Here is a 144179-nt window from a genome sequence, read left to right on the forward strand (position 1 = left end):
TCCAAACACAGCTTACAATACTGAACAAACTTAAACTGAACATGACATTTCGTTTCCTGCAATATATGCACAGATGAATGCATAGTCAGATATTATCTCATTCGATGGGTTCCAAGCTGCAGCAGCTGCTTTCCGGAATCGTGCCGCCACACCAGCATGGCCAAGTTAACACTTCCGATTCTACCAACGCTCGACCAAGAAGTGTAAGTCAGCATGGACTGACTACGCAACAACAATATTTATTTTCGTATCCAAAGAGTCTCGTACATCTACTCACGAAATACGCTCTCCGTGGCAAATATGTTACAGATAAAACTGCCACCTCTGATAATACAGAAGCCTTGAGAATTGTCTGTGCAGAATTTGCATGACACCCGTCATATTTATGCCAATCGTATGTGTTATAATAACTGTTAGGTATTGCAGACAGTAGTGGCTGTTTAGTCCCATTTACAAAAAAGTGACCAATGATGTGCGATTCTCGAAATGCCCACAGCGCAAACTCATACATTAAAGTCTTTGTCAATCCACTTTTACGGCCAGCTTGGGTTTTCTACTGACAAGTAGCGTATATATCATGAAGACCAATTACTCATTTCTGGAAACAGAAGGCAAAGTCCTGATTAATTGACGAATGATAATCGGCCTGCCCAAACCGCTAAGGATAAAAACTTGAAATTTGAAGTAGTTGTGCTTCTTATACTATAGGCGTCGTTTAAGAAAGGGGTTTTCGAAATTCGAAACCTAAGGGGGTGAAATAGGGGATGAAAGTTCTTTTTGAAAAGTGTGGCGATTCAGACAATTTTGAAGCCATACCCTCGATAAATGGTGTTTGGTTTCTCGGTAAGAAATATAAAGAAATATGTGTTTTACTACTTTTGGAAATTAATCCCGTAGTAGAGTCAAAGAGGGGTGAGATTTTTTATGAAAATATTTTTATTATGAAAGCATTTTTAATATTAAATCTATGAAAATTTACATTTTGCTTCTCAGTTAGAAATAAAAAGAATAAGTCTTTCACTGTTTTTGGAAATTCAACCCCTATTGGGGTGAAACGGGGATGAAAATTTTTACGGAAATATTTCGTTGTGCAAGGATTTTATAAGCCAAATCTATGAAAATTAGTATTAGGCTTCTCTGTTAGAAAAAAAAAGCACACGCATATCACTAATTTGGGAAATTCATCTCCTAATGGGGTGAAACAGAAGGTGAAACGTTTTATGAAAATATTTCATTGCGAAAACATTTTTTTAAGCTAAATCTTTGAAAACTGGTGTTTGGTTTCTCGGTTGGATATGCAAAAATACTTGTTTCACTGTTCTTGAAAATTCGACCACTAAAGGGGCGAAATAGAGTCAGACTGATGTCTTGACTCACCGTCCAGTCCAAACCGACAAGGAAAGAAACTTGAAGTCTGGAGAGGATGTCGATCTTTTACTGTAGGCATCGCTTAAGAAGGGATTGTCTAAAATTCCATTCTTGACGAGTGAAATAGAGGATGAAGGGTTGTCCTAAAGTATGTCACTATTAACGAAATTTTGAAGCTAGAACTACGAAAACTGGTATTTGGTTTCTCACAAGGGAACCTCCCCATCGCACCCCCCTCAGATTTAGTTGTACTCGTAAGTCGGAACAGTGGATAGGCCGTGAAAAACTGAACACAGATCAGTTGAGAAAACAGGAAGAAGCTGTGTGGAACTATGAAAAAAATAAACAAAATATACAAACTGAGTAATCCTTCCGCAACATAGGCTACAACAAGAACAACGAAAGTTCAGGAGCGCCGTGGTCCCGTGGTTAGCGTGGGCGGCTGAGGAACGAGAGGTCCTTGGTTCAAGTCCTCCCTCGAGTGAAGTATTTACATTCTTTATTTTCGTCGATACTGGTGACGGCATGTGCGTCACATGACACTAATATGTTGTCGACCCACCTAACTTGTACACTTGGCGAATGGGTAAAAAGATTCTTCTACCTTGCCCGATTTAGGTTTTCTTGTGGATGTGATTATCACTCCCAAAAAAATGATCGCATCGGACGGACATACGGACTGATAATAATTGTCTGAAAACAAAAAATTAAAATTTTCACTCGAGAGAAGACTTGAACCAAGGACCTGTAGTTCCACAGCTGCTCACGCTAACCACAAGACCACGGCAATCCCGATCGCGTATGACCCTTGAAGTTGCATATCATGGGCTACTCAGATTGTATATTTTGCTTATTTTTTCATAGTTCCACACAACTTCTTCCTGTTTTCTCGATTGATCTGTGTTCAGTTTTTCAAGGCCTATCCTCTCTGCCAACTTATAACTAAATCTGAGGGGGGTGCGATGGGGAGGTTCCCTTGTCAGTCAGAAAATAAAAAATACGTGTTTCAGCATTTTTGGAAATTTAAGCACTCATCATCATCGTTTTCCAACTCTAGTTTCCTAGGTGTGGTGTACAAGCGCTCGTCCTCTCGTTCTGTCTTCACAGATCTTCTGTTCCAGGCAGTTTCCTATATGTGTCCTTTATTATCCACATCTGATCTTACAGTCTCTATCCGGCGTTTTCTTGGTTTTCCCAGTGGTTTTCATTCTACGAGGCTGTGGTTGAAATACCGTTTCGCAGGTCTTTGGCTGTTCATTGACATTATTTGCCCTTACCACTGAAACCTGGGTTACTATATGACACTGGTAAGAGGAACCTCAACACCAGCTACTTTTCTGTTCACCTCATTCCTGCTTTTGTCCCTTCTATTTGTTTGATTCATAGTTGTAATGAATCTCGTTTCTGTTGCCCAGGTTCTGCTGAGGTCTCTATTTAGTCGGGTACATGTTTCTAAACCATAGCATTGGTAGAAAATAAGTTTGGTCGATTTTACTTTTCGTGGTATTTTATCATCCCAGAGAAGATTTCTACTTTGACTGTATACTGGATGCTTTGTGTGTCCTGCTGAGTATTTCCTGATTAGTGCTGTTGTCTTCGAGATTATGCTTCATAGGTACTTGAAATGTGAAATAGATCCTACTTTGGTTCCTAGAAATAAATTTGATGTTGTTCCTTGGCTGTTAATAATCATTTTTCCTGTCTCTGTTTTACTTATTTTTAGTCCACAATTTTTAAATGTGTTGTTCCAATCATTTAATTTCTTCTGTGCTTCAACTTCTGTCTCTCCCTATACTATCAAATCGTCAGCAGGAACAAGGGCATTTCGTTTGCTGTCTATTTTCTTGATAGATTTTATGACCGTCTCCATTGCTATTACAAACAGCAATGGTAATAGGACGTTTCCTTGTTGGACACCTCTCTTTGCTTCAGACCATTCTGATCGTCCGTTGCCTATATGGACACACTTGTAACACTTTTGGTATAGCATCTTCACTTTATCGATTAGGTAGACACATTTAGGTCTTCCAAACATTCCCATATGTTGTTTCGAAGAACACGGTCATACGCTTTTCTTGTGTCCATCAATACAATCACAAGATTTTCTTCCATATTCCCAGTACTTTCCTGTCAAAATTCTTAGTGCAAAAACAAGATCCAAAGTACCTCGCTCTTTCCTGAATCCATGTTTTTCTTCCTCAAGCGAAGGTTCTACCATCTTTCTAATTCTCATTTCTATTATCTTTTGTAGCATCTTCAAGGTGTGTCACATCAGCCTCTGTAATTTCCACATTTTCGTCGATTGTCCTTTTTCGACAGAGGGATGATGACTCCTTTACTCCAGTGTTCTTGGAATTTGGTCTCTTTCCAAACCAGTGATAACACCCTATACAACCAGTTTAAGCCCACTACACCTTATGCCTGTATCATGTCTGAGCGGAGATCATCAAAGCCTGTCGGTTTTCCACTCCGCATGCTCTTTAATGCTCTTTCTATCTGACGGCATGTTAATGGGTGTCCGTTACTTTGGACTTCATTAATTACTTTACAGACGTTTATCTTTGTGTTGTGCCCATCTCCATTTAGCAGCATGTTGAAGTACTTCTTCATTTCACCTCTGGTCCCTTCCTCTGTTCGTACTACGTTACTGTCATCTTTTCCAGGGTGAGGATATTTACATATTCATTTCGTTTGCTCTTTTGTACGTTGTATAGTAATTTCCTACTTCCTGATGGTCTTCCTCTGTCTTTGTAATAAGGTCTTCCTAGCACTATTGCTTTTCTTCCTTGATCAGTCTTTTTGCAGCTAGTTTCTTCCTCCAGTATTAAAAAAAAATATGTGTGAAATCTTATGGGACCTAAATGCTAACGTAATCAGTCCCTAAGCTTACACACTACTTAACCTAAATTATCCTAAGGACAAACGCACACACCCATGGCCGAGGGAGGACTCGAACCTCCACCGGAACCAGCCGCACAGTCCATAACTGCAGCTCCCCTGACCGCTCGGCTAATCTCGCGCGGCCCTCCAGTATTCCAGAGCTAGGCGTTGATTTGCTAATTCATTTCACCTGCTATTTGCTTTCTGTTTTTCATGGCCCTTAAGCATGGTTTGTAAGCACTAAGGGGGGTAAAGTAATGGTGAAAATGTTTTTCAAAATAACTAGTTACTAAAGAATTACTAAAGGATTTTAAGGCTATATTCATGACAGTTGTTTTTGACTTCTCGATTAGAAATTAAAAAAATATGTGTTTCAATATTTCTGCAAATTTAACCCCATAAGAGAATGCAATAGGGGATGATATTTTTTAATAAAATATTTCGTAACAAAAAAAAATTTGAAGTTACATTTGTGAAAATTTTATTTACTTCGCTGTTAGACATAATGAAATATTTGTTAGCGGATGAAAGTTGCTTTGGTACTATCTTCACAAGAAACGAAAAGGAATGATTGAGAATAACTTTGGACTCAAGCTGCCAAATCGCTTTTTGGTCAGAAGTACATTCGGAAAAGACCATGCTTATATTGCCTTAAATAGCGTTACAAGCCTTGGATGGACTTGCAGTTGTGCATATCATAAAAATTCGATTAAGAAAAAAACGGCGCGAAGTAACATCCCAAAGATGTTCGGGCTCACATGCGGCTCCTCTTCGTGAAAATGTCTTGGCTCAAATTCGTCTAGGGGCTGAACCGCACGTGCCGCATTACACGCCCTAAATTAGACACTTGTGACCCTTTGGTTAAATTGCCTGTCTGATGGCAAGCTTGCGAAGTGCAAAGTTAACGTAACTTATAATAACAGTAATAATAATATCGGGAACTAAATTAACGACCCATAAATGATGTAGGCCACACAGTTGCTTTTTGGTCAGGACAATTTTTATTCAGAAAGCAAAGTAATAGCGAAAGTGGTAGTGTTTAGAGTAACTGTTACACTCGAGTGCATGTCAGTTTGACACAGTTCAATTATTCACAATCTCATCGCGAATTACAAGTCCATCTCGTTAACTAAGCGAAATGTTTGAGTTCACAGCAGGCGCGCGGCTAATCACCGCTCAGAGACTACGTCCCGTGATAGCACACAACGCGAAATTTTCTAAGTTGTTTCACTTTATAGATGTCCACAGACCGACTGTCCACTTACGCGTCTCCGTCCGAGCTGTCCCCTTTGGTGTCTCCAGCCGAACTGTCCTCTTTGGTGTCTAGACCAGAACTGTTCCTCTGCCTGTCTACGGCCGCTTTTTCCCCGCTCCGAAACTCGTCGCTCAACTGACTAGCGCAGTTCCCTTTTCTGAAGCCGTCCATCTGATTGGCTACAGCTTATTCTACATTATTTTACGTTTTAATACTTTTAAATAATCAAAGCTTGACCACTTTCATCTTCTAAATAAAGTAACAACAATATCCATTACATAATAAACGTTGAATTCTTTTACATAATACCAATACAATTTCCTCCTTAACTTTGAATGTCACGGCCAGTAGCCTTGCACCAACGTGCTTTCTGATTAATAAATACAGAACAAAGTAACTGTTATGCACTAAACTTTACAACAAATATTCTATTACCTAATGATTCAATAAGGTGTCCTGCTGTCGTCGTTGAAAGTGTTTTGTGTGGAGAAAATGATGATCTGATGGTTGAGTGAAAATACTGATAATTTAAATTTATTATATCTTTTAAATAAATAAAGTTACAGTGTTGATATGTGCAACGTTTGTCATTTTAATAATGCGCTTCTATATGAAATGTCGATGGTTAAGATGGACCAAAGCGTTCAGATTTTAGCATTCAGGTCTTTGTTAAAAACTTATTAATTTCGCTTAAACAGTAAATCCTAAACTAATATAGATATGATCAATATTAAAATTTTATTGGGATCACCATGAAAATTCATGGAGGATGACAGATTAAAAATACTGCGTCTTGATTCCCTGCATTACTACGGAATTAAATAGATTTCATAAATGTTTCCCTTTATGGCTGATTTTAGGTCCACCATATTTAACACTGCTACGTCTCCACTGCCACTAACGGATCCTACTGGGTTTCCCTACGACGTAGGTTCTCGCCTGTCTCACTCGCACACTCCAGCGCTTAGGCCTCAATAGACAATAGAAGCCTATGAATTTACCCATCTCGTGGTGAATCTGCGTCCTTTGTGGCACGTGGTCCTGGACGACAGGGTTCGTTTCACAATTCCTGTAGGCTGACTCTTTCGGCCTTATGTTTAAATGGGAGCGCAATGCTCGTTAGTTCACAACAGAAATCTCTGCAGGCCATACGGTCTACGAGAGCGAAATAACGGGTGCTAAGCTAGTTGTCTGTAAACGAAGCTCCATCCACAAACCAAATCTTGCATAGAAACGTTGCATCGCTTTGTAATTTTCGTAGACGCTATCCCGAGTACTGTAAATGGCAAGCAGTGTCTTTGTAGAATGAAGGCTTTCACGACCGGGTGACATGGCTGTTGATATACTTTTCGGGATGTGAGGTCGTGGTCCAAGAACTTTTCTGCTCCTTACGTTTCGTCCAGAACTGCGCTGGACTTCCTCAGAGGCGCTGCTCCGCTGAGTCTTGCCGACTGACTGGTCGGGTGTCTGAGAGCGACTTATATATTGTGAGAAAGGGGGCGTGGTTCAGGTGACACGTGATGAGCAGTGATAATCCATAGCAAAGATGAGGTTGACTATCGATTACCACCTTGTCAAAGATAAAAATTATTAACAATTTTGCAGAGCCACTGATAATCCATAGCAAAGATAAGGTTGACTATCGATTACCACCTTGTCCAAGATAAAAATTGTTAGCAATTTTGTAGAGCCACTGTCCATATATCGCTAAGTTTCATAGCCTCCTCTTTCCTATTGAAATTATCGTGATGTTTATAAATTTCGATAGCTTCTCTATACAGCCGTGGATAGTAATTTAACGTTGTAGATAAAACTTCGGTATCCGAAAACTTCACTTGGTGGTTGCCTGGTTGAAGAGCATGTTCCGCTACAGCTGACTTTTCTATTTTTCCAAGTCGACAAAGACTTTTATGCTCTTTCAGTCGCGTGTTTACGCTTCTTTTGGTAGTACCAATGTAAACTTTACCGCAGGTACATGGAATTTTATACACACCACATGTCGACAGGGGAGGGCGTTTATCCTTCACAGATCGTAGTACTTGAGCAGAAAAGTTCTTGGACCACGACCTCACATCCCGAAAAGTATATCAACAGCCAAGCAGTGTCTTGCCATGAAGGTGAAGTATGGAGCGAAGCGAGGCAAGAACGATTTGCATTGGAACGTGGCATTTGTAGAACATTTATTCGACTCATCCTACTCGTAAGTTCAAGCTGGCTGCTAATGACAGGTGCACAATAGCTTTCTGCTGCCAAAATGTTAGTTGCATTTATCCCAGCAGTTACTGTTATTTGTCGTCGGCATTTCTTATTCATCTCTTCCAGTTTCATCAGTTCTTTTACGAAGTTTGAAACATTAGATGGTGACTGCTCGGCACAATCAAGATGCCTTTCAGTTTGGCAACATCCTACTACTTTCACAGTTTCGCCACATTCGCCATAAACGAAAACGATGTTTGCTTATTGACCTCTCATATCTATGAGGAAAGGCTGAAAAGATTCACGGGTAGGTTATCTAATTGCTGCAACATCGAAGTACATACCAACTGGCTTCAATAGCACAGGTAAACACACAAATTTACTTGGGTTACGTGTTTGCTTAAATCTGCTGCAGCAGGCTGACGCGTCTAGGACCTCTCGTCCCAGTGTCAGGAGAATGGTTCGCAGCGATGTCATCCTTGAACCACTTTATAAAAGTCCTCACATGCTGTGTCGTTGACGTCATCTTCTAAGGCTGTTTTGAGTGCCGCACAAATAACTATACAGTTCCGTTTAAAATAAACGAAGTTGGTGCCACGACTCGGCAACTATCAACTTCAAAAAACTTGCCACCATCTTCATCACCCGTCAGTGGAATCAGCTCTTCCATACAATCCCTCGTTCTTGATACACACATGGGCCTGTATCAAACTGTATTAAGGGGACCACAACCATAACTGCGTGCTTGACAAGTAAGGATATGCAAGAAAGCTTGCGCAAAAATGCTTGATCGTCTATAGGATAAATTTGCGCAAGCATCTGGACAGCAAAAGCAACTTGATGTTTGATCGCATTTCGATTATGCATGCTTGTGCGAGTGTTCGAACGTGTATGGTTGAACGTGAGTATCAAGAACAGAAAAGCTTAAGCAAGTTTTCGACACTGATTTGATTTGATTTAATATTTACTTTCTTAAGCCACACTTTACTCCCGATATCAGGATTCACTTTTTTTTTCGCAACACTAGCAAAACGTCGGCCAAAGCCAGTCCATCGTGGTCTCAGCTCGACATTTTCTGGTGAACTTAATTACAGTAGACTCCAACTGTATACGCAGTTTGTCTCGCCTCGAGTAACAAACACACTCATCTCGTCGCTATCGTCAATCCTTGTTCTTAGGATATGGTGAGTTTGTGGACGAAGTAAATGGCACTAACAGCGAACCCCTCTACATGCTGTGCGACTGATCTGCACAATCCTGCTAAATACGCTGTTCACGTGAAATTGATATCACGTGATACTAAGATACTTTATTTACAGTGGCAAAACAAAATCAACTACACACAGAGTACGGAAAATACGTATCACAGGGTTAGCACTCTTCTGAGATCCAGCTAGTAATCAAAGTACAACTGATATGTATTATGTAAAGCGTATAGGTTTTGTAAGTTTTCACTCACTACAAATGAACCATGGACCTTGCTGTTGGTGAGGACGCTTGCGTGACTCAACGATACAGATAGCCGTACCGTAGGTGCAACCATAACGGAGGGGTATCTCTTGAGAGGCCAGACAAACGTGTGGTTCCTGAAGAGGGGCAGCAGCCGTTTCAGTTGTTGCAGGAGCAACAGTCTGGATGATTGACTTATCTGGCCCTGTAACACTAACCTAAACGGCCTTGCTGTTTCGATACTGCGAACGGCTGAAAGCAAGGGGAAACTACAGCTGTAATTTTTCCCGAGGGCATGCTGCTTACTGTATGATTAAATGATGAGGGCGTCCTCTTGGGTAAAATATTCAGGAGGTAAAATAGTCCCACATTCGGATCTCCAGGCGGGAACTACTCCAGAGGACGTCGTTATCAGGAGAAAGAAAACTGGCATTCTACGGATCGGAGCGTGGAATGTCAGATCCCTTAATCGGGCAGGTAGGTTACAAAATTTAAGAAGGGAAACGTATAGGCTAAAGTTAGATATAGTGGGAATTAGTGAAGTTCGGTGGCAGGAAGAACAAGACTTTTAGTCAGGTGAATACAGAGTTATAAATACAAAAACAAATAGGGGTAATGCAGGAGTAGGTTCAATAATGAATAAAAAAATAGGAGTGCGGGTAAGCTACTACAAAAAGCATAGTGAACGCATTATTGTGACCAAGATAGACACGAAGCCCACGCCTACTACAGTAGTACAAGTTTCTATGCCAACTAGCTCTGCAGATGATGAAGAAATTGATGAAATGTATGATGAGATAAAAGAAGGGAGGTAGTGAAGGGAGATGAAAATTTAATAGTCATGGGTGACTGAATTCGACAGTTGGAAAAGGAAGGAAAGGAAAAGTAGTAGGTGAATATGGATTGGGGGTAAGAAATGAAAGAGGAAGCCGCCCGGTAGAATTTTGCATAGAGCATAACGTATTCATAGCTAACACTTGGTTCAAGAATCATGAAAGATAATTGTATACACGGAAGAACCCTGGAGACACTAAAACGTTTCAGATAGATGATATAATGGTAAGACAGAGATGTAGGAACCAGATTTTAAATTGTAAGACAATTCCAATGGAGATGTGGACTCTGACCACAATCTACTGGTTATGAACGGTAGATTAAAACCAACGAAACCGCGAAAAGGTGGGAATTTAAGGAGATGGGACCTGGATAAACTGAAAGAACCAGAGGTTGTAAAGAGTTTCAGGAAGAGCATAAGGGAACAATTGACAGGAATGGGGGAAAGAAATACAGTAGAAGAGGAATGGGTAGCTTTGAGGAATGAAGTAGTGAAGGCAGCAGAGGATCAAGTAGGTAAAAAGACGAGGGCTAGTAGAAATCCTTCGGTAACAGAAGAAAGATTGAATTTAATTGATGAAAGGAGAAAATATAAAAATGCAGCAAGCGAAGCAGGCAAAAAGGAATACAAACGTCTCACAAATGAGATCGGCAGGAACTGCAGAATGGCTAAGCAGGGATGACTAGAGGACAAAGATAAGTTTGTAGAGGCTTATCTCATGAGGGGTAAGATACATACTGCTTACAAGAAAATTAAAGAGACCTTTGGAGAAAAGAGAACGACTTGCATGAATATCAAGAGCTCAGATGGAAACCCAGTTCTAAACAAAGAAGGGAAAGCAGAAAGGTGGAAGGAGTATATAGAGGGTCTATACAGGAGCGATGTTCTTGAGGACTATATTATGGAAATGGAAGAGGAGGTAGATGAAGATGAAATGGGAGATATCATACTGCGTGAAGAGTTTGGCAGAGCACTGAAAGACCTAAGTCGAAACAAGGCTCCGGGAGTATACAACATTCCATTAGAACTGCTGACAGCCTTGGGAGAGCCAGTCCTGACAAAACTCTACCATCTGGTGAGCAAGATGTATGAGACAGGTGAAATTCCCTCAGACTTCAAGAAGAATATAATAATTCCAATCCCAAAGAAATCAGATGTTGACAGACGTGGGAATTACCGAACTATCAGTTTAATAAGTCACAGCTGCAAAATACTAACGCGAATTCTTTACATACGAATGGAAAAACTGGTAGAAGCCGACTTGGAGGAAGATCAGTTTGGATTCCGTAGAAATGTTGGAACACGTGAGGCAATACTGCCCCTACGACTTACCTTAGAAGAAATATTAAGGAAAGGCAAACCTATGTTTCTAGCATTTGTAGACTTAGAGAAAGCTTTTGACAATGTTGACTGGAATACTCTCTTTCAAATTCTGAAAGCGGCAGCGGTAAAATAGAGGGAGCGAAAGGCTATTTACAATTTGTAAAGAAAGCAGATGGCAGTTATAAGAGTTGAGGGACATGAAAGGGAAGCAGTGCTTGGGAAGGGAGTGAGACAGGGTTGTAGCTTCTCCCCGATGCTATTCAATCTGTGTATTGAGCAAGCAGTAAAGAAAACGAAAGAAAAGTTCGGAGTAGGTATTAAAATCCATGGAGAAGAAATAAAAACTTTGAGGTTCGCCGATGACATTGTAATTCTGTCACAGACAGCAAAGGACTTGGAAGAGCAGTTGAACGGAATGGACAGTGTCTTGAAAAGAGTTTATAAGATGAACATTAAGAAAAGCAAAACGATGATAATGGAATGTAGTCGATTTAAGTCGGGCGATGTTGCGAGAATCAGATTAGGAAATGAGACACTTAAAGTATTAAAGGACTTTTGCTATTTGGGGAGCAAAGTAACTGATGATGGTCGAAGTAGAGAGGATATAAAATGTAGACTGGCAATGGAAGGGAAAGCGTTTCTGAAGAAGAGAAATTTGTTGACATCGAGTATTGATTTAAGTGTCTGGAAGTCGTTTCTGAAAGTGTGTGTATGGAGTGTAGCCATGTATGGAAGTGAAACATGGACAATAAACAGTTTGGACAAGAAGAGAATAGAAGCTTTCGAAATGTGGTGCTACAGAAGAACGCTGAAGATTAGATCAGTAGATCACATAACTACTGAGGAGGTATTGAATAGAATTGGTGAGAAGAGGAGTTTGTGACACAACTTGACTAGATGAAGCGATTGGTTGGTAGGACATGTTCTAAGGCATCAAGGGATCACCAATTTAGTACTGGAGGTCAGCATGGAGGGTAAAAATCGTAGAGGAAGACCAAGAGATGAATACACTAAGCAGATTCAGAAGGATGTAGGCTGCAGTAGGTACTGGAGGATGAAGAAACTTGCACAGTTTAGAGTAGCATGGAGAGCTGCATCAAACCAGTCTCAGGACTGAAGTCCACAACAAAAACAGCAAGTATGAGTATTTATTCTGTAAATACATCACTACCAACAGGAATAATACCAGAATAATATATATATAGAATGAGTCAGAAAAAGTACATGCTTTGAGGAGTGATAGTATTAGCGATTCTCAACAAAAACCTTCATATGGATGTATGCCCTATTGCGAATGGTTTCTGAGATAGAACACGTTCAATATCACTTTATACGTTGTTCTCGAATAACTCGAAAACCGTACCCTCCAGCGAAAACGTGTCGCAGTAAAAATTAAACTATATTAAATTTCCTACAAAAAAGGTCCTACTGATTTTTTCCCTGGAAGTAATGGTTTGTGCGAAGAGTGCGCGAGAGTGTTGTAAAACTCGCTCGACTCGCATTTGCTGTAGCTTATGCAGTTTTTGTAGGGCAATTTGAGGTAGTTTCCCGACTTGGTAGACCACAAGTGTGCCCTATCAAACCGTTCGTCTCAACTTGCTACCTCAATATGCTACCTCAAATTGGCCTAAAAAAATTACATAATTTACAGCGCGTCCGCGTCGAGCGAGTTTTACAACTTTCTCGCACACTCTTCGCACAAACCATTAGTTCTAGAGAAAAAAATTAATAGGACCTTTATTATATGAAATTTGATGATATAGTTTAATTTCCTACTAAGACACGTTTCGCTGGATGGTGCGGTTTTCGAGTTATTCAAGAAAAACTTTCAAAAGTGATATTAAATGTGCTCTGTCTCAGAAACCATTCGGAATGGGGCATATATCTATATGAAGTTTTTGATCAGAATCACTAATACTATAACCCCTCAACGCACGTACCTTTCGTCCTGACTCACCCAGTATATATTTCAAACCCGAGAAACTTCAAGTGACTATTGGGAACATTTCCCACCTAACTATTTCTGGAAACATCATACACTTAAGACGATTGTGTATTACGAGCAACGTATAATTGTGAGTAGGCCTTTCCCATTTTAGATAGGTGTTTGCGACAGTTGAGATGTTTCACATCATGTCATCTACAAACATTGGTCTCAAAATAGCTTTATGAGCAGTTCTCCATATTAAGGATCTCGTGCAAGGTAAAACTAAGAAATTGGGAATGAGATATAACTGAATTGGAGTTAAACTGTTATTTTAATCGTTTTTTGGTGATTTATTCCAGTTTGTTCTCTGATACGTTTATCGATGACTGGTTAACTTATTCCGTTAGGTAGTAATGTCTCATATTTAGACTCATTTTATTTCAAATACGTGTAACAACGGTGGTTGGAGAGATGCAGTACTTTCCCCAAGATCCATTTTGGATTTCAGAAGTAAAAGAGTGTACTTAATAAATTGGGGCTTTCGGACAACAAATGTGCGATGGACCTTCTGGGATAAAGGCTACTTGTATAATTTATATTTTTATACAGAAAACGTCGAGTAGTATTTTTTCATTACAATGATTTTACACTTTTCGAAACTATGTAACATTCTCGTTAAGTGACTAGGTGACCACAACGCAGTCTTGCTGAAAACAAACGTTATGAGGACCGTGGCTGTAGTATGATAGTGAGGTTTACGATTTGAAATAGCCACCAAGTATGTTACTTCGAATTATAAACATAATCATAATAAAGTCACGTTACTCATAAGGTCTGTTGTCAACCTGCTAGCATTAATGGTTACTAGTATTCGATGCTGTGTGTATAATCACAGCTTCGGTCTATAAAATGTGAAAAACCACAGCCTTGGAGAGCAGCAATTATCCTACCAGATTACATCTTAAGCTGATCTACGGCATTAAATTTCAGCTGTTAGAGAGAAAAAAATGTATGCTGAGTACAATAGAAAATCTTTCGGGTGCCGGAGAGTCGAAGGTCCTGATCAGAGAGCTGTACTGCTCTCCTATGCGTGGTATACACGCTACATTTACTGCACGTTTCTTGCCAAGAGTAAAATCTTACAATTATGTAAGTCTGCAGACTTTTGTGCCTGCCGGAGTGGCCGTGCGGTTCTAGGCGCTACAGTCTGGAGCCGAGCGACCGCTACGGTCTCAGGTTCGAATCCTGCCTCGGGCATGGATGTGTGTGATGTCCTTAGGTTAGTTAGGTTTAATTAGTTCTAAGTTCTAGTTAAGTCGCATAGTGCTCAGAGCCATTTGAACCATTTTAACCAGGCTTTTGTGGCAAGTGTCACTGAAGGTAAAATCTTATGAGTTGGTGATACATTTCTTCCATACGTTCCAGTCAACCGTGGACGCCACAAGATTCTGAAGAAGTTCCCACCAGAGGGGTCGAAACGTCGATCGTACAGAATAGATACGACGTGGTGTAACAAGATAATTTTACCTACCTTACAGGTAGCTCATGATCTTAATATACAACCTACACATTGATCCGTTGAAAGAGTGAAGGAAATAATGCACAATGGACGGCCGGGGTCGCCGAGCGGCTCTAGGCGCTATAGTCTGGAACCGCGCTACCGCTACGGTCGCAGGTTCGAATCCTGTCTCGGGCGTGGATGTGTGTGATGTCCTTAGGTTAGTTAGGTTCAAGTAGTTCTAAGTTCTAGGGGACTCATGACCTGAGAAGCTAAGTCCCATAGTGCTCAGAGCCATTCCAACCATAATGCACAATGGCGTACAAACCTGAGGATTTTGGCTGAAAGAAAACGGCAGGAAAAATCATCGGTAGTTATTTCTAAGCAAAAAGTGTTCAATATTGTCGCGAAAATATTAATCATGCTGTAATACATATCCAATTCCCTTTTAAAGTGCAGCTTCCAAGAGGAAATCGTGTGTAGGACACTGAAACGATCAATTTTTAGCTATGGATACATATTTGACGATGATGGTGCTTAAATTCGATAGCCAACCCGAACAAACGTCGGTATCGCTCTATTGTAGTATGCACAGGACCCATGCGATCTACACCTTATAATCCTAATTTGGTTCAGGATGGACGACAATGATATTTTGGAGAGAAAAACTTTGAAATGTATTCATGTGAAACTGAATCCCTTAGATATATTTTATTTACTGCATTCTGAACACGTGCCCTCCAGCACGTCGAAAGCAGACCATGCAAAAAATTCAGTAGATCGAAAACTCTCCATATGTTAGTGTTTATAAGTCTTAATGCTAATATTACGATGATAAAGATATTAATGTGTGCATTATATTTAACAGTAAGTACTCATATACATAAAAATCATTATTAGTTAGAAAGACACGTTCTCGCTTCCCACGCCCTGGTTCCCGGGTTCGATTCCCGGCGGGGTCAGGGATTTTTTCTGCCTCGTGATGACTGGGTGTTGTGTGATGTCCTTAGGTTAGTTAGGTTTACGTTGTTCTAAGTTCTAGGGGACTGATGACCATAGATGTTAAGTCCCATAGTGCTCAGAGCCAGTTAGAAACACACGAAATGAAAAACAAGTAATGTGTCTCTGTGATGCGACTTAGCACGAAAATTACCAATGAGGTCCCGCCACTCCGGGAACCAATAATTGACATTAATAAATTGAAATCAAACAACAAAAGGTTGTGAGATTAAGGAACTGGAATTATTCTCACGTGTTCACTGTCGAAACTGTTTCCAGCGTTTTTCACACACGTTCTCGATGTTTCCCGCATGCTGCCGTCCTGGTAGCCCTACAGCGTATCTTTTAAAACACAAAGAAATTAATGACGTTACATGCTAGTGGGAACTAGTGTAACTCAGTGGGAAAATGTCATGTAAATTGAAGGTGGAGTGGGGAGCAAGGAAAGGAGAGGGAAGAAACTATTGATGTCAGCTGCATCGAGACATCATACGGAACCAGCGGCGACGACTGAAAATGTGGTGTCAGGCAGCGATCTCCTGCTTACCACACAGTTGTGTTTACCACTGCGCTATCCAGACACAGTGTTTATCGCAGCTGAGCGGACTGTCTCAGCACGCCACTCGGCTGCACAACATTAGAGAGCCTGTATAGAGAGAGAGTGGCCATAGGTGAAGTTGCCCGTGATTGGTTGATTAGCTTTGGCAGAAAAATGGCGCCAAACGTCTCTCGCGCTTCCTATGTTCGCCGTCCTTTTGAGTTGAACTGAAGTTCAGAGGACTTTTGGAAACGATTAAAAGGTATTTGAATTCTTGAGAGACTTGTTATGCATTGTGCATTTTGGACTTAGTTGTATATCGCTTTTAGTACGTAATTAGCGTTTGCGATCTTAAAGACGAGTTGCTCAGAGAACTCTGATTTTAAGGTGTCAGTTTTTTAAAATATTTTTAGTCACGCAAAACAGGTAGGCCTATTACAATTTATTGCGTTTTTAAGCTCTTATTTCTTTAACAGTTCGTGCATACTGGTAGCATCACAAGCTTTTCTGAAGCCAATATCTGACAGCCTTTGCTGGAAACGGAAAGTTCCTGTAATTGTTGTGCCATGCTCATTCGACTTTATAGCGACTAACTTTATTTCATTCCGAATCAGAACACTAGGCATTATTTTGGATTCAGTATTATTGCCTGACTGTTGACGCAGGCAAGTAGTAAGCACATTTTCCGCAGTTGCCCTGGTTTCTGAAACATTATTCTTAGTAAATAATTGTAGGTACTCTTGAAGACAGTTTTTAATAGGCCTACTTACTGTGGGGTGGAGGGGATACGGTAGTTTTCTTGTTATATTTGGTCGTTATTATAGTAGCCTACATTTAAGATTACCTGATTTTTGTAATCTTTTTCGTTTGTTATCTACGAGAGGTATTCAGTAAAGTCGTAAGCAGTTGCTTACTTGTGTCATGCAAAATGTTTGAAGACGTGACAAGAAGTAATAATATGTCTCACACTTTCTGCATGTCACAAGTAAACAACTGCTTACGACTTTCATTTATCTGACGTAATACAGGTACGTTAAATCTTTAGCGTTATGCACTTCCGATACAAAACAAATGCTTTACACCATATTTTTTTTATTACGTTACTTTCATTGCAATATGTCTAGTAAACGAACTTTAAAGGAGATAAATGCAAGTAACAAATAATTTTTACAGCCACTGTATCAAATTTTCCTGTGCTGTACGTAGTAGGCTACTATGAGTATATTATAGCTGTAAAGAAAGGCAATTAACGAATGATTTCGCCATATTGTCCTGCGCTTTTGATTCGGTGAGTGTGTACTCCACTACTCCACTACTGGCCAGTCAAAAGTCCCGCCCGCAGTTTGGCATAAAAATGGCCGCCGTATCGTCCGGTTGGCCGCTCTCTCCCTATACAGGCTCTCTAAACAACATACCCAATTAGCGCCACCTGTCTGCGGGATCCATCTATGTCCTGCATGCCAACTACTGTGAGATTCCCGCAGGAGGTCGAATTTAACTGCGCATGCGCACTGAAGATGTTGGTTTCATTGCCCATAGAGGCGATTTAGCTATATGAATGTGTGGTGTCTGTTCATTCGGATATGTCTTTATCGATGAATATACTATTCTATTACTTATTTTAATTTGCTAGTATTTAACAAAATTACATTTACTTGTGCTACTATGCAAAAGGCGCAACACTTCACTGACCACATCTTTGCGCGGTACTTGTTAACCTACTCGTATAATCGTATATTAATTCGTGGTGGAGTTTGTCAGCTGCATATCATACAGCGACACTCGTCCCTTTACGATATCCACTACTGACAATTATTTACACTCCCCAATCTTTGGTTTATTCCCTCACACCTGCACTGCTGCTCTATTACTATTCTTCAGATCTCTATTTCTATATGTAATATCAACTCAAAAGTTGTTTAACTTATCCCTATAAAGATTGTTTGTAGCGATGTTCAGTAATTTGAATGTATCAGCATTCCACATTAACAGCTACATACAACACCTCCATCCTGAAAACTGTGCTCAGGTGGCTGGTTTTAAAAGTCTGGCTGTACACTTGGTGGCTGCGGCTGGAGACGTACAGCGTGAGGTACACCTCGCAAGGTTTCTGGTTCTCACTTGGTGACTTCTAAAGATGTACCACTCGTTGCAAAACATAACGCTAGGCCGCGGTTTTTTTATATGAAATGGTGCTGCAATTGTCGTGTTTATAGGGAAATAAGGACCTGCTTTTCAGCAAAGAGAGCTTCAAAGTAATTTAAGGGGTTACATATTTTATTCATCGCTGTAAGTCTTGCCCTAGCACTTTTACTGCACCAAATGATTGTACCATCTATCACTCATGTAAATCGCTGCCACGCAAAGCCATTGATGCTTAACAGCACTTTACTGTAAACATTGTGGGCAATCAACCGATTTAAACACACTGCAGCTCATTTTATTAACTAAAGTTTGTACTTGTGACCACGGTTGCTTCTCCTAACACACTCGCGACCGTTCACTACGGCCGTCACGACCCAAAAGCTATAATACTCCTTATGATGCATTTAACACTCTCAACAAAATAATATAACATATGCGGCTAGAGTTGTCTGTGTCCATCAAATATACGACGGTTCAATTTGGTCAACGACATCCAAGTCCCACCAGCAATATAAAAGAGTTGCTGGCTCACCCGATCCGGCCAATCATGGTCCACGACATCCTGGCTCCCTTGAAAAGGTCAGCTCCACTTAGTCATTAGGACGCGAATATGCTGTATCCAGATGGATTGTGACGCTGGAACTAGCCACCGAGACGCCTTCACCTCGTAATACCGCTCCAACACTAGGGCTTGTTATTTATTGGGTAGCATTACAATTTCATAGATATTAATTTGTCGTGTGTTGCGCCCTGAGAAGGTACGCGACTCCTGTCTTTCTGTTCGAGAGGGCTTGTGAGTATCACATCCGCAGGGGATCCTAAACCTCCACAGTCACACAATTCCGATGAATTCCTTCTTATTTTAAGTAAGTATTGGAGTATTGGCTTTATCCTGTCATAAAATTGACCATACCTCTGCTTGATTATACTACAGTATCTCTCTGATATTCAGAATGCGAATCTGTGCTTGCTGTCCTGTATTTCCATTGTTCTAACTCCGATATCATTCCTCAGGTATCCGGTTTCGAAGATTTGGCTTTCGTTTCCTGGAACCTCCGATTTCGTGTACTTTATCTGAGTTATCTCGCCGCAAGCGATATATTATGGCAAGCTGTTTCGCGGTGAGATTCACGGCACACAGTTTCAGAATGATGAGAGCAGTCTCTGCTGATGTAATACTGACTACCGTTGCGACAACCTATCGCTGGTAACGTCTCGGAGTGGCTGAGTGTCGTACCAGACGGTACCGTTGAGCTCAAGCACTCCAAGCAATGACAATCAGTGTTGTTCTTTCATCCCCGCTTCATCATTGAGGCCATACGGTGTGCATTTTCTTCCATATTTCGTCTAGACTTTCTACAGACCACCAAGAGATCATCAGCTTGCCTTTCAGAGCGGCATTTTCTAAACAATAGGTTAAGAATCGATTAATCAGCGGAATATTTAATTACTTCACGGGAAGTAGGGTTTGAAGAAAGCGTAGGATTTTCTGACTAATCAGTCTCCTGACTGGTTTGAAGCGGCCCGCCACTAATTCTTTTCCTGTGCCAAACTTTTCATCTTAGAGTACTAACTGCAGCATACGTCCTAAATTATTTGTTGAGTGTGTTACAATCTCCGTCTTCTTTTACAGTTTTCAACTTCTACATCTCCCACTAGTAGAATGGCAGTTATTCCCTGGCGTCTTAACACATGTGCTACGGCCGGTCGTTGTGACCGAGCGGTTCAAGACGCTTCAGTCTGGAACCTTGCGACAGCTACGTTCGCAGTTTCGAATCCTGCCTCGGGCATGGATGTGTGTGATATCCTTAGGTTAGTTAGTTTTAAGTAGTTCTAAGTTCTAGGGGACTGATGACCTCAGATGTTAAGTCCTATAGTGTTCAGAGCCATTTGAACCGCCTTGAAGAAGTCCTACGATCAGTGTCTTCCACATACTTTATCCTTGCCGATCCGGTGGAGAAACTCCTCACCACTCCACCTAACTTTCAACATTCTTCTGTAGCTCCAAATCTAAAATGTTTTGATTCTCATCTTTTCCGGTATTCCCACAGAACTTTGGGGGAATCTCATAATAAAATAAAGTACAACATGACTTTTTGCCAGAATTATTAGTCACATTCAGTTACCGAGACGAAAACATAGTCGGCCTTAGTAACATCGTCCGGTCTAAACATTCGTCTTAACTAAAGACTGAAATCAACGCTTTCCTTAATATCATTTTTCTCGACACGTCGCTGATTTGTACGGATAGAGTGAAGTGCACTGACGGCGACATTGCAAGGTACGCAAAACATAACTTAAATTAAATTTTGAGGCCCTATGTCATCAACCTAAGAAGATAATAAAGAAGTACATACAACAATTAATGAAGCAGAATATTTGGCAGATAATGTTCACGAAGTATTTCAGAAATGTCAACCGATTGGTAACCATACTGATGAAAAAAGTCATCCCACATCGAAACCATTACTGCAAATAAGCAAGTAGGAACAACAGTTTTTAGGGGATTCCCGGGCAATGTGACACTTTAACAGTGACACATTACATATGACAGGCAAATGATTAATGAATTTTGGCGAAATTATACATAGAGATCCTTACCATAGTGTTCATTTATTTCACATCTGGCAATGATTGTTGACGTGAAAAATGCCGAGCTGCAACGTAGTTTGGAAGCCATGTTGAACGATAAGTCGCGCTATAACAGATAGGGTGAGTTATTTCAAATGTAGGATGAAGGCAACAGCATAACAGCACCAGCAGAACTGTATTGTTATAAGTCTGTAGGCGAACTAATCGGCCGCCCACTATTGGTACGAGTAATATTAATTTATTGTACGGCTCAACGCTACCACACTGAGGGCTAAGCACGCGCCGCCGCAGTTGCGGCTAGGCGTCCGGTAGCCCGGGAGTTCAGGTACAAAGACCAGCAGCTTCTCCAGAAATGGGTAAACCTCAAATCTGGGAATTTGGACGGCTTTTTCTAACATGGCCTTTGCGCAGGGAATGCACCAAAACTGGCGGAGTGTGAGACAAACTGGAAGATGGCTTCTTACAGCTCTTTGAGAATCTATAACAATATGCGGTGAAGTATTGAAGCAAATCTTAATAAATCTGTGGTCTCAGAAAAAATGGTGCAACAATATTTCAATATCTTCGAAACTACAAACGCTAATATTTCACAGCGAATAAACATTTTCATAGTGAACCACTGAATTAACAACTTTTAAATGTTCCATGCCCACGATACCTCAGGAGATAGCATGGCACGATAGCTATCATTCCTGAAATTCACTGATATGTATCTGTTTTATTGACTTATGACGTGTTTTAAGTCTTTTTCATTACTGAAATGTTCGTCAGAACATCATATTATTCACAGCATTAAACAGGAAATGAATAAAGCATGAATACCTCACATACTGTCATACTTGTGTAGTTATTTAGTGAACAGTTTACTATTTTGCTAGTAACATTATTTAAAAGTTATTGCAAGCGCTATTAAAAAAGTGTACTAAGTGAAAAGTGGTGACTCGCATGTGTTACCAGACACCACAACTGCAAAAAGAATCAAAAGACGTTTCTGCTGAGGAAGCAAAAACAATTTTTTAGCAATATTTATCGACAATTCGTCGTGATTTATCGTGAGCCCACTTTCACAAGGATACTAGGTTATTTACTTATAAAGAAACCTCTGTTTGCAGTTATCGTGAATCATCCGAGGGTGACCAAACATTTACAATATTTCTTTATTCAGACATTGTTGTAATATAATATTTTAGTTCCTAAAGTGGTAATGTTGAGCCAAGTCATGCCTACAGAGCTTAAGAAGAATGTATTTTTGGTGATGAAGGGCTTTAGGCAATGGAAAAGAGGGCATTAACGAAACACTATCGGAGTCACGTGGAGAATGAGACTTTTAGAATGAAGATCTCGCGAGAGTGATTCTGGTCATGTGGATATTGATTCTGGAAGAAGGCAGACCTGGCTGTGACAACGTGTGACAATCGTTCATATCGGTGATAGACTTCTAGCGGTGAAGGGCCGCTACAGAGCTTTTACTTCTGAATGGAGTTCATATTTCCAGTGGTCTGCATGTGTTTCTGAGTATGACTCCTTAACCGCTACGTTACATAAATGAGAACAACTAATAAATTACTATTCTTTGCATAGCACGTGCTAATTTGTAAATCATCATGTTGAACTGTGAACTGTTTTGAGCTGGTGAATATTTCGTGAATGTTGATTACGAAATGGAATTAGTTTTCGCGTATTTTTTATGAATATTTAGTTTGGGGATTTTGCTACCATTCTCGTAACGCTCTCAACGTAACTTGACTGTATTTGATTAGGATAATTTTTGTCTTTTTTAAGTATGTTATACGACCACTTCCCATTTGTTTCAATGTTCTCTCTCAAATAAACGTCATTCAACATAATTCTGTGTATATATCAATTACAGATGTTTGAATAGAGCCCTTGTTATTAAATTATTCATTTAACTTTTATTTTGTATTTCTGTGTCTTTTATTAACTCGCAGTTCTAGCCAATGCACAGGCTGTTTGACAGCAGGATCACAGCTGCAGGTCATTATTTGCAGTGCACTAGCTGCGGGGTACGAAAGCAGGCGTGCAAGGCTCGATACAATGACTACATTGAGCTATTCTTTTTAAACAGAACCGTGCGTAGCCCAGGCACCTAAAGCGAGAGTAAACGCAGGTGAATGAGCAACTGGTTTGATCCTATGGGACGCTGCTTAGAGGAGCAAATACACACAAGCAGTAACAGTTAGGTACGTCGCAGGACTATGCCTAGTAAAGCACTGTGGTGTAAAAACAAATTTGGGGTTGATGACTGTTTCATTTTACTTTGCACGAAAAGCTGAGCTCAGTCAGTGATACAGTAAGAAGCGACGTGCACACTGAGTGAGATCTCCAAAGGAGTGGAGTCATTCTCAGTTATGCGTTGCTGACAAGGGAACCTCCCCATCGCACCCCCCTCAGATTTAGTTATAAGTTGACACAGCGGATAGGCCTTGAAAAACTGAACACAGATCAATCGAGAAAACAGGAAGAAGTTGTACGGAACTATGAAAAAAGTAAGCAAAATATACAAACTGAGTAGTTCATGTGAAATATAAGTAACATGATGGGCAACGTGAACTCAGGAGCACCGTGGCCCCGTGGTTAGCGTGAGCAGCTGCGGAACGAGAGGTCCGTGGTTCATGTCTTCCCTCGAGTGAAAATTTTAATTTTTTATTTTCAGTTTATGTGACAAACTCTTGTGTTTTCATCACTTTTTTGGGAGTGATTATCACATCCACAAGAAAACCTAAATCGGGCAAGGTAGAAGAATCTTTTTACCCAATCGCCAAGTGTACAAGTTATATGGGTCGACAAAATATTCCTGTCATGTGACGTACATGCCGTCACCAGTGTCGTATAGAATATATCAGACGTGTTTTGCTGTGGAGGAGTCGGTTGACCTATGACCTTGCGATCAAATGTTTTCTGTTCCCATTGGGGAGGCACGTCCTTTCGTCTACTAATCGCACGGTTTTGCGGTGCGGTCGCAAAACAGACATTAAACTTATTACAGTGAACAGAGACGTCAATGAACGAACGGACAGATCATAACTTTGCGAAAATAAAGAAAGTAAAATTTTCACTTGAGGGAAGACTTGAACCAAGGACCTCTCGTTCCGCAGCTGCTCCAACTAACCACGGGACCACGGCGCTCTTGAGTTCACACCCTCCTTGATGTTGCTTATCTTGCACGTGGACTACTCAGTTTATATATTTTGCTTATTTTTTCATAGTTCCACACAACTTCTGCCTGTTTTCTCGATTGATCTGTGTTCAGTTTTTCAAGGCCTATCCACTGTGCCAACTTATAACTAAATCTGAAGGGGTGCCATGGGGAGGTTCCCTTGTGAGAAATATCATACCGTGACACAATAAAGTATGACAGTAGTTTTAAGTCGTTGACATTTACAATGTCAATTTCTCTTGTTACCAATAATACACAAATTTGTGAAGTCAGACGCTCAAGAATTTGGTACTTGTAAGTTTCATTAGACGTTCTTGTTAACGTGCACATTTTAAAATCTTTACAAGCTGCATTTCACAGAGTTTATTCCTCTTGGGTTACTGTTAATGGTGAAGGTTTATTTTCTATAAATCAGAAAAAGAATATACCGTATTTTATCGAGAATTGGTCCAGTCAGAGTCAATTAAAAGTAGCTGTAACCAAAAGCACTGAGAGGAAAATTTTACTACAGATAAACGACGCTGACAGCTTTTTTCTTATCCCTGATATTATAAACATGGTACCAATATTGTAATGGAGCAACCCTTAATGAATTGCTACCCTGTTTACAAGGGATAATTTCTCGCCTTTCTTCCGGAGCAGCAGCTGTGAGAAGGAAATTACCATGATTAAAAAGATAATTTGCCTTGCTCGAGGAGCCGCTATAGGAGTGTCTTTCTCATTAGAGTGTTTGCCTCTTAGGAAGGCCCCTTTATTAGGCATCATTTTCCCGTAACCGGAGCATGGTTCGTTGCCTCCCCCAAGCAAAAATGGATTACACTCTCAGCTGGCAGGCGATCTGATGCGCTCTAATCAACAGAAGCCAGTTCGCTCTTTCCCTTGGGACCGAGTCTTACTATATTCAGTCGCAAAATCTTCTATCTCGTAACGGATGTCTGTAACGTTATATATAGCTTAATCTTAATAGCTTTTTCCTTTCTTATTGCTTTGGATGAAGGGTGTTTCTTAGTATTTGTCCCTCAGCGGACACACTCTCAAAATCCCACAACTGTGTCATCCTGAAAGTCTTTTCCTTGAGCATGGCTTTTTTTTTTTTTTACTTGAAACACTTTACTTCACTAGAATCTATAAGCTAGTTTCTCCCACCAAGGCCTTATCAAGCCTTCTGGTGGTCAGAACAATGTATGTGACTGACGTATGATCAGTTTTTGCCTACTTCTTTTTATTATTTTCTGTTTCCCTTGAAGCTGTCATAACTTGTGGCACTATTAGGCTGATTCCTAATAATGAAATATTTTTTTTAATTTCAAACTGAAAAGTTTCTTCATTGAGGAAAATAACTTTCAAGAGTTTTACAAACCGCTGTTTTCATATGCATAGAAAAAGAAGACTGTAGCAGCACTAAATCTGGCTAAGATAAATTACTTTTGCTTCTTTCACTTGCAGAACGAATCAAAATAATGAGACAATAGCTAATAACATACGCACGTATAACATGCCAACTATAACGTCCGTGGTGAGATTATCATTCCTTCACACACCACAAACATGTTCAAAGCCCTCCCACTTAGGATTGGAAAAGAAATTTTCAGAATATCTGTACTTCCAAATGTTGCTTCCAGTGATTTAATTCTGCAAGGACTTTATGTATAAGAAGAGTTCACAACAGCTGGGGCTGCTCACAAAAGTATATGCACCATGGATACAATGTGTCTCAGGGGGAACGATATATATCCTGGGATGTGACATGAAATATATTTCAAAGCAAAGGTATAGTCAACGTGGGCCTTAACAAGCATACCGTAAGAGTTATGAGCGATTATTCACCTTCGACAGTGTGAAACACATCTCTTCTACTGAGCAAGTGCCCATTTCTCTCAAGATAAGCGTTTTCGAACCTATGATTACTAGATGTTTTGACTTCTGATTATCGTTTTCTTGTCATATTTGTCAATAATGACCATTCAACCTGGAACAAGCTATATGTGACATACGTGAAACGCACAGCCATGCTAAGTAAGGTCGAAAAAGCGAAGAAATTTCAATAATCTCTGACTACCGTGTGGGCAATGTATGGAATTCTATATGTCTCTGCTGCATCCTACCGCTCTTATCATTACAGCACAAAAATGAAGAATTGTTTCCCAATTAGCAGAAAGTCTTCGTTCCACGTCATCATCCGGCTGCTTGTTGCCTATCCTTTCTTCGCAATAACAAAGAGCTGACTCCACACATATCGCGATACAAAAGACAGCTATGGACGTATCTTCTCAAACAACAATTTCTTCTCAAAATTATAAAGCACATACTCTGTCACAAATGATAGTTCTTATTTGCCTCCAGACTTCATACCCCAGGAACACCAGCTCAAAGCGTTAACTGAACTTCAGTTTGTCTGAATACATTACACATCAAATGTCAAAACTTTATACGTTTTACTTTTACTCGTGTTGGCACTGGAATACTCAGCAGTAACAACTATTATCAATATTCGGACATTACTGGCGGATCTGTCTGCCGCTTGACCACGTTAGATAAATCTTACGTTATTTCTTCGAGGTAGCTGTTCTTCACTGTCAGGTGGTTGTTGCTGTTTGCTGCTGGCAAGCAATACTTGTTTTGTTTACATTACAATGGGCTTCTTGTGAAAGCTGCGTCTGAAAGCCGTGCATGTTCGATCGAGATGCTTCGAGACGGTGGTGTGTCCATTGTCCCCTACTGGCGACCGATCCGAGGCCTGTACACCTGTTAGTATAGACTATTCGTTTTGCATCCAAACGTCTAAATTCAACTCCTGACCTGCTGCTCAGGGGAACGGGAAAATAAGTATTAATGGCTTGTTCTTGCCACATGTGCTTGGATTACTAACAGACCTAAAATCACGCTACTCATAAGAGCTATAATTATTATCCTGAGAATGCAGTAAATACTGCTAAATGTTATTCACTACACTATCCCCAGTCACCATTTATACCTCAAATAGAATAATTGCAGCTATCACGGGGTTTCCAGGCTGTATGTTGGAACCCTTAATAGCTGTTTATCATTTTGTTTCTTGTATCACACATAAGCTAGAGGGACGAAAGAGAAGATATATTTTATGTTATGACGTATATCGTGCGATATCCTGAACTAATCCTATGCTCTGCTATTGGAGATTTATCCGCTTGACCCAGACGTGTGACGGTGTTGTCAACCAAATTGTTTGTGTGACGTACTACATGTCTGGCAAATATATGACATTTTACACTCGCGTTGAATATCGTGTACGTTTTCCTTGCTAAAGCCAAAATCCTCTTTGAGAAGATCCAACAATTTCCTCAGTTTCGCAAGCGAACGAAAGCCTGTGCTTCAAGTGACTCCTCGAAAAAAGCCCAAATGCTTGTAATACTGTTTTATTTCTTTCACAGTATCGAAGATCAAGACTTGCTCGTAGCTCTTAAGGTATGCGTTTTAGAGTCCATGTTAAATTTTTTGTTTCGAATGATCATTGTTGTCATATCTCTGAATATTGACCATTACTTCAGGAACACCCTGTATACGTCTTTTTCAAACAAACAGCACAGTTCTCGAAATAAATAATAAATGTGACAGTAATATTTTCGACGACCTATAGTCACCCACTTCTGTCCATCTTTCAGGAACATTCATTTTCAGTAACTTGCCGGAAGCAATTAATAGCTTGAATACAATAAATTTAAGTTCCAAAGGAGGGATTTAATGGTGACTAATAATTTCAGATAACGTGAGTGCTACGTAATTATGTCTCATAGATGTTCTACGGGGGTCACGTCGGGCAATCTAACTGGCTAAAACAAGCACAAGAACTGTATACAAAGTTATTCAAACCAATAGAAAATCACAGTGGCACGGTGACATGGCGCTGTTGTTTCGAACATAAAGTCGATGAACAAATGCAGACTCTTGAAGAAATACGGCCAAAGTACGGCAAGCAAGCTGCTATAGTGGGTGGTTTCACCTCTTCACTTTATTCTCTAGGCTGAACTAGTTACCGCTGTAATGGTACATAATTTTCTTTCATTTTACTGTTTTATTTCTTTATTTTGTCAGCCCGTCGATAAACCGTCCTTAAATTATGAAGCTCACCAGGCAGGCTATGAGGACTGAAGTCGGCACGTGCTCTGTCTACCACAGCGCACAGCACATCACTGTGTTGAGCCGACGGCAAACCCGTGAAGCCTGTGCTTCAAGTGACTCCTCGAAAAAAGCCCAAATGCTTGTAATACTAAGTATTTGTGGCGTGAACATAACAAATTAAAGTAGGGGACTATTCCACCAACTGGGCATCATAACTACTGCTTCTGAGTACAGAGTTTTAAAAAACTGCCGAATATTTTGAGGTGTGTTTGTGTCCACCAAAATAAGAAGAAAATGTCTAATAAACACGGGATTTAAATTGCACACCTTAAGAGCTATGAGAACTTGTTCATCTTTGCTACTGTGAAACACATCTCTTCCATTGAACAAGTGCTCACGGCTATGAGGGTATACATTTTGAAGCTCATGTTTACTGGAATTTTTTTCTTGTTGTTGTCCATACTATTTTCGTCAAATATGTGGAAAGCTTTCAGTAGAAGATGAGCAAGTGCTCGTAGCTATTGAAGTACGTGTTTTAGAGCCCATGTTTATTAGACACTTTGTCCTTGTTCTCTCAACATATTTGACACTTAAATACACTGTGTATTTAGTCCTTAATGAAATAAGTATAAATGTACAGTATGTTCCTGACGTGATTCAGAGATATAATGGGTATGATCATTCGAAACAAAAAAAGCCAAGTAAACACGGGAAAGCATTCCTTAATATCTGTGAGCAGTTGTTATTGTTCGATAGTGTGAAACAAGTATCTTCTACTACAGGCTCTTAGCTTTCCGTGTTTTGGAAAATGATAGTATGTAACAAACAAGGGAAAATCGTCCAGTAAACATGTGCTCTAAAATGCACACCGTTGATGTAATGAACACTTCTTTATTAGAAGAGTTGTGTCTCAAAAAGATGAAAAAGTGCTCATAGTACATGAGATGTGCATTATAGAGCACATGTTTAACGGATATTTTTTCTTGTTTCGGTAAATACTACCGCTTCCCAAAATATGGAAAGCAAAGAGCCTGCAGTACAAGATATTTCTTTCACAGTATCGAAGATCGAGACTTGCTCGTAGTTCTTAAGGTATGCGTTTTAGAGCCCATGTTAAATTTTTTGTTTCGAATGATCATTGTTGTCATATCTCTGAATATTGACCATTACTTCAGGAACACCCTGTATACGTCTTTTTCAAACAAACAGCACAGTTCTCGAAATAAATAATAAATGTGACAGTAATATTTTCGAAGATCTATAGTCACCCACTTCGGACTATCTTTCAGGAACATTCATTTTCAGTAACTTGCCGGAAGCAATTAATAGTTTGAATACAATAAATTTCAGTTCCAAAGGAGGGATTTAATGGTGACTAATAATTTCAGATAACGTGAGTGCTACGTAATATCCGCCATATGCACGTCTACACAGCATTACTGTGATTATTTGAAATAAGTGTTGTAAACTGTTTGACTCCTTGATGATGCTTGGATACAGTAACTCGGGAGTTATCGTATGCAGCTGACGGTTTTGGTAACGCTTTGTGACGGATTGTTTATTACCTCCTGAAATAAGATGTATTTAAGAATTTTTGACGAATTACGATTCCAGGAAGACTCTTTGTTGTTTCGGACCTGTGGAAGGGGCGTTAGCATATTTCCTTTCTGTGTATACTTTTTAATATATCTTTGTTTTATGTTGAGCATCCCATTATGGATCTATGGAACGAAACGTACGTATAATGTAATGTATTCGATATTTTCTTTCTTTCTGTTACTTATCGGTAATGCCATCAGGTGCTCAGTTTTAGTTATTTTAATAATTATTAATAACATTGGTACTACTGTTATCTAAATTGTATTTATTAATCCAAGGAAATACTTATAAGTAAGCTTGGTTCACACCAGACATGGTTGAGGCCAGTGAAGTGAAATGGAGAGAAGCTAAAGATTTCTGGTCAAACGATTTCTAGGTATCAACAAGAGCAGAAAATGGTGCAGCGGGAGCAGAATCGTTATTAATAGAAAGGTAGGAATGAAAGCAAGCTAATGAGCAGATAAGTGATACAGGTTTTTCTGAACAGAATCTATAGGAAACAGATGCAGACAACTATACTTCAGGTATTCATGACAATTTTATAAACAGAGGAAGAGGAGCTAGAGAATGTAAATGAGGATAGCGCGCTTGTAATTTAGTATATAAAGTGAGACGAAAATCTAATAGTAATGGGGCGCTGGAGCGCGGTTGTAGGTGAAGGAACAGAAGAAACGGTTAGTGGAGAGAATTGCCTTGACAATAGGAGTGAGAGAGGAGAAAAACTTCTGCGATACATTTCAGATGGTAATTTGAAATACTGTGTTCAAGAATCACAAGAGGAGGAGGTACGCATGGAACATACACGGAGACACGGGAAGCGAACGGCTGGGTTGCATCATGGTCAGATTTAAATTGTGAAATGAGATATTATAATGGAAGGCGTTTTCAAGTGCAGATACAGACAGATAGTTTGACAATGATGAAGAGCAGACTGACGTTTGAGAGAACGTTCGGAAGAACCAATGTGGGATACTGAGGTACTGAGGAACTCTCAGACGGGTTTCAGGTTCATGTTGATATGGATACTGTGATAAGTAATACCAGAGTAGGCACTTAATTTAATGAGGAGAAGACCTCTCTAAAAAGACATTTGCAGACGTTGCACAGACAAATATAGGTACTTGGAAAGTAACTGCGAAGAATACCTGGGTAACAGAAAAAATACACCAAGACAGCAATAAATCCCTTGGGAATGAAATAAATGGGGAGTGTACGACAACGAACGCGATATGGCTGCATGTATAATGCGAAGAAATTGAAAAGGAAATGGTACTCGGGAGGACAGTCTTAGCACATACAAAACTCAAAACAAACTCTGGTTGGATTAAAAGCAGGGGTGCTAATATACCGAAGTGACAAAAGTCATGTGATACCTCCTAATATCGTTTCTGACCTACATTTTCCGGCGTATAACAGAAACTCGACGTGGTATGGAATCAAGTTGTGGGAATTCCTCGGTAGTAATATTGAGCCATGCTGCCTATATAGCCGTCCAAAACTGCGAAAGTGCTGCCGGTGCATAGAGTTCTACGGGGCTCACGTCGGGCAATCTAACTGGCTAAAAAAAGCACAAGAACTGTATACAAAGTTATTCAAACCAATGGAAAATCACAGTGGCACGGTGACATGGCGCTGTTGTTTCGAACATAAAGTCGATGAACAAATGCAGTTGGTTTCCAAGTAGCCGAACATGGGAGTTTCCAGTCGATGCTCTGTTCAGTTGGACCAGAGGACCTAGTCCACTCCATATAAACACAGCGTACCACCAGTTTCAGTTTGCACAGTGCCTTATTAACTTGGGTCCATTACTTCTTGGGGCCTGCGCCACACTTGTACCTTATCATCAGTTCGTACCAACTGGAACAGGGATTCACCTTACCAGGCCACGGTTTCCAGTGGTCTAGGCTACAACTGACATGGTTACGAGCCCAGGAGAGGCGCTCCAGGCGATGTCGTAATGTTAGCAGAGACACTACAGTCCGCCGTCTGGCATAGTCCATTGACACCAGACTTAGCCGCACTGTCCTAACGGTACGTTTGTCGTACGTCCCGCATTGACTTCTGCGATTATTTCACGAATTGTTGCTTGTCTGTTAGCACTGACAACACTACGCAGACACCGCTGATGTCGATTGTTAAGGGCGGCCGGGGTGGCCGAGCGGTTCTAGGCGCTTCAGTCCGGGACCACGCGGCTGCTACAGGGTGTTTCAAAAATGACCGGTATATATGAAACGGCAATAAAAACTAAACGAGCAGCGATAGAAATACACCGTTTGTTGCAATATGCTTGGGACAACAGTACATTTTCAGGCGGACAAACTTTCGAAATTACAGTAGTTACAATTTTCAACAACAGATGGCGCTGCAAGTGATGTGAAAGATATAGAAGACAACGCAGTCTGTGGGTGCGCCATTCTGTACGTCGTCTTTCTGCTGTAAGCGTGTGCTGTTCACAACGTGCAATTGTGCTGTGGACAACATGGTTTATTCCTTAGAACAGAGGATTTTTCTGGTGTTGGAATTCCACCGCCTAGAACACAGTGTTGTTGCAACAAGACGAAGTTTTCAACGGAGGTTTAATGTAACCAAAGGACCGAAAAGCGATACAATAAAGGATCTGTTTGAAAAATTTCAACGGACTGGGAACGTGACGGATGAACGTGCTGGAAAGGAAGGGCGACCGCGTACGGCAACCACAGAGGGCAACGCGCAGCTAGTGCAGCAGGTGATCCGACAGCGGCCTCGGGTTTCCGTTCGCCGTGTTGCAGCTGCGGTCCAAATGACGCCAACGTCCACGTATCGTCTCATGCGCCAGAGTTTACACCTCTATCCATACAAAATTCAAACGCGGCAACCCCTCAGCGCCGCTACCATTGCTGCACGAGAGACATTCGCTAACGATATAGTGCACAGGATTGATGACGGCGATATGCATGTGGGCAGCATTTGGTTTACTGACGAAGCTTATTTTTACCTGGACGGCTTCGTCAATAAACAGAACTGGCGCATATGGGGAACCGAAAAGCCCCATGTTGCGGTCCCATCGTCCCTGCATCCTCAAAAAGTACTGGTCTGGGCCGCCATTTCTTCCAAAGGAATCATTGGCCCATTTTTCAGATCCGAAACGATTACTGCATCACGCTATCTGGACATTCGTCGTGAATTTGTGGTGGTACAAACTGCCTTAGACGACACTGCGAACACCTCGTGGTTTATGCAAGATGGTGCCCGGCCACATCGCACGGCCGACGTCTTTAATTTCCTGAATGAATATTTCGATGATCGTGTGATTGCTTTGGGCTATCCGAAATATACAGGAGGCGGCGTGGATTGGCCTGCCTATTCGCCAGACATAAACCCCTGTGACTTCTTTCTGTGGGGACACTTGAAAGACCAGGTGTACCGCCAGAATCCAGATACAATTGAACAGCTGAAGCAGTACATCTCATCTGCATGTGAAGCCATTCCGCCAGACACGTTGTCAAAGGTTTCGGGTAATTTCATTCAGAGACTACGCCATATTATTGCTACGCATGGTGGATATGTGGAAAATATCGTACTATAGAGTTTCCCAGACCGCAGCGCCATCTGTTGTTGACAATTGTAACTACTGTAATTTCGAAAGTTTGCCTGCCTGAAAATGTACTGTTGTCCCAAGCATATTGCAACAAACGGTGTATTTCTATCGCTGCTCGTTTAGTTTTTATTGCCGTTTCAAATATACCGGTCATTTTTTAAACACCCTGTACGTTCACAGGTTAGAATCCTGCCTCGGGAGGGGATGTGTGTGATGACCTTAGGTTAGTTAGGTTTAAGTAGTTCTAGGGGACTGATGACCTCAGAAGTCCCCTAGTGGTCAGAGCCATTTGATCCAATTTTTCCGATCGTTAAGGGAAGTTCAAATGGTTCAAATAGCTCTAACCTCTATGGGACTTTACATCTGAGGTCATCAGTCCCCTAGACTTAGAACTACTTAAACCTAACTGACCTAATGACATCACACACATTCACGCCCGAGACAGGATCAGAACCTGCGACCGTAGCTGCCGCGTGGTCCCGCACTGATGCATCTAGAGCCGCTCGGCCACAGCAGCCGGCGTTAAGTGACGTCCAAAAATGTTCAAAAAATGTGTGTGAAATCTTATGGGACTTAACTGCTAAGGTCATCAGTCCCTAAGCTTACACACTATTTAACCTAAATAATCCTAAGGACAAACACACACACCCATGCCCGAGGAAGGACTCGAACCTCCGGCGGGACCAGCCGCACAGTCCATGACTGCAGCGCATCAGACCGCTCGGCTAATCCTGAGCGCCAAGTGAAGTCCGTCGGCCACTGCGTTCCCCACGGTGTGAGGTAATAGCTGAACTTTAATATTCTCGGCACACTATTTACGCTGTGGATCTCGGAATATTGAAGTCCCATAACGATTCCAAAATGGAATGTCCCATACGTCTGGTTCCGACAACCACTGTGCTTTCAAAGTCTATTAATTTCCGCCGTGCGGCCACAATCACCTCGAAAACATTTTCACAAGAGCCACCTGAGTACAAATGACAGCTCGCCCATGCAATGCCCTTTTATAGCTTGTGTACGCGACACTACCGTAGTGTGTATATGAGCATATCGCTATCCCATGGCTTTTATACCCCAGTGTACTAAGAGCGCAATCGCAATTCCAATGTTAAATGTATAGGAGAGAGCGGAAAATCGAAAAGAGTACAGTGAAAGCCTCTAAGAGAGGAGGACCTGTGTGATGTTGTGATAGAGGGAGAAATAGTAGTTGATATTAGAAACATAAGTGATGAAGTGATAGCTACAGAGTTTAAAATAGCTTTCGAGCACTTGATCACATACGGTAAAAGGTATAAATAACACTCCACTGGAATTCCTAAAATCATTCGGAGAACTGGGGACCAAACTACTATTCAAGTTGGTATGTAGAATCTATAATACTGACGACGTACCAGCCGACTGTCGGAAAAAAGTCCTGCAGATAGAAAGAGCAAACAAGTGGGAGAACTATCAGTGGGCGTAAAAGCACATGCATCCAAGCCGATGACAAGTATAATACACAGTAGAACGGAAAAGAAAATTAATTGTCTGTCAAATGACGACCGGTTTGGCTCTAGGAAAGGTAAAGGCGTCTGAGAGTCAGTCCTCATGTTGTAATTGAGATCATAATCAAAACTGAAGTATAATCAAGTTTCCTTCTTAGGATTGGTCTAACTAGAAAAATAGTTTCTGCACTGTGTAGTGGTGCAGGATGTTCGAAATTATGAGAAAAATAGATGTAAGCTACAGGGAAAGGCGGATAATATACAAGATGTTCAATATCCAAGAGGGGAAAATAAAACAGGAAAAGCTGGAAGGAAAAGCTCGGATTAAAATGGCTGTTAAGACAGCGATGTAGTCTTACATTCCTTCCGTTCAATCTGTACATCGAAGAAGTAAAATAACAGAAAAGTTCATACGTTGGATCAAAATTCAAGTTGAAGGAATATGGATGATAACATTCGCTGAAGACTTTGCCATCCTCAGTGAAGGTGAAGCAGTAGTTCAAAATCTGTTGGATGGAATGAATAGCCTGATGAGTACAGAATATGGATTGTGTGTAAACCAAAAAAAAAAGAAAAAGTAATGAGAAGTAGCAGACAACAGATTAGCGAGGAACTTACATCAGAATTGTAGACGAAGTTAAACAATAAATCTGCCTTGGAAGTAAAATCACCCGTAACGGATGAAACAAGACGGACACAGGAAACAGGCTACCACAGGCAAAGAAAAATTTCATTATCGAAAGAAATGTATTGGTATCAAACGTAGGCCATAATTTGAGGACAAATTTCTAAGAACGTATGTTGGGAACAGATCACTGTATGGTAGTAAACCATGGACAATGGTAAAACCGGAACTGAAGAGAATCAAAGCGTTTCAGATATGGTAACACAGAAGAATGTTGAAAATTAGGTGGGCTGATAAGCAATGAGGACGTTCTCTGCAGAATCGACGACGAAAGGAACGTATGGAAAACACTGAAAAGAAGAAGGGACCGGATGACAGGTCATGTGTTAAAACTTCAGGGAATAAAAAAATGAAATGAGCGTGTGGCATTGTTGGCCGGGAGTCCTCATCGATCCGGCACAGAGCTTTAAACTGTCTGGAAGTTTCATATCAGTGCACACTCCACTGTAGAGCGAAAATTTCATCCTGTGTACAATAATTGCCCGATCAAGTCTGGAACCGCTTCACAGGTGACATTAGGTTGTTGGAAGGCAGGCACATGGATAGAATTTTTCACAGATTCCCCTCCTGCCCTTCTCCGTCCCCCCCCCCTTCCCCCCGCCACCCCACCAACAAAATATATGTTGTTACCATTAGATTTGGCGACCTCGGAGAACCAGCATATCGCGAGAAGTTGTAAACACCGTATGCTTGCCGCGCGGTAGTGTGCTAGCTTGTGCTAATGCCCGCCGAGTAATGCTGGAAGTGGCCAATAGTGAAAAACAAATAATAATTACTTTCTATGATAGAAAATTTTCTCATTTTAGAAATTTAATACGACTGTGGTACCTATTCAAAGGAGAATTGCTTCTCTCGCCCCCCCCCCCCCCTCCCACACACACACACAATAACATGCATCCAGTCAACTATACTTTACTTTTTCGTGTTCGGAAAATAACTTTTACAGTTTTTAGCCCAATATTGGGACACATCAGGCTCTTCGTTCTTGTGAAGCCTTAGGTTGTCAAGTGTACATCTCCCGGGGCAGTAGAGACACTAGAAACTGTTCTATGTCCTAATGGTCACAGTCACATTTCTTCTTCGTCTCTGAGGTTCCATTTAATTGGTTTGTTTCAATAGCAGCTATACCGTTCTAGTGTGAACCGGTGTTCTCCATATCTTTCAGCTTGATGTATTTTCGCTGGAATTCTCTCGTGAGGCAGGGCAGTCCTTCGGGGGCTCATTTAGCTCGACACTAAGGGATGTACAGCGAGTTTCAAGTCTGCCAGTCCCGCATGAAGAATCGTGTAGGAGGTAACGTTCATGGAAAGTCTACATTTTTCTGTACGCTCAAGTGCAAGTGGGACTACTGATATGAGAACGCGGCCACTTCATTAAGCATCGCAAATGTTAAAGAGTTTCTTGCGTCCTGTTGCTAGTCAGCATGTATGATTTATGCTTGTCTTGGCTGATTCGACATGTGCCGGTCTGGAAAATATGGGGTTTCGTATTTCACCATAGAAACATGAAATGCCTGGTGCGGTGGTTCTTAATACAGTTGGTCTGGCTCCCCATTTACTGTTCACTAGTTCCTCAAGAGATTGTTATTGGCGGCAGTCTTTTGGCAGGTCTTCTCGCTGTGATATTTGTATGTCGGTGATATGCCCAGGACGACACCCAAGTAAGCTGATTTCTCTTTTTTGTTTTTTTCTTTCGCTTCTTGTTTTTTTCAGTCAATTGTAATCACATCTGATGACAGAGACGAACATGACGTAAATATATTAATGATCGAGTATCAGTGAACTAATTCTCTTAGATTAGATTAGATTCTATTTTCGTTCCACAGACCCAAAAAATTTGATGATCCTCGTGGGTGTGGAACATGTCAGAAACCATAAAAACATGAACATTTGAATATAATAATTACTAGCCTGATCATTTGTCCGTAGGTTGTCGAAATACGCGATTACAATGCGGTAGATTGGAACAGCTAATATTGACAGAATTAAAACGCTGTCAGAATGGAACACTCTTATGCACTCCAGAATGAGATTTTCACTCTGCAGTGGAGTGTGCGCTGGTATGAACTTCCTGGCAGATTAAAACTGTGTGCCGGACAGAGACTTGAACTCGGGACCTTTGCCTTTCGCGGGCAAGTGCTCTACCATCTGAGCTACCAAAGCACGACTCACGCCCGGTCCTCACAGCTTTACTTCAGCCAGTATCTCGTCTCCTATCTTCGAAACTTTACAGAAGTTCTCCTGCGAACCTTGCAGAACAAGCACTCCTGAAAGAAAGGATATCCAGATGGTAGAGCACTTGCCCGCGAAAGGCAAAGGTCCCGAGTTCGAGTCTCTGTCCGACATACAGTTTTAATCTGGCAGGAAGTTTCACTCTTATTCACCACTTATAAATTTATCATACACAAAATACCTAATCTTGTCTGCTGTGACTAAGAGCTGCCAACACTGAAATTTAACAGAAATATTTACTTAAGCTGGCTAAATAATCTCTGTTGAGATATGCATCTATGGAGTAGAAGGAGTTTCTACCAAAAAGTCTTTCAAACTGTGTTTAACCCGTACTTTGTCTGAAACCAAGTTTTTAATGGTTGCTGGCAATTTATTGAAAATGCGTGCTCCTGAATATTGGACCCTTTTTTGGACAAGGGTAAGTGATTTTAGGTCTTTAAGTAGATTGTTCTTATTCCTATGATTGATACTGTGTACTGAGCTATTGTTGGAAATATAGATGTATTATTTGCAACAAATTTCAATAAAAATATATATATTGAGAAGCAGTGGTTAGAATACAAAGTTCCTTGAATAGGTTTCAACATGATGTTCTTGAATTGAAACCACAAATGATTCTTATCACAAGCTTTTGCACCCTAAATCTTTTGGTCGGTTTGATGAGTTGCCCCAGAATATGATACCATATGACATAGTAGAATTAAAAGTAAGCAAAGTCAGTAAGTTCTTTTTATTTGTATCTCCTACATCTGACATCATTCTCACTGCAAGTACAGACTTGTTTAGGGGCCTAAGCAATGCTGTACTATGCCCTTCCCAACTGTCTTTATTATCGAGTTGTAATGGCAGAAATTTAACACTTTCAACCTCTTCGATCAGCATGTTTTCATGTGTTATACGCATTCTAGAAGGAAATCTCTTACAGGTTCTGAACTGCATTTAGTGGATTTTCTCAAAGTTTAATGATAGTGAATTAGCTTTAAACCACTTATTAATGTCAGTGAAAATTTTATTAGCAGCTATTTCTGAATCTGTACTTGAGTTGATGTTTATTTCAATGTTTGTATAGTCTGCAAACAAAACAAATTTGGCATCTGGCAATGTAAAAGATGAGAGGTCATTAATGTACACAAGAAAAAGCAATGGACCTAAGATGGGACCTTGAGGAACACCAAATGTTATTGATTTCCAGTCAGATGAAGACTGACTGCTTACTGCAGAGGTATTTTGCAACGACAACCTTTGTTTTCTGTTACATAGGTAAGACTCACACCATTTTACAGCATTGCTGGTGACACCATAATATTCTAATTTACTTAAGAGAATGCTGTCGTTCACACATTCAAAGGCTTCTGACAGGTCACAGAAAATGCCAGTAGCCTCTATTTTATTGTCTAATGAATTAAGTACATTCTAACTGTAAGTGTAAAGAGCTTCCTCTGTATCAGAACCCTTAATAAATCCAAACTGTGACCTGGACAGTGTATTATTTGCACTCATATGCTTAAGGAGACGCTTGAACATAACCTTTTCAAATATTTGTGAGAAATCTGTCGAAAGTGAAATTGGTCGATCGTTTGATGGTATCTCTTTATCCCCCTTCTTGTAGAGAGGCTTAACTGCAGCATATTTTAGCCAGTCTGGAAATGTTACGCTGATAAGAGATTGATTACACAAATAACTTAAGACAGAATTCAGCTCACATGAGAACTCTTTGATTAATTTCATTAATATATTATCTTCCCCACTGGAATACTTAGATTTTAAGGATATTATGATGGATACTGCTTCTCTGGGAGACGTGTCATTCCCACTTTACTGAAGTTATTTTTGAAGACTGGTCTCAGACACTCCATTGCACTGTTCACTGAACCTGATAACCCCAAGCTGTCACTAACAGAAACGAAGTACTTATTTAAGAGGTTTGCAACATTACATGTACTCATTAACTTTTGGAGCTATCTGTTCCTCTTCCTTTTTGGCTCTACCTGTCTCTGTCTTCACTATAACCCATACAGTTTTTATTTTGCTTCCTGATAATTATCTACACTCCTGGAAATTGAAATAAGAACACCGTGAATTCATTGTCCCAGGAAGGGGAAACTTTATTGACACATTCCTGGGGTCAGATACATCACATGATCACACTGACAGAACCACAGGCACATAGACACAGGCAACAGAGCATGCACAATGTCGGCACTAGTACAGTGTATATTCACCTTTCGCAGCAATGCAGGCTGCTATTCTCCCATGGAGACGATCGTAGAGATGCTGGATGTAGTCCTGTGGAACGGCTTGCCATGCCATTTCCACCTGGCGCCTCAGTTGGACCAGCGTTCGTGCTGGACGTGCAGACCGCGTGAGACGACGCTTCATCCAGTCCCAAACATGCTCAATGGGGGACAGATCCGGAGATCTTGCTGGCCAGGGTAGTTGACTTACACCTTCTAGAGCACGTTGGGTGGCACGGGATACATGCGGACGTGCATTGTCCTGTTGGAACAGCAAGTTCCCCTGCCGGTTTAGGAATGGTAGAACGATGGGTTCGATGACGGTTTGGATGTACCGTGCACTATTCAGTGTCCCCTCGACGATCACCAGTGGTGTACGGCCAGTGTAGGAGATCGCTCCCCACACCATGATGCCGGGTGTCGGCCCTGTGTGCCTCGGTCGTATGCAGTCCTGATTGTGGCGCTCACCTGCACGGCGCCAAACACGCATACGACCATCATTGACACCAAGGCAGAGGCGACTCTCATCGCTGAAGACGACACGTCTCCATTCGTCCCTCCATTCACGCCTGTCGCGACACCACTGGAGGCGGCTGCACGATGTTGGGGCGTGAGCGGAAGACGGCCTAACGGTGTGCGGGACCGTAGCCCAGCATCATGGAGACGGTTGCTAATGGTCCTCGCTGATACCCCAGGAGCAACAGTGTCCCTAATTTGCTGGGAAGTGGCGGTGCGGTCCCCTACGGCACTGCGTAGGATCCTACGGTCTTGGCGTGCGTCCGTGCGTCGCTGCGGTCCGGTCCCAGGTCGACGGGCACGTGCACCTTCCGCCGACCACTGGCGACAACATCGATGTACTGTGGAGACCTCACGCCCCACGTGTTGAGCAATTCGGCGGTACGTCCACCCGGCCTCCCGCATGCCCACTATACGCCCTCGCTCGAAGTCCGTCAACTGCACATACGGTTCACGTCCACGCTGTCGCGGCATGCTACCAGTGTTAAAGACTGCGATGGAGCTCCGTATGCCACGGCAAACTGGCTGACACTGACGGCGGCGGTGCACAAATGCTGCGCAGCTAGCGCCATTCGACGGCCAACACCGCGGTTCCTGGTGTGTCCGCTGTGCCGTGCGTGTGATCATTGCTTGTACAGCCCTCTCGCAGTGTCCGGAGCAAGTATGGTGGGTCTGACACACCAGTGTCAATGTGTTCTTTTTTCCATTTCCAGGAGTGTATTTCTCCAAATAAAGCTGCTTCGATATCTGTTTTACTTGCTGCAGTATTTTGCTGTGTGGATTTACCACCACTGAAAACAGCCATCACCCCAACTGCCATTGGGAGAGTGAACATCATTTTTTTTTTTTTTGAACTGCGATAGTGTAGTGTTAATGGATCAATTTTGTAAAGGGCAAATAGTTACATGAGCGTACTACCGGAAACTGGAAACGAGCTAACGATAGGTTGTAAAGGTGCACTGTCGCAGGACGTGTCCAACGGTTCCACAACAAAGTCCCATCTTTCCACACAGGACAAAGTCACCAAATTGCTTTTCTGGTCTATCCCCGTAATTATGTGACATGACGTCTGGTGATTTCTTTCTCTTTCCCCAGATGGCGACACCATTTAGTGGAAGGCATTTCCAGAATCAATTCCTAATAGTTTTCAAAGTGTAGCGATTCCTGAAGAGAATTAATGCAGACTTATACGCGCAAGGTGTCCAACAAGTCACCCTGAAACATTCTGTTCGCCCTTGCTTCGAAACTTATGTGACGTATTCCGAAGCCGTACTCGAGGTAGCTGTCGAAATTAATGCATAAAATATCTGTTGGCGGACCGAGATTGGTTCTCTGCACTGATACACATGAAACATGAGTGTAATTAAGGATCAACGTCCTCGCTACAGAGCCTGCGAGCCAGGTTTAAACTTTTCACTTGCCAATTCTTTCAGTTTTCCGTACCAGAACCTTATTGGTCAACTACCTATATGCTCGTGCTCCGCATTGGAAGTTGATGAAATGCTTTTCTTTTTTCTTTTTTCTTTTTTTTTTGATTAAATAGTTTCCACAATTTACCATCATTGAATATTTTTCAATAGATAATTTCAAGAGGAGTAACACCATCATCAAACTCACAGTCGCTGCATGATTTTTTTCGAGTCATAATTAAGACTTCGTGTCTACCATTCGTGTGATGCTTAGAAGTCTCCTGTACGAACCTTCGTCAGGATACTGACACTGTGGTTCTTTCCGCTGCTATAGGTGATGACACTTTTCTATTGGAACACGAGCTTTATTGGAAAAATTGTTCTTGTAGTATAGCTACACTGTAGTTGTGCCTGAAATCTGTGCACACGCAAGGTTACGTGATTCCCGTCAACAAACCACGTGTGCTGTAGGGAGAGAGAGGAGAGAGGCACGACGTCTAAGCTCCAGCAGGCTCTGTTCCGCCAGTGGCGTGCCGGTCTCGGACCCCCAGCCTGTCAGCTGCAGCTGTCCCCGGGCAGTGCTGGAGTGGACCCGGTCGCTAGGAGACGCGACAAGACGAGCACCGCCCCCCTACCCCACACCCCCTCACCCCTTTCCCCTCGCTAACCTCATCGCCGTCGCCAGATTAACCGGCCGGGTGGAGCGTCAGTCAGACGGCCCATGCGTCATAGCGGCTGCCCATCAGTCTTGTTTCTTGTCACTGCCGACGGGCGCGCTGCAGACGCTGCTTAAACTGCCCTCAGCGCTGTGAACTTCTGACGGCCGAGATACTGCCCCGCGAGGCTCTTATCTCAGTGCAAACTTGGGGCAGAAATCGTCGCGCGCGACAAGTGAGACGTTTTGCCACTTCGCTGTACGCAGAATAGGCTTGGCTGCCACTTTAGTGCGGGCGGATAACTCTCTGCCTCGGAGGAAACGCTGCCTGCAAGCCAAGAACCAACACGGTGAATCACTGTCTTCTTCTTCCTATCGATGTCTCGAAGGATCCGCTTTTCCTCCGTGGATAGCTGTTTACTCGGCATTTACCGTTTGCTTGTTCATCCCGATCTTGTATTTACAAAAGGAAAGGAACTAAATGTCATCAAGAGCACAAGTATAATATGAAGAATGAGTTTTCTGCAGTTGAAAATTGTAACTTCAGTGACAGTTTCATCAAGAACGTGCTCCATATTTCTGTGTATAATTCTACTACAGGTGAGCACGCAGATGAGGACAGATGTCACGAGAATAACTGTTAGTGGGCCTAACAGCTAAATACGATCGTGAAACATTTATGTGAAGCGAAATTATATTTACAGATAGAATAATATCGTAATTCGGCAACTCACAGTAACGTCATTTTGTTGCTCTTGACCAGCTTTATAATAACTTAAAGAAAGTCGTATATAGCCTAACGTTGGCTAGAATGTGATAACCGCAACCGTCATAAACGTTTTCTTACATTTTTCTAGTGATTATTAGTTAAGCCATTTTTCCATTTATAAACATGAATAAAAATATTGGCTCAGAGGTGCCGAAGCATGTTTGCGCATTAAAATTATTACTGTTCAAACAGCTTACTGCAATGCAGCCAGGTGACGTTCTGAACAACAGCCGATCTTTTGACAGGTCTCTTGGGTACAGAAGGTTTTAGAGCATTTTATACTCCGACAGAAACTCAAGCTTCACTAACTTACAGTCCACAGTGCAAGAACAAACTTCGTTTATGTGCATTAATTTCAAAATTATAAGTACAGCATAAAAGTTGTAAAGTACTTTACCCACCATTCTAATACAGATTGAACAGAAAACTGGGTTATATGCAATATTACTGGTTTTCTCACCACTTCTACGAAGAAATTAATATTTGAATGATCGCACACTTGGGAAAACAAAACATGAAGTTCATTGATTGCACTAATCATTAAGCACAAATATCGACCTTTTTCGAGTATTTTTATGTTTCTTACTCTTCATAGACACTCACTAGCCGTGAGGATGCTATGATTGTTTTGCACCGACAAGTCATTTTCCTAGATGGTAAGAAAATATGAATCTAATACGGTTGAATTGCTCTATAAGTTCCAGAGATATTCTGTAACACACAAACACAGAACTCTGCAGTGTGTGCAGTCACAGTCGTTGAACTTTATAATGAATGGGAGTAAAACGAAACCGAACACAGCTGTAACTAGTGATTTCTTTAATGTCACAACCGGTTTCACTACATTGAAACGCCATCCTCAGGTGAAAACAGCGTCACATTAGTCTACCAAGACGCTGCCAATGTTTGTAGTCAAAACTCAAACCCCTGAAGATGGGAAGTCATCAAGATAAGTTAAACAGAACGTCGGGTCGAATAGTGCGTCGGCAAAATTGTGGTGCTTGCAAAGATACTCCTGCAAGGCCTATTCTTCGTAGGAAACCAGCTTTCATCCATATTATACTGGGTAGTTCAGTTGCCTCTACCTATGCGTTTTATACAACCTGCAACACATTCAGATATCATCCGGGATGATATCATCTCGCTCGCTATACAAAAATTAGTGATCCTGCAGAATAACTGAATGGGACCTTTTTGTAGGAAATAATTTACTGGTAGACCCTTTTGCTAGAGAGCGTAGTTCTCGAGCTACTGAAGGGAGAACAGTAAAAAAGTGACCTTCAAATAAATCCCCACTCCAACAGCCCCAACCAGTCCGGAATTCTCGTACATTGTTGTTGGCACTCCCTGCTACCACTGTACAAAATATTGTCATTACACGGATTGTTTCCCACAATCGACATTTTTGTTCTTCTTTAGCTGGCCATATAACGCCACCGACTTGGTCGCGCACTTAAGAATTGTAAAACTGACGTTTTTGTAAATTTTACCAAACAATTTTGTGAATGTTATGAACTTAAAATAAACTGTTACGTTGAGGGATTCTTCAGGTCCTCTGACAACGAAACTGTAATGCTTGTGATGGTTATGTTTGGATAGATTTGTCAGTGTAAATAGTTTTATTACATTTACAAAAGTCTTTTTCTTTTCATTACCCTCAGTAGCACATTTAAATTAATAATGTTAACGACTATTCTGGTGGCGTAACAGCACAAATCAATACAGACCAAAAAAGGTTGACTATCGGGAATGGAATCCAGAAACCCTGGGAGGTGAGGGATGAGTGTGAGAGTGGAGGTGCGTTTGAAGTCAGAATATCTCGAAAACCGTAGCTTCCAGCGAAAACATATTCCACTACCAAATATTCACTACATTACATTTCATACTAAAAGGATGCGTTCGCATTTTATCTAGGAGTAATAGTTCGCGCATTGCGAGTAAGAGAACAAGAAAATCTTATGAGTGTCTTTCACGTTGCATTAAACTCAACGGCACTGGCTGTTGAATCACAACGAAGACCCTCTGTGGTTTACTTCGTAAATGAATTTCTTGTAATATTTCAAAACGTCGTAAAAATCTATAACAGATTCCTCGTTTAATCACATTGCACAAGATGTCGAAATTTTATGGGACTATCTCTATGAAATGTATTCTTTGTGTTTTTTCATAAGAAAAGAAACCAATTCTCACCAACCACTTTCGTTTACTCCCCCATCGAACGACAATGACTTGGTTTTTGGCATACTCGTATACTGCTCTTCTAATGCTGAGTGAAGTATGCCCAAGCTCACAGTTAAAAAAACTCTTTAGTCTCTCGACCAAATCACTTTTTTGTTTAGCAGATACCTCTTTTACTATGAGAGATTTCTTGGTACGTTTGATTCTATTCCTCGACCAAAACGAGTTCCTTGAATCCCTCTACAGAGTGTCTTAAATGACCAACTACAAATCGTAGCTGTACTGCGCATCCTTATATGATCTAAAAACTGAAAAAGAAAAAAAAACAATAGTTGCAAAGATTGCCGTCGTGTCTTCAGACCACTGCAAATACGTTATACGTATAGTTCTGTTTTTATGATCTTACAATCTGAAAATAGAAACGAAAAGTGAATTTCTTTATATAATTACGAAATTAGCGCCGGTTGCTGATTACTACATGAATACTTTAATCAAAAAGAAATAATAAATTTTATTTTCCAAATGAGGACGTCCCAAGAAGACTGGTACACAGAACCTCATTCATTTATTGATTATTTTTTAAATGGCAGAAGTTGTCCAAATTTGTCACAGATGTCGTTACTTTTTCTGTTAACTGACTTGGTGCATTACTTACAACTGGTAGCGGAAAGCTTTTTAATTGGCGTTTATGTATTTCCGGAATAGACCTTATTTTATACAGAATTAATGTTATAAACAGTACTGTCCTACATATTCTATTTCCTTCTGGAAGATTGCTGTCTGGATTAAATATATTTGGAAAATGATTCTTGCCACTTCGACTTGTCTAGGAACGGTCCCGTAACATAATGGGGCCAGATCTGCACACGTGGGTTGAGCAGCACATTATTTTCTTATTTTTATCCACATAACCACATGATTCATAAAGTCCCACCCTAACCTACATGAATTGGCGTAACAACTTCGCAGTTCACTGTCAGAACTTCAATTGAGGTGTAATGTCAGCGTATTTGGCAATGGAGGGGGGACGGGGAAAGTGGTGTTAACTTTGTTCCCTGTGACACTATTTACGAATCACGTTTTGTGAAGCGCTGCTTTGGCCAGGCCCAGAATTTCCCTACTTGAGGCCAAAGAGGCAGCTCAAATCCACACTTGATCTGTCTGATGACTCTTCAGGTTTTATTATTTTGATGTCAATCCAGTGACTGTTTTTTGCTGCCTGTTATGACTTCCTCTTTTCATCTCAGAGTAGAGCTTATGCCAATGGTCCTCAGTTATTTTGTCGGATAAATATTTAAATCTTTGTCTCCCCCTTATACGCCTGTAGGCTGCGATTAGGTTATTGTTTACTTGTGCAGTAGCAGGGTGACACATGGCGGCAAGCCAAGACAGGTAATCAGTAATTTTCCTCAGGCCGCAGGAATTGGGGGATGGCGTCTAGTCATTTAAAAGCATCGTCTGTGTGTGAGTGGGCCTTAAGATGGCGTTACTCGCAACGTGGGAGAATATAGCTACTTAGAAATGCTTCTCAATTCGGTAGTAATTCAGAGCTTCCTCATACAGCAAATCCAATCACATCCACATGTTCATAGCATTGAGGTGTATGTACTAATACTGTGATATTATTATTATGATAATCCCGAAAACTACAGAAGTTAGATAACCAGAATGACTGAATAGCATTACCAAAAAAACATTAACAATTAGTAACTGTTGAATGATTCTTGCCATCTTTACCAACAATGTACTACATGATATTTTAGGATCTAACTAAAATCTTTGAATGCTACACATTCATACAGATTTTATTCATTGAGTTATGTATTTGACAACTTTTTAATTATGTAAATGTGCCATGTCATCGTCTTCTCCTCAGTTACGTGCCAAATGAATGGAGTACGACATTCCTTATATTTCTCGCTACATAACCAAGTACTATATGTCTAGATTATTACTTGGTTTCTAGTTTACTTAATTAAACGATAATTTAGACAGTAGTAAAGGCACTTATCATCTAATGTGGTAATTTGCTTGTAATCTTTCAAACCATAGCTGAATGGAGCTTGAAAAGATGCAACTGCCGCACAGTCTGACTCTGTTGTTTTACATGTTTCAACAACTTTTTCTTTGTTATTTGTCATAAACGTGCATGAGACAAATTCATGTTATATAATTTATTATACTTAAACCACTTTACTTTGAGTCATCAGTCTGCTGACAGGTTTTATGGGGCCTGGCATGAATTCCTCTACTGTGCCAAACTCTTGATCTCTGAGTAATACATGCAGTCTAGGTAGTCAATTATTTACTTAATGTACTCCAAATTCTAAGTTTCTCTACGGTTTTTACTCTCTACAGCACCTTCTAGTACCATGGAAGTCAATCCCTAATGTCTTAACGTACGTCGTACCATGCAATACAGTCCCAAATATCTTAACAGATGTCCTACTATCCTGTCCCTTTTTCTTGTCAGTGGTTTCCATATTGTTATTTCCTCGATGATTCTATAGAGAACCACCTCATTCCTTACATTATCAATCCAACTAATTTTCAACATTCTTCTGTAGTACCACATCTAAAATGCTTCTATTTTCTTCTGTTCCTGTTTCCCCACACTCCATGTCTCACTGCCATACAATGTTGCGCTCCAAACGTACATTATCGGAAATTTGTTCCAGCAATTAAGATCTATGTTTGATTCCATTGGACTTCTCTTGCCCAGGAATGCCTTTTCTGCGAGTGCTAGTCTGCTTTTCGTGTCCTCCTTGCTACATGCGCGACGGATTCTTTTGTTACCTATGTAGTAAAATTCCTTAATGCGGCTACGTCCTCATCACGAGTCCTGAAGTTAAGGTCATCGCTGTTCTTATTTACGCTAGTTCTCATTACTTTCGTCATTCCTGGATTTACTCTCAGTCTGTATTCTGTGTCAATAGACAGTTCATTTCGTTCAGCAGATTATGTAGTTCTTCTTCTCTCTCAGTGAGTATGTCAACGTCATCATGGAATCTTATCTCTGACATCATATCACCTTGAATTTTAATTCCACTCCTGAACCTTTCTTTTATTTCCGACATGGATTCTTTGGTTCTCGCTTCCCACGCCCGGGTTCCCGGGTTCGATTCCCGGCGGGGTAAGGGATTTTCTCTGCCTCGTGATGACTGGGTGTTGTGTGATGTCCTTAGGTTAGTTAGGTTTAAGTAGTTCTAAGTTCTAGGGGACTGATGACCATCGATGTTAAGTCCCATAGTGCTCAGAGCCATTTTTTTGCTTCTTTGATGAACAGATTGAACACCAGCGGCGAAAAGATACATCCCTGCCTTAAATATTTTTTAATCCGAACACTTCGTCCTTCATTTCCCACTCTTATTGTTCCCTCTTGGTTGTTATACAAATTGAATAAAATCCGTCTTTCCCTATAGCTCACACAGTCGATAGTGAAAGAGATCTACTGGGTGATCACTGTGCGCAATAACCTCCTAATATTTATTATCCTCACCATGATATCCGGTACGGGTTTAAGTGTCCTTACTTGTTGCAATTTCAAGAAGACTGCAATTCATCTTTCTACGTCCTTTAGGGCGTTCGTAATTTTTTTTTTCTCTTGAGGTGTATATTTGCAAGTTAATTTAGATATTCCTTCATCTGACATTCTTTGAATGTTTACACAAGATTTTCTGCACTACTCTATTTTTGAAGTGTGCTTTTTGATACCCAATTCATTCCTAATTAGTTTACTCTTTCTCCGTTCTATTAGTATGCTCCCAACTATTGGTCTTAGTAGTCTCATCTCTGCTGCTTCGAACCACCTGCATTGATTCGGGTTTGGAGTCTATTTCTCTATCCCATGCATAAGAAACTGTTCTGTTATCACATTGTAGAATTTTAGAAAGCAGACCCAGAAGAAAAACTGATTTGTTTGGAGACCTACAGGTGACATCTCCACCGACTAGCTAAAGGTTGGTATCCTGTAATGGGTGAATAACAATGTTAATCACAAAAATAAAATAGAAAATCGGACATTTATTGTCTTAATATCACAAATTCTTCAACGAGTATCTGATAACTACACACTGTAACTAGATATTCGTACTAAATTACACAGAACTGGCTCAATAGTTTTAATTAATAACGTTGCTGGCGCCCTTCACTCCTTGACTATATATACTCTTTCGCAGATAAGAGGCCATCTATTACATATAGCACCTCTTCGCCACCCATTTAAACGCAACACACAACTGGATACTTCAGCTCAGCTGATAAACGCACAACCCTATAATATGGCGAAGACAGAATAATAACAATGCATATACATAATATCCTCGACGTATGGTCCAATCATATCTTCTCTTTAATGGTGTATTTGAGATACATTAATTTTTAGTATAACCATACGCATTGCTCCGAGACAAAAACTTACACAGAAGTGCAGAATGTCAACTTTGTAAAAACTTTAGCTTTATAAGCACAATTAAAGTTAAAAAAGGGAGTCAACAACTGATATACAGCTACAGTAATAACATCACAACTACTTTATTGAAATGAAAGGGGTCTATTAGCGTTCAGTATTCGTACCTATGAAAAATGCCCTTAACTAATTAACACAATTAGTAGCAGGCATAGCTCATATGCAGTATGCATAACTATTTAGACATGGCAAATGCACAACTCACACGGCATACGCTGACAGTAAGTTTGTCCATATAACTGATGAACAGTACATATGCTAGATGCTGTAAAATATGATTTACACAACAACCAACTACGTTTTTTGTTTTTGATTTAATACGGCACAGCTTCAGCACATGAAATAGACAAATTAGACTTGATAACATTAAACCCAAATGTGATCGTTCGTGGTGGACCGTAATTAATCCGGCGTGGCGCCGCCTGTAAGCCTCATTATAAGTGAAAACTAGGACAGTGAAATACATTCAGCCTGGCATCAAACCCAGCTCAGAACAAACGGTGGTATCCGAATGCATTGGTAGAACGTTCGTTAAACGCAAATGATAAGATTCACACGAAATTATTTGCCACGAAACATCTCTGGCCACTACCCGGTCCCAGGGTAGTGTAACCATCTTGCATAGTAGCTTCGACGCGGTCGCAAGACCAGATGCCGAGAATGGGAAACAGTCAGATTCACAGTCTACAGTCACAGACTTACAATTAGCAAGACTTACCTCGCCATTTGCTTTCAATAAGTATTTGAGTGAACTGCAATTCCCCTCACAGATTTTTCCACCTGGTAATTAATTTACTATCGAAGAGAGGCATCAAGGTTTCTTTGACAACAGGTATTTATAGTACAATCGCAAAGGCCCACGCTATACAGGATTTTCTGGTCAGCTAATGATAAACGTAGACCCGTAGAGTTTGCTCTCTGCAAAACCATTCACTGTCTACGAGTTTCTCATCGCGAAGCACGCACGGGCGTGGTGCCCAACGTGTTCCCGCACGATCTGAAACGACCTGCTCCAGTTCACGGAGCATGCTCCTCATCGTGATTCGAGACTGCATTGCTGTCCAGCTGCAGTTGCCGGCTGTATCTGCCATGCTAATCACACAGTTTCTTTCTGCTCAAAAACGGACGCGCACCAGAATAGTTGCTTTAAATCTGTTAGCCATCGCCGAAAAAGAGCGGACAAAATTGCGAATAAGATTCTGAAATCGTCAATGACTTCAGCGAGTTGCTGGTACATTAGCACTACAACGATCTGAGATACAGGGGATGAATAAATACATGCAAACATGTAAAAGACAAGACAGCGTAGGCAGTCAAAAGCTACAAGTCGTCTTGAAAGGTATCTGCTAAGGTCTGATCAGGTTAGCTCCAGGAAATAGTCGGTAGTTCCCAACCGAAAGGTGGAACGAGTATAATATCTTTGAGTAGAAGGATCTTTGATGGTTAAGAGAACCGGACGCGCTTAGGAAAAAAACGGAGAGTCGCAGGTAGGTGCCCGGAGGAATCAGACGTGTGCAGACAGCTTTAAGGGAGGAGTCACAGCTAGGTGGCCGGAGGAAGCAGACGTGTGGTGACAGCGTTAATGTAGGTCGCTGACCAAACTTTAGCACGTAAATGAGAGAAGATATATAATCATTTCAAATTGGATTTTGTTAGATAATGTTCAGAGTTAGGATTTGTATGTCCAAGGTTTGACGCAGTAAGCGTTTTGTAAGAGTGATTCGTGCTACGATAATGTTTGAAATAGTGGGTTTTGTGTATGCCTTAAAATGTAACAATATATATATTGAGATCAACATTGTGTTTAAATCTAACAGCCTGAATCATAATCCACATCCTTTGCTTGTGTTGAATATGAAAATAAGTAGTAAACTAAAGTTACCCACCAATGAAAGAACCAAGTAAACATCAGGGCCAAAAGTAAATTTTCCAGTACCATCTTAATGCCAGTGCACAAACGGCATTATTCTCCTAGACTTGACTTCTGAGTCAAATACATGTTGCACTTCTGGCAAAATGGAGGAGTGCAAGAAACAAGTTCACAGACGCAGTCAGATGCTGGTTAGTTGAATAATTAATTTAGAACAATCTTATCACTGATACTTTCACAGAATAAAAGGACATAATTTTGATTGAATACTTTCACTTGGCGACACTGCCAGAATAAAGGACAAACACAAGTTTTGTATCGTTTTCGAGCTCTTGTAGCTATGAAGCATCCTTCTCACCAAAGCAGATCACAAAGGCCCAATAATATTGATATGTGTCGACTTTGGTAGCTAGGGTAGATGCGGAACTTCCTCCTGGTGCTCACAAAACCAGTCCAGGACGGTGCGAGGATTGTGAACAGGGCCCTGTCAGCTTGGAACGCAGCGTCACTGTTAGGGAACAAACACTGCAGTAATTGGTAGACCTGATCAGCCAAAACGGTCACACATTCCTTCGTAGTAATCCGACCATACAGAGCACCCTTGAGGCTAAAGAAATGCCACAATATTAGACTGCGACTTCCAGTACTGCAGTGATTATTGCATCCTCGTATTTATCCACTTAATCCTCCTGTTTGTAAGAATCAAAAAATGGTTCAAATGGCTCTGAGCACTATAGGACTTAACTGCTGAGGTCATCAGTTCCCTAGAACTTAGAACTACTTAAACCTAACTAACCTAAGGACATCACACACATCCATACCCAAGGCAGGATTCGAACTTGCGACCGTAGCGGTCTTTCGGTTCCAAACTGTAGCGCCTAGAACCGCACGGCCACTCCGGCCGGCTGTAACAATCACTCTACACAATCTTTCATCCGCGTTGTGTCTCAGTGGATGATATAAATCATCGAAATGGTGCTCCTTGAAACGTCAAACACTTGTTTCCTTTCTCTGCCTCGTGATGACTGGGTGTTGTGTGATGTCCTTATGTTAGTTAGGTTTAAGTAGTTCTAAGTTCTAGGGGACTGATGACCATAGATGTTAAGTCCCATAGTGCTCAGAGCCATTTGATCCATTTTTGAACTTGTTTACTAAAGTACTGGTAAATGACCTCCACCAGTTTGCCCCTGTTCGAAGTCACTTGGCTCCGATATAATCCACTCAAACCTAGTGGGAAATGTTCTGATCATGACCGACACTTGCAACATATTGAGCACGTCACACATGTAAGGTTACGTGTATTTATGTGAGCTAGTCGGTCGCCCATCATTAATACGAGGTAAGATGAATTTGTATAGCTGAATGCTAGGTCCAAGGGGCATTCCCAGCCTCCAGCTGGGTCACTGGTACGAGTGACTCCAGGTGCAGTGACAATGAGGTGTCGCCGCAAACGGGTAAATCCCAGAGCTAGGATTCTGGACTGCTGATGCTCGCACTGCTTTTGTACAGAATATTCTCCAGGGAGTATGCTGGCAGTTGACGTTCGTGGAGTTCGTAACGCCTGCTCCGTTCTCCGCCATCGCCTACCATCGTGGTATGAGGTCTGAAGATGTTCAGTAACTGACCAGAACCGGTATCCACAAAGTAAATGTTTCTTATGGTCGAGCTGTTTAGGTTCATTTTACAGTACGGTGTTCTCCACGATAAATGTTCTGAAAAATTACAAACACCGAACTGGTTTGCTCATATGGGCTGCTGTTCGGAAGAGCGACTACACTTAGCTGTGACCGTTAGGTAGCGTCGCTACAGCTTCACAACGTGCATTTATGTATAAGCACGAATTTCTCGTAGTGTTTCCATGTTTTTGTCCAACTGTAGTAGATAGTAGCAGTTATTCGTCAACTAAACTATATTTTCTATTTGAAACTCAATGTGGTGAAAGTATAATGTACTATGTCGGTTTAATCATAAATAATACACATATTTTCAGTGATGTGTTGACTACTGTCACTCTAAAGTAATGTACAGTCGTGGACAAAACGAGCGAGACCCCTCGCCATTTCGTTATGCTGATCCGCACAGCTTTAAAGTCTGCTACACAGCATAACAAGCAAGGCGACGAAGTGCTAGCAACATACTATGCACAGGCGTGAAACTGAAAAACTATCCTAACTTTGTCATACTTGAATGAAATTTTCACCGTACAGCGGAGTGTGCGCTGATATGAAACTTCCTGGCAGATTAAAACTGTGTGCCGGACCGAGACTCGAACTCGGGACCTTTGCCTTTCGCGGGCAAGTGCTTTACCAACTGAGCTACCCAAGCACGACTAACGCCCCGTCCTCACAGCTTTACTTCTGCCCGCGAAAGGCAAAGGTCCAGAGTTCGAGTCTCGGTCCGGCACACAGTTTTAATCTGCCAGGAAGGACGTTTGTCATACTTCTTTCAATCATGTGTAAGACCATAATAATGTTGAGTACTCTGTTAAACCAACACATAAATATAAGATAGAAGTGAAAGAACAAAAGCTAATTAGTATGAACTGTACTAATAAAAATGACTTTCAGCTTATTCGGATAACATAACTATTTTAGTAAGACAAAGTACCCCAGATCGTTACGCATTAGCAAAATATTATAGGCATTCGGCCGCTAAACGGTCTGTGTCAACGTTTAGACGAGTCATACTGGATTACCGTTGCTAACCTACTATGAAAGTGTGCAAATTTAGAAATGCGTGATGATTCATAACGAAATTCAGTTAAAAATCACTTAGTGCCACACTTAAGGGGCTCCGGAACGCCCTATACTTGCAATGTTAAAATAACGCTTATAAATTACATCTTTCCTCACAAAGTATTTGAGGTAGGAAGTTGAACTTTTTACAGATTATTTATTGGAATGTGGGCTACAACTTAACACAGGGATTTTACAAAATTTTAGTTCAGTTATTAAAGATGATTTTTTTCAATTGTAATGAAAATTCACAACATTTTTTTGCAATTTTTTATTTATATATTCAAAAATATACAGTTTTTTGGAAAAAGGCTGTGTTAAATTATGCAGAAGGTACTGTGTAACATTTACTGAAAGTTTGAAACAAATATGTTTGGAAGATCCTTAGAAAACATGTAATTAGTATGAGAAAATAAAAGTTTTGGGACTCGAGCGACAAAGATTGGATTAACTTTTTAGTGCATTCCAGGTCCATAGGATGGATTATCTTCATCCTCTGCAAACTCCTCCTCCAGCTTCCTCTTGTTCCTCCTCCTGTTTACTCTTGCTTGTATTTCTAGACTCTTTACAGCCCTGTCTGCAGCCCGAAGGCTTTCCTTGTCTAAAGAAAGCATCGCTCGTACCATGTTAGAACCTATCTTCATTCCCATATTTCTAAATACCCTGCACCTTACAATATTGCCATCATTGAAAGTCGCAACAGTATCATACACACCAAAGTGAAGTGTTTCTATTCCTACAAATACAGTCTTGGGGATTCTCGACCATATAACACTATTTACACTTTCATTGGGGTTTTGAGTTTTTCCGTGAATACACTTTTTCAACAGTTCAGGTGCTGCTAAGTCTCTGAAAATAGGTTTTATCACCTCCATTATTGCATGAGGCAGACTATGCTTATGAGTGTACACTTCACCAGTTAGCAATCCTTTGTTATATTTACACCAACTGTCTTCTTCTTTGGGACACAAGCTATGTTGGGGATTTTCATCGGTTGAAGAAGTATGAAAAAAAAAGAGCCCAAACAGCCTTCTTCATTTCGTCGACACTTTGTGTATTTTGCCTAATAGCCATTCCATAATAGTTCTGTATTTTGTCAATTACACTGTGTCAGTTAACCTTCCCTTCCCATCCAACCCTTTACCATCACTGAGTTTTTGTTTTTTGTACGAAGCTTTCAGTCGCCGAAGTCTTGTTCCCATTCGTTTCTGTACGTGTCCAATACACTCAAATTTCTGTACTACATCATCATCACCATAGGGCTTCAGTCCTTGAACATGTTTGAAACTTTTAGAATCACCGTCACCAAGATAATTAACATATCGCACTTTATCACACGCCTCAGAACGCTGGAATATACTGGCAACACCAGCCACTTCCATTCCCCCACTACTGCCACTATAGTTAGCTTTGCAATTATTTTCATGTGTACCTTTATTTTTTGTGGACATCTACAATACTTTGATATTACTGCTACATCTAAAAGTTTCCCTGTATACATACTGGTGGCAGATACTACACCATGAAGAGATGTGTTTCCCCGTTTATGCCAGGTACCATCGAACGCTGCAGTCAAATCTCTGTTACCATTATTTTCCATTACTGCCTCTTCCACAGCGTTCTTCATAGATTCTATACAGATATCTTCTACTTTAGACCCTATTATTTATTATAGGTCGTAAACTTGGTTGGGGGATTTGGAAGATTCATGATGCCACAGAAAATTGCACCTGCAGTAGCACCCTTACCAACTGAACGCAAGGAATAAACAAATCTAATGTTGTGTTCGTAGATTTTGCTACCATTTTCTTCAGTTGCAGTTACTGCAACACTGTTCCAAAAGGTGGTCATGTATGAACACTTATCACATTTCAGTTGTATTTCACTAGCATGTCCTACGTGCTTTATTATGGAGAGTTCCAGACCAACTTCACTACAATGAATACATCTTACACAGTTTGAAAAAATTCCTTTGAGAACCGACATATCAAATATTTCATTCACATCCGATTCCCCCATAAAACATTCATAGTTTTCACTCATTGAACCAAGCTTCTTCTGTGAAGTATTTTCTTTCCCACTTTGACTGCTATGGGCAGGTGTACTTGAGAGGTAAGGTTCACTCACTTGGTTATCGTCTTTATTGTTTACAGTAATAACACATACCTTTGGCTTTCCAACATTTCTCCTTTTCTTAAAAGCCTTCAGAGGATTTCTAATAACTTTACTTTTACTCATTATTATACTTCAACAAAACAGAGACTCAAGAAACAGAATTAATTACGAATATTTTCGAGATAACGACAGAGTAAATAAACATGAAACAATCGACAATCACACCAGCGATATATATTGAACCATCACAGGTTAGCCACAACACATACTTTATCTCACATCACTAAAATGTACCTGATGAACGCGGACGTTAATAATAACACCATTTGACAGCAGTTTAACAGCGCCACAGTGGGTCACGCCCATGTAGAACACATTTCAAAAAAAAAAATTTAAAATAGTTGTAGTCTTCGGAATTGAATAAATTATATATCTATTAAAAGGTAATAGTCTGCAGATTCAGAAAACGCAAAAAACTAAAAATTTAACTTTTCATGATTTTGAGCCTTTCCGGAGCCCCTTAAGTCAGTTCAGTTATTGATAGAAGCGGAAAAAGTAGACATTAACAAGTATGCAATTCTATAAGATTTTCATACTTACATCCACACTGCGCCGTTACAGAATAAAGGTAGAAATAAAACGTATTGGGAGCGCGAGAATTTCTTAAAATTGCTTTACTGATAGTCTATTTGCCTCCATCAAGATCAGAACCGAAAATCAACCAGACCTCCCTTGCAGTAGCAAACACCTTTCACTACGCTAGCAGACAAAACAGGAAAGCAGCCCTTTATTTTACCCCAGACATGAATAAACAGGCAAGTTCGCAACGTAAATAGCAAAATGATCTGCAGTTTCTGTTGCAAAGAGCTTTCTGGACTCAAAACATGAGTTTTCTGCCTTTATGTTACCGCTTATGTGACAGTCATTCGGGATGTTTATCGAAATAACAAAATACTGTAATTAGCGAGTAAATTTAGTAGGGTAATTCTGCAGCACCCCAGGAAATAAATGGCTACATAGGTGGCAAACGTATTCTACAATGTTTCGAATTCTCTATTAGACCGAGCGAGGTGGCGCAGTGGCTATCACACTGGACTCGCATTCGGGAGGACGACGGTTCAATCCCGCGTCCGGCCATCCTGATTTAGGTTATCCGTGATTTCCCTAAATCGCTCTAGGCAAATGCCGGGATGGCTCCTTTGAAAGGGCACGGCCGACTTCCTTCCCCGTCCTTCTCTAATCCGATGAGACCGATGACCTCGCTGTCTGGTCTTCTCCCCGAAACAACTCCCCCCCCCCCCCCACCCAACTCTCTCCATTAGACTCGCCACAGCTAGAAAACGTTCATTAGCCGAAGTGTTTCTTAACCTAGCTAGCAATGGGAATGCCCGCACTTCTAAAACGCAGTGGCATTAATACTGGGATCTGAATTACCACGTGTATAGGCAAATAGATTTTATTTGCATTCCTGTAAACGTGATTTGGATCGAAAGGGTAGCTACGAGTAATATACTGATGTATCGACTGCAACTAGAACATTTCGAATAAAGAGTAGGGAGAGTTATATACGCGGGCCTCATCTTCAGTAACTGTCGTAGCTATTTTCGTTGTTAGGATTTCGTCACCTAAATCGGTAAAAATGGAACCCTACTAGTTTCACTTTCTTGACCTTCTATCTGTCTACACAGCCCTTAAAACACGTTTACCTCGAGTACGGGTAGACATTATAAGCGGAAATGTATCGCACTTCCTACGGTATACGGTCCCTTGGTGGTGTAAAAAAGTGAGCTTCTGTGTAAACGCAATCTTAAGATACGGCCGTTTATGTAAAGAAAATTTACGCGAAAGGTCAAAAAATGGCTCTAAGAACTATGCGACCCAACTGCTTAGGTCATCAGTCCCCTAGACCTAGAACTACTTAAACCTACCTAACCTAACACACATCCATGACCGGGGAAGGATTCGATCTGACGCCGCAAGCAGCCACGCTGACCGCGATATGACGTTGATTGCACGGCTAACCCGCCAATTACAGTATTTTGTTATTTCGATTAACATTCCGAATGACTTTCACATAAGCGGTAACATAAAGGCAGAAAACTCATGTTTTGAGTCCAGAAAGCTCTTTGCAACAGAAACGGCCGATCATTTTTCCTTATACATTGCGAAATTGCCGGCTTATTTATGTCTGGGGTAATAATAGAGGGCTGTTTTCCTGGTTTGTCTGCTAGCGTAGTGAAAGGTGTTTGCTACTGCAAGGGAAGTCTGCTTTGTTTTCGGTTCTAATCTTGATGGAGGCAGATAGACTATCAGTAAAGCATTATTAAGAAATTCTCGCGCCCCCAATACGTTTTATTGCTACCTTTATTCTGTACCGGCGCAGTGTGGATGTAAGTATGAAAATCTTATAGAATTGCATACTTGTTACTGCCTACTTTTTCCGCTCCTGTCAGTAACTGAACTGACTTAAGTGTGGAACTGAATGATTTTCAACTGAATTTCGTTATGAATCTTCACGCATTGCTAAATTTTCACACTTTCATGGTAGGTTAGCAACGGTAATCCAGCATGACTCGTCTAAACGTTGACACAGACCGTTTCGCTAATGCGTAACGATCTGGGGTACTTTGTGTTACTAAAATAGTTATGTTATCCGGATAAGCTGAAATTCATTTTTATTAGTACAGTTCATACCAATTAGCGTTTTTTCTTTCACTTTTATCTTATATTTATGTGTTGTGTTTAACACACTAATCAGCATTAATATAGTCTTACACATGATTGAAAGCAGTATGACAAAGTTCGGATAGTTTTCCAATTTCACTCATGTGCATAGTTTGTTGGTAGCACTTCGTCGCCTTCCCTGTTATGCTGTGTAGCAGACTTTAAATCTGTGCGGATCAGCATAATGAAAAGGCGAGGGGTCTCGCTCGTTTTGTCCACGACTGTACTTCATCACATAGATTTCAAGATAGAGATTCGTTTCGTAATTTCATTGATAGAGAAGAGGAGATTTTTTGGAAGTTACTCCTCATCATTGAAAGGGTTATTTACCGGCAACACACAAACATGGGGCCGTCCATAAAACCAAAAGATATGTGTGCATGTTTTACACAGAGTTTCATAATAGCAAAAACTTAAAGTATACAGCGAATGTTTACTTTATGATATACACTGGCAGTCACATCAAGATTTCAGGCTTCTGGGGAAGCATTCAAGTCGTTGGCCTATGCTACAAGAATTGCGGCAAATAAATTATTTACCATTGAAGATGATGTACAGTCGCGCTCAAAAGTATCCGAACGACCTGAATTGCATTTCGCCTGATTCGCATGCAACCCACATAACGCAACTGTCTCGCAGGTCCTCTAATCGCTCCTTGGTACAGTCGTTTGACTATTGAAAATGGTTCCAACAAGTCACCACTACAAAACTCTGCCCTGTATCGCAATAACTCAAGATCTAAAGTAATACCACGATACCACAAATATCAGGGAACACCTTATCACAGATAAGACTGTCTTTAAGGATTATAAGATCACATTTACTGCAATAAATGACATACCTGAAATGTTACCACTCTCATTATTACGTCAGATAGGTAATGTACGTTGTTAAGTTCGTCGTATTCATGATTTCCTCTTCAAACTAACATACCATACTTGATATTTAACACAAAATGTCATTAAAAATTAAGTTATTCACGAGCAGCCAATTGAGGATATGTATGAACTTGAAACGACACGACGAACCGTCTCGTTCTGCATATGGATTCAAACCCAGGTCATGCAGACTAAGATTTCGTGACTGACGGAAACTAACAATCATTCCTGACTAGGCGTACAGAGAGTGATATACCTCGATTTCAGACAGTATCAGTTAGCAAATATCAACTTTAAATTACATAACGTCAACATTTTTAACGGACGCGAATTCCTACCCAGCATGTATTGCCCTGTTAACGAACTACGAGAGATGTTAAATATTGCTTCTTCACAAGTAACTTACTTGAAATGCCGTGAAGTGGAGCTTTGTGTTGGACAGGGATTCTAACTCAGAACCTAATCGGATTGTTATCGAAGCACAATGAACTGTGACATATCGGATTTCCTCGGCAGTAGCTAGATGTTTTAACTGAAATGACCAGACGAAACATTAATTTTTTCCTCACCAGGACTCCAACCCGGCACTTATCGCTTTTATATTCTAGAGAATACGAACGTTAAATATGGGTTCGTTACACCAGCAGCGACATGTGAGCATGTTTAAATTCGAAATAATATGACGAAGTGTTCAGTGCTGACTGGGAATCGAACACCACACATATCGTTGTTGACTACACACTAAGAGACGTCAGCTACCGAATTTTTCTCCACCAGCAGCTCGGAATAACATCCTTGAACTTACAGTGATCTCCCAAATAGTGCTGTGTCTCATTGGGAATCAAAAACGTGGGATATCGTTAGTGTTGACAACGAATGAAAATGCATTAAAAATCAAAATTATTATCCACCAGCGGACAGGTGTTCTCATGCTAGAGCTTTATAATACATAATGAAAACTTGAGTGCCGGGCCAGGATTGAAACCTATTCACGCGCAATATGTAGAGATGTTGAGGAATCTGCAGTTCTGAACAAACAACAAATTGTAGTCGAGCTGTGTTGTCATGAAAGGATCAAATTCCGCGTTAAGGGCGGTCTGAGTTGCATTCCCGGTTCAGAACCAATTTTATCGACATACAGAAGCTCAAATAAATGATGGAATAAGTGTCCTGTCACCCTACATAGCGTTTGTTTCGTCACTAGAAATAAATAACTAGTACAAGAAAGGTTACTCGTGATGCATTTCCCACATTTCGCCACTCCTGACTTTATTGTGGCTCAACCTAATGTCTACTCGGTAGAGAAGGAATATCATGAATAATGTGACCTTCAGACCACAATGACATTATACCTTCTTCACTAGGCGTAGCCAGAAGAGAAGAGAATCTGTCTCTCCCTGGTAAAAATAGTCGGCAAAAGTTGGAAACGAACCGACATTACCATAGCAACCCACCATCAAATCAACAGACCACCAAATCCTCTTCCCAGACGCACATTTTTCTTTCATAACACTGTTGCGGCACACTCTATGAGAATTCTGACACACAGGCTCCATGTAGTGGTTTGCATCATGTTCAGTACATACTTTTACTTGCTTGATCGAATCGCCATGAACTAGCTGCCGCCGGTCGGAGTCGCCAAGCGGTTAAAGGCGCTACAGTCTGGAGCCGCGCGACTGCTACGGTCGCAGGTTCGAATCCTGCCTCGGGCATGGATGTGTGTGATGTCCTTAGGTTAGTTAGGTTTAAGTAGTTCCAAGTTCTAGGGGACTAATGACCTTAGAAGTTATGTCCCATAGTGCTCAGAGCCATGTGAACCATTTGAACTAGCTGCCTCGGCTACCCAGTGCATACATTCGACTCTATTTTGTAATCACTGAAAAAAAAAAATTCACGTAGCTGCCACCTACACAAAACTGCCAACAATGTAGGATGCAGTAATTTTAAATGGGAAGTGTTCCTTTCCATTTGAGCTGCTCTATGTGTTTGCTGAAAACGTCGTGTAGTGCAAAAGAAATGCTGTAACTGTCTGTCTCTCAGAAGTATAGATCCGGCCATATGCATTATCTCACGGCACTGTGGAATGCGGAAGTTCTGGACGAACTTTTGTTGACTTCTGGAGACGCTGTAGCTACATGACAGCTAATAGTGTTACGGTAAGCGCCGCGCGCCGTAGTTCAGATGTCCTGCGTTCTATTACATTCGCTGTTACATTTTTTTTTCAACGCAGTTCGCGGTCTGCTGAAGTTATCAATCTAATGGAACTTTCATGAAAATAATTCCCTTCACTTCTCAACCCAAAATAGCCGCATGTGGATAAAGGGCTAATTTATGCGACATTTTGTTCTTTCAGGTTTAATAGACGGCCAGGCAGCAGATGCAACTCGAGCCTTCTTTTATTATGTATGGGGAGAGCGCATCATACCAAAATAGTCAGAAAAGTATTTTCTACATTAGCTGTCGTCTGCCAGTGGCATTTTATTCTTCTTCAAACCTTGTTTGGCAGCTTTAACTCAGAACAAGTTTTCTACATGCACGTAATCAATAAACTGAATGTGCATTGTCAGACTGTTGTAGATAACATCAGAGTATTCGCATATATTGTAGATGATTAATTTCTCTCTCATATTTAGTATTGTTTTAACAACACTTAAATAACCCTTACGAAAATTGTGCACTGTATTATAAGAAAGGAAAATGAACCACCCACGATAACATTACGACGAACGTCTGTTTTAATAAAGCTGAGTATCTGTACACAAGCATGCCCCTATCGGACATAGAATTATGAGGGGAGCACGACTGTATTGTCCACCTTACGTGAACGCCTCGGCGGTCAGTTTTTTTCTCTAAGACCGTATCTACAACACATATTGCACGGTTAAGAACCAGAAGAATTAAAAAAACAAAATTAGTTTATGAGAGCAACGTTAACTACAGCGTTTAAAGTATTCATAGTATTTTATACGTGTGTGTCAACGCCATGCAATGCCCACTCAAGGAAGACAAGGATACACAGTCAGTTTCAAAATTATAAATACGCCTCAGTTTGTGGATTAACTGAGGTTGATAATCACTTTGAATATGTAGCAGTGCTGTACCCACCGGTGCTAAACTCGTTTTCAACCAATGATACTCACAGCTACAGGAACGCTACTTGTGGTACCTCTTATATAAAACACTTACGCACTTACGAAAAGATCAACCTGACATAAACTGTGGGAATTTTGTTTCACAACATTCGTACCTGGATAAAGAGCCTTTCTTATTTGAGATATCTGTGAACGTTGCTGCTCAAGACGATTTAAGAAGGAACTAAATTCCTTCAGCTACGCCAATGTTTAAGGAAATCGTCTTAACTGCACTAAATCGTAGTTTGTGAATCGTTTATCGGCTGTACTCTGCCGCATGTCGCTGGTTGGAAGGCAGAAAGCTTACTGACAAATTCCACAGAAGGAAAGGGGGACAAAATGTCTCCCACTGGAAGGTCACGTTGTTCTATTTAAATGATTACAAAATCAGGTAAAACGAACAGTGAGGCTGTCAGTATAAGCACATTACTGTTGTCAGCATGATGTTGCACCTCCCAGGGCCTGTAATGATAAAGGTCCCGTTTAGGTCAGGTATATTGTGTACAGAAGTGGAAGAGAGAGAACCACTAAATTCTATAATCCGTATGCATTGCATACACACAGAAATTACTGTTACAGTGTACTTATGGAACCTAATGAGTGAATTACACATTTTCCGGTGAGAAACAGCACTGGCAAACAGTCTTCGCTACACTAGGTTACTTACACTGGTGTCACTCTGAGCTAGAATTAATGGTCAGAGACTAAGTGTAAGGACAAAGAGTCGGATGCGGGTTTTGAAACTGTGAAACAGTCTCCTACATTACAGAAGCGAATATTAAATTTGAACTAATATTGCGAAAATTTTGAACTTGGATAGCTTAGAATGAAAATCTTTCTGTTTATTGCAAAGGAAAACAATTGATTTTCTAAAACATTCTCAGGCATAAACAACTTGAAACAGGTCACGTCGACCAAATCATATGGAAGAACTGACAGCGACGTATATCGGAAGGCAATAAGATCCCTTGGCTTTTGGTTTAGCAGTATTCGACAGCCATTTCTAGGCGCAAGTAAATGAAGAAAGGCAGCGCGTTTTTGTTATCAGGAAACGTCTTCATCAATTACTTTAGTTCTAATGTAATCTACGAGTAATTGCTGACGTTTTATATTAACATGAAAAGGATTCCGTAGACAGGGAAAGAACCTGTTCTTGGGCAACTACTTCTGTAATGACCAAAAGGTCTTAAATGATCTTCTAGCACATGTGCTCCAGAAAAAAATGGTAGTAATAATGACGGTAATAATAGAATTATCCGGTAACTTCACACTTCACAGTGGATTTTCTCGTATTAAGAAAATTCCTTAATCAGTGAAAATTTCAAAATGGCTTCACATCGAGGCTATGATGCCTAGAAGAGTCTTTACATCCCGCTGACGTGAGAATAGCTTAATCTCCGCGTCAGAAGATTGCTTCTACTTAACCATTTAATAGACTCGCATGTTTTCCACCGTGAATAATTTTGTAAGCTAAGCTCATCATCCGTCACAGCACACCCCTGGGGCTGGGAAATGTGGCCACAATGGTCTGGTGGAACGAACTATCACAAGCCCAACGCGCGGGTTCAGGCTTTTACTTTTAAGAGGCACAAAGAGATTTACTTTACCTCTGATAACGTCAAGAGAAAGACGTTATGATCCAGAATCCGCAATAAACATCACATTCCTTCATTCCCAACTGGGCAGAGCCGGTTTGCTTTGGGAAATGACACAGGTGGAGGTCATGGTAAACAGAAATACTGTCGCCAGTATACTTACTTACATTAGATAATTTTATTATATTTGATGAACCGATAGCCATTTAAAGGAACATGGCTCTTAATTTACTTGTACTTGATTGAACTAGAGACGTTGTAAAATTTGGTGCTGGACTATGATTCGAATTCGTATCTCCTCTTTCGAGGATCTGAATCTCTAGGAACAGTATAGTTGAATCATTTAGTTCCTTTTTCCAAGACTGCAATCTTCTCTAGGACTTCTCCAAAAGAAAGTATGTGGGTCCGATTCCTGATCCAGTACCAAAATATTCATTATTTCATTTCAAGCCCTATGACGTGCACACCGGCCTGCTAGTGAGAATTTATGTGCATCTTTAATGTCTGTTCATTTGTTGCCAACAATTTCTGGTCAAACAGGCACACATCTTAATGTTGGTGAGTAAGCAATTGATACTTCAGCTATATTCGTGGACGATAAAGAAGAACGATAGGAGTGCGGATCGATTGCCGCTCAGGCACAAAAATTTGTATCCTTATTTTAGATTCAAACACCTAGCAGCTGGTAAGAAAAACTGATCCGTAACATTTGATTTTACTTAGTTAACAATCCGATTACGTGTTGGGTTCCTACCTCCGTCACAGAACTTCACATCATGCGTTTAATCTTTAAATCCATACACACTTTGTCACTTCTGAATGGAGGTATATCAGACATCTTTCGTGGTTAGTTAACAGGGATGAAAGGGTCTCGATAGGAGTCCCGGTTTTTTACAAAAACTGTCGTCTTTTATTTTCAAGTTGAGATTTGATTACTGATATTGGCGAAAATTTCGGTAATTCATGACTCTTCACGGCTAGTCAGCAATATGATATGATTATATTAGATTAATACTTGTTCCAAGGATCATGAATACGACATTTCGTAATGATGTGGAACGTGTCATTTTAATGAAAGTTTTCTTTACATACCGGTATTCAATTTCTTTACAACAATTTTTTACCTTCTCTCTCATTCTTCTTTATCTCTCTCTCTCTCTCTCTCTCTCTCTCATACATACACACACACACACACATACACACATTCCTTTTTATTTTTATTTTTTTGGTGTTCTCGACTATCGGCGAGGCACGAAAACGTCCGTGGATGAGTTTCTTAGTTTTGAGTGGAGTTACAAAAGAAAAATAAAAACAACTATGAGAGTTAGTGATTTATGATGCTTAGTTTGCAGTCAGTTCAGAGTATCATTAGTAACTACGCCCCAATCCCTAAACCTAGTTACACAAATGCCAATCAGACGCATAACGTATTTCTGGCCGTAGCAGCCGCGTCTTTAAGACGCCAGCTATGGTCACTTCCCAGCCCACTGTAGGATCACATCGGTTCGTCTTCTTCCTGCTGGTACTGTAACTGAGATTTGGCAACAAGGCAAGGTATGTTTGGCAACTCTGTGATCGACTAGTTACTTCCTGGTGTGCACGGAATTAAGCCCCAAAGTTCACTTGATTTCTCCTTTCATTTCCATTGAATAATCTAAGTTATTATCGCTTGAGGTGTTACAAAAGATTGTAAATTTACAGTTTTCAGCCCAGGAAAGTCGTAGCACGTAGAAATCGCAACTAATCTCGTTCTTTAAATAGCAGTTTACGAGTTCTAGCTACTATTGACCTCGTCAGAGGAAGGCGGAACACATGTTTCTTCGCTAGCTCTGTGGTGACGTGCTGACCGTTGAAAAGTCATCTGTCATGGTTATCTGTTCCAGTCTCGCTGACTCAAACGTTTTTATCGCTTGTATGAAGAGCTACAAGCAGTCAGATCAAACATCAGTAAGGGAATCCGAAGAAAATACTATCAGTTCATAGTGAAATGGTGAAAAACTTATAATGCTGCACAACAGGTAACGGCTCTTTCCGCTACTGACAAGCAAATTTTGGGTTTATAGGAATATGCAACTTTATTTATGAAATGCCACATTTGCTTGCCTGTTGAGTATGACACAGCATACCAATTAAACACAAACCCAATCAAAATCTAAGTGAGTAGTAATTTACTAATGCGTGCCGATAGGGGCATGCTTGTGTACAGATACTCAGCTTTATTAAAACAGACGTTCGTCGTAATGTTATCGTGGGTGGTTCATTTTCCTTTCTTATAATACAGTGCACAATTTTCGTAAGGGTTATTTAAGTGTTGTTAAAACAATACTAAACATGAGAGAGAAATTAATCATCTACAATATATGCGAATACTCTGATGTTATATACATCTGGCTGACAATGCACATTCAGTTAATTGATTACGTGCATGTAGAAAACTTGTTCTGAGTTAAAGCTGTCAAACAAGTTTTGAAGAAGAATAAAATGCCACTTACAGACGACAGCTAATGCAGAAAATACTTTTCTGACTATTTTGGCATGATGCGCTCTCCCCCTACATAATAAAAGAAGGCCCGAGATGCGTCTGCTGCCTGGCCGCCTATTAAACCTGAAAGAACAAAATGTCGCAGAAGTTACCCCTTTTTTCACATGCAGCTATTTTGGGTGGAGAAGTGAAGGGAATTATTTTCATCAAAGTTCCATTAGATTGATAACTTCAGCACACAGCTAATTGCGTTTTTAAAAAAATGTAGCAACGTATGTAATAGAACTCGGGACATCTGAACTACGGCGCGCGCGCATACCATTACACCATCAGGTGTCTTGTAGCCATAGCGTCTCCAGAAGTCAACCAACATTCGTCCAGAACTTCCGCATTCCACAGTGCCGCGAGATAATGCATATGGCCGGATCTAGACTTCTGAGAGACAGACAGTTACAGCTTTTCTTTTGCACTACACGACGTTTCAACAAACACATAGAGTAGCTCAAATGGAAAGGAACACTTCCTATTAAATTTCTGCATCCTACATTGTTGGCAGTTTGGTGTAGGTAGCAGCTACGTGAATTTTTTTTCGGTGATTACAAATTAGAGTCGAATGTATGCACTGGGTAGCAGAGGCAGCTAGTTCATGGCGATTCGGTCAAGCAAGTGAATGAATGTACTGAACATGATGCAAACCACTACATGGAGCCTGTGTGTCAGAATTCTCATAGAGTGTGCCGCAACAGTGTTATGAAAGAAAAATGTCCGTCTGGGAAGAGGATTTGGTGGTCTGTTGGTTTGATGGTGGGTTGTTATGGTGATGTTGTGTGGTCGATTCCAACTTCAGGCGACTATTTTTACCTCGGAGAGACAGATTCTCTTCTCCTCTGGCTACACCAAGTGAAGAAGGTATAATGGCATTGTGGCCTGACAGTCACATTATTCATGATATTCCTTCTCTACCGAGTAGACATTAGGTTGAGCCACAATAAAGTCAGGAGTGGCGAAATGTGGGAACTGCATCACGAGTAACCTTTCTTATACTAGTTATTTATTTATAATGACGAAACAAACGCTATGTAGGGTCACAGGACACTTAATCCATCATTTATTTGAGCTTCTGAATGTCGATAAACTTGGTTCCCAGCCGGGAATGCAACTCAGACCGCCCTAAACGCGGAATCTGATCCTTTCATGACAATACAGCTCGACTACCATTTGTTGTTTGTTCAGAACTGCAGATTCCTCAACATCTCTACATATTGTGCGTGAATGGGTTTGAAACCTTGTCAGGCACTCAAGTTTTCATTATGTTATATCAAGCTCTAGCATGAGAATACCTGTCCGCTAGTGGATAATAATTATGATTTTTATTGCATTTTCATTCGTTGTCAAAACTAATGATATCTCACGCTTTTGATTCCCAGTGAGACACAGCACTATTTGGGAGATCACTGTAAGTTCAAGGATGATATTCCGAGCCGCTGGTGGAGAAAAATTCGGTAGCTGACGTCTCTTAGTGTGTAGTCAACAACGATATGTGTGATGTTCGATTCCCAGTCAGCACTGAACTCTTCGTCATATTATTTCGAGTTCAAACATGCTCACATGTCATTGTTGGTGTAACAAACCCATATTTAACGTTCGCTTTCTCTAGAATATAAAAGCGATAAGTGCCGGGTTGGAGTCCTGGTGAGGAAAAAATTAATATTTCGTCTCGTCATTTCAGTTAAAACATCTAGCAACTGCCGAGAAAATCCGATATGTCACAGTTCTTTGTGTTTCGATAACAATCCGATTAGGTTCTGGGTTCGAATCCCTGTCCAACACAAAGCTTCACCTCACGTCATTTCTAGTAAGCTACTTGTGAAGAAGCAGTATTTAACATCTCTCGTAGTTGGTTAACAGGGACAATAGATGCTGGGTAGGAATTCGCGTCCGTTAAAAATGTTAACGTTATGTAATTTAAAGTTGATATTTGCTAACTGATACTGTCTAAAATCGAGGTATATCACTCTCTGTATGCCTAGTCAGGAATGACTATTAGTTTCCGTCAGTCACGAAATCTTAGTCTGCATGACCTGGGTTTGAATCCATATGCAGAACGAGACGGTTCGTCGTACCATTTGAAGTTCATACATATCCTCAACTAGCTGCTAGTGAATAACGTAATTTTTTAATGTCATTTTGTGTTAAATAACAAGTATGGTATGCTACTTTGAAGAGGAAATCATGAATACGACGAACTTACAACGTGCATTACCTATGTGACGTAATAATGAGAGTGGTAGCACTTCAGGTATGTCATTTATTGCAATAAATGTGAGCTTATAATTCTTAAGGACAGTATTATCCGTGATAAGGTGTTCCCTGATATTTACAGTATCGTGGTATTACTTTACATCTTGAGGTATAACGATACAAAGTAGATTTTTTGTAGTGGTGACTTGTTGGAACCATTTTCAATAGTCAAACGACTGTACCAAGGAGCGATTAGATGACCTGCTAGACAGCTGCGTTATGTGGGTTGCATGCGAATCAGGCGAAGTGCAATTCAGGTCGTTCGGATACTTTTGAGCAAGACTGTACCTACTAAATTAATAAAAATTACCAGAATATTTCAGAAAGAAAGAGGGAAAAAGTGTTGCAAGTGGCTACACGCACACCTGTTACCTTCGTCCTCATGACGCTGTCAGCTCTGCTATGGCTTCAACATGACTACCGTGTGTAAATTATATGGTATTCAGTGTCTGAAGGCTGTAACTACAAATAACATTATTTGATATTTAAGTATGACAAATTGTTCCAAAATTACGCGCTCTCAATATATCATTGTCTTGTAACACTGAAACGGAATACTGTCATAGCACGCAAAATGCAACACAAAAAGCATCAAATACAAGAGGCCTTCAACTAATGATATGTGGTTTCCTGTCATTTTATCATAGCAAATAGCACCTGAGAAAGCGGTTTTTCAAGAAATTCTCAATGTGCTGGTGCTCTGAAATAGTTTTGATGGTATAAAAGCACCAAATTCGGAGTTCAACTGCGTATGACTTTTTTTTTTTTATTCATCAGTCTCCTGATTAGTTTGGTGCAGCTCGCCACGAATTCCTCTCCTGCGCCAACCTTCTCATCTCAGAGTAACTCTTACAACCCATGTCCTCAATTATCTGTTGGATGTATTCCAATCTCTGTTTTCCTCTACATTTTTTGCTTTCTGCAGCTCCCTACAGTACCATGGAATTCAGACCCTGATGTTTTAACGAATGTCCTAACGTCCTGTCCCTTCAGCTTGTCGATGTTCTCCTTATATTCCTTTCCTCTGCCATTCTACGCAGAACCTTATCAGACCACCTAATTTTCAACATTCGTCTGTACCATCCCAACGCAAATTCTTCGATTCTCTTCTCCGGTTTTCCCACATTCCACGTTTCACTACCATACAATGCTGTGCTCCAAACGTATATGCTCAGAAATTTCTTCCGCAAATTACAGGCTATGTTTGATACAAAAATTACAGGCTATGTTTGATAGTAATAAGCTTCTCTTGACCAGGAACGCCCTTTCTTACAGCGCTAGTCTGATTTTGATGCCCTCCTTGCTCCGTCCGTCATTGGTTATTTTGCTGCCTAAGTATCAGGATTCCTTAACTTCATCTACTTCGTGACCACCAGTCCTAATGGTAAGTTTCTCGCTGTTCTCATTTTACTGCTACCCATTATTTCGTCTTTCTTCGATTTACTCTCAATCCATATTCTGTATTCATCAGACAATCCATTCCATTCAGCAGATCATGTAATTATCCTTCACTTTCATTCACGATAGCAATGTCACCAGCGAATCGTATCATTGATACCCTTTCACCCTGAATTTTAATTCCACTCCTGAACCTTTCTTTTATTTCCACCATTGCTTTTTCGATGTAGAGATTGAACAGTAGACGCGGAAGACTACATCCCTGTCTAACACCGTGAAACGTCCCCTTTCGAACAATTTGACACGACTGTGCTTAACCTGACACACAATATTTTTTTAGCGCAACGCAATCTGACTTTCAATAATCTCGACAAGAGAATGGCCCTGACTAACATTAACCTGTACTTTTCACAAATCACTTACCTCGCAAAAATCTTCGCTGCTCAAGCTACTGCAATACAGCGAGCGCCACTACTGCCAGCTAAATAAAAGTTTCAAACTATGGGAGGCACTAACTACTGATAGGGATAGTTAGCAAATGAAAGATATTAATAGAGAACAACCAATGTATTTACCTTGATATCATCATATATAAATGTAGCAGTTCATGACAAATTTCAAAACTCCGCCATCTCTCTCCCCACATCCACCACTGCTGGCGGCCCACCTCCAACTGTGCAACGTTACGCGCTGTTCACTGCCAGCTGCCTAACACTACAATGGTTGAGTATTACAACAATGCAAAGCAGCCACAGACTGCACACAGCACAGCCAGTGATTTTCATACAGAGGTGGCGTTACCAATAAAAAAACCTAAACAGCCTACTTACATAGCCCCCATGCTCCCCATAAAAAATTTTACAAATTTTTTTTGGGCACTGGCCAATACATATTTGTTAAAATTTTTTTTTTCACAATTACAATAACAAAGAAATCAAATGCACACACTTATTGATACAATGTTGGTCAAAAGCTAAACTTTCTCACAGTCCATAAAGACAGTCCTAATCGTTCACCGTAAAACTGCTGTTTCTTTTCTCAAAGACTGAGCATTAAAAGAAAATGCACACGGAAGTAGTGGATTTCCATGCAGTCTTGAAGAAGTAGCGTTGTCCTTCCAATGGAAAGACAGTGCGGACTCGTGACATGCTGACAGGTAATGGGCCACAACAGAGCAAACCCACAGCGGAGTCAATCGAAATTTTGAAGAATATCGTTTGGTAGGTCATCACAGAGCAGACCCACTGTAGTCCTGGTAGAGATTACGGTATTGGTGGGCCACCAGAGGTGCAGACCCACTGCAGTCCTTGTAGAAATAATGGTATTGGTGAGTCAGCAAAGACGCAGACCCACTGTAGTCCTTGTAGAGATAATGGTACTGGCGGGTCATCAAAGATGCAGACCCACTGTAGTCCTTGTAGAGACGGCCAACAGCCATCTGTTGCGACCGTGCAGGTGCACAATCACCATCAAAGAGTCTTGCGGAGAATATAGCAAGTCCATAACCACCACTTGTGCACTCACAAAGTTTTTGGATTTGTCCTTAGAACTAGCAAGGCTGTTATCCAGTCCCTTGCTGAATTATTAACACACGTTAATACTAACAGTCCCTACTTCTCACATATTGTCCATATACTATGACCAACAGAAACGTGTGCAGTGACATGTAACTTACAGGTTAATAATATGATGAACTGGTGTCAATTACAATTTTATAACATAAGAATACAATAACAAAGGTACAAAATACATGATTAAAGAACATAACTATACAGATAACATTTGTAGTACAGGCTTTACAACAGAATAGAAATAAACATATAGATCAATGTTACAGGAATTATAAGTAGATATATAAAAGTTCAGAATAACTTTCGAAACATCAACTTCACACATGAGCATTAAAACAAAACAGAATAAATAATATCTAAGCATATTTACAAGTTAAATAAGATATTATTAATTCCAATTATATTTGAGGATAACAGTATTCCTCATCATAGTGAATGTAACTTAGTATTGGAAGAGAAAAAAGTTCTATGAAACAGTACACAGAGACAGGAAGAAAACAAATACACAAGGGTACACCAACACATAGGGGGATAACACAATGGAAAGGACAGGGTTCGTTTTCAGTGTAACTTTTGGTACTGCAGTATTTTGCGAACAAAACTTTTTTGGTCTTGGAGATCTCCCTTCGTTCATCATTATTCCCAAAAAGTCCTATCTGTACCTCTTTTCTGTATTCTAACCATATTTCTTTCAAAATAAATATGGCTCATTGTACAATACTCATTTAGGCCCGAATCGTTTCATATAACTTTCAAAGCATTCTTTCCCTATTCTCCATAGTTAGGTTCTTATATAGTCTACCCCCTCTTAAGCTAACTTAAATCTACTGAGCTCAGATATTAAACTAAGGGACGAGGCAATGCAGCAGCACATAACAAATTAACACAAACAGCAATGATAGAAAATACAAATGCCAAAGCAAGCAGCATAAATTAGCAGAGCAATTGCAATATTACAACTAATAAAGGGCAATGTGCAGCAAACAAGAAAAATAAATCAGTAGTAAACTGGCTTAGAAGAGTAACACAAATTAAAAATCAGTAGCACTATGCCTGGCAAACAGCAGCAACAAATAAAAAAAACTTATATATAAACATGACATACCTGAAGCAGAAAAAATATTACACTAAAAATGGCCATGTCTAATACCTATGTCACATCTTAACACTAGAGTGATGCATCACGAGAACTTACACTAGCAGATAAGTTACCAAATCGTAAAGAAATTATTTATGCAATTCCTGTGAAGGGAAATGTCTATTTATGTGCCCTCGTTTTCTTGGAAGTAGATCACAAAACTATTATTTACTGGATCTGTAGACAGAAAATATTTATATTAGTACATCTATAAAATTTTATTTTAACCAATGCTGCAGTGCAGCTAGAAACTAGATATTAAACAAAATGAGTAAACAAATACATAAAGCAAGCCATATGGCATTTCTCTCAATTCTCGTAGATAGACACTTGTCCTAATCAGGTGTGCAGATGTAAGAATGTTTCCAAGTTCGACCGTGTCGTTTTTGCGATGCTCTCTACAAAGGAACGTCAATAGCAAGGATAATGGCCTCCCTTTTTTTTTTCTACCTGTGCCGCTGAAAAGGGCTCGCAATAATGGCTTTTTCTCCAGGCATCTGACACAGCTGTGTGCCCGTGACGCATTACGTGCAGGTGGTCACTTAACTTTCGTACGGAAATATTTACGACAGCAGTTTCCGCTACAGTGGCAGTCTCATATAAAAATATTTCACAGGTCAAGAATTAGAGTTGCAAATCTGTAGAAACAAAATCCTATAAATATAAGTGTCCAAAAAAAAATATTCGTCAGCATTGTGATACAGTCACGCATTTACACACATTTCATAACTCTTAAAGTACGATTCTTGGTTTCCAACATACTTCTTATTCCTCATATACGGTGGCATCATCTTATTGATCATAAACATATCTCAACAGCATAGTACACATCGTCGTCATAATAATATCATAACATCTCAGTCAATTCTCAAAATCGTCGTAGCTTTCTGCAATAATTTCAAAACCTAAAAAAAATCCTCTGCTCATTTCAATAGTGTCATCTACCTCAAACGTACCTTAAAAATCATGATCTCATAGCAAATACATCATTCAAAGCTCTCATAGTATCACAATGGTTCCGAAAAAATATGAACAGTTTACAAAGTGCAGACAAGATACGATGTCATAAGTGTGAAGGTATCCAACTGTGTAATTGCGTAAACATGTGTCACTGACGTAGTAAAAAAAGTTTGTCTCTCAGTTAAATGATCTGATAGCTGTGTAATTTATGTGTTAGAGAAATATGGTACCGATGTGTAAAGTTGTATAAGCAAATACCATATTAGCTACAGCCCCTTGTGCTTGCCAAACACATGATACACAAAGTAAGTGTGTACCCCCCTGAGGATTAATGTAATTATACCCTCAGGAGTTACAGATTTAAGTTCAAAATTGATCACTCAAATGCGTGTCCTGTAGCGCTAAATGTGCGTCTTACTGTAAGATAATTCTGTGGAAGTGTTGTAGTTATCTTCCTCCAAAAGCTAAGTTCTGCAGAAGTCAATGTACTTACCTCATGATACACAAAAGTGAAATGCTTTGCGTATAGATATCGTAGTTATTATGCTTATTGGCGTGATGAAGAAAGTACTGTACTGTAACATATTGTTGTGCTACGGAAAAGGCTGCCTCCTTGTAGCTATACCACAAAAGTTACTACTAAAATATGTTTTACTTTCCAGAAGAATTCAGAAAAACTGTGCAGATATAAAACAGATACAGCACAAAAGCAACATTGTAAATTGTCACTCATTAGTAGCGTCGTGATAAAATCGTGTAGCTGTCACATAAACTAACCTCTGTGTCATCTGGTATCTCTCAGAAAGCACTTTAAATCCAGAATGTATTTTCAAGTGAACCAAAATGTTGCATTAAAATCTCAAGTTAAAAAAGCACATTATCTCTCAATAAACGGTTTTACGTGTGAAATGTGGTGTAAACCTTTACTCTTCCTAGTACGCAGACTTTCAACTTTAACGCAATTATCAAGTGGTATACGTCGGTAAAGAATACTGGAATTTTTCTCAAGGTTAGCATCTATGTTATTTTTCTCGGAGCCAGCCGGCGCAGGTGTCTGCCTGCGGTGCGGGTCATTGTCTGTTTCTTTGTTGGCGCACGTCGTTATTGGGATTAGGAGACTGAACTTCTACAAATTCGCCTTGCCCAGAGGGCCCATCTCTGTTATAATCCCGCCAGTTCTGATGAAATTCAGGTCTGTCGTTATGTCGGTAGTTTACATAGTTTCTTTCTTGTCTGTCATGTGGTGGAGAGTTTCTTCCTGAATCGTACCTGCGCTCTGAACTGTTGCGTCTGAAGTTATTCTGTCTCCCTTGATAATAATAGTTCTGGTTACCATATTGTCTGTTTCTATGATTGTCTCTGTCATATTTATTACTACGGAAATCCGAACTTTCTCTGTAACTATTACTCTGCGAGTGGTTGTCATACGGGTGGTGTCTGTTTTGATCACGATTTACGTTGCAAGAATAGCCTTGACGTGTCCAGTTAATATTTCTTTCATCACGGAATTGTGACGGATGTGACCTGTGATTGTTATGTTCCTGTTTCCGCGTTCCGCGATTGTCAGCGTCAATTTCCAATTCTTGTAACAGACCCTGAAAAGCTTCAATGTCGTCTTTGCAACGTCCTGCTAAAATAATATGTCGTAAATGTTCAGGTAATTTGATTAAGCAAATGCGGATGAGTTCTGAGGGGCTGTATGGGTTTGACAGGTACTGATTCTTGTGCAACATGTCTTCAAAATATTTCACAAGACTGGAGAATTCAGATTGTTCGAAATGTTTCATCATTATGACTCCATGTTTTACTCGGTCTTGTGTGGCTTGAGACCAATATGCTGAGAGGAAGGCATGGTAAAATTCTCCTTCACTATGACAATCGTGAATGACCGAACGCTTTCTTACAGCTGGTTCATTCTCTAAATAGCCACACATAAATTCTAATCTGTGTTCTAACGACCAGTTGGGAGGAAAACAATGAGAGAATTGATGAAGCCACGCTTGTGGATGAATGTCGTTGGCAGAATTCTTAAACGTTTTGAATTTACGTGTAGTAATGAACATCTTACAGTCAAAATCATCGTGTCGGCGAGTAGCATATCGGTCATTGTTACGTCGTGTCGGCGGTTCCATCTCAAAATTCGGTGCACATTGCCAATTTCTTTCATAATTTCCAAATGCCCTGTGTTATTATTTTGTGGCTTTTCCGTATTTCTACGTTCCTCTTCCCGTGTTGGAGCGCGAGTGTCCTCTGAAATACGTAATTCTTGTACTACTTGTGCCAACTGATCTTGCACTTCCCGGATTTCTCTTTTGTACTGTGTATTGATTTGATTTTGATTTTGTTTGAATTTTCTAATTTGTTTGTACTCTTCAGTGTCAGTGAAGGCTACAGGTGTTGTGTCATTCAGATCATCATCTACCTTTGTAGATAAGTTAGTGACCTGATCTGAAAGTTCGGCTACTTTCTCCAATAGTGAGCACATATCCTCAGTGTGTTTTTCTGAACCAAGTTTCAGAGTGTCCATTTGTGTTGAAATCGAATCTACTGTGTCCTTCAAGTTTTCCTGAGTTTTTGCAAGTTGCGTAACTGAATCAGTAGATGCAACTGAGTCAATTTTAGCCCACATGGTCTCATGATTTTCATGAACAATGGTTTGCAGTTCTTTTATGGCTGCTTCGTGATTCTGTAATGCATTTCCATGACGCGAAAAAATAGGTTGAAAATGCTCAAAAATTTGAGTTTTTACGTCATTACAGACTTTTTGACATTTCGATTCAATGTTATGTAACTCAGTAGTTAAATCTTCACGTGTTTGTTCAAGTGTGGTGTCTAACTTTTTAAGATTTTGTTCCACTGTGTCTAACTTTTGAAGATTTTGTTCCATTGTGTCTAACTTTTGCTGTGTTTGACTCTGATTTTGTTCCATTTGTTTCTGATTTTGTTCAAGCGTTGTGTCTAACTTTTGTAGCCTTTGTCCCATTTGTTGCATTAACTGTAATAACAATGCACTGGTGTCTGAAACACGTTCCTCAGTGCTTTCCGGCAGTGAAGTTGCACCGGCAACATTCACATTTTGACAAGCGGAAAATGTGTCTTGACTTATTTCAGAAAACGGTGAGGACCCAAATCCTGAATCCACAGCATTTGCGCGATTGTTTCCTGTCATTTCGGATTCCTGAGGCGAGCTGTCGCCGACCGATCGATCGATAATGCTTCCCTGTTCTCTAATTGTTTCGCTGTCTACACCATTGTTTGCCGCCCGCTCCATTTCCCTATGCACAGTTACCAAATTACTACTTTGAACATTAGTTAATTCATTACTCGGTGGCGCTAACACACTGCTTTCGTCTTTACTGTCATTTCTCAGTTTACTTTGGAGCCTAGTATTACGTTTTTCACACGCCATTATTGTTACAGTATTTCACACGACAACACAGAAAAACACAATTTGAAGAGCAAAAATAAGAGAACACATTAACATAACACTGAAAATAATATCTAGTTAATTGCAGCTGCGAAATACTTGGTGCAAATCTACATGCATGCCACAACTGTTTTACTGTACAACAATGAAAAACTACAACTACAATGGAAATTCTCTCTATAATTACGCGCTGGCAATAAACAAAAGCTACACTAATTACACAAACTACAAGAAAAAAAATCAGAAGATTCCAGTGAGGTATCCTCGGCTAAGGGTCGACATATGAAACGTCCCCTTTCGAACAATTTGACACGACTGTGCTTAACCTGACACACAATATTTTTTTAGCGCAACGCAATCTGACTTTCAATAATCTCTACAAGAGAATGGCCCTGACTAACATTAACCTGTACTTTTCACAAATCACTTACCTCACAAAAATCTTCGCTGCTCAAGCTACTGCTATACAGCGAGCGCCACTACTGCCAGCTAAATAAAAGATTCAAACTATGGAAGGCACTAACTACTGATAGGGATAGTTAGCAAATGAAAGATATTAATAGAGAACAACCAATGTATTTACCTTGATATCATCATATATAAATGTAGCAGTTCATGACAAATTTCAAAACTCCGCCATCTCTCTCCCCACATCCACCACTGCTGGCGGCTCACCTCCAACTGCGCAACGTTACGCGCTGTTCACTGCCAGCTGCCTAACACTACAATGGCGAGTATTACAACAATGCAAAGCAGCCACAGACTGCACACAGCACAGCCAGTGATTTTCATACAGAGGTGGCGTTACCAATAAAAAAACCTAAACAGCCTACTTACAACCGTTCTTAATCCGAGCAATTCGTTCGTGGTCGTCCACTCTTATTATTCTCTCTTGGTTCTTGTACATTTTGTGTATTACCCGTCTCTCCCTATAGCGTACCACTATTTCTCTCAGAATTACGAAAGTCTTGCATCATTTTACTCTTAGGAAAGCTTTCTCAGGGTCAACAAATCCTATGAACGTGTCTCGATTTTTCCTTAGTCTTGCTTCCATTACAAACCTCAATGTCACAATTACCTCTCTGGAACTTTTACCTTTACTAATACTAAACTGGTCGTCATCTAAGATATCCTCAGATTTCTTTTCCATTCTTGTTTCTATTATTCTTGTCAGCAAGTAGGATGCCTCAGCTGTTAAGCTGATTGTGCGATGAGTAATGCACTTGTCAGCTCTTGTAGTCTTCGGAATTGTGTGGATGATACTGTTGCAGAAGTCAGACGGTATATTGCCAGACTCATACATTCTACACACCAAAGTGAGTAGCTGATTTGTTGCCACTTCCCCTAATGATGATGGAAATTTTGGTGGAGTGTTATTGATCCCTTCTGCCGTATTTGATCTTTAGTCCAACAAATCTCCTGTAAATTCTGATTCTAATACTGGATCCCCTAACTCTTCTAGATCGAATCTAGTTTCTTCTTCTATCACATCAGACAAATCTTCTCCCTAAAGGAGGCCTTAAATGTACTCTTTTCACCTATCCACTCTCCCCTCTGCATTTAACAATAAAATTCCTGTTGCACTGTTAATGTTACCACCCTTGCTTTTAACTTCAACGAAGCGTGGTTTGACCTTCCTATATGCTGAGTCAGTCTTTTCGACAATCATCATGCAGCCATTTGGTCTTAGCTTCCCTGCACTTCCTATTTATTTCATTCCTCAGCGACTCCTATTTCTGTATTGATGAATTTCTCTTAACATTTTTTTTTTTTTTTTACTTTCCGCTTTCAGCTATCACCTGAAGTATTTCTTCTGTTTCCCATGGTTTCTCTGCAGTTACCTTCTTTGTACCTATGTTTTTCTTTCCAGCTTCTGTGATTACCCTTTTCAGAGACGTCCATTCCTATTCAACTATACTGCCTACTGAGTTATTCTTTATTGCTGTATCTGTAGCCTTAGAGAATTACAAGCATATCTCATCATTCCTCACTACTTCAGTAACCCATATCGTTGCGAATTTATTCTTCGTGGCTAATCTCTTTAAACTTCAGCCTATTCTTCATCAATTTTAAGTTATTTCTGAGTCTATGTCTGCTCCTGGGTACACCTTACATTCCAGAATCTGTATGACCATGATGTAATCTAACTAACATCTTCCAATATTACCCGGCTTTTTCCAAGTATAGCTCCTCCTCTTGTGGCTCTTGATCAGCATTTTCGCATTTACTAGTTGAAGTTTATTACAGATAATTAGTCTTTCTCCTCTCTCATTCCGTGTCCCTAGCCCATATTCTCCTGTAACGTTTTATTCTGCTCTTTCTGCTACAACTGTATTCCAGTGCCCCATGACTAAGAGATTTTCATCACCCATTGCGAATTCTATAAACCTTTCAATATCCTCATATTCTTCGTCTATCTCTTCATCTTCAGCTTGCGACGTCAGCATGTCTACCTGAACTATCGTTGTTGGTTTAGGTTTGCTGTCGATTCTGATTAGAATAACCCTCTAACTGAATTGTTCACACTAACACACTCTCTGCCTTTCCTTCCTATTCGTGCTGCTGTTGATATTACCATGTACTCTTCTGACCAGAAATCCTTGTCTTCTTTCCATTTGATTTCACTGAGCCCTATTATATCTAGACTTAGCCTTTGCTTTCCTCTCTTCAGATTTTCTAGCTGCTCTACCATATTCAAGGCTCTGACATTGCAGGCTCCGACTCGTAGAACATTATCCTCTCGTTGGTTATTCAATCTTTATCTCATAGTCACCTCCTACATGGCAGTCCCCTCTCGGAGATCCGTGTGGGGGCAGTTACGGAAACCTTTGCCTATGAAGAGATTATAATGACATTTCTTCAATTACAGGCCACATGTCATGTGGATACACGTTATGTATCTTTAAAGCAGTGGTTTCCATTGCCTTCTTTATCCTCATGAAAATTTATGACTCTACAGAGGATTACGCAGGTTGCTGTAATGAATGGAAAAAAGTTGGACCTTGTTACGAAACAAAAAATAAAGATGGATGAATTTAGCGTGTTTCCTATTCACTATGGCAACGGCCTTGCCGCAGTGTATACACCGGTTCCCGTGAGATCACCGAAGTTAAGCGCTGTCGGGCGTGGCCGGTACTTGGATAGGTAACCATCCAGCCTCCATGAGCTGTTGCCATTTTTCGGGGTGCACTCAGCCTCGTGATGCCAATTGAGGAGCTACTCGACCGAATAGTAGCGGCTCCGGTCATAGAAAACCATCATAACGACCGGGAGAGCGGTGTGCTGACCACACGCCCCTCCTATCCGCATCCTCCACTGAGGATGAAACGGCGGTCGGATGGTCCCGATGGGCCACTTGTGGCCTGAAGACGGAGTGCCTATTCACTATGGTCACAATGTTTTTCAACATTTGCTGTGGTGGGGCTCAAGCTTGGAAGAACCAACACCTCATTAGAAAAGCCTGTTTATTCAAAATGTATAACGAACTGATAAAATTTTTGCACTAAAATATTCAATAGTGTTATTTTACAACGTATTCAAAATAAAATATGTGATTTTTAATTGAGTCCTTTCTTCATGAATAGCTATTTTTTGTTGGATCCTTCTCTCCCAGTACATTAATCTAACTCTCCCATACATCTACAGTTGAGATAGGCTGCTCATACATACATACGTCAAAAAAAGGTTTGCATCATCTAGGTTCCCAAAACTCCTGAAGATAGACGTTGAATGTGGATACTGTATCACAGACACAGTTCCTTTGACTGTTCAGAGATGTCACTAAACCCGCCATAACATGTAAACAATCATGCATGAACAGTGCCTATTAGACGAAGTGCGTCCGACAGCCGATCAGTTCCAGTCATCCCACCAGGAAGGAGGTACAACGGCTCGTGTTGTCTGTAGTTCAACCATGCCTAGACGGTCAAAACCGTGGTTCGATCGCATCCTCATTGTTACTTTGTGCCAGGAAGGGCTGTCAACAGGGGAAGTGTCCAGGCGTCTCAGAGTGAATCATAGAGATGTTGTTCGGACATGGAGGAGATACAGAGAGACAGTAACTGTCGATGACATGCCTCGCTCAGACTGCCCAGGTGCTACTACTGCAGTGGATGACCGCTACCTACTGATTATCGCTCGCAGGAAACCTGACAGCAATCTCACCATGTTGAATAATGCTTTTCGTGCAGCCACAGGAAGTCGTGTTGAGACTCAAACGGTGCGCAGTAGGCTGCATGATGCGCAACTTCACCCCCGACGTCCATGGCAAGGTCCATGTTTGCAACCACGACCCCATGCAGCGCGGTACAGATCAGCCCAACAACATGGACCCCTCAGGATTGGCTTCACGTTCTCTTCACCGATGAGTGTCGTATATGCCTGCAGCCAGACAATCGTCGGAGACGTGTTTGGAGGCAACCCGGTCAGGCTGAAAGCCTTAGACACACTGTGCAGCGAGTGCCTCAAGGTGAAGGTTCCCTGCTGTTTTGGGGGTGGCATTATGTGGGGCCGACGTACACCGCTGGTGGTCATGGAAGGTGCTGTAACGGCTGTACGATACGTGACTGCCATCCTCCGACCGATAGTGCAACCATATCGGCAGCATATTGGCGAGGCATTCGTCTTCATGGAAGACAATTCTCGTCCCCATCGTGCACATCTTGTGAATGACTTCCTTCAGGATAACGACATCGCTCGACTAGAGTGGCCACCAGCATGTTCTCCAGAGATGAATCCTATCGAGCATGTCTGGGACAGATCGGAAAGGGCTGATTATCGATGACGTGACCCAACAGTCACTCTGAGGGATCTACGCCGAATCGTCGTTGAGGAGTGGGACAATCTGGACCAACAGTGCCTTGATGAACTTGTGGATAGTATGCCACGACGAATACAGGCATGCATCAATGCAAGAGGACGTGCTACTAGGTATTAGAGGTACTTGCGTGTACAGCAGACTCGACCACCACCTCTGAAGGTTACCCTGTATGGTGGTACAACATGCAATGTGTGGTTTTCAAGAGCAATAAAAAGGGCGGAAATGATGTTTATGTTGACCTCTATTCCTATTTTCTGTACAGGTTCCGGAACTCTAAGAACCGAGGTGATTCAAAAATTTTTTTGATGTTTCAAATGTGTCGAGTGTGTCGTACCTCTTGTATTATTAGTGGCAGAGTATTTAAGTGGCACTGCCTGAATAATGTATTGTACTTAACCTGATATGACACTGTACGTGAACACGCTGGCAGAAGTCTAAACAAGTTTTAAAAAATACTAAAATTTTATGCTGAAGAAGAAAAGTAGTCAAACTCTCCCAGATTTGCCCTGTATATCTCCCCATGGTGCTCTCTCCCCAACGGCTTTTAAGTGATACATAGTACGACTCTTGTAGCGCCTGCCACTAGACTATTATGAACATATCTGAACGGGATTTCACTCATTATATAAATCTGTGATTAAACATGCAACTCTTCATAGAGAGGTCTGTGTTAATCCTTTCGCTGCTATGGGCGTGTATACACGTCCTGCTACGCCGTTCCCCATGTGTTTTGGACATGTATACGTGTATACATGCTCGTCTTGGATTTCCCTACAGTGCTATGGACGTCTGAATGTGTCCTGTACTGCCAAACTGCCGACGTCTCACTGCTGCAGACGAGTTATTTCCATTTGCAAAATGCTTCGCTTAGATATATTTAATAGTTTATGAGCTACGACTATTGTTATGACCACATGATTAGTGATGCGCAACGACCTGAACGGGGACGTCGCCCGTGACCGTCCTTCGAATATAAAACTCAATAACTCGACAACGAATGAAATATCCTTGTTCTCTCAATTTTAAATAAAACTTCTGTATCTTATCCGCAATGTATGAGCTAAAATCAACCATTCGGAAGTTTACACAATTTAACTTTACCTCTGTAAACGCTTTAAAATTTAGCGCAGTGATTTACTTAATTTGGGGCAGAACAGTAACGAAGGCATATAACGTAAAGAACTTCAGTCTTTTATTCACAAAAGATATCAGACTGTAAGATGTGCAAAAATCAAATTTTTTCACTTGACAGTTTTGGAAAAATCGGATGATTAGTATTTCAAATCGGCCGGAACGTTGTCTCTCAGCACAGGCGCCATCATTTCGCGAGCAGAACAGCCGTAACAAAAGCCGCCTCAGCATAGAATGCAAACAGCAAATCTGTAGCAGCGAAAGGCTTAATCCCATTCGATGGGGGTGTCAGACTGAACAATGTACGGTAATATGAGAAACCACCGAATTTTAAGCCGTTTATTTCGTGGATGAATCACACATTTCGATAAGATTCTTCCAATAAATCTGGCATCTGCTTTCTCTGTAAGTAGCTTATGCGGCCATCAAACTTGGTTTTCTCTGCATTTTACGGTTGTTACCATATCCCGTGTTCTACCACTGATAACGTAATGGATCAGTAACACATCTCTACCGAACTATCAGTTTAATAAGTCACAGCTGCAAAATACTAACGCGAATTCTTTACAGACGAATGGAAAAACTGGTAGAAGCGCACCTCGGGGAAGATCAGTTTGGATTCCGTAGAAATGTTGGAACACGTGAGGCAATACTTCCTTACGACTTGTCTTAGAAAAAAGATTAAGAAAAGGCAAACCTACGTTTCTAGTATTTGTAGACTTAGAGAAAGCTTTTGACAATGTTAACTGGAATTCTCTCTTTCAAATTCTGAAGATGGCAGGGGTAAAATACAGGGAGCGAAGGGCTATTTACAATTTGTACAGAAACCAGATGGCAGTTATAAGAGTCGAGGGACATGAAAGGGAAGCAGGGGTTGGGAAAGGAGTGAGACAGGGTTGTAGCCTATCCCCGATGTTATTCAATCTGAATATTGAGCAAGCAGTAAAGGAAACAAAAGAAAAATTCGGTGTAGGTATTAAAATTCATGGAGAAGAAGTAAAATTTTTTAGGTTCGCCGATGACATTGTAATTCTGTCAGAGACAGCAAAGGACTTGGAAGAGCAGTTGAACGGAATGGACAGTGTCTTGAAAGGAGGATATAAGATGAACATCAACAGAAGCAAAACGAGGATAATGGAATGTAGTCAAATTAAATCGGATGATGCTGAGGGAATTAGATTAGGAAATGAGACACTTAAAGTAGTAAAGGAGTTTTGCTATTTAGGGAGTAAAATAACTGATGATGGTCGAAGTAGAGAGGATATAAATTGTAGACTGGCAATGGCAAGGAAATCGTTTCTGAAGAAGAGAAATTTGTTAACATCGAGTATAGATTTAAGTGTCAGGAAGTCGTTTCTGAAAGTATTTGTATGGAGTGTAGCCATGTATGGAAGTGAAACATGGACGATAACTAGTTTGGACAAGAAGAGAATAGAAACTTTCGAAATGTGGTGCTACAGAAGAATGCTGAAGATAAGGTGGGTAGACCACGTAACTAATGAGGAGGTATTGAATAGGATTGGGGAGAAGAGAAGTTTGTGGAACATCTTGACTAGAAGAAGGGATCGGTTGGTAGGACATGTTTTGAGGCATCAAGGGATCACAAATTTAGCATTGGAGGGCAACGTGGAGGGTAAAAATCGTAGAGGGAGACCAAGAGATGAATACACTAAGCAGATTCAGAAGTATGTAGGTTGTAGTAGGTACTGGGAGATGAAGACGCTTGCACAGGATAGAGTAGCATGGAGAGCTGCATCAGACCAGTCTCAGGACTGAAGACCACAACAACAACAACAACAACAACACATCTCTTAGCGATTTTATCCGATATACGTCACATTTGTTTCCGTTCAGTCCGTGGAATAGTCCTTTACTCTCTGCATAGTCCTGCTGCATTTCTCTTCAGTCTTCTGAAGTTGCAGCCTTCTCACATAAGCTCCTCGTCCAGGCCATCAGAGCTCAACGGATGCCGACCTGGCGTCGTGTCATTCCCTAGCTTGCCCTATGCTACGGAAGGGCACGCGGTCAGCATATCTCTCTCTTCCGGCTGATTCGCCGGCTTTCCAGGGGGTAGATTTGCTGATAATCAGTGATGTGGATCCTCAGTTGGCATCACGAAGCTGAGAGCAGTCCTCTGACCCATGTACGTTCCTTGGACATATCCCGAAATCGAACCTAGGTCCTCCACATGGGAGCTGACCACGCAGCTGCGGAGGCGGACTGCAACCTTCCTACAGGCAACAGTATATAGTTAAGCAACAGCCTCCAGAAATTTACGGCAGTATACACTACATCATCGTTTCCCAACCTGTGGTTCGTGAATACCCAAGAGATTCGCAAAATATTTCAAGGAGTTCGCGAAAATTCTTTACCATGATATCAGGTTCCGAGTTCCGGCCCATTGCTGTTTCCTCAGCTCCTGTGGCAGTCATAATAAAATAATAATAATGATAATTATTATTATTACTTTGAAATTCAATTAGCCACATAATACCATTTGTTACATATGTGTAACATCAGGAATTTACCACATTATTTACACAATAAACTAATATTTACTGCGAATGCCTCATTTACAGCTGTATAAAAACGTTAGAAATGTATCTGATTTCACCGCACTGGAAATTTATTCTGCCACCTACTGCGTGCTCTAAAGATACTAACAATAGTACCACGACCACACTAAAGAACGCTTAAAAGACGGCTTTTGATTTTCAACAATAGCTTACTTCTTCTTTATTGCGGCAAATGCTGTAATGTCAGGTGTGTATCAGAATGTTTTCTGTCCACGTTAAAATGGATAACTGTTTGAAAAGTGGAGGCCTGAAAGTGAAACAGGGCTTAACAAAATCGGAAGTTAGTATTAGGTCAATGGTTATTCAGCTTCCAGTGAAGTGTGTCAGTCCAACAAAAGTGAACCGAGTGTAAAGAAAAGGGACTACGCTGATAATTGCATTAGGCTTGGATTTTCGTATATAGGTGATAAAGACTGTCCAAGACCACAATGTGTTGTCTGTGACGACATTATTGCTAAGAGTGGTCTGAAATTTCTGTACTTAAACGCCATTTAGAAACCAAACATCCTACCCCCGTAATCAAACTAGCAGATTTTTTTGCACTGGAAAAATTATTTAATTACTTTTGTATCCACTGGAAACAATGAAAATGAAAATGTTGGTGTAGCATCTTATCGCGTTATCTGCATCATTGCTAAAACTGCAAAACCTCATCCAGAAACTGAAGCTTTAGTGCTGTCATGTACAAATTGTGTAGTACAGTACATACTTGGAGAGTCTTTCGCAAAAAGAATCAATACGTTACCATTGTATAACAATACGATGAACCGTCGATTTAGAGACATGTCAAATTATGTAGAAAATGAAATTTTGGAAAGAGTTCGTGCCACTCCATCTTCTGCAATTCAGCTTGACGAATCCAATGGAGTTGCCAGTGTAGGCAGTTTGTTGTTTTTCGTCCTTTATATTAATGGGAAGTCTGTAGAAGAGAAGCTACTTCTTTTGCAGACCCTGAAAAGAGAGAACTACGGGAAGAGACATATTTAAGTTAACCAACGATTACTTCCGTGAAAATTCAATTTAAGGGTCTTTGAGAAACCTTCAGAGAATATTTCCTGTCGTGTCCAATAATAACAATTGGGTTCGCAGTCCCTTTGAAGAGTCAACATTTATAGGATCCACATTAAGCGTAAATGAAAAAGAGCAGATTTTTGATAATTCCACTGATTTTCAGTTACAGAAAAGTTATAAATCTTTGTCATTAATTTGGTTTCATTACGTTTCAATGAGTTCTCAGTATTGGCGAATAAAGCCATAACGGCTTTATTACCGTTTTCTTTTATATTTTTGTGTGGAAAATCGTTTTCTTCATATGCCTATTTAAAAAGTAATACAGAAACAGACTTTGTGTTGAAAGTGAATTGAGACTTTATATAACTTCTGTGATTCCTGACTTCAAAGCTCTGTTCCACGGAAGGCAGGCGCAACCTTCACACTAAATTTCGAGGAAGAAGAGATTAATTACAATGAAAACTGTATTTATTATTCCAGATAGGACTGCACGTTATGTAACGTTTAAGCCGTAATTAGAGTAAATTCGGGTTTTAACCGCTAAGTATTAAGTTAAGGTTATTAAACCTATTGGCTGGAATGCAGTTTTATGTAAGTCTGCTGTATGTATATGTAAAAATCAGTGTTCCATCCACTTTATATGTGCTATGAACAATAACTTCCCTATGTAACTTCAATGCAGTATTCCTGAAAATATTTTAAAGTCTTTCGATTTAGTCCTGTTGAGAAGGGCGGTAGAGTTTTGTCTGTTAAGACAGTTTGAATCCAGTTACAAACCTGGTCGGTCTTATTGTAAGTCCATATCGTTTCACCAAAAGAAAATACGGAACTGAATCTAATGTCTTCCGCAATTCAGTGAAATCCGAATTATTGTACATGCCGCCATCTGTGGCATTGTGAATCTAATCGACAGAATTTTGTTGTTCTTATTGCTGTTTGTTGACGTTGATGGCTTCTGTAGTGGAGATATTGGCATAAATGGACATGGTAGCAAATGATATGAATGTTGCTGTTTGTGACATTACAGCCTTTATCACTGCGATTTTTAACATGTAAAAGTTTTTTTTCTGTATTCGCGTCAGTATGTGCGAACTATTAACATATACCAATGAATGTTGTAACCAGATATCTTTGCCGCGCTCCTGAAGAGCGCAGAATATCACGATAGCTATAAACTGTTATACGCTGCTATCGATCAGTAAGAAAACGATGCACCTATGTTTCAAAATAACAATTGCCAATTTTTACTTCTGCAGGGAGCCGCGCCGCTCTCTAGCTGTTCTTCTGTGAATGTGTTGCGAGTCGGACGCAAAAGTATTGTGCTCCATTCTGATATAATAATTTTATTGTAAATTTAAGAGTTTAAGTGATTAAAAAATATATGTAGCCACAAACAAGTGAGAATGTGTATCATGAAAATTCGCTCCACCGCCACAATGGGTGGCCGTGTTAATGTAAGTTTCCGTTTTATAGTATAATACTTGAAGCCTTGAAGTTTATTTAATTTCAAAGAAAATCTCTCAACCTTATTTTCATTAATTATACTTGTGATAATCTTTCCTGTTTAAAAGATTTATGCAGCTTATGATCCAGCGTGTGTTCTATCGGAACAGGAGGCTGTCGTGACGACATCGCTATAGTATTTATTCCAAGTTCTTTCAGTTCCGTTTATATGTTCGTACAAATTCATTTAGTTGGTCCCTTAGGTTTCTTTCATGTAACTTCTGTCTGTTTTCTCCGCGCGATCTTCCTCCGGAAAAAAAAATTTCTGTTCATTTTTTAGTAATTTTCGATATCGCGGATGAGAAAAGACAGCCGCCTCCTGCTCCGAACGGAACACCACGACTTTTCTAACGTCGGAGAGTACTGCACGAATTTTCCGCTAAAAGGTAATAGAATTTCTAAAAGCTGGATCAATTACACATGTTGCTGCTGTTCTCCGACAAATCTGGTGTGATTAATAGTAATTTATTATGTCACGAATGAAAAGAACCAATTTTATTTTTTACCAAAGCAACAAAGCTTTCAATTAAATTGCGAAAAAAAAAATCATACCAGATGTTATGGCCAATTTAATAAGTTTCACTTTTTGTATCAGCTTTCGAAGTTGTGCTTCTGTTGCTGGTATATGCTTAACATTCCTGAAATTATGTATGTATTCCTCCTCCTATATGATCCATAGGTACACCCCTACAACTGCAAATGCCAGTGTACCGTCTTTGTGAGTTTTTGGTAGTCTTTATAGTATCGTTTCCTAGGCGTTCTAATGTTTTAGGTATTTAACACGTTTTTAAAAGTGTCTTTGTCTTTGCTCTGGGTCACCGGTTAGCCTTACTATGCTTTGTTGTGTGGAAATTTTACTGTTTTATTCTGTTTTATTACTGCCTTGATGTTGCTTTTTTTCTGCTTTGCTGATACTAGACCTGTTGTTTCTAAGTTTATTCACTACTTTTCTAGATGTTTCTCTTCCACATTTATTATTCGTACCAGTATGTCCTTTTTGTTTTCTGTTATTATGGATAACATTTCTGCTGCAAGTAACAATCCAGTCGGACCTTTTCTGTTGTTGTGTCGCGTATTCATTTCTGTGATAAAATTCTCCACTGTCTTGTGTGTAATGAGTGTTGATATTAGATTGTGTTCATCTCTCCAGCAGATTTACGTCTTGGCTAGTGAAATGTATGTCAGCATGATTGACCTGACGATTATAGAATGTTTTGTTATTTGCCTTCTGCCTTCACATTTAATGCCTATGTTATATTTCAAATTTGTGTTCATATTTCTTTGTTGTATAGTCCATTTCAGTTTTACTAGTGCTAGTGTACTTTCTTAGTCTGTTTTCATGATGTAATTAGTATTTCAGAGACTTTAATTTGGTTTCCTAGCGCCAAATGAAATGTGAGTAGTTTGACAATGACTTCCTGCTTCTTTGTATGTAAACATCCAATACCCAAATTCAACGTGACAGTTTTGGCTCCGCGCTTGACATATTGAGTTGAAGGTGTCATACTGTTCGTATTGACATGCATAAATTACATTATCTTAAAGACAGTTTGTGTTGAAGTCTATGTTTAGAATAGTTCGTTGTAACTGTGCTAAGGTATTTTGGAATTTGTTGTAGAGCTTGCCCAGAAATGACTTGTACAGCTCCAAAATATCGATAATATTAATCTTGATGTTGGAGTTGGCGGGTGTGAAATGCAAACCAACAAACAGCAAACCTAACCTAAAAATTCTCTAATGCAGCAAGTGGCCACGACAGAAATAAGTAATGGAGGAAAACTGCCAAGTACAGAAATACATAGTTGCAGAGATAATTCTCCAACCTGAAGAACCTCTCAGAATACCCTAGCCCATAAACACACACACACACACACACACACACACACACACACACACACACACATTCACACATAGACTAAAATAATGTTAACCATAATGTTCTCAGTGGTAAATTTCAGATGTAAATAACATGAAGTTCTGCGGAAAGAAACTGTGAAAGAGAAACAATTGTAATGCAAAACATAGCAGATACGTGCACAAGAAATGAAATATCGTGATTATCTAAAATTTCGGCTGGTTATAGACATTATAAAATATACAGAAATATATAGTCAGTGAGTTTCAAATTTTTGTTTATCAGTCGTACACGAGTAATGCATTGTTGATTAAATTGAACTTGTTACAGATCTTAGTTGTACATTCTGCTATGATCCAATGCTCGCTGTATTGCAATCTAGTTGGCCAAAGAATAAAATAAGTGCGTAGGTTGCACATGTTTGCCGTTGGTGAATATCAAATTTTCTGCACCTAAGATCGCTTGGTATTCTTACTTTATTTCACAGTGACCGGTTCTGACAGGAGCTTGCTGTCATGATCGGATCTCTAGAATTTAGTAATTATGCATACTTACCACCAATACAATCAAAACTCTTTCCACTCATAGGAAACGACAAACTAACGTAGTGTCGTTTGCTATGAGTGGAACTTGCTGTTATTGTGCTGGTGGAATGCCTGCGTGTTCATAAAAAATTCCAAAGATCCAATTTTAACAGCAAGGCGCTGTCGAAACCTGTCATTTTGATATAAAATAAAAATACCAAGCGACCTTGGGTGCAGAACATTTCGTATTCAGTAAAATAAGTGTGTAACGATTAGAAATACAAGCAGTAGCTGAAAAAGTAGCCACAGTGCTGATGACAGACGAACGAAGAGGTACACCGATATCTGCGAACATAATGGGCAAGGAGTTAACTTTCATCCATGTAATTTTTTTCAGCCATGGTTATTAAACCCAGTGTCAAAAAAAAAAAAAAGAAAAATGTTAAAATAAGTCGCTGACAGCGTCTGAATGCGCATTTACTCGTATGAACACGAGCGCCAATGAACAGACAAATCCGTAGGAACAGCAACGTTCCTCTACTCTCCCGGTTTCATTCGCTCATTCATCAGGCTACTAAATACTGGAGCAGGTGCCTGCCGGAAAACAATGCCACGTGGCACGATGAACAACGCTCGGCAATTGGACAGTAATTGCAGCGAAATTAAGCAGTAACTCTGCTGCTATTAGTTCTGCATGCACGTGTGTGACAACAATTGAAGTCATTCAGAGCCACTGAGTCCCAGATTAGGCGGGACACATGGTGTTGGAAAAATTTATTCCACAAATTACGCATTCGCTATTATTGTTCGCCTGTCAGTGACAGACTGAGACAATGGACGTCGCTGTTCACAGGTTTTGACTACACAGGGAACAAAATTTATATCATTCGCTCGTAACTTGCACCATGTTCTCAGCTTAGACAATGAATCAGAACCTGTATGTGATTTAATTAAAGAAAAGGAAGAGAAAGAAGTCACAGTAGATAATGCTCTTTGTACTTTGTAGATAATGTCACCTTTGCAAAAGATGGTACATGTGTAGCAGTATGTTTTAGTATTTAAGTTTGAAAAGTATTAGGGAAAATGAGACTAAAGCACTGCCTAACAAACCAAGTGAAGGACAGTAGATACGATCGGATGTGAACATAACTAAGCACACTTATACACAATTGGAGATTGTGTAAATGATTAAAGTCGCAGTTCTCTGTGATAGGTATACCGGTGTACAGGACGGTTTGATTGGGGAGCGAAGCGAAGGTTGTTTTGTGGAAGGGCAGGCTGTGCGAAAACAATATTTCAGTCTATTTATTCATCAATTTCCAATTGCACAGACAAATAGTTTTCGGTGTTACGAATCTGACGCGAATTTGTATTGCACGACTTCTTCAAAGTAACCCGGCGCCATACGACAGAAATTGACTCACCTCGACCAATGTGGCACCGGAGTAACGACAGCGCGAACATCGGAATTACTGCGGATGGAAAAAAAAAATGGAAAGCACAAGCTAGCACGTTCTGAAACAGACACTTGAAAAATAGCGTACCTATTAAATTTCTTAAATTCCCTCTCTCTCCAACTAACAGCCCGTATAGTTCTCGACAAAATCACTAAAACACACAATAATTAAAAATTTCAGTAAAGTAAAACTGTTACATCAATTAATATTAAATGTTAACAACGCATCTCTATTCTTTACAAAATGCTCAAAATCGATGTATAAGGATACATTCACAAATACATAGGTTCAATGGTCACCACAGGCTACCCATGACAAACCACATCGGTAACAGGATTAGTTGCCTACATGCTGTCGTTGTTGTGGTCTTCAGTCCTGAGACTGGTTTGATGCAGCTTTCCATGCTACTCTATCCTGTGCCAGCTTCTTCATCTCCCAGTACCTACTGCAGCCTACATCCTCCTGAATATGCTTAGTGTATTCATCTCTTGGTCGCCCTCTACGATTTTTACCCTCCACGCTGCCCTCCAATACTAAATTGGTGATCCCTTAATGCCTCAGAACATGTCCTACTAACCGATCCATTCTTCTGGTCAAGTTGTGCCACAAACTTCTCTTCTCCCCAATCCTATTCAATACTTCCTCATTAGTTATGTGATCTACCCATCTATACTTTAGCATTCTTCTTTAGCACCACATTTCGAAAGCTTCTATTCTCTTCTTGTCCAAACTACTTATCGTCCATGTTTCACTTCCATACATGGCTACACTCCATACAAATACTTTCAGAAATGACTTCCTGACACTTAAGTCTTAGTAACGATTACTGTGAGTTAGGAGACACACCAGCGACCGCTCATTAAACTACACCCAAGCTAACTCTTTGACCAAGAGCACTCATTCGATTGCATTGTAAGAGGCGATCAAGTAGTTTCCGTTTCAGGGCGCTGTTGTAGCGTATATGCAACATAGCGCTACTCCGATGCACGTATATAAGCGTCGGCACGTAGGCAAGGGATTGTTGTGATAAATGCAAATACCTGAACTATTGCAAGGTTATTATCTAATATGTCCGAACAGGAGCAACGCCCTGCTATTCTTTTCTTGGCTGCCATAGGACGAACACCAGTAGACATCCATCGGAGGGTGAAAAATGTGTATGGGACAGCATGTTTGTTGAAAACTGCCATTGTGAAATGATGCGACAAATTCTGTGGTGGTCGCGATTCGACACAAGACTCCCCCTAAGCGCAAATGTCGTAAAGCAGCAGTTACGACAACTGAGCTGGGAGACACTCGAGTACTCCCACTATAGTCCCGATCACACACCATGCGATTGTCACCCATTCAGTCCCTTAATAAGGCCCTTGAAGGGTCCACGATTCCTGACGAAGGGGCAAACGCAGCTAGCAGTGAAGGATATCTTTACGCAGCGGGACTCCATGTATTTAAAAAAAAATGGGTACCTTCAACGTCGTGGATCGGCGGGACGATTGCCTCAATGCTCATAGCGATTTTACCTGATTGCGATACGGATTATGGACTGCCGGCCGGAGTGGACGAGCGGTTCTAGGCGCTACAGACTTGAACCGCGCGACCGCTACGGTCGCAGGTTCGAATCCTGCCTCAGGCATGGATGTGTGTGATGTCCTTAGGTTAGTTTATGTAGTTATAAGTTCCAGGGGACTAATGACCTCAGAAGGTATGTCCCATAGTGCTCAAAGCCATTTGAACCATTTGATTATAGACTCTATGGCCTTCTGACTGTAACTCTTTTAATGGCAATAATGTCATTTCAAACTATGGCGGCAGTCTTCTTTGAGAAGACATCACTTACAAGTATAGTGCAATAACCGTTTGGCCCTAAGATGGCACTATCTGTTGCTTACCTAGATTTCCCATAATTAGCTCTGCGTAGGACCTGACAAACACTAAAGACAAAATAGAAACATACGCAGTAGCCTTGCTAATAGCCCACTAACGCTTATTTATCGAGGGGAAAATCAGAACAGCTCTTGCTGTAGGATTTACTTAATTGTTGGGAACAAGCTTTCAGTACTCTGTTGGAAATGCCATCGATTCCATGTGAGCTTTTACTTTTGGGTGAATTTATTATTTGCCTACTTTCAGTAGGAGAGGAGGGTTGAATTTCAGTTTTATCAAATTGCATAGGTACTGCCTTTTCCATATACTGCCTTTCATTTTCTAATGGATAGCTGGATCATATTTTCTCAACAACAATTAAAAATGATTATTAAAAATATTTTCTGCTTCCGACTTTTTGTTAACAATCTTTCCATTGCGTTTATAGAAATGCAGTCTGCGTGTGCGCTCGATTGCCCTGTTTCCCTTTTAACAATATTCTAAAATTTTTTATTTCGCTATCAGATATGATAATCTCAGACATAATGGACTTACTTCTGAACTTTTTAATTACTTTTCGTAATACAGTGCAGTAGTTTTTATAATGTTTCACTGTTTCGGGATCATTACCCGTCCTAGCTATAAGACAAGATATTTTTATCCCTCTAGTAAGCCATGGCTTTTACATGGTTTCTTATAATTATATTTCACTGTTTTCTTAGGAAAACTGTATTCAAATATACTCACAAAGGTATCATGAAATGGGTTAAAATTACAATTAGCATCATGTTCCCTATTCTCCTCATCCCAGTATAACTGTTGCAACCTTTCCCTAAATTTTTGAACTGTTAAATCGTTAAATGAATGTAGTACATTGGAGGATTGTTCCGAATTACTGTATGGAGCAATATCATATACTGTAACTAGCTGTGCATCATGATCAGACAGATAATTCTTAACAGGAAAAGTTTTTATTTGATTAAATTTATCTTCGTCTATGAAAATTTATCTATCAGTGTGCTGCTTTCCTGCACCACCCTAGTAGGAAAATCAATTTCTGATGTCAAACTGAAAGAACCAAGTAATACGTCAAGGTGAAGCTTTCCATAGGACTCTTTCAGAAAATCTACTTTGATATCACCACAAACAATAATTTGCTTTCCTTTGTCTGACAGATAGCACAACAAAGAACCCAAATTTTTCAGAGTAGTAGTAGTAGTAGTAGTATGGTATTTCCCTTATGGGAGGTCTTGTCATGGGTTAAGCCTTTTCCACTTTTGTCTGTAGAGAGCCAGTCGTTTCATTTCTGAATATTTTTCTCCTTTGATATTGTTCGGCATTTGATATCTTCTTATTCCTCTTCCTCTTTTTCCCTCCACCATTCCTTCTATTCCTTCCTTCAATAAACAGTCCCTCAAGTAATGTCCAATCGTGTTCCGTTTTCTCTTTTGTTGACTTTCAGTATGTGTCTTTCTTCTCCAACTCTTCTTAATACTTCTTCATTCTTTACTCGGTCTTCCCATTTCACTTTTTCCATTGTTCTCCATATCCACATCTCTACTGCCTCCAATCTTCTTTCATCTTCCTTCCTCAATGTCCAGGTCTCCACACCATATAGTGAAACTCTCCAGATGTAACATTTGGCAAGTCTTTTCCTCATATCTTTGCTTAGTGGTCCACAAAGCAATTTCTGTTTCCTCTTGAATCCTTCTTTTGCCACTGCAATCCTTTCTCTAATTTCTGTTGTGCAATAAATGTCATTCATTATTACACTTCCCATGTAATTGGTTTACTCACTTGCTCTATTTCCTCTCCCCCTATTTTCCTACGGCATTTTCTCCCCTTTCCTCCAATTATCATTCTTTTCGTTTTCTTCTTGTTAATTTTAATTCCATATTCTTCTAATTTTGTGTTTATACCATCAAACATTTGTTCCATCTCTCTTGCTCTCTCTGCCATCACAGCCATGTCGTCTGCAAATCTTATAAACTCCACTCTCTGACATCCTCTACAAACTCCTCTCCTTCCATCAAAACTTTCACTAATAATTTCCTCCAGATATATACTGAACAGTTTGGTGATAATCAACAACCTTGTCTTACACCTCTTCCCAGTTAAATTTCTTCACTCATCACACCTTCTGTTCTTACTCTCACTCTATGGTTCAAATATAACTGTCTAATTAGCCATCTCTCCCTCTAGTCATCTCCATGTTTCCTTAGGATTTCCATCAGTTTGTCCCATCTGACACAGTCAAAAGCCTTCTCAAGATCAATGAACACAACATACAACTTCCGTTCTTCTCCATGTACCTCTCCCCTATCACTCTCAGTAGCCCAGTGGCATCTCTAGTTACCACTCCTCGCCTGAAACCAAATTGTTCATATCCTATTACGCAATTCAGCTTTCCATATTGCCTTCTGTTAAGCGTCCACAGTAAGACTTTGGCTCACTGTTCTGTGTTCCTGACACTTTTTGCTGTTCTTTTTTACAGGTATTAAGATACTTTCTGTAAAGTCCTTTGGCAATTTTCATGTCATGTATATTTGATTACACAATCCAATCAACTCCCTTTTCCCTTCTTTCTCCAATGACGTTAACAGTTCATCAGGAATCTCATCAATTCCCATTGCCTTTCCATTTTTCGTCTCCTCCATAGATTCTTCAATCTCGCTAGTTAGTATTGCATTTCGTTTGTCATCAGTAACTTTATCTTCTTCTTCTATACAAAGGTCTTCTTCACTTGGTTGACTGTCTGCAGTGTATAGCCATTCCATATATTCTTCCCAGCTTCTCATTATTTGTTGTGATTCACTCACTATTTTACCATCTGCTGCCTCTACTTCCTTCACTCCATTGTTCTTTCTCTTTTCCTTGAATGTCAAATCCTTTCCTTCTTTGCACATCAAATCATATTTTCCTTCTTTCACAAATTTCTGTAACTTGTCACACACTTCTGTCAGCCATTTATCCGTTGCTTTTTCTGTCTCCCTTCTTAATTCATTATTTAACATCCTGTAAATGTTCTTCCCTTCTTCTGAGTTTACAGTTTCCCATTTCCTGCGATCATCCATCTTGGTTATCATATCTGGTGTTACCCACTCTTTCTTCACTTTTTTCCTCTCCTTGACTCCAAGCGTTTCCTTAGCTGCCTTTTTGGTTCAATTTTTAAAATGATCCCATCTTCCTACTGTGCATTTTGTTTCCTGTCCCTTCATCATGATTTCACAATATGCATTCTCTAATTTTTCACAATTACATATTTCTTTCAGTTTCTCAAAGTTAATGTGCTCTTTCTTCTGTCCCTTCCAGGTTCTTTTCAATTTAGCTAGAAACGCAGCTATTACTAATATACGATCTGAATAAATATCTGCCTCTGGATAGCTTTGGACACTCTTTTGGCAATTCCGGTATCTTTGTTGTATCATTATGTAATCAATTTGATACCCTTGGTTGTCAAATCAATTTTGTGGTTATCAAATAGAGTATTTCCAATTACCATGAAGTTTTCATTGCAGTATTTCAATAACCTTTGCCCTCCCTCATTTCTTTCTCACAGTCCTAATTTTACCAGAGGTTTTCCTTCTGACCCTTCGCCAACTACCGCATTCGAATCACCCATTATAACACTACATGCATTTCTTTTCTATCTCTCTCTCCCTGCTAAGTTTCTATCCGCTCATAATATTCTTCTACCTCTTCATCTGAATGATTACATGTTGGCATATAGACCTGGATGATGACTAAGTCTTTTTTTTCCATTTCTATCTCATCACCATTATTCTTCCACTAACATATTAAACCTTGGTAACCTTGTCCTTCAGTCTTTTAACTATTAAAATCCCAGCCCCATACATTCCATTTTTATCTTCACCTGAACAGTACAGTCGGAATCCGTCACTGTCTAGTTCTCCGCAACCACCCTATCTCACCTCACACATTCCGAGTACATCCAATTTCTTTCTTGTCATTTCATGTTTGGCGTTTTCTAATTTCCCTTCTTGGAGAAGGGTTAAAACATTTCAAGTACCAATCATCAACAAGTCTTCCTTCTTCTTCTCCTCCCTTCCTTTTCCGTTTACCCTAATCTCTGGAGTCCTCATTGTATTCCCCTCCCGGAGATCCGATTGAGGGGAAGCTTTACTTCCGGAATATTGTACAAAGATGTCCATCCCATGAACGTCTAAGGAAGTAATTACAGTAATTTTTCAAAAATAGTTGAAGAATTCTCTATGAGGACCTATCCATGGCTACAATTATAAAAGTACCGCTGTTTAGTTGAAGCTCACATGCATATGCTTCTATATGTCCCTCAACGCAAAATTTTTTGATTTCCAAATTTTTCACACTACGACAGATTTTAACATATAAGGTAACTCCTCATTTCACCATAGTGTCTCTACTTACATGTGCTGAAAACTTATATCGACCTACATTTATCATTTCCACATCTGTGACTATATGGCGCCCAGACAGGCATAGTACATCTATTCCATCCTCAGTTTTTAAATCTTCTAAACAAACAAGTTGCTCATTTACTTTGTTTCTTAATCCCTTGATATTTTGATGTAATATATTAACATATGTGATATTTTCACATCTCTAGTACCTACCTGCCTGAACTTCTCATTAAGGTTAATTTCAATCAATGTAGGATGATTGGACACTGATCTTAGCCTAAAAAAGTACTCCCATGAGTTTCAATGCCCCCCCCCCCCCCCCTGTTAAAGATTTTGCTGTAAGTGTGAATTATGTTTCGTTTCGTAGTTCAGCGATTACTTCGGTACAGCAAACGATCCGTAAGCGTTCAAGGATTAGGGAAGGACTGGGAAGGAAGTCGGCCGTGGCCTTGCAGAGGACCCATCCCGGCATTTGCCTGAGGTGATTTAGATAAATCACGGAAAACCTAAATCAGGACGGCCGGGCGCGGGTTTGAAGGTCGTCCTCCCGAAAGCGAGTCCATTATGCTAACCACGGCGCCACGTCGCTCGGTAGAGACAGAGACAGACAGAGAGAGAGAGAGGGAGAGAGACAGAGACAGAGAGTTAACATTATATATTACGTTTTAACTGAGTCATTCGTTGTTTTATGTCGAAATTGACTCACGAATTTCCGTTGCGCCAGGGAGCAATTTATTTCTTCATAGGGTGAAATAATGAACTCAGCAGAGGATCAGGTAGGTGAAAGAAAAGATCTTAGCGGAAATCTTTCAATAACACAGGAGATACTGAATGTAACTGAGAAAAGGAGAAAATAGAATGCAGCAATGGAGCTACACCGACGTCGAAAAGAGATTGACGGAAATGTCAAAGTAGCTGTGCAGGAATGGCTACAGGACAAATGTAAAGCTGTAGAAGTGTACATAACTAGTGGAAAGACAGATACCGCCTGCAAAAAGGTTAAAAACACCTTTGGACAATACAGAAGCAGCTGGTTCAATATCAAGAGCTCAGACTTCAATACAGAACTAAGCGAAGAAAGATAAGCTGAAAGGTGGAAGCAATATCCAGGGTGGTCCCATCACGATGTTAAAAACTTTCAGGGATGTTGGAGAAGCGTAAATCTGTCATTTTGAGGTAAGGGAGCGTAGTCTGGAAACCAAAGTTAGAAGCGAAATTCGTTCTGGCATCTCTGGTTGTGGAAAACATTTACGGGTCCAGTTGTTGCTAAGACTGCAGGGTAGACAACTTCCAGAGTTGGTAGTATGGAGCAAAACAAGAAAACAAGTCTGGCAAGCAAGGGCTCTGAAATGCCTACCATGAATGCTATGAGCACTTATTCATCTTCTATACTGTGAAACACATCTACTGTAAGCCCTTTGGTTTCCAAATGGACAAAAATCAAGAAAAAGGAAGTCCAGTAACTGGGGCTCTAAAAGCCATACCTTAAGAGCTATTAGCATTCATTCAGTACAAGATACTGAATGATACCTTTCTTCTCAAAACTAAGATTTATGGGCAAAGTCGGTATTCTGAACTAAACCTGTACTTGACTAAATTTCGACGACCACTATGGAGAAAAAGAGATTAGTTTCGTTTGCTTTGAGCAAGTAGCAGACACAGACATTTAGATTGGTGTTTCAAATTACTTTCAGTACTGGTTAAATAGACTGCCGAAGAGAAACATCACTTCTGAGATCGTTATATGACCGAAAGAAATATCCTCGTACTAGATACACAAAACAACATGTCAAAATTTTTCTGGTCGTTATTAATAGATGATAAAAACTGAACGATCTTAAGGACCCTGACCAGAACGTAGGGATGTGATGTGTGATATACGGGGAGTATATGGAAAGTAAGGTTCGATGGGATGCGAAACGGAAACCACAGTGAAACTCTGATGAAGCTTTGCACATATGCGTTGGGCAACGCCTCTAGTACGCCTGTCGATTGCGTCACATCGCTCTCTTCAGTTCTGCGCACACAGTGAGCAAGTAAAGATGCCTAGAACAATAGTGTCTCCCACCAAGTATGGGGGCCTGGTGTGAGATTTCGCCTGATGTCATGCAGCCCACATAACATAGCTGTCATGCGCTTCCTCCTTCATGACAATTCTCGGCCTCGCTAATACAGGGGCCATGAAGATGCTCCTGCAGCGTTTTCGATGGGAAATGATTGACCACCCGGAACAGAGCCCGTAACTGACACTCCCTGAGTTTCATCTCTGCTCACATGAACCGCTGGCTTTGAAGACAATGTTCTGGCATAGACAACGAGATGTAGACCAGAGCAGAGAATTGGCACTAAGCACAGGCGGCTGCCTTCTATGACGCGGGTTTTCGAAAGTTGGTACAACGCTACGCAAAATGTCGAAATCGGAGCGATGACTATGTAGAGGCCGGCCATGGTGACCGAGCGGCTCTAGGCGCTTCAGTCCGGAACCACGTTGCTGCTACGGTCGCAGGTTCGAATCCTGCCTCAGGCATGGATGTGTGTGATATCCTTAGATTAGTTAGGTTTAAGTAGTTCTAAATTTAGGGGACTGATGACCTCAGCTGTTAAGTCCCATAGTGCTTAGAGCCATTTGAACTATCTAAAGAAGTAGCTGGAAGGTGTAGCTAACTGTTGCAAATAAAACATTCATGATTTTCACAGTGGTTTCCATTTTGCGAACGATCGGTCCTTACTTTCCGAATAGGCCTCGTAACAGATGCAAGTTAAGAAATCACTGAACATTATTTCTGAATCAAAACACACAAGGATATTAAACAAAACACAACCATCATTCACACTGACCATTTATGCAGCAAAATGGATAGAGTGTAGAAGAGTGCTTCCATGTTCTACGTTTATGTACATTGGATCAGAGAGTAACAAGTTTTGAAGGTCAGCTTCTGAAGACAAAGGCTCTTTCCAGGAATTCAGTAAAAATTCGCTAATTCCACGGCAAAACGATAAAAAAAGGGAGGTGATTTCGTCTTATCAGAGTCTCATAACGTACAAAGGAATGCTCGTGATTCAAAACAATACAAGTTATTAAACCCATGAAAATAAAATATGAATCGGATGATTAATCAAATACAATCTAGCCCAAGCACACAGAAAAAGACACTCGGCGTCACCTTTCGCCATCGCCAAGTTGCAATTGAACAAAGGATCACATTTAGTAAACTGAATGTCAATAAGAGTAACAGCGCTTCGTAACTGAATTGATTTATACAACATCATTACCGATGCCTACGCTGAAGCAGGAATACTAGGAAGTCAAACAGAACTAACTTACGCTGCTAGAGATGACGACTCAGACCATCCTTACTCAGCGGCGACCCAAGGAAAAGTAAAGCTTACACGCTAGCGTAGCCGTGGTCCTCTCAGACGCACAGGGAGTCTACGCGCACGCTACCTGTGCCAACCCTACAGCAGCTGTTGATCAGTGGCCGCTGATGCCTCTTGGACCCAACGTAGCCTTCAAATACTACACAAAGGTTGGCTAAACTGCTCGTAACGTCCACAGACACCTTCTTCCGACCATAGAATTATGATGTACCACACACAGACAACTCACACATTCAACGAATGCAGGAACAGGAAAGATATGTCAGTAATACACGATAAACAGGTTATGTGGACACATACAGCACATGAAACATGAACTATAATTTGAGGACTCACTCTCTCGAGTGTTGAAATCTCGTTGAGGTTATTAAATCACATACTCTCCCGTTCATCTTTATCTCCAGGTTCAAGCCAGATCATATCATCTTTGATGACAATTTAGTTCGGGGATTTTGCTACCATTCTCTTATCGCTTTCAACGTATCTTTGCAGTATTTGACTAGGGTATTTTCTGTTGCCATTGTAAACGAATATTGTAGGACCACTGCCATTTATTTGAGGTATCCTTTCTTGAATAAGCATTGTATAACATAATCCTCTGTCGTCCACGTCACTTACGCACGTTAGAACAGAGCCCTTGTTATTAAGTTAATCATGTAACTTTTATTTGGTATTTCTATGTACACTCTTGGAAATGGAAAAAAGAACACATTGACACCGGTGTGTCAGACCCACCATACTTGCTCCGGACACTGCGAGAGGGCTGCACAAGCAATGATCACACGCACGGCACAGCGGACACACCAGGAACCGCGGTGTTGGCCGTCGAATGGCGCTAGCTGCGCAGCATTTGTGCACCGCCGCCGTCAGTGTCAGCCAGTTTGCCGTGGCATACGGAGCTCCATCGCAGTCTTTAACACTGGTAGCATGCCGCGACAGCGTGGACGTGAACCGTATGTGCAGCTGACGGACTTTGAGCGAGGGCGTATAGTGGGCATGCGGGAGGCCGGGTGGACGTACCGCCGAATTGCTCAACACGTGGGGCGTGAGGTCTCCACAGTACATCGATGTTGTCGCCAGTGGTCGGCGGAAGGTGCACGTGCCCGTCGACCTGGGACCGGACCGCAGCGACGCACGGATGCACGCCAAGACCGTAAGATCCTACGCATTGCCGTAGGGGACCGCACCGCCACTTCCCAGCAAATTAGGGACACTGTTGCTCCTGGGGTATCGGCGAGGACCATTCGCAACCGTCTCCATGAAGCTGGGCTGCGGTCCCGCACACCGTTAGGCCGTCTTCCGCTCACGCCCCAACATCGTGCAGCCCGCCTCCAGTGGTGTCGCGACAGGCGTGAATGGAGGGACGAATGGAGACGTGTCGTCTTCAGCGATGAGAGTCGCTTCTGCCTTGGTGCCAATGATGGTCGTATGCGTGTTTGGCGCCGTGCAGGTGAGCGCCACAATCAGGACTGCATACGACCGAGGCACACAGGGCCAACACCCGGCATCATGGTGTGGGGAGCGATCTCCTACACTGGCCGTACACCACTGGTGATCGTCGAGGGGACACTGAATAGTGCACGGTACATCCAAACCGTCATCGAACCCATCGTTCTACCATTCCTAGACCGGCAAGGGAACGTGCTGTTCCAACAGGACAATGCACGTCCGCATGTATCCCGTGCCACCCAACGTGCTCTAGAAGGTGTAAGTCAACTACCCTGGCCAGCAAGATCTCCGGATCTGTCCCCCATTGAGCATGTTTGGGACTGGATGAAGCGTCGTCTCACGCGGTCTGCACGTCCAGCACGAACGCTGGTCCAACTGAGGCGCCAGGTGGAAATGGCATGGCAAGCCGTTCCACAGGACTACATCCAGCATCTCTACGATCGTCTCCATGGGAGAATAGCAGCCAGCATTGCTGCGAAAGGTGGATATACACTGTACTAGTGCCGACATTGTGCATGCTCTGTTGCCTGTGTCTATGTGCCTGTGGTTCTGTCAGTGTGATCATGTGATGTATCTGACCCCAGGAATGTGTCAATAAAGTTTCCCCTTCCTGGGACAATGAATTCACGGTGTTCTTATTTCAATTTCCAGGAGTGTATTTTATTTATCCGCAATTCTAGCCAATGCGTAGACTATTTGACTGCAGGATCACAGTTCCAAGTGATTATTTGCAGCGAATTAGCTGTGGGGCGTGGAAGCAAACATGCTTGGCTCGACCGTATGACTACATAGAGCTACTGTTTTAAAACAGAGCTGTGCTTAGCCCCATTAACTAAAGTACGAGTATCTGCAGGTAAAACGCAGCCGGTTTGATCGTATGGACGGCTGTTTAGAAAAGCACCTCAGCAGCATTTATCGCTAGGTACCGTCGAATCGGCCAGAGGACACGGTTGGTGGCATTTGTGCCATGGCAGTGCCGTTCCAAGCCGAGATGGGGAGGCGCGACAAAGGAGAGGAGTAAGCTTCTGCAAAGTGGAACCAACAACATCTTCTGGATGGTAGCGCCATGGCGTGGAAGCGGCAGACAGTTCTGTGACCCATAGCCGGGAATCGGACTGGTGAAGCGGCCGAGACGTCAGCTGTGCCTAGTGTTGGAGTGAAGGGTAATTCAATAACAATAACATCATCTGTAGGCTAGTGCCGACCCTGCAGTGGAAGCAGAGTACAAACCGGCAGCACATCACTGTGGCCAAGGATCGGTGTGGCGGCCGAGGTTGGTCGTATCCGTCTGGCCGTGGATGTGTCAGTCAGTGAAACAAAGAGATCCGATGACCGTAACCTCAGACATCACTAGAGGCCGCAGTGGTTAGTGGTGGGCAAGTCATGGGGTAATACTGGTCTGACCACAGGGTGCTATCTGATTTTGTTTTGGGTATGGCGTGATGCACTCAGGTTGTTGCCATGGGCTACAGTTGGAGCAGACCAGAGATATGGTGAGTGGCTAGCAAGAGAGACGGAAGTTGTAACGTCTTGTAATAAACAAAGACAATATATTATGTAATAATTAAAATATTAGATGTGTCATATGGTGTCATTATGTAAAATTATGTATTATTTTCTTTATTTTTTATTTTTGAGAACGTCTGTGTCGGCGAATAATAAGACCGACACAGAAGATAAATGTTGTACAAAGATCACCAAATGAATTTGTATATAAGGCATGATGTAAAGCAATGTCTTTGTCTTCTTAATCTTGAAGCTGCGAGATAAAGATCTCCTGTTGTTGTCGTAGAGAGCGCGAAGGTAGCATTCTTTTGTCGAGATTGTGAATTGGACGCCATTGCGCGTGAATGTACACAGGTCTGTAATTATTAAGATATTTAAATGTTTAAATAGAGTTGTTTAAATGAAAACTTGTATTACTTAAATGTTAAAGTGTGCCTGCCTATTATCCCATCCTGTTAAGATATTTTTCAGCCATATAAAAATATTATCTGTGGAGCTGAGCTGTGTGGAGAAAGAAGAGCCGCTGCCGCGGCGTATTTAAACGACTTACAGTATAGTCGAGTATACCGCAAGGAAGCGGTAAAATAATAGTAAAAAATAATATTATTTCTTTTAGCTCCCAGGCTGGCAGTGAAGATCAGCAGATTTTATGATGTGTTGCAGGTTGACGCGGGCTGCTGATAGGATATAATTTTCAGTGCAAATAATTTTATGTACCTAAAGAATCTGATAGAAAACTTGCTGTGCTCCGTTCTGATCTGGCTAAATTTTATAGTGAATACGTAATTTTCTTTAATGAGAGTCTCATGTTCTTGGGCTAGCCGTGGTATGAAATAGCATTTAGTAAGAAATAAAATCCACTGCAAACTTGTATTTGTGAACGATCGTACGAACTGTAACATCAGTGATCAGAGGACATTAATTTCAACTTTGAATAATTATGAAGTAGGAAAGATATATTGATACTTAGCATGAGTTGCAGTTACTAAAAATCGTTCTTTAAATTGTAGGCCAGATTCAGAACAATAATACTTCCATCATTTTATTTTGCTAAAAAAGGGTAACGATGATAAAGCAATTAAAAGCACAGCATTGTTAAAAGAATTTCACGTCACTCTTCCCATATATTTTTATAAAAGCAACAATTAACGAAAGGGCAGTCGGCAACAGATATAATAGTTTTTTTTAAGAGAGAAGACGTGAAAAAGTTCACCTTGAACATGAGTTCCCAAAGAGCCGGGCAGCCTCTGCAGTCAGATCTTGGTATGGCAAAGCTGTCGTGACATCAACTACCTGGAGATCGGATGTGTCTTTATCCTGTTTTCAGAGAAGACAGCAGTCACCACCAGATACGGAGAGGAGCTGTTCGGTTACCGCCGTGAGATACGGAGTAAGCCAAAGCAGCCTTCGGTGAAATTACGCTACTGGCTATTAAAATTGCTACACCACGAAGATGACGTGCTACAGACGCGAAATGTAACCGACAGGAAGAAGATGCTGCGATATGCAAATGATCAGCTTTTCAGAGCATTCACACAAGGTTGCCGCCGGTGGTGACACCTACAACGTGCTGACATGAGGAAGTTTCCAACCGATTTCTCATACACAAACAGCACTTGACCGGCGCTGTCTGGTCTTACGTTGTTGTGATGCCTCGTGTAAGGAGGAGAAATGCGTACAATCACGTTTCCGACTTTGATAAAAGTCGGATTGCAGCCTATAGCGATTGCGGTTTACCGTATCGCGACATTGCTGCTTGTGTTGGTCGAGATCTAATGAATTCTAGCAGAATATGGAATCGGTGGATTCAGGAGGGTAATACGGAACGCAGTGCTGGATCCCTACGGCCTGTATCACTAGCAGTCGAGATTACAGTCATCTTATCCGCATGGCTTTAACGGATCGAGCAGTCACGTCTCGATCCCTGAGTCAACAGATGGAGACGTTTGCAAGACAACTATCTGCACGAACAGTTCGACGACGTTTCCAGCAGCATGGACTATCTGCTCGGACACCATTGTTGCGGTTACCCTTGACGTTGCATCACAGACAGGAGCGCCTGCGATAATGTACTCAACGACGAACCTGGGTGCACGAATGGCGAAACGTCATTTTTTCGAATGGATCCATGTTCTGTTTACAGCATCATGATGGCCGCATCCGTGTTTGGCGACATCGCGGTGAACGCACACTGGAAGCGTGTATACGTCACCGCCATACTGGTGTATCACCTGGCTTGATAGTGCCATTGGTTACACGTCTCGGTCACCTCTTGTTCACATTAACGGCGCTTTGAACAGTGGACGTTACATTTCAGATGTGCTACGACCCGTGGCTCTACCCTCCATTCGATCCCTGCGAAAGCCTACATTTCAGCAGGATAACGCACGACCGCATGTTGCCGGTCCTGTGCGGGCCTTTCTGGGTACAGAAAATATTCGACAGCTGTCCTGGCCAGCACATTCTCCAGACCTCTCACCAACTGAAATCGTCTGGTCAATGGTGGCCGAGCAACTGGCTTGTCACAATACGCCAGTCACTACTCTTGATGAACTGTGGTATCGTGTTGAAGCTGCATGGGCAACTGCATCTGTAGACGCCATCCAAGCGATCGTTGACTCAATACCCAGTAGTATCAAGGCCGTTATTACGGCCAGAGGTGGTTGTTCTGGGTACTCTTCTCAGGATCTATGCACCCAATTTGCGTGAAAATGTTAAAAACTTAAATGTGTGAAATCTTATGGGACTTAACTGCTAAGGTCATCAGTCCCTAAGCTTACACACTACTTAACCTAAATTATCCTAAGGACAAACACACCCACCAATGCTCGAAGGAGGACTCGAACCTCCGCCGGGACCAGCCCGTAAAAATCTAATCAAATGTATTTGTCCAATGAATATCTGCTTATCATCTGCATTTCTTCTTGGTGTAGCAGTTTTAATGGCCAGTAGTGTTCATGCCACATCCTTTTAGAATCAAAATAAATTTCTGAATCCGTCAAACCTTTATAGATTTAAAAAATAGCCTATCTATGAAGTTATTTTCTTTCGAATCTGTAACGTTTTCCTGGATTAATGAAATTCTTGGCGATCTCGTCGCACAGTTTTTAAAAAATTGCAGCTATAAAACGTGAAGTATAGTTGTTCTGAAACGCTGTACCTTTCCGGAAATAAGCAACGCTTATTTAGAGTTGTTCAAATCGTGAATAAAATCACTTATGTTAAGGGCCGTTGAAATTAATTACCGGTGGCAACGAGAACGTCAGAAGAGGGGTTAATTCCGCAGATAATGCGCTTTCCCCGTCACACCCTTCCACCCCATTTTGTTTAAAATCCTCTCATATTGTCGCAGAGCCGATCTCAAACGTTGGTCGATAATTGTTGCTTACTTTATGACCAATCTTTTGACTTACTATGTTGCTTATCATCAAACTTATCAGAAAAAGTTTGGGATTATACTTCAGTCAGTTTCCTAAGTATGCGATGGTGGTAAATGCGTTAACCATTGTACCCCTGCCACGCTTCTATTGTTGAACATATTTTTGTTTTTCCTTGATCTGCATTGTGACTATCGTTGTGTTCATCTGACTGCACACTTACCACTCTGCCTTGTGAACTGCCTGTTACGAGCATGGGCTAACAGCGAAAGCATCACATTAGACGGTAGTGTAGTGGTTCAAGAAACACTGAACAACTGGCATGCGGGTTGCTTTCATGTATCACAGAAGAGCTAAAGAAACTCGTACACCAGCCTAATATCGTGTGGGGCCCTAGCAGGCACGCAGAAATTCCACAACGTGACGTCGCATGGACTCGACTAATGTGTGAGGTAGTGCTCGAAGGAATTGACACCATGAATCCTACAGGGCAGTCCGTAAATCCGTAAGAGAGGGGTGGAGATCTCTTCAGAACAGCACGTTGCAAGGCATCCCAGATATGCTCGATAATGTTCATGCCTGGGGAGTTTGGAGGCCACCAGAAATGTATAAAGTCAGAAAAGTGTTCCTGGAGCTCCTTCTGGACGTGTGGGGTATCACATTATCCTGCTGGACTTGCCCAAGTCCGTCGGAATACACAATGGACATGAACGGATGCAGATGATCAGACAGGATGCTTACGTACACGTCACGTGTCACAGTCGTATCTAGACGTATCAACATTACCATATCACTCCGAATACACATATCCCACTTCATAACAGAGCCTCCACAAGATTGAACAGATCCCTGCTGACTTTCAGGGTGCATGGGTGAATGAGGTGTCCCCACAGCCATAAGTATTGGGGCAATGGGAGTACGGGAACAAAGTACCATTATCCAAGATGGCGGCGATAGCGTCATCCAAGATGGTGGCGATGCCGCCATCCAAGATGGCGGCGATGACGTCATTCAAGATGGCGGATTTTGGCGGGAAGTTGAAATTTAGGCAGGAAAGTGCCACGCCCCCTTCGCCCAGAAAAATGGCGCGAAGTTCAAATTCCAACATGATAATGCGTCACACCTAGGAAAATGGCGGGAAAAATGGACTTGTCTTTATTATTTAACCAATTTCAAGCAGATGTGTTCGCCTCTGGGTCTGGACTTCAACCGGCTTAGTTCATATTGGTGCCACCAGAGGGCGCTCTCCTGACATCAGATCGTGACGCAAGTACCATTATTCAAAGTGGACGCACCCGATGTATCCACCACGAGCTCCAGAGCTCAAGTGGTTTAGTTCATATCGTCAACACCAGAGGACGCCAGCGCGACATCAGGTGATGACAAGATCGTCTGTTCTCTTTTTCGTGGGCGTTAGAACCGGACACAAGCCGCGCCACATGCCCATGAGCGTGCGACCACTTACGTCACACACCCTTGTCCGCCCTCTCCATACACACACCGGACATAGTCTTCTGTAAATATGCTAACACTCACATCATGCATCTAACCTATCAATTACCAAAGTACTTAATTCCATTTCAATTATAGTCATATTCAATAATTCAACTTACAATATCAATATTCAATGATCAAATCAGAAGTTCCACATTTTCCCACTATCAGCGCGGTGTTCGTTCATGACCCCCCACCCTCCCACCCCTAGAACGCTGCACTCTTACTGGCCGCGTGATTCGACTTCATACAGTTATGAAAAGGTGTTCACAATTCTTTCAACTATCTAGTTTCAACTACTTTTCAAGGTCCATACCGCCACCTGTTCGTAGAAATGGGCGCCGAAAGGAATTCTGGCAGTAAAGAAAGGTCATTTGCGCTTTCACCACCAATCTAAGAAAATTGTAACAAACGAGGCTCACCACCACTAACCTAAGCCTCCAGGGCGCAACCCCTTCGTAGGGGTTACTGGTAAAAGGACCAAGCCCACACTAGGCTGATGGAGAGAGGAAGGAATGTACTTTATTTATTTGGGAGCAGTTTATTTAGGGATCGAGTACGTGTATCACAGAATACACGCTCTGACATCCCTCACATCATACAGACCTGCTAACTACTCCTACATAATTCATCGATAACGCCATACACACACAATTGCTAATTGTAGACCGTCAAAAATAACACATTGCAGAACCTACAGACATGCGCACCACTCGTAAATAATGCAAATCATTTACGTCTAGATAGCCAAACAGCTCGTAAAATGTCAAAATAATAATCAATCTAGATTCTGCTTGGTAATCGTCAATTGTCGAAATCATGCACCAGTCTTTACTTAAACAATTAAGGGCAGCGCCACCACCAAGTGTATTCGCCACCGAGTCCTTAGCCCAACTGACTTAGTTCATAACCATACCGCTAGAGGGCGCTGTAGTGACGTCAGGTGATGACGCAAGTACCGTAATCTAAGATGGCGCCATCTAGTGGGTTCAACACGAGCTCCAGACCCCAATTGTCTTAGTACATTTCGTCGCCACCATAGGACACCTCCGTGACACCAGCTGATGACACAAGTACAGTTATCCACGATGGAGGCAAACCGTGTGTTCTCTACGAGGTCTAATACTAAGTATCACCAGCAGAGAACGCTCTCACCCGTTTCGTGACATAAACCAAGATGGTGGGAAAAAGACTCAGCCTGCTCTGGGCGACTGGGGATAGTAATGTTGGAGTGCACTCTATTTATTTTCAAACAATTTATTTAATGATAGAGTATATCTATCACACTGATGCAAAAGATTCACCCTGATGTGCCTGGGGCCATGTTCCACAGCCCACAGACACGCAACCAACTCGTAATTTCAGTACACAATAGCAAACTGCTCCTGAATAATTCTTCACACTGATGTGTAGACACGCTCAGTACTCGTAAACTGTCCAAATAGCAGGGCTACAGAGCCGCTCCCGAAATAATGCATCAATGTGTGCAAGCACAGTCCACTGCCCCCTGTCCAGTAGAGTACACAGGAGGTAGCGATAAGTGACGCATCACTCAGTTGTCAAATCGTGCACAGTCCCTGCTCGGCTTCCACAAGCATGATGTGGCAGCACCCCCATTGATATGTAACACCTGAGAAATTCCTATCCACTAGATACCAATGATGACGCGATCGCACGTACAGCTGACACAGCCATCAGCTGTTAAAGCACTCACAGACCTCCATTTAGGGCCGCGAATCACAACACGTGCGATCTGAGGCAGCTGCAGCTCGTGTCCCACAGCATCGTCGAACACTGGTGAAAGTTGCATACCTCTATACAGTCACCGTATACTGTCATAGCATTCCAAAGCGCGTTCACGCCAGTCACACATTCGAGGCATCTCCAGGCGCCACTTGTCTTTACCATTGAAGGCAGAGTAGCACAGAGCGTGTCGACACACGCACTCAACCGCACGTACCCACCCCAGCTTGACTGCCACATCGCCATCTAAAACATTCTCAATGTTATTCTTACGTCACATGGCTTTGTGAAAAAAAAAATATATATATCAACCAAGTCCAGCTCTCCGTAATTTTATACTGCACCAGAAATAGTTAACCCTCGCTTAATTGTTGTCTCAGCTTCTATGCGCAAAAATTCCTGACCTAACAGAAAATGTTTACCAAAATATCGCCCAAACCTGTCTTCCTCCCGGTCATAACGTGATAGCCTTCCTGCTATCAACATAAGCAAATTTTCTCATCCCTCCTATATACGGCCACAATCAATAGAACATTTTCATTCTCGGGCTTTCTGTCGTTATTTAGCAAAGATTGCTAAATTGCACAGACAGTTCCCTCAGTCTATACACCCCCAACCTGTTCTGTCTTTCTACAGACGCTACACTCATTGGTAATAAACTATTTTACACTGATCACCATTTCGCACCATAAACTAAACATCGCAAACTTGTCTACAGGTCATCAAATACATATGATACCCGCAAGAATTTTGGAGCGTCAATGCGATCTCCAACCAGGGAATATATCACCGAGTACGGCCTCAATCTAATAAACATGCAGCTCATATCCTCCGCCATACCAAATCATCCCCTTTACATCAGCGAACCGAAGTCACTCTCTCGGAACTGATGTACAAAGAGAAGCTCGTTCCGAACCCCGGCACAAACGCGTTAGTGTATCCGCTTTCTTGCTCGCGTTTCTACAGACATCTCCAGGCTCGTCTACTAAAACACGAACCATATTTCCTGCACAATATTACACAATTTTCTACGTACTTTTCGATATCAAGCACACACCACTAGCCCCCTGATCGCTACCGCAACATAATGCACAAGATATGGGCCGTAAATTATTTCTCCACAAACAACAAACTCTAGTGAGGTGCAGCGTGCTGCAAGCCATTGACTAACTGGAAACAAATAGGGTAAAATGATATTAGCACTCTCGAATACCGAAGTCGGTGATGTAAGAGAATCCAGATGATCAATATTACGCTGGCCGGAGTGGTCGAGCGGTTCTAGGCGCTACAGTCTGGAACCGCGAGACCGCTACCGTCACAGGTTCAAATCCTGCCTCGGGCATGGATGTGTGTGATGTCCATCGGTTAGTTAGGTTTAAGTAGTTCTACGTTCTAGGGGACTGATGACCACAGCAGTTACGTCCCATAGTGCTCAGAGCCATTTGATTTTGATCAATATTGTTTACAAACCAACTACGGTGTTTCACACGTCTAGAGAACAGGCAAACGTGTGTCCAACACACCACAATCGATATTCCTTCAACTAAATAAATGCACCAAATGTACAGAAGCAGTCGACACAGCGTCCTCTAGAGGCATGATTATGAACTAAGTCTGCTGAGCTAAGGACTCAGTGGCGTATACACTTGGTGGTGGCGCTGCCTTTAATTGTTTAAATAGACTGGTGTATGATTTCTACAATTGACAATTAGCAAGAAGAGTCTTTTAGATGGATTATTATTTTGACAATTTTTGAGCTGCTTGGCTATCTAGACGTAAATGCTTTGCACTATTTACAAATGGTTCGAATGTCTGTAGGTTGTGCAATCTGTTATTTTTGACGGTTTACAATTAGTAAGCGTGTGTGTAGAGCGATATAGATGAGTTATGTAGGAGTAGTTTGCAGGTCTGTATGATGTGGGGGATGTCAAAGTGTGTGTTCTGTGATACATATACTCGATCCCTAAACAAAGTGCTCCCAAATAAATAAAGTACAGTCCTTCCTCTCTCCATCAGCCTAGTGCGGACTGAGTCCTTTTACCAGCAACCACTACGAAGAGGTTGCGCGCTGGAGGTTTAGGTTAGTGGTGGTGAGCTTCGATTGCAACAATTTTCTTAGGTTGGTGGTGAAAGCGCAAGTGAGCTTTTTTTACTGCCAGAATTCAAACTCGGTGCCGGTTCCTAGGAAGAGGTGGCGGTCTGGACCTTGAAAAGTAGTTGAAACTAGATACTTGAAAGTATAGTGAACATCTTTTGATACCTATATGAAGTGTAATCACGTGGCCAATAGGACTGCAGCGTTCTAGGGTGTGTGTGTGTGTGTGGGGGGGGGGGGGGTTCTAGGTCATGAATGAACACCGCGCTGATACTGGGAAAATGTGGAACTTCTCATTTGATCATTGAATATTGATATTGCAAGTTGAATTATTGAATATGATTAAAATTAAAATGGAATTAAGTACTTAGGCAATTGATAGGTTAGATGCACGATGTAGGTGTTATGATATTTGCAGTAAACTATGTCCGGCTCCTGTATGGAGGTGGCGATTCAGGGGTGTGTGACGTAAGCGGTTGGACGCCTGCGGGCCAGTGGCACGGCTCGTGTCCGGTTATAACGCACATGCACGAGAGAGCACTTGATCTGGCATCATCACCCAATGTCTTGGTGGTGTCCTCTGGTGTTGACGATACGAACTAAACCACTTGATCTCTGGAGCTTGTGATGAATGCATCCGGTGCAGCCATCTTGAATAACGGTATTTGCATCATGATCTAACGTCAGGAGAGTGCCCTCTGGTGGCACCGATATGAACTAAGCTAGTTGGAGTCTAGAACCTGAGGCGAACACATCTGCTTGAAATTGGTTAAATAATATAGAGAAGTCTATTTTTCCCGCTATTTTCCTAGGTGTGACGCATTATCATGTTGGAATTTGAACTTCACGCCATTTCCAGAGGGGTGGGGTGGTCAGGTTAGTGGAGGTAGCCCAATTGGCCTTCTTCCTGCCAAAATTCAAACTTACCGCCGAAATCCGCCTTCTTGGATGACGGTGGTGACAATCTGAACCAAGTAAATTGGAGTTGAGACCCGGTGGCAAACACACGTGCTTGTAACTGGTTAATTAATAAAGACAAGTCCATTTTTCCCGCCATTTTACTAGGGTTGACATATTAAAATTTCGGAATTTGAACTTCGCGCCATTTTTCTGGGTGCGGTGGGCTTGGCACTTTCCCGCCAAAATTCAAACTTCCCGCCAAAACCAACATCTTGAAAAACGTCATTGGTGCCATCATGGATGACGTTACCGCCACCATCTTGGATTACAGTTCTTTGTTCCCATTACCCCCTTGTCCCACTACTGCCGTACACGTCCATCAGCTCGATACAATTTTAAACGACTAGGCAACGTGTTTGCAGTTATCAGTAGTCGAATGCTGGTGTTGGCGGGCCCAGGCGAGGCCTAAAGCTTTGTGTTGTAGAGTCATCAAGGGTTCACGAGTGGGTCTTCGGCTCCGAAAGCCCATATCGATGGCTTTGCATTAAAAGGTTCGCACGCTGACACATGTTGACGGCCCAATGTTGAATTCTGCAGCAATTTCCGGAAGGGTTGCATTTCTGTCACGTTGAAAGATTGTTTTCAGTCGTCGTTGGTCACGTTCTTGTAGATTCTTTTTCCGGCCGCAGCGGTGTCGGAGATCTGATGTCTTACCGGATTCCTGATACGGTACACTCGTGAAGTGGTCGCACAGGAAATTCCCCACTTCACCACTGTCTCGGAGATTCTGTGTCCCATAGCTCGTGCGCCGACTATAACATCACGTTCAAACTGACGTAAATCAGGATAACCTGCTATTGTAGCAGCAGTAACCGATCTAACAACTGCGCCAGACACTTGTCGTCTCACATAGGCTTTGCCGACCGCAGCACCGTGTTCTGCCTGTTTACATATCTCTGTATTTCAGTACGCATGCCTATATGAATTCTCTTGGAGCTTCAGTGTATGTAGGATTACCACATTTTTTTGGGTGTAACCCAGGAGATATTACCATATTGGTTGGGTCCAACGGAGGACATATTTTTGGAATTATTTAAAAGTCTTAACAGTGTAGTGAAACATTTAATTTTATTTATTAAGTAGTACCTTATGCCAAATAAGGCTGTTTTCAGAAGTGGTTTGTGTACAATGTGTACTGAATAACTAATTCCTAAAATAGGTCTGCCTACATAACTTTGTATTTTTCTGAGCACATCACCGGAAAAATGCAACTTTTCTTCTAGTTTGTGATTTTTCATATGCTGTAAAAGAAAGTGAGTCAAAATTTGAGCAGTTTTACCTCACACTTCATCGACATTTGAAAACTTAAATTATCCCTTAGCGACCAAAGAATCTCACAAGAGGTTTATTTCTCTTCCGTCTGGGCTACTTACCGTTACTATTTCACACTTTTTGTCTTCCAAGAAACGCAACATATTATCAGATGTAAATGGCGAACTAACGTTAAAAATAATTGCTTTGGTATTGGTTCTAGCAGATGACAATTTTGGGTCATATAACTTTTTAACCAGTTTAGATGAGCAGCCTGATGTTTTAAAAGTTAGTGCATGACTGGCAGGGTGGTATAAAAATGTAGCCTCTTTAGCAGCACAGCTCTAGACACAGTCCCCATCTTTGGCTTTTCTGAAGTGTGTAGTAAACAGTTTAACTTTGTTACTGTTATTAGACAGTTCCAAAAATTTGTAGTCTTAATGCAACATAATATTAAACATACACCTCCTTTTGCCCATTGTTCAACGATAAAACAAAATACTAATGGAGATACAATGATAAAACACGTATTGACGATCTACTTCACACACGTAATGAACACAAGTACACTGCCCCTGATGTGCTGGCAAATCACTGATAGTAAATATGGCATAATCGATAGCCACGACGTATCATCGGCATCAGTGTTTTTCCAAGGTCGGCTGAAAGAGGTACGGCCGTAACAGAACGTATAAAAATGCGATGTCTAATATGTAGGTCTGAAATTTTAAAAAATCCTCGCTAGTCCTAAAATTCTCAAACCCATGACATTTCTGCAACTCCGGACATTACCCAGGACAGCAGTGAAGAACCAAGACTGTCCGGCTAATCCCCGACATATTGCGAGCCTAATAATATGCTGTTTCGGAAAATATAACATCTGAAGCTCTCCTGAACACACCATGACCAGTAATATTTCGTATTTTGTTACTGACTGTTGTTAGAGGGGAATACAATTACAAAATATGAAAAAAATAAAGCTGAATTTACATCTGCACTACAACAGCAACATTGTGTGCGCTACATTTATCTCTGCAAAATCGTTACAACATTTAACCTTAAGTACAGAACTAGAGGCAATTACAGTCTCTAGAGCACGCTTTTAGGTGTGGAATGAATGATTCTAACTACGTGTGAAACAAACAAATTTTACTATCTAGAACCACAATATCGATTGTAAATGTGTACATTTCACAAGATTGTACTTCATAAACAAACCAAACGTCACCATCATTTGATAATTTATGGTTCACTGAAGAAGATATTACGAAATTTAAATCGGGACTAGCCAACATATCTATGTAAATAAAAATCGATTGCCGCATGTATGAAAGTCCATCACTTGAGAACGCCTCGACAGATTTGGCTGGTTTTCTTTTTTTTTTTTTTTTGCGTGTGTTCGCAATTGTGAGCACCACGTTTGTATGAAATCATTGAAAAGTGCACGGGAAAAGCCGGAAATTTGGATGGTACTTTTGCACGGAAATCTCAAAGATGGAAATATGACGTTCAATTTAACAGTCCTGCTGTCGCATGTTTTCATAACAACAGCAAATTCCACATTGAATATTAGTATTTCATGAAAGAGAACAAAACTGAAAACGATATTCAATGCGTTATCGGATGGTGATCATACTGCGCTGCGTTGCAAATACTAAATTCATGTCAGTTCGTGCTAATATGATGTGCTGCAAACGTTCAATTGATTTCAGTTCGTGTTTTATTTCTCTGAAAAAAAAAAATGTCAGCAATGAGGCGCCGAAATATAGGTCGGCGTACGCACATTGCAGGCCAGCAGAATGATCGTAGAGGCAATGTGACTGACGAAGAGCGTAGACATCGTCTGGAGGCAAATTGAATAAGAATTTCTCAGGCGTGATCCGTTATGACTCCGGAACAAGGGATACAGTCGAGTTCGACCCATTAATTCTGACCGTTAGTCCCAAACAAGGTTTCGTTTCTAATAACAGTAAATAAGGTCAGAGAGAGGAGGGAAGGAAATTAATGTAAAGTTGGAGAAGATGAATATGGACAGAGACATGGGGGAGGAGCAGTGAATAGAGACAGATTGTGGGATAACGAATGCACAGGGAGTGGGCGGATGTAGAGTAGTAGGGAGGAGGGGGGAGCAGTAGATGGAGAAGAGGGGGGGGGCAGGAGGACAGGGTAAGAGAGAGAGGGGAGGAGGGAGGTGATTAGAAGTGATTAGGACGGGTATCCAGTTCCCATACATATTTAGGAATTGCCAGGTTCGCTAGTTTAGGTAAGCATCAGTTGCTCTGAGATACTGTGGTTCCAGCTCACGAATGGAAGATCCGGAGCTGATGACATACCACAGCAACTGGATGCTGCCAGCGTTTCTGAGCCATATCTGCTGCTGTGATGTACTGCAACAAATCTCTTGTGTCTCAGGTGACAGTTCGTTCATCCCCTGAGAGGCGTCCGTTCAACACCCAGCTGTTACTACTCTGAACTACTTTTAGTAGTCAATTGATTCAGTCACTGCAGTCTTCAGAACACTCTCCGGGTGAGCTGCAGGCAACATGCAAGCTGTATTGCCTCATTTGTGAGCAGTCCTCTTTCAGGCTCCAGGTTTTTTCTATTTCCACATGTTTCATAACTTTCGGATAAGAATAAACAAAGAAAAAATTTTTAACAATTTTCCTTATAACTGTATTTCACAAGTCTGCTGTCTGCCATTGGAGTGCTAAGGGGCGAACCCGTGTTCAAATCTCGCTAGTACCCAATTTCTTTCCCCACAAGTTATGAATTGTCCGTCCGGTTACTAACGTGTCTGTTCATCGTATTCAGACCTGTGTCTGTGTCGAGGTGTAAAGCCATCGGCACACGGACCGTGCATCCGATAGTTGAGCATTGAGCGTGCCGAGTTTCTGACGTTATAGTGTGGAATAGCACGTTCGGGAGTCTTTCCAATTGTGGAGAGCAATATCTGGCATGTCAGATATTCTGAGCGTGCGTCTGAGCGTTGACCAATGAGATGGCACAACGCCACCTACGTCACACGCACGCCGTCTCCCTCCAGTACAGAGTTGTGAGGCGCCATATTGGCATTCATTTCAAGCCTATATGCATATATGCCGTTTCCGAGCGCCAGAAAATTGAGAATCACTGGAAAACCCGTTGTTAACTGTGTGATTCGTTCCTATAAAATAATGAGAAACATCATATTCGTGGCAAAAAATTATTGTAACCTGCCAATTATGAGAGTAGGCTATTTCAAGGCGGCGACACACTGAGGATCCACCCAAAACGCATTGTTCTTGGTACATTTGCTATAATTAAATTTCAATTAGTAACATATCTACGATTAAGGTTTTCAGCAAGGGGTAACATAATATGGAAAGTTCCAAGAGGTTTGTTCTTGGTTTAGCGTAATGAGTAGCTGGCATGGTACTTCAGTGTGTTTGGTCAGAGAGCTGGTTGACCTCTGTGACAAAAAAACTGAGTGTAAGGATAAACAAACGAACTTTAACGGATGTGGTGTGACGTCCGCAACGACCAAACCCAAAGATCAACAACGGTCAAAAAAACAAAACAAATACTAAAAAAACAAACAGAAGTTGTGTCAGTGTCCTGTATTTAGTAGTATGTTGGGGAGAAGGTTCGTGTCTTGACATTTCCAAATTTTTGTTCCCATTATTCGCTTTTTTTATTAAGTTCTGATACTTTATTATTAGTTTAATATAAGTGTATACTATATTATTTGATGTTATGTAATTATAAGTTAACCTTTTTTGAGGGGTGAATTTGTTTGATTGGCTTAATCTACAGGACAACTTGCGCTACTTCTGTAAAGATATATTGCTCCTTTCTCTTTTACGCTTCGTAATTCACATGTTGCAAAGAATCTGCTACGGGGTAGGAACAGTGATCAAGTAAGACTGACCTTGGGGTTTTACTAAAATGTGGGAGTGGTGAAATAATATTTATCTTATGCGGAGAAATATTCCAAATTTGTACCGCACTGTTTGTAATGGACATGGCACTCTTTTTCGTGGACGATGGAGGAAATGTACGTTTTAATAGAGCTAACGTGGGAATTTAACGAGCGCTCTTTGAGTAAACAGTGTGATTTATGAACTAGAAACGTCCCTCAACTGCCGCTGGAGTGCGTTGCGATCGCGTATACCACTTTGGAGCCCACGTACCGTATGCACAAGTCGCATCGTTCGTGAGCGTTCAGCAGCACGTTGAACTTGGCACACTCAACGTAAACGTTCGACAACACGGTCCGTGTGCCGACGGCTTAACGTCCGTTCTCAAGAGCGAGGTATGAGAAAGGGACCTCTAGACATACTTACCTCCTCTTTGTGATTTGCCAGCACATCAGGGGCAGTGTGTTTGTGTTGGTTACGTGTGTGAAGTACGAGGTGCATTCAAGTTCTAAGGCCTCCGATTTTTTTTCTCCGGACTGGAAAGAGATAGAAACATGCGCATTGTTTTAAATTGAGGCCGCGTTCATTGTCAATACGTCCCAGAGATGGCACCACCATACGGCAGACGGAATTTTACCGCCAGCTGCGAGAATGAGAACTGTTTCAAATACTTAAAATGGCGACGTTTTCCTTGCTTGAACAGTGTGCAATCATTCGTTTTCTGAATTTGCGTGGTGTGAAACCAATTGAAATTCATCGACAGTTGAAGGAGACATGTGGTGATGGAGTTATGGATGTGTCGAAAGTGCGTTCGTGGGTGCGACAGTTTAATGAAGGCAGAACATCGTGTGACAACAAACCGAAACAACCTCGGGCTCGCACAAGCCGGTCTGACGACATGATCGAGAAAGTGGAGAGAATTGTTTTGGGGGATCGCCGAATGACTGTTGAACAGATCGCCTCCAGAAGTGGCATTTCTGTGGGTTCTGTGCACACAATCCTGCATGACGACCTGAAAATGCGAAAAGTGTCATCCAGGTGAGTGCCACGAATGCTGACGGACGACCACACGGCTGCCCGTGTGGCATGTTGCCAAGCAATGTTGACGCGCAACGACAGCACGAATGGGACTTTCTTTTCGTCGGTTGTGACAATGGATGAGACGTGGATGCCAGTTTTTCAATCCAGAAACAAAGTGCCAGTCAGCTCAATGGAAGCACACAGATTCACGGCCACCAAAAAATTTCGGGTAACCGCCAGTGCTGAAAAAATGATGGTCTCCATGTTCTGGGACAACGAGGGCGTAATCCTTACCCATTGCGTTCCAAAGGGCACTACGGTAACAGGTGCATCCTACGAAAATGTTTTGAAGAACAAATTCCTTCCTGCACTGCAACAAAAACGTCCGGGAAGGGCTGCGCGTGTGCTGTTTCACCAAGACAACGCACCCGCACATAGAGCTAACGTTACGCAACAGTTTCTTCGTGATAACAACTTTGAAGTGATTCCTCGTGCTCCCTACTCCCCTGACCTTGGTCCTAGTGACTTTTGGCTTTTTCCAACAATGAAAGACACTCTACGTGGCCGCACATTCACCAGCTGTGCTGCTATTGCCTCAGCGATTTTCCAGTGGTGAAAACAGACTCCTAAAGAAGCCTTCGCCGCTGCCATGAAATCATGGCGTCAGCGTTGTAAAAAATGTGTACGTCTGCAGGGCGATTACGTCGAGAAGTAACGCCAGTTTCATCGATTTCGGGTGAGTAGTTAATTATAAAAAAAATCGGAGGCCTTAGAACTTGAATGCACCTCGTAGATAGTCAATACGTGTTTTATCATTTTTAGACTCCTGGGGGATGACCGGGGCATTCCCGATTGTCATCGGGACGTCTAGTATCGGGTAATGCATGCAAGCACACGATGGCGATATTGAATATGTGGGTGATCGAGACTTTAGCGGATTCAGGAATCGGCTGCGTTTGCAGGCACACAGTGGGTCCCCAAGGCGGGCCGGAGTACTGTGAAAGGCTTCTTGAAGAAACAGGTGTCAGTGCTACCACTATTTCACCGCACGCTACAGTGTGAAACTAAACACTCCCACACTGTTTCTCTCCTCCATCCTGACGCGTAGCGACCGTGTCATTGCAAACGTATGTTCAGTGTTCTGGACCTTAGACCGTTCATTATGGAATAATAAAGTTTAATAATCATCCAAATAGTGTCAAAATAGTCTGGTATAATAAATATGTTGCAAAACACCAGAAATTTGTTAATTATGGAAGAATTCAGCCGAGTCAAAATCGAGTTCGTAAATATTCTCATGTTGGACAGCTTAGAAGTATAAGTGGAGAGATAGCCGCAGGGAAGAAACATTATGTAAGACCGTCACTGTTGTAAGGCTATGAAGAAGGAGTATGTTTTCTGAAGGATGCCCTAGGACAGGGGCGGCCTGTGGTGTACTGTATGCTTACAGTATTAAAGATAACAATGTCGGTGTTCGTAGACAACTTTATTTTAAGCTGTGTTGGGAACTGATCTAATCGCGCTTACTTTGAAGTTCGCTTTAGAGGATTGGTGTAACCGAAACGCAATGACTGAAAATAAGCCGAGACGTACGTGGTGACTGCACCACTTGGGAGACAGTCTGTCCGTGGTGTTGAAAATGTTTGAACCTGTCATCCTTGCATGAAGAATACTAAAGGTGTGGATAGTGGTGTGGGGTGTAGATGTTGATAGTGAGGATCGTGGTCACAAGGAGTACGAAAGCAGACGTAAGAGCCGTGAGCAATGAAAATAGATGAAACCTTAACCTTTCCATGGTCTCTTATCTATGGAGGTGTTGCCCTAAATGGCCAGATAATCAGGAATATTAAGCTAGCCATACTAATGGGTCATCAGAAAGATAAATTATCGTTAACGTTTAACTTCGTAAAATTTCGTTAATTTATAAGGGGTTATTTTACTCTTTCTCGAATGCAGGAGAAGGGTTTGTATCTTTTCTACAGTGAGGTAATTTTAATTTGTAGTACCTTGTACTTATTCGTATAACAGTGGCTGACCTGACTTCTCTTTTGAGAGAGGGGAATAGTATTTATGATGCTAGACAATAATAGAATCACTTACAGTTATACATGATATTGTGTATTGTGCACACAGACATTTGATTAATCTGGAAAATGAAAAGGAAGAGTCATAGGCCGGAGTGCAATTTATGGAGTACAATATAATTAATTAAAGATATTTTCACGTTGGATTTTCATAGGTGGAAATAGTTTAGCAATCAAACGCTTGTTCATTTGTAGGGGGGTGGGCGGTTACGATATTTTCCAAATGTTTTGTAGCCAAAGTTTTCTAGAGGTAAATCATTTCGTTGATTGAGGGTGAAATCTCGTACTAATTTTAAATATAAGTGAACGAGCTTTATTTGGAGAAGAACTGTTCGTTGTCCAGAAAATCGTCCAGAGCTAAAAAGTTTAATTATTATGTAAGACGCTTCGTTAAGGAGCAAGCGTTTTTTTTTTGTACGTTCTGTTATTTGTCTGAGGTATTCCCTATGGGCTCCGTGCCGTTCCAAGAGCGTTGAAGTTACACTTGCCGACTTACAAACTAACAGAAGGCGGCAGTCTTCTGCGTAGATCGTGGGGTCAAGGAAGAGCAACAGCGAGGCGATTATAACGGTAATGTACATTCTGATGCATCTAAACACTTTTTTTTTTTTACTTTTGGTGTTTGTTCAAAAGAGTTGTAACGAGATGATTAACCTGTGATCACGTTTTTTAATTTAAGGCACAATAAAGACTTTCTTTCCGAAGCTCGTGGTCTTGCGGTAGCGTTCTCGCTTCCCGCGCACATGGTCACGTGTTCGATTCCCGGTGGGGTCAGGGATTTTTTCCTGCCTCGAGATGACTGGGTGTTGTTGTGTCGTCTTCATCATCATCATTCATCCCCATTACGGTCGGAGGAAGGCAATGGCAAACCACCTCCACTAGCACCTTGCCTAGTACAGCGAAGTGGGCCTCCCACATAGTCCCCTACGCTCCTCGGAGTGGGACCTCATCATCAAAACCTTCCTATAGATCAGAGTTAATGACGCCTTGTGTGGTAGAAGTTAAGATCTTCTACAGACATAAGAAGAATTATCAACGAGTCGCCTACCCGCAGACTTCTCAGAGATGAAGACCAGCTGCGAGGTAATTTATAAACTAAATGACAAATTGCCTATTGGCTTCTGTCTCGGGTTCTTCGGCCGACGTTCATCTAATGATTTTTCTGACGTTTCGCCAGCACGAGTGGCTGGCATTGTCAAAGCTTCACCCTCCATTGCCGGTGGTGAACTGGAGTCGAGCTCGCGGGCGCAGGCTATATGTACCTGGCGCGCCAACGTCCGAGGGCTTCTCCGCGGTCATTTCCGGTGCGGTTCTCCTCTTGCTACCTGCGACGGTCGTTCGCTGCAGTACGGGAAGCCAGGATCCGTTGATCTTAAGGCTTTCCTCTTTCTTGTTCAAACTGTTCGCGTGTTTTTGTATTTCTACAGCTTCTCTGAACAAGCGCGTGTGATAGTGCTTCTCTACAGCCAGAACTTCCGTGTCGGCGAATTTTATTACATGGTCGGTCTCATTCAGTGCGTGCTCTGCCACGGCCGATTTCTCCACCTGCCCCAACCTGCAATGTCGCTTATGCTCTTTGATCCTGGTGTTAATGGATCGTCCAGTCATTCCGACATAAACTTTTCCGCATGTGCATGGTATGCGGTATATTCCCGACATTGCAAGTGGGTCTCTTTTCTCCTTCGCCGATCTAAGACACTCTTTGATCTTCCTTGTCGGTTTGAAAATCGTCTTTACGCCATGTTTGCGCAATATACGGCCGATTCTGTCCGTCACTCTGGGAATGTATGGCAGAAAGGCCGTACCCGACAATTCTTTTTCCGGTTCCTTACTTCGCCGAGGGTTGGGCTCTGTTACACTTCTAATATAATTTGTGGAGTAACCATTGCTCCTCAGGACAGTTTCCAGGTGTTGCATTTCTCGTTTGAGGTGTTGCGGCTCACATATTCGTCCTGCTCTCGTTACGAGCCAGAAAAGAGGCATGATTAGTACGCTCGTAACGAGAGCAGGACGAATATGTGAGCCGCAACACCTCAAACGAGAAATGCAACACCTGGAAACTGTCCTGAGGAGCAATGGTTACTCCACAAATTATATTAGAAGTGTAACAGAGCCCAACCCTCGGCGAAGTAAGGAACCGGAAAAAGAATTGTCGGGTACGGCCTTTCTGCCATACATTCCCAGAGTGACGGACAGAATCGGCCGTATATTGCGCAAACATGGCGTAAAGACGATTTTCAAACCGACAAGGAAGATCAAAGAGTGTCTTAGATCGGCGAAGGAGAAAAGAGACCCACTTGCAATGTCGGGAATATACCGCATACCATGCACATGCAGAAAAGTTTATGTCGGAATGACTGGACGATCCATTAACACCAGGATCAAAGAGCATAAGCGACATTGCAGGTTGGGGCAGGTGGAGAAATCGGCCGTGGCAGAGCACGCACTGAATGAGACCGACCATGTAATAAAATTCGCCGACACGGAAGTTCTGGCTGTAGAGAAGCACTATCACACGCGCTTGTTCAGAGAAGCTGTAGAAATACAAAAACACGCGAACAGTTTGAACAAGAAAGAGGAAAGCCTTAAGATCAACGGATCCTGGCTTCCCGTACTGCAGCGAACGACCGTCGCAGGTAGCAAGAGGAGAACCGCACCGGAAATGACCGCGGAGAAGCCCTCGGACGTTGGCGCGCCAGGTACATATAGCCTGCGCCCGCGAGCTCGACTCCAGTTCACCACCGGCAATGGAGGGTGAAGCTTTGACAATGCCAGCCACTCGTGCTGGCGAAACGTCAGAAAAATCATTAGATGAACGTCGGCCGAAGAACCCGAGACAGAAGCCAATAGGCAGTTTGTCAACAAGTGGCCACGAAAGCCTCAACAATTTTGTAAATGACAAATGCTTGAAGACAGGTGCAAAAGAATCCATTAATGCCTACTTAATTAGTTTCTAAGAGCAAGATTTATGTTACGAATCTAGAAATACAGTGTGGCCATATATGTTTACCACAATATAAAATAAACCATAAATTATATCTATGATGGTTACGTTTGCTTTTTGTTACGGGTCCATTAGGGAAATATGGCACCTCCTGTTGCTGCCTACTGGCACTTCACGTTCAGTGGAAGTGTAACGTCCTTTTCCTATGCGCAGCCATTATGCTTCACCTCGCCGAGGTATGTGAAAGCGAAGACTTCAGAATTTCTGATAAATTGTAATGGATCTTTTCCCGTCCTGACTACTCTTTCCTTAATTGTTTTTATAAATTGTTAGTCTCTTTGGTTCATTTATTTATTTTTTAATTATTATTATTAGCGTAACAACGCATATATGGAAAGAGTGACGAGAAATTCTTTTAACAATGCTGTGCCTTTAATTTCTTTATCATCGTTACCTTTTAGTAAAATAAAATGATTCTATGGAAGTCTTATTGTTCTGGATCTGGCCTACAATTTAAAGAACGATTTTTAGTAACTGCAACCCATGCTAAGGATCAATATATCTTTCCTACTTCATAGTTATTCAAAGTTGAAATTACTGTTTTATGATCACTGATGTTACAGTTCGTACAATCGTTCAAAAACACAAGTTTGCAGTGGATTTTATTTCTTACTAGAATGCTGTTTCATACCACGACTAGCCCTAGAACATGAGACTCTCATTAAAGAAAATTACGTTATCACTATAAAATTTAGCCAGATCAGAACGGAGCACAGCAAGATTCCTATCAGATTCGGTAAGTACATTAAATTATTTGCACTGTAGTTTATATCCTATCAGCAGCCCGCGTCAACCTGCAACACATCATAAAATCTGCTGATCTTCACTGCCAGTCTGGGAGCTAAAAGAAATAATATTATTCTACTATTATTTTACCGCTTCCTTGCGGTATACTCGACGATATTGTAAGTCGTTTAAATACGCCGCGGCAGCGGCTCTTCTTTCTCCACACAGCTCAGCTCCACAGATAATAATTTTTTTTATATAACTGAAAACTATCTTAACAGGATGGGATAATAGGCAAGCAAGCTTTAACAATTAAATAATACACGTTTTCATTTAAACAACTCTATTGAAACATCTAAATATCCCAACAATTACAGACCTGTGTAAATGCACACGTAATGGCGTACAATTCCCAATCTCGACAAAAGAATGCTACCTTCTCGCTCTCTACGACAACAACAGGAGATCTTTCTCTCACAGCTTCCAGATTAAGAAGACAAAGACTTTACTTTACATCATGCATTATATACTAATTCATTTTGTGATCTCTGTACAACATTTATCTTCTGTGTCGGTCTTATTACTCGCCGACGCAGACGTTCTCAGAAATAAATAATAAAGAAAAAATACATAATTTTACACAATGACACAATATGACACATCTAATATTCTCATTATTACACAATATATTGTCTTTGTTTATTACTAGACGTTACAATGCCCCCTGGCAGCAATTGACTAACGTTGAAAATGTTCGGCAATATGCTGCCACTAACGTCTGTTTAGTTATTGTCTGTTACTTCTGTTGGAACATTCACTTTACACTACTCAGTTCTTTTACACTGTAGGTTTAATTACACTTTGTATACTGTTCTTACACTTTGCGAGGTGACCGTCAACCTAGTCCCAGGGTCATTACATTTATTTGGCTCCCCCATTCGGGCTACGTGCGATCAGAAAACCTGGGAAAACTGCGCCGGAGCCATGGTCATCTCACCAAAAGTTCAAACTCTATTCAATGTTCACATATAACAAAGGCTATTTGTGATAGTATGCTACACTTTTAGTCTCTTTGTTATCAACATAATACTTGTGTTCTGGATTGTAATGTAAGTCACTTATTACACATCTTTACAATAGTATAATGAATCGTCCTTGCATTTACTCGCGACAGTTGGTTTAAAATGTCTGGCATTCGTGCGAGTATCCTTCATCAACATGACGAAAACATATTAGATCGATACATCACTAAATCCATGAATATTTTGAGTTTGTGTTGGATAACAACAAAAAAATGTTTATCACGTCTTTTCGTGTCCATTAAACACTTCTCATGTTAGTACATTAAACACATAGTTCATAGTTCATTTAAGTGACAACAATGTGGTATGGAGCTGGCGGCGCGAAGCAATTGTTGAGTAGCGTCGTCTGGAACGCCGCGTACCGACGGTCGCTGGGTTCGACGACCGGCTCTCAATAACATCGACGTCGTGCTGGCGTGGCGCCCACGCAGTCGCAAACCGCGCTGAACCATTCGCTGGTATCGGCGAGTGGCAGTGGTTTACCGCGACCGGCTGGATGGCGGCACGGCACTCGTCTCTGCTTCTCCGCATGGCTCCCCGTCGTAGCGCATGAAACAAATATTCCACAACGGTGTACTGTCTTTAAGGACACAGATTACTAGCTGTGGAAGAAGAGGCAATTTGTTAAAAGCGTTTATTGTTCAGTAAGCCGTCGCTTCACTGGTATGCACAGGATGTTTTGGCGTGATAACAGGTTTCTTGTGGCATTGTGACACTGGTATTCAGAGTTCGTCACACGCACATTGTACTACACGTTTTCATTCACTTTCACGGTTGATGCACTGCCAGAGCGTCTTTCAACACGCGAAAATGGTTCGTTACACTCATACTACATGTCTCCGCCGAGCGATGTTTGTTTAAATCGACTCCGAACGGAGCAATAACTACTGTTTTTATACATTGTCTATTGTTCGTTGAGCACTGCACTAGGACAGTCTATCACTCAACACTAGACTTATCGACGTATATATTGGTGCAGATACAACAGTCATTTTCTGTCCCTACTACACACAATATTCCGTCCTGTACTTAATTGTTTATGCACACAGTTTATTTTTTAACACCTTTTAACTGTTCTTTGCATAGTCACTCTCCTTTACATAGCATTTATTTGTTTTTACCTTATCACAACACACTTTTCATATTGTTACTAGGCGTATATAGCCCTTTTGTAAAATTTTTTAAAGGTGTGTGGATTTTTTTTTTTGTACATAGTTTTTCTTTCCTCCTTAGTGTAGCTTGCCTGGTTATCACCCATCTATCATACAGATTTTACCATGTGCATGACAGCTTGACTTGGGCATATTGCTCAATAAATACTTCATTCATCACTAACATTATTTTTAATGATTTCTCCTATATGACTACAGTGTAGGTTCTGCATTGTCTGACTTAACTCCCGTATCGCGTAATGAATATTCAAGGGCGTGTACCCAGTACACAGGCTTCAATTGAAGCATTGCTACATACAGAACGGAGTTTCCACGGAACGGGTTGTTTTTAATTAGCTTCTGCTCCAGTGTCGTTCTCAAATCACTACTGGCAGCAAACATCACATCACATAATTGTTGCATATTGCAAAGTCAATGTTTGGCTAGTAAAGACTCTCTCTCTCAGGGTTCCTTATCTTAATACAATTACAGCAATTACCTTACTCTAGAAGATTGCATCATTAATTGCACTTACACACTACACATAGAAAATGGTTCAAGACATTAATTCTTTATAAAATGATTCAAGAAATTAGTCCTCACTTTGTCAACAAGAAGATTGTTCATTGTTTAATAAGCACATAATATCTTAATGACTAATTGTCTGTAAACAAAATCTGTCCTGTGTAAGCTATTGCTCACTTTCTGATTCCACTTCCTCCCAGCTTCATTACACACAAATTTCTTTTTAAATACTAACATCCTTATATTCTAAAACACAATTAACATCTTCTTACAACTATTACTCTTTATATGTGATATGTCACTGAATAAATAACTTCACGTCTTTAATGATGTCCCACTCTAACATCTTTCGAATCTCTTTGGCTACTAATTCCCTCCTCGACCAAGGGATGGAGTAGGTTGCGCGACAGTATGTTTTATGGGGCATCACCTCTATGTGATAGTGGTACCCTTTGACTATTCCTGGTCGGTCGGTAAATACCGTAGTATATTCCGATAGCAGCTGCGTCAACTGTTGCTTTTGTGTATCATTTAAACCTTCAGATTCGTGCACTTTGGTTTTAAATGCCTCAACATTTGTCTCAAAATTTTGGTCCTCTAAATTTGGGTAATAGAGGTCTGTTGCATGTGAAAAATTATCGAGTTGTAGTACCCAAGGGTTCCTACCTTTGATATTGATTCGATTACAGCACGGCACAAGTACCTCCTTCGATTTTATCATAGATAACTCAATCCTTCTACCCCTATTAATTATGCTTAATTTCCCTACGGAGAGGTCGATCAATGCGTCCCTCTCTCGGAGAAAATCTACTCCCAGAATGCAGGCCACCTTTAATCCTTTAACCACGAGGAACGAGCTCACTATGGCTTCGCCCTCCTTATGAATCTCCACCTGCACCTGGTACTTAACTGATTGGCTCTGTGCACTAATGGCTCCAGACACCTTACAATTGTTAACCGGGAAGGTCGGAATACTATGTCCCTTTCCCAGTGCTTTAAATAACTCCATACTCATCACACTTACTGAGGCACCTGTGTCGATAATTATGTTCACTGCAACATCATTGATTCTAGCTTCAATAATAGCTTGCACATTTTCGTTATTATCTTTCTTACATTCGTGCGGCTCATTCAGTAGCTCTTTATCCATACTAACACCTTCGTTGTATCGCAGCATGCGTATCCCAGGTATATTACTATTACTCGAGTTGCTCTCACTCCATCCCTCGGCCGTCGATGGAGAGCATATCGAGGCCGATTCTAGTTTGTTGGATTAATTACTTGTGAGGTACTTGGACGGTTATTGTCCGCGACCTCCACTATATGTATATTCTGATTTGTAGGCCGCCACGGCTGCGCAATAGGCGCGTTTTGCGGTGGTGGTCTATTGTTGTCATACCGGTCACTAGCCTGTCGTTCTGGGCTTCTACGCTGATTCTGTTGCCAATTTCGATTACTATCATTATAATTGCTCTGCCACTGACCTCGCGCATTTTTCCCGCGGTTGGTCCCTGACATTCCGGATTCGTACCTGTCGTCAAATCGACGCTTTTTGTTATAAATTGGTTGTCCATACCCGTTCTGGCCTCTACCGTTACTACCATTTTGCGATTGTTCTTGTCGCTTGCTACCACCCCCACCATTTCCATGGTTGTGGTTCTGTGCACTACTATTTCTATCGTGTTTACATCCTGACCCATTATTCCGCGAGTGATCGCACGCTGATTTTGCGTCTTCCTGTATCAAGTCTATGGAATCTAGGACCGACAGGAAGTTTTCCATGTCGCTTTCTGGTACATGTATTAATTTCTCCTTGATATGAATAGGTAAATGTGATTTTAGTAGTCTTACTATGTCTCTTGGTGATATAGGCTCGTCCCAGTAGCGCGTTTTGTTTATATATTTTTCAAAATACCGCCTCAAATTCCCAAGACGGGGTGAGTACGGTTCGGGATTATATACCTCTTTTCTTAGTCGCTCTTGTATACAAGGCGACCAATATTTTGACAAAAATGCCCTTTCAAACTGTTCGTATGTCTTGCAGCTGTCTGCTACTTCTGTAGCCCATAGCGCTGCGTCACCTTGAATGTACGACATTACGTATTGTATTTTCTGTGTTTCGTTCCATACACTGGGTAAGATATTTTTAAAGCTTTTTATGAATACTACTGGGTGTACTGATTTCCTTTCAGTAGTAAATGTTTGAAATTGCCTATTTTTAATTAAACTTTCTTCCACTAATATTTTTGAACTACATGGGTTTGCTGCTGGGACATATGCTGTGTGCTCCGAACCGGAGCTACAGCTCTTCGCATTATCGACTACAGATTCCCCATTGTTGTATCGCATATAAGTCTGTGCGTTGCCAAAACCATGGGCTTTTGGCGACAGAGGTTCCTGTTCCACATGTTTCCTGCTTTGTGCTAAACCTTTCTCCAGTTCGGATATCCGTTTGTTAACATTCACTTGCCACTGCGGAATATCCTCACTGAGTATTTGTTTAATTGTTTGCACATCATTCTGTACTTGACTATTTACTGCGGTACTGAATGATTCAGAATCTCTATTTGCTATGGCTGCTTTTACTTTAGACTTAATATTCGTGTCAATCTCACTCTCCTTCACTTCTAGCCATGAGTTAAATTCTGTTTCAATTTTATTTGCCTGTTCATTCCACTTCTGCTCTACAAGCTGTGTGGAATCTATTTCGAGCTTTTCTACTCTGTTGGCTAATACACCTATTTCGTCTACCATGTTAGTGTTTGCTACTTGCAGGTTGTTGACCTGTTCAGTCAGCTCCTGCACGGCCCTAGGTATCGACTCATAATTCTTTTTCATATCTGCTATCTCTTTTTTCATACTTTCTATCGATTGCACAAGTTGCTGGTCTCGCTCAGCTTGCTGGCGATCTCGCTCTTCTAGCTTGCGATCTCGCTCAGCTTGCTGGCGATCTCGCTCTTCTAGCCTGCGATCTCGCTCAGCTTGCTGGCTATCTCGCTCTTCTAGCCTGCGATCTCGCTCAGCTTGCTGGCGATCTCGCTCGGCTTGCTGTTGCGCAAATTCTGCCTGGTAATTTAGCACACGCTCTAATATAGCCTGAATTGAATACCCACCAGGCAGATTACCACTCTCTGGTTCCTGCTTTTCTGGTGGTGGTACAATTTCTTTATCTACATCGACTTGATGACTAGTGGGCGGAGGCACTACTTCCTGTGCCCCTGCCCCCCCATTTTCGCCTGTTATATCCTCAAAGAGAGTACTAGTACTACTTGAGGCACCCGGTTCCACATTTCCTTCACTAGCTAATTGTTGTTCCTCAGTATCCATATTGCTTGGACGTTGACTACGCAACTTAACCATATTCCTAAATTGCTTACTAAAACACAAAATCTAACAGTTTTTCCCCTTGCACACAAAATACATCACTTTATATACACTACACTGCACACTAAAAATTACTATCTACCACCACTTTGTCCTGTCAGAAATACTAACATCAAACTACGTACAATATGCACACCACTAGCGATATGAGATTACTCCACTGGAGCTCAACTTCTACCAACAGGACAACTACACTGTAGTCTTACCTTTAATTTATCTTATCTCGGGGTTCGGCTGCCCCCCGGATTACGTAGTCGTTAGAGCTTCTCAGTACTATCAGGATCGTCTTCTCAGACTCGCTTGCAGTAGTGCGTTTTGTCATGAAAGAGTGTTTGCACATTCATTAATACATAGCATAGGTCATGATATACATACATACATTTAACACTAAATACATATATATCTATACATACATAACAATAGACACTGAAAGAAAAATACATAAAATTTTATAATTGTGGCCACTGCAAATTCGGGCCCCGCGTTTTTGGGCGCCAGTTTCCCGTCCTGTACTACTCTTTCCTTAATTGTTTTTATAAATTGTTAGTCTCTTTGGTTCATTTATTTATTTTTTAATTATTATTATTAGCGTAACAACGCATATATGGAAAGAGTGACGAGAAATTCTTTTAACAATGCTGTGCCTTTAATTTCTTTATCATCGTTACCTTTTAGTAAAATAAAATGATTCTATGGAAGTCTTATTGTTCTGGATCTGGCCTACAATTTAAAGAACGATTTTTAGTAACTGCAACCCATGCTAAGGATCAATATATCTTTCCTACTTCATAGTTATTCAAAGTTGAAATTACTGTTTTATGATCACTGATGTTACAGTTCGTACAATCGTTCAAAAACACAAGTTTGCAGTGGATTTTATTTCTTACTAGAATGCTGTTTCATACCACGACTAGCCCAAGAACATGAGACTCTCATTAAAGAAAATTACGTTATCACTATAAAATTTAGCCAGATCAGAACGGAGCACAGCAAGATTCCTATCAGATTCGGTAAGTACATTAAATTATTTGCACTGTAGTTTATATCCTATCAGCAGCCCGCGTCAACCTGCAACACATCATAAAATCTGCTGATCTTCACTGCCAGTCTGGGAGCTAAAAGAAATAATATTATTCTACTATTATTTTACCGCTTCCTTGCGGTATACTCGACGATATTGTAAGTCGTTTAAATACGCCGCGGCAGCGGCTCTTCTTTCTCCACACAGCTCAGCTCCACAGATAATAATTTTTTTTATATAACTGAAAACTATCTTAACAGGATGGGATAATAGGCAAGCAAGCTTTAACAATTAAATAATACACGTTTTCATTTAAACAACTCTATTGAAACATCTAAATATCCCAACAATTACAGACCTGTGTAAATGCACACGTAATGGCGTACAATTCCCAATCTCGACAAAAGAATGCTACCTTCTCGCTCTCTACGACAACAACAGGAGATCTTTCTCTCACAGCTTCCAGATTAAGAAGACAAAGACTTTACTTTACATCATGCATTATATACTAATTCATTTTGTGATCTCTGTACAACATTTATCTTCTGTGTCGGTCTTATTACTCGCCGACGCAGACGTTCTCAGAAATAAATAATAAAGAAAAAATACATAATTTTACACAATGACACAATATGACACATCTAATATTCTCATTATTACACAATATATTGTCTTTGTTTATTACTAGACGTTACAATCTCTGCTCCCTTATTTGATTTTAAGTGCACCAAAGCTCTCTTAAAATCTAATTCTAATACTGGATTCCCAATCTGTTCTAAATCGACCCCTGTTTTTTCTTCTATCACAACAGACAAATCAAATTCTAGATATCGATTCCAGTTATAACGGTACTTTGCGGGCAGGCGTGTCAATTAGCATCATATTAATTAAAATGGGGGATAAATAGACTTTATTTTGGAAGAATTAAAAAGGGAAAGTAATACGAAACTTTAATAACTGCACAGTATTACTAAGAAGCAATGTAATGAAAAGTAATAAAAAGCAAAGTAGCAAAGACCAAGCGGGACATAGACATATAGGGGCGCGTTTGTTTTCTAATACATATAAAAGAACATGTAACACACTATTGAGCTCTCTACCTTCAGTTATCGCGATCGGGCTAGTCGATGAAAAAGTGGTACGCGACTGCGAAATTCGTTAAGGAGATTATTTAAAGACTCTTCAAGCACGTTTAAAATACATTACGTGTGACGAAGTGATCAGAACCGTTTATAGTCGGGTGGAGTGGAAATGAATCCGACAACATAATTCGAACTTTGTGTTAGCTGGGAAAAATACTCTTGGGAAACTATTATGGTTGTGGAACCCACGAAAGTTGTGCGCAACGGAAAGCTATAGTTTACGTAATTCTGCATTTTATAAAATGGTGACACGTGTGTGCGCGGAACATAAATAGAATCTTATCCTTGGACGGTTGCGGGGTTAACTGATACAAACAACGCGCCAGCATAAAAAATAGCTTTTTTATTAACTACCAGATATTAATTAACGGGGACCTAAAATAATAAAAAAGAAGGATAGGATCATCACCTTCAATCCCGATTCATATTTCATATTTAATTAATAAAAAGAGAAGTGTTAATAAACAAACTACATTTCAATTTTATCCACGATTTTGGCTTCATTACGTAGTCTTGACTAAATGATAAACAATATCTGTGGAAGTTGTACGCAACGTATCGTCATAATATTTAGCCAACCAATATTGTAGGACACCAAAAATGTAAATGCATGAAATTGTTCTTACAGCGGATGTATAATGTGTGAGTGCGCCGAACTATATTGAGAAACTGAACATCCATTACGTACTTGCATGTTTATCTGCGAAAATGGTCCTTGTCGGTACATCAGCATAGAGTTCGAATAGAATCGCTGGAATATTGCAATCCAACCATATTAATCGAACATCTAAATACGCATAATGCTGGTACCACCAGGATGTGTTCTTTCTCCCCCCCCCCCCCCCCCCCCCGTGGCAGCAATTGAATTAAGAGTCAGCCGGGAAATACATTTAAATTAATAGACGACCAATGAGCTAGCGTCACGACTTTTCAAACATCCACTGCCATGTATGAAGGTGAGTGACAACACGAGTGTTAACGTCGATCGAGGGGTGTCGTCGTGATCGTATTGAATGACATTGAGCGGTTACACAGTGTATGTGGAATTACTTTATTTGTGTACTCATTTTTCTTTTAGAATTCTGTGTGTCGGTTTCTCCACATTTAATGCTAGTGTTTCGTATTTATTGTCATTCATTTCATTGGCTCGCTTTTCTGCTACATTTCCGAATCTCCCCGTCCTGATTGTCTGCGCTTCTCACGCGTGACTTAATAATTAATAGTAAAATTAATGCTATTTTGTAATAGTATGATTTCACCATGCGCTTCACTGTAATGCACTTTAAAGGTTTTCTGTGTCTTTCTACCCGCATAAATGACGAGCGTAAGGCATGAAAATAGGTTTTTAACTCTTGTTATTTAGTTTCGTTATCTCCAATTCGTTTCGGTATTTTCATGACTAATTAAAACGTGCATGAAATGTGATTGTAATTTTATCGCATGCTAAAATCATTCGTTTACCAGTATAATCCGCTGCTTTCATCGATTGCCTATACATAGCGTCTTTGCCGTAGGTATGACTCAATGCTCAAAGCCGATGAGAGGAATCGGAAACTAGAATTTATCCGATTTCCGCATTTGTGGCCCGTATCTTCGCTGTAATGACTGACCATTCGTCTCTCTTGCGCTTACATTATTTCCTTGCTGCGCCACGTGCCCGAACACCACTATGTGGCATTCAGTCTCGGCGTGGACAGTGTCTTGGCTCGTCAGTGTAAATATGCACGTCTTCGCCGGGCTGAACAAGACGAAAATTTGGCGGAAGATGTTTGGAGGGATGTAGTGTGATTCTACGATGTCTGGCGCCGTGGACTTCGTCGGCCAGCAATGGCTTTCAAACTGTAATGTGTGGCCGATGTAATTCGGACCATAGGTGGATCCATTATGTGTTTCGTAGAATCACCAGTTTACGTTACAGTGATTTAATTGCAGGATGATTATCCCACTATTACTGGTATCCGGTTGTGGCCATAACTCTATATCGTCATGTCATGAGCCACTCTACTGCTACACGTCCTGTTTCAACCGAAAATTAGTTGCTGTAGTATCAGCATTCTACCGTTGTATTTGACAAATGGAGTACATGTTTGTGAGTAAGCGCACAAGAAATTTATCTGGCTCAAAGACTCATTATGACTGTGAGACACGGATTACCTCTGACTCGTGATACAAGGACTTCTTCTTTCTTCTTTATCGTCGCCTTGTCCCACGTCACGTACGGTCGGCGTTGCTCTTCTGGATCCTTCTCCTCCATAGTACTCTACCCATTGCCTCTTCCTTCTTCCATCCTTTCTCCCTTAGGTCCCCGGATATCTTATCCTTCCACCTCATCTTCGGTCTTCCTCTTCTTCTCGCTCCTTCAATCTTTATATCTTCAACTCTGTTTCCGATATACTCTTTCCCTTTTCTCTGTAAGTGTCCGTACCACCTTAGTCTGCTCTCTTGTATCTTTTCCCCATGGGTCCCACTTTCAGAGCTCCTCTAACAAATTCATTTCTAATTCTGTCCTCCCTTGTTACCCCACACATCCACGTCAACATCCTCATTTCCGCCACTTCCGTCTTCCTTTCCTGAGCTACTGTGATTGGCCATGTCTCTGCCCCGTATATCATAGTAGGCCTTATCACCGACTTGTACACTTTCCCTTTCAACCCAATGCTCACCTTCTTGTCATACAACACTCCACTCATTTTCCTCCAGTTGTTCCAACCGCAATTTACAAGGAATGTTTATATAATGTGGAACATTACGTGTACAATGGACTGATTACTTCTGATTTAGAATTGCGCAGAGTAGAATCTCAGCGAAACTGTGATTAGCGGCATCCTTGAACACTGACTTTTTGAATATCGAACGTAGTTTTTAATGAATTATGACAACATTTCATCTCATACAAGAGGATGATGTATACTGAAATGTAGCTAGGACGATCACTTATGGAAAAATATAATTTCGTAAATGGAAGAAGTATTTTCAGTTCTTTGGTTATTTTAACTTCTCCCTTGTCTGCGGCTCGGTACAATATTTGCTGTGTCGTTAACTCGTAGGGAAATTTGAATCCTGGGAAATCATTGGAGCCTGCGCTACGGTCGTTTATGCTCTATTTTAAGAGTTTAACTTCTGGACTTTGTCAAAATTGACACACGACTTGGACAGTGATTCCCAAGCTGCACAGTGAGAACGTCATAGCACGCAATACGTATTTCCCCACGGCGTACGATGTGCGTCTGACTATTTTAAGATCGCCGCAATTCCGTAGGGCCACAGAGATTTTATTCCAGGTGGTAACTTCGACAACGACAATCAAACAAAGTATGATTATGAGCTGTAACTTGTAATCATTTTGTTTTATGCACTTCGGAATTCAAAGCAGTAACCAAATTTCTACCGGTGTGGGATTGTTTAAAACTAGTGGCGAAGCGACTTCTCTCGCCCAAAGTTCCCATTCAAATAACTAGACATTATTCAGTCACATTAATTTTAACTTCAGTTTTTTTTGGGGGGAGGGTGGGGGGAGGAGGAGGCTATAAGCTAAAGTACTATACCACACCTCGACAGCACATTTCAATCGCACAATCTTTAACTCATACAAACATTGTGGAAACAGGGAGTAAAGCGTTGCAGTCAGCACTCCCTAAATTTGAGAGTTCTATGAGAGCCTGTCAACAGCGATACAGCGATTGAATTCATCTGCATAATTTGTGCTGGGACAGAATGATTTCGCATGTTATTGCGATGTAGTTTTCTTAGGTTTCTCTTCACTCTACTGAAACAGCAAGAGACAAATAAACAATTGGTAACTTTTCATGTGTAATGTATGTTGCGCATTTGTGTAGTAGTAGAATACCTTGTACAGCTTTGTTCGGGAGATGGCGGCAGAGATCATCCGTCAGCCCAGAGACAACAGCAGAGCGCTGGAACACCAGCTGGCCGCTAGAAGAACGACCGGCGGTTTCACAGTGATCGCCCAGATCAATGCGACCACCTCTCTAGTAGGCGGTATTTCCAAGTTTGGCACGGATAATAGCGGCGACGCTTCGTGGCATGGAAGCGATTAGGCCTCGGTAGGCTGCTGGAAGGAGTTGGCACAACATCTGCACGCAAGTCACCTAATCCGCGTAAAGTCCGGGGAGAGGGCGATGAACTCTGACGCCGCGTTCTGTCACATCCCAGATGTGTTCCATTGGTTTCAGATCTGGCGAGTTGGGGGCCACCAAATCAATTGTGGAACTCACAACTGTCTTTCTCGGACTAATCCATCACACTCCTGGCCTTCAGACAGGGCGCCTTATCTTACTGAAAAATGCCACTGCCATCGGGAAACATTATCGTCGTGAAAGGGAGCACGTGGTCTGCAACCAGTGTTCGATACTCCTTGGCCGTTGTGGTGCATTGCACGATCTCCAATGGACTCGTGAATGTTCTCCAGGACATAAAGGAGCCGCCGCCAGTTTGTCTCCGTCACGCAGTTCAGGTGCCCAGGAGTTCTTCCCCTGGCAGAGGACGGATTCGCGCCCTCCCACCGGCTTCATGAAGAAGGTACATCTACATCTACATCTACATTTATACTCGGCAAGGCACCCAACGGTGTGTGGTGGAGGGCACTTTACGTGCCATTGTCATTACCTCCCTTTCCTGTTCCACTCGTGTATGGTTCGCGGGAAGAACGACTGCCGGAAATCCTCCGTGCGCGCTCGAATCTCTCTAATTTTACATTCGTGATCTCCTCGGGAGGTATAAGTAGGGGGAAGCAATATATTCGATACCTCATCCAGAAACGCACCCTCTCGAAACCTGGCGAGCAAGCTACACCGCGATGCAGAGCGCCTCTCTTGAAGAGTCTGCCACTTGAGTTTTGCTAAACATCTCTGTAACGCTATCACGCTTACCAAATAACACTGTGACGAAACGCGCCGCTCTTCTTTGGATCTTCTCTATCTCATCTGTCAACCCGACCTGGTACGGATCCCACACTGATGAGCAATACTCAGTTTTAGGCCGAACGAGTGTTTGTAGGCCACCTCCTACATTTTCTAAAGACTCTCCCAATGAATCTCAACCTGGCACCTGCCTTACCAACAATTAATTTTATAAGATCATTCCACTTCAAATCGTTGCGTACGCATAATCCCAGATAGTTTACAGAAGTAACTGCTACCAGTGTTTGTTCCGCTATCATATAATCATACAATAAAGGATCTTTCTTTCTATGTATTCGCAATACATTACATTTGTCTATGTTAAGGGTCAGTTGCCACTCCCTGCACCAAGTGCCTATCCGCTGCAGATCTTCCTGCATTTCGCTGCAATTTTCTAATGCTGCAACTTCTCTGTATACTACAGCATCATCCGCGGAAAGCCGCATGGAACTTCCGACACTATCTACTACGTCATTTATATATATTGTGAAAAGCAATGGACCCATAACACTCCCCTGTGGCACGCCAGAGGTTACTTTAATGTATGTGGACGTCTCTCCATTGAGAACAACATGCTGTGTTCCGTTTGCTAAAAACTCTTCATTACAGCCACACAGCTGCTCTGATATTCCGTAGGCCCTTACTTTTTTTACCAGGCGACAGTGCTGAGCTGTATCGAACGTCTTCCGGAAGTCAAGGAAAATGGTATCTACCTGGGAGCATGTACCTAATATTTTCTGGGTCTCATGAACAAATACAGCGAGTTGGATCTCACATGATCGCTGATTCCGTAATCCATGTTGATTCCCACAGAGTAGATTCTGGGTTTCCAGAAATGACGTGATACGCTAGCAAGGAACATGTTCTAAAATTCTACAACAGATCGATGTCAGAGATATAAGCCTATAGTTTTGCGCATCTGCTTGACGACCCTTCTTGAAAACTGGGACTACCTGTGCTCTTTTCCAATCATTTGGAATCTTCCGTTCCCGTAGAGACTTGCGGTACACGGCTGTTAGAAGGGGGGCAAGTTATTTCCGGTACTCTGTGTAGAATCGTATTGGTATCCCGCCAGGTCAAGTGGACTTTCCTCTGTTGAGTGATTTCAGTTGCTTTTCTATTGCTTGGGCACTTATTTCTATGTCAGCCATTTTTTAGTTCGTGCGAGGATTTAGAGAAGGAACTGCAGTGCGATCTTCCTCTGTGAAACAGCTTTGGAAAGGGGTGTTTAGTATTTCAGCTTTACGCGTGTCATCCTCTGTTTCAAAGCCATCATCATCCCAGAGTGTCTGGATACGCTGTTTCGGGATTTATCAGACCGTGAAACGTTCTGCCACTGTGGCAACGCCAAGTATCGATGGATATGTGTCCATTTCAGTAGTAATTCTCGATGTCACGGTGTTAACATTGACACGTGCATGGGTTGTCGGCTGCGGAGGCTCCATCGTTAGGAATATTCGGTGCGCTCTGTGTTCAGACATACTTGTACTCTGCCTAGCATTAAAGTCCAATGGCAGTTCCGCCACAGTTCGCCTGCTGTTCTGTTTTATTCGTCCGCCCAGCCTGCGACCTCCGACATCTGCGATGAGGGGTGGACGCCGAACCCCACGACGTCCGGACATGGTTTAGTATTGGTTTCGCCACGTGTTGAGGACATTCAACAGAGCACCCCTCGAACACCCAACAAGTCGCGCAGTTTCCAAAATGCTCGTACCGAGCCTTAGAGGTTTTCAAAATGTGCCCTCGGTCAGACTCAGGTACATCTTCCGCCTTCCCCATTCTACACACAGACAGCATACATGTACATGTAATACATGCACCATGTTTGTGTCTGACTGGCAGTCATTCCTCGCTAGGTGACGCTGCTATCGCCTGGACGGGTTTATATCGATAGTTGGTTGGTGGACATAATGTTCTGGCTGATCATTGTATAAAGGCTCTTAATACCGCTATTTGCTTTCTCTGACAGTCAAAACAAGTTGTTCCTCCTCAGCGATCGCTAGCAGTGAGACGCGAGAATATGAATAATACGTGAAAGGATACGAAATGAAGTAAATAACCTAACGAGCTCGATAAGCATTCGTCTTTCTTCAGTATAGCTTGAACCTACGTTTATTGTCATGCAGTCATCGTCATGTAATCTCTCGGACCAATGGACGCATTTAAAACTACTGCAGCTGCACATTCCTGCTCGCTGTTCTGAGCCGTTGCAGCAGTGAACTACAATTCGACGTTTAGGCTTCAGCGCGACTGCAGCAAGTAGCTGCAGTCGTTTACGTATTCCACGCTGACGTACATCCAGCAGCAAACCTCGTAGTGATTGGCTCTCACGTTAAATTTACTTTAATTTTTACTGTAGGTCCGGCCAGGGCAGCACCCTTCAAAACTTCCAGAGATACTCTTTGAAATCCTCGATAAATTCAATACTTCAGAAACAGAAAAAACAATTACTTTTCAGTTAGCCAAACGCAACGTAGCAGCAGATGTAGCGGCTAATGATGCCTGTCTGGAGATTACAATTTCTGAATGTCCTCTCACTGTCCATGCAGCTCCCGCGCCGTTGAGAGACAACTTCGTGCGTCTGTGGGAGGAGTGGTTACCGTTGGAGAGCAAGCTGAGGCCCGTGAAACCGACGACGCGACCGTAGCGCATCTCCTTACGGCGACAGCGACGGCAGCAAGTACTTTTAACGCATCTCCGGATAGGAAACTGTCCTTTGACGCATGGGTTCCTCCTTCGGCAGGAAGACCCACTTGTGTACAGTTCTTGTAGTGCAAACCTTTTCATACGCCAGACTGTAACTAAATGCGCTTTATACCAAGCAACCTACTCACCAGTTGACCTTTTAGATGATGAATTGAATGTGGTTCGTGTGTTAAGATTCTATTTTATGACTGGTCTCGTCGATAGTGGCTTAGGTAGAAGAATTTACTTTGTTTGTAAGATGGTTGCTACATCGCTTCATTTCCTGTTGCCCGTGAAGACACGCTTTCATGTCCCACTATTTTGAGGTTGTCTTTACAGTCAATGTATTTTACTCACACACTGCCCTGACTTGTCCCTCTTTTGCTGCTTGTGAAAAAATGTGAGGAAGACAACCCCAAGATGGTTGTAGATTCCATTTTTTAATTTACGTTTTGCTGGTTGCTCCTAACAATTAATAACCACAGTTGTGTTCTTTTTGTTAAGTGAGGGTGCTGACGAAATAGCAGTTTAGCGCACTATACAAGCCAGTACCATCACAAAAACAGTCATCCAAACAAATACAAGTAAAAAAAATTATCTTCCTCGCTGTATTTCTACAACAAGTGAGTAAATAGGAAAAAAAAACAGATCACATTAAATTTTGATTTATTCGAAACATTTGCAAATTAATTTCAAACATCTTCTAAAAAGCGTACATTAAAATTTCTTGATGACAA

This window comes from Schistocerca nitens, chromosome 1 (genome assembly GCF_023898315.1).
Source record: "Schistocerca nitens isolate TAMUIC-IGC-003100 chromosome 1, iqSchNite1.1, whole genome shotgun sequence".
Lineage (NCBI taxonomy): Eukaryota > Metazoa > Arthropoda > Insecta > Orthoptera > Acrididae > Schistocerca > Schistocerca nitens.